This window comes from Pseudorasbora parva, chromosome 8 (assembly GCF_024679245.1).
Source record: "Pseudorasbora parva isolate DD20220531a chromosome 8, ASM2467924v1, whole genome shotgun sequence".
In the NCBI taxonomy this organism is placed as follows: Eukaryota; Metazoa; Chordata; class Actinopteri; order Cypriniformes; family Gobionidae; genus Pseudorasbora; species Pseudorasbora parva.
In genome coordinates, this window is record NC_090179.1 from 23,941,767 (window position 1) to 24,085,945 (window position 144,179).

Below are 144,179 nucleotides of genomic sequence, written 5' to 3' on the forward strand. Positions count from 1 at the left end.
GCAGAGTCTGACTCTTGTTGCTATGGCATATGATCGTTTAATTGCAATCTGTTTGCCATTGAGATATCATGTTTTTGTGAACAATACCAATATGTGTTTTCTTTTCACAGCAATTTTCTTATTTAATTCCTTTATTGTGGCTATGATGGTATCTTTGACCACCCAAATTTCATTTTGTAAAACCAATGTAATACAGAGTTATTTTTGTGATCATGGACCAATGTTTAGAATGGCATGTAATGACAATAACATTAATAAGATTATTGGGTTTCTCTACACAACTTTATACCTTATAGCACCATTACTCATTATAGTCCTGTCATATCTGGCCATTTTTTGTGTTTTAAGCAAAATTACAACTTGGGAAGGACGTTTAAAAGCACTGAAGACCTGTGTTTCACATCTGTTGTTAGTGGGAATATTTTACCTCCCAATATTCTTCACCTACCTTACTTCTTTATTGCTTTATAGCACTACAAATTCAAGAATCATCAGCACATCCCTGGCATATGCTGTTCCAGCAATGCTAAATCCCATCATTTATGTCTTAAACACAGCTGAAATCAGAGATGTAATTCGAAAAGTGCTTAAAAACAGATCTACACAAATTGAGAGTATTTCAAAATAAATAAAATGTCAATTCATTGATTGTTTTAACAGTTAGAAATTAAATTACCCATAGGTAGATTGCATACTAGTCATCACAGTGATCTGTATTAAAGTAAAAAAATATATATGTGAATGAACAATTTCATAATTATGTATGCAACTGTACAGTAGTGATATGCTAATTGTTCATCTGTCCTTAATTTATTAATCCTCATGATTTTAAATGTCTGTGTTATACTTCTTACAATCTTAGTTACTGATCCCAAGCTCAAACAAATAGTAAAGAAGTCTCTTCTGCTCACCAAGGCTGCATTTATGTTTTTAAAAATACAAAAGAAAAACCTGTAATATTGTGAAATATTATTAAAATGTAAAATAAATGTTTTCTATTTGAATATATCTTAAAATATAATTTATTCCTGTGATGCAAAGTGAATTTTGAGCGTCACTAACCCACTGTTCAGTGTCACATGATCCTTCAGAAAACATTCTAATATGCCAATCTGCTGCTCAAGAAACGTTTATTATTATTATTATTATTATTATTATTATTATTATTATTATTATTATTATTATTATTATTATCAATGTTGAAAACATTATTAATGTTGAAAAAAAAAATTTGGATTCTTTGATGAATTGCAAGTTCAAAATAACAGTATTTATCTGAAATAGAAAGCTTTTGTAACATTATATTACCGTTCAAAAGGTTAAGGTCAGTAAGAACTAGGTTGCATTAAATTGATCAAGTGACAGTATAGGTAGTTCTTTTAAATATTCTATTCATAATTTTTTTTTTTTTACACAACATTAACAACATTAAAAAACGTCTCAGGTTATGTACGTATCCATAGTTCCCTGAGAGGGAACGAGACGCTGCGTCGGAACACTGCGGGAATGCCTCTGCATGATTGCGTCATGAAGCACTCATGAAATCCGTCCAATAGTGTGACGATACGTCATCGGTGGGAGACGTCATCAACCAGGAAACTATAAAGCACCCCCGGACCAAACAGAGATGGTGCCCTCGAGCGTGCCCGCAGGCCTTAGTCTCAGTGTACCACGGAGGAAAGCGAGTTATCCATGGGTGTCTCCCCACCGATGCATTATCTAAAGGTATGTGGTAAGCAGATATTGCCACCTCATATACCTTCAAAGTGGAAGGAGATAACCCTGAAGGGAACTTTTCTTGCAGGAAATCTAATACTGAACCAACCGGGCAGTTAACTGGATTTAAAGAATGGCCTGTACACCAGGCGATGAAAACTTTCTATTTTACAGCCTCCTTATAGAAGGCACTCTGGAGTGCAACATGGTCTCTACTACCTCAGAGGTCAGGCCCACAGTTTCCACAGTTCCCTGCAAGGGTGTACAACTGGCCGGATGCGAGAGGGAATAATACAGGCGACAGTGCATTGTCTCTCGAGACGCAAACAGATCAAACTGAGCTCGCCCTAAGTGATCCCAGAGGAGCCCCACTACCTCAGGGTGGAGTCTCCATTCCCCCGGCACCATTCCCTGCCTTGACAGGGAGTCTACCGTCTTGTTCAGGTACCCTGGAATATATATTGTTCGAACTGATAACAATTTCCCTTGAGGTTCGCTTTCGGGGGCGAAGCGTACCAATATCGGGTTCTCCATTCGACTTAGCTCTTTCACCCCGCACCTTCGCGAAGTGCATGGATGCAGCTCTGGCTCTGTTTAGACTCCAGGGCATCATGTACTCAGTTATATCGACGACTGGCTCATTCTGGCCAGGTCGTACGATAGGGCGGTTCGGCATCGTGGTGTCGTTCTGGCCTATATGAGGTGCTTGGGGGTGGGGACTCAACACAGTGTTGACGCCCTCCCAAGGGACTACGTTCCTGGGAGTCGTATGAGACTTACAACGAGGCAGGCACTATGGTCCTTGCACGTATCGAGTCCATACTGGCGGAGGTCTCCGAGTAGAGCTAGGCCGCAGCCTCACTGTGAAGCAGTTCCAGAGACTGCTGGGTATCATGGCAGCAGCGTCCAGCGTGATTCCGCTCGGCCTGCTCCACATGAGACCCCTACAGTGGTGGCTGAAGACCAAGCCCTTCCGTAGCAGGGTAATGCACAGATGCGTTTGTTCGTTCCCTCGTCATATGGAAGAAACCTTGGTTTCTGTCCCTAGGGCTAGTGTTGGGAGCATCATGTTGCCGGAAACCGTTCAACAGATGCATCGTTACTGGCTGGGGCACGGTCATGGAAGGCCGCTTTGAGAGGTCCGTGGGGACCCGGCATTCATCCTGGCACATCTACTGCCTGGAAATGCTGGCGGTCTAGAAGGCTCTGAGGAGCTTTCTCCCGGAACTCCGCGGCCACCATGTCCTGATACGATCCGACAGCACTGCCGTGGTATCGTATCTAAATCGTTCAGGGGGGTCTGAGATCGCGCCCTCTGTACAGACTGGCGCATCAGGTCCTCCTGGGGTCCCAAGGGAAACTGTTGTCACTCAGAATCCCTGGGGACCAGTATCAGGGAGCAGACATCCTGTCGAGGCAGGGGCTGAGGCCCGGGGATTGGAGGCATCCGGCTCCATTGGGCCTGGATGCCATGTCACAGACGTGGCCGAGGCTGCGTCTGTACGCATTTCCCCGATCACTCTGCTCCCAGGAGTTCTCGAGCGGGTCCGCCGGGAAGGCATCCACCTGCTATTGTTAGCACCCCGGTGGCCGTCCAGAGTAGGGTTCTCCGACATCTTAGTTCTGCTAGACGACCTTCCAGGGCGGATTCCTTTGAGAAGGGATCTGCTGACTCAGGCAGGGGGCACGATACCACCCCCAGCCGGAGTTATGGAACCTATGGGTCTGGCCCCTGAGGGGGCACAGCTCATAGAGGATAGACTGTCAGCACGCGTCGTTGAGACCCTACTCAGATCTAGGGCTCCTTCCGACAGGAGGCTGTACAACCTGAAGTGGAAGGTGTTTCCACTTGGTGTAGGGACCGTGAGGTGAATCCAGTTAACTGCGCAGTGGCTTCAGTACTGGAGTTTCTCCAATATCGGGTCTCTGCCGGGCTTACCCCGTCCACAATTAAGGTGTATGTGGCAGCGATAGGGGCTTTCCACACACCGTTAGGTGAGGGACCTCTGGGGAGGCGCCATTGGTTGTACTACTCCTCCGAGGACGGAGGATGAGGCCTGTGACTCATTCCAGGATCCCATCTTGGGATCTGGCAGTAGTGCTTGAAGGGTTGGCTGAGGCCCCTTTCGAGCCACTGGAGCTGGCCGAGGCCAAGAACCTCACGCTTAAGGTTGCCTTTCTCCTTGCCATCACTTCTCTGAGGAGAGTAGGGGACCTCCAGGCATTGGCATTCACGCCAAATTGTTTGGAGTTTGCCCCGGGCGGAGTGAAGGCCATCTTGCGTCCGACCCCGGGTACGTACCTAAAATCTAACATGGTAGGGTCGGTGGTTCTCCAGGCATTCCATCCTCCGCCTCATGTGACGGCAGATGTGGGCAGGCTTCACCTCCTCTGCCCGCTTCGGGCATTGAAGATCTATCGGGAGAGGTCTGCCCAGTGGAGGAAGTCAGACCATTAGACTTTACAGTCTGCACCTCCCGGCGACGCCAGGCGCCAGGGTGCTCGCCTCCTGAGTATGCACTTCGGTCCATACAAAGGGGCTCAAGATAGGCGAGGACTAGTGGGTACTCGTTCCCCGATGTGTCATCTACGATGACGCAGTGCGAGTTCCCTCGATAAAGGGAACGTCTCGGGTTATGCATATAACCCATGTTCCCTGAGAGGGAACGAGACACTGCGTCTCGTAGCCCCGCCTATCGACAGAGCGTCCCGCTTCATCGCAGTATCTGTGTATGCTTGTGCCGGCGTCCCTTTATACCTCCGGGTATGCCGTCACTCGTTACGTCATGACACAACACCAATCAAGATTGGGCTTTTTCAAATGATTTCAGTAGCATCACGCCGAGGGCGTTCCCCAATGTGTCATCTACGATGACGCAGTGTCTCGTTCCCTCTCAGGGAACATGGGTTATATGCATAACCTGAGACGTTTTGTCCAGAACCTCCACACCTCGGTAAGCCCTGCTTTGGAGGTTGCGATCTTGACAGCAGGGAGCACTCATCTAATTTGCTTGCCTGAAGGGCTTCCTGTTTCTCAACTGGCCAGTCTAAGCCTCTTGAGTGTGTGTCAAAAAAAAAAAAAAAAAATGTATCAAAGAAAAAAATGCATTTCTTATAAACTCTCTTAATTTTGAGTTATTTTCCCCAGAATAAGACAATTACATTTGCTTGTCTAGTAAATACTTCTTGTTTTAAGAATGTTTAGATGTTTGGACTAGAAACAAGACCAAAATACTACGTAAGAAAAGCATTTTTTGGAGTGAACATTTTAGGGGTTCCAACTACGTAGCGCCGATATAACCTTTTCTTCTAAGAGTGTATGACGTATGGTCACACTATTGGACGGATTTCACGAGTGCTTCATGACGCAATCATGCAGAGGCATTCCCACAGCGTTCTGACGCAGTGCGAGTTCCCTCGATAAGGGAACTGTTTTCAACATTGATAATAATAATAAATGCTTCTTAAGCAGCTGAACGACATATTAGAATGATTTCTGAAGTATCATGGGACTCTGAGTAATGATGCTGAAAATGTAGCTTTGAATCATTGAAATAAATTGCATTTTAAAATATATTCAAATTGAAAAATTTTATTTTAAATTGGAATAATATTTCAAACTACTGTTTTTGCTGTGTGCTGTGGCTCATTTCATTATGTGTATCTAGTTTTTTTCCTGTTGTCCTCTTTGCTATACAGTACAAACATAACAATACAAATAATAAAAAATAAAACGAAGAAAGAAATGTTTTGTGATTTACAGGATAGGCTCAGACAATGTCAATAAGAGGTTGCCCTTTTAAAGGCTGATAAAAAAGGCTGGATGTTCAGTCACTGAGCTGTTTGTGTGACCTGATGTTTCACCTCAGATTTTAAGAGCCATGTTACATGGTGTCAAAAGTGTTACAACTACCTGCGAAGAAAGACAACAAATAAGTGAGTAAGAAAAGAGAGTGATGCTGCACATGGACTGTAAAAAAGAAAATAGAAACAGTGCACAACTGTGATTGAGAACTGGCCTGTGAAAAGAAAAGAAAAGCCACATCAGAGCTATGTATGTGGAATAAAGAGTGAGTAAACAGTAAAAAACAAAACACACACACACACACACACACACAATTGGAATCCTTAAATGGAAGATGAAGACCAGAACCCTTCCTAGAGCTGGTTGTCCAGTCAAACTGAGATATCAGAGAGAAGAGCCATGGTGAGAGATGTAAAGAAGAACCCAAAGATCACTGTGGCTGAGCTCCAGAGATGCAGTCCGGAGATGGGAGAAAGTTGTAGAAAGTCAACCATCACTGCAGCCCTCCACCAGTCAGGGCTTTATGGCAGAGTGGCTGACGGAAGTCTTTCCTCAGTTCAAGACACTCAAAAGCCCTCATGGAGTTTGCTAAAAAACATCTGAAGGACTCCAAGATGGTGAGAAATAAGATTCTCTGGTTTGATGAGACCAAGATATAACTTTTTGGCCTTAATTCTAAGCAGTGTGGAGAAAACCAGGCACTGCTCTTCACCTGTCCAATACAGTCCCAACAGTGATGACGCGTGGTAAAGCATGGTGGTGGCAGCATCATGCTGTGGGTGTGTATTTCAGCTGCAGGGACAGGACGACTGGTTGCAATCGAGGGAAAGATGAATGTGGCCAAGTACAAGGGTATCCTGGACAAAAACCTTCTCCAAATTGCTCAAGACCTCAGACTGGGCCAAAGGTTCACCTTCCAACAAAACAATGACCCTAAGCACACAACTAAAATAACAAAGGAGTGGCTCCACAACAACTCAGTAACTGTTCTTGAATGCCCAGCCAGAGCTCTGACTTAAACCCAATTGAGCATCTCTGGAGAGACCTGAAAATGGCTGAAAAAGACTCTGTATTAGATCAAAAGGGTGCTTCTACTAAAAACTGAGTAAAGGGTCTGAATACTTTAGTACGTGATATTTTAGTTATTCTTTTTAAATAAATCTGCAAAAATGTCAACAATGCTGTATTTTTCTATCAACATGGGGTGCTGTGTGTACATTAATGAGGAAAACACAAAAAAACTTAAATGATTTTAGGAAATGGCTGAGATAATACAGCATTATTTTATGGTACTGGCCATAGCCTCTGGTTACTGTTTCAGCTTTAAAGGGATAGTTCACCCTGAAATGAAATTAAAGCCAACCTTTACTCACCCTGCTGTTAAATCAATGCCCTTTGTACTTCTATCCCTTTCGGACCTCAAAAGCAGAAATGTAAAAAATAGTCCTGCACACGCTCCTTCCTATAATGGTAGTGGATGGCAACCAGGTTAAAACATTAAAAAAATATATACAAAAGTATGATGCAATGATACCGTGAGACCTGCACCAATATGGAAAATGTCCAGGAGGCATACTATAAGGTTTTGGGAGAAATAAACTATTATTCGGTCCAAACACTGAGCTCAGCCTTTACTCTGTGTGAGTTCCTGTAATGATTAGTACAAACCATGGTGCATAAATGTAGTAGACAAACGGCAATTGTAGTATTGTTTCCAGGCTATAAAATGTTTATTCAAACATGTAGTGTCCACACAGACACACACACAAAAAAAATCTAATTACAACATACAAGGATTACATCATTGTGTTCAAAGGAGCATCAAACCTCTTGAGATGAATCACCAAGAGGGAAAGGATAAACACTGGACTTATAGTTGTATATATATATATATAAAAGCAGAGCACATTTATTCAAAGTCACTGTCAAGGTTTGCTCTGACTGTAAAGCTTTATGCTCATTTATACAGGTCTGTGATTTTAGCAAATTTATATGCATGCATATTTCCAGTATTTTAAAATAGCTTTTAAATGTGTGAAATGACACCTTTGTAATTTCTTAAAAAAATGTCTTTTTTCTTGTGTTAATTTATTTTTTTAGCTTGTTAAAAACAACAAACATAAAGCTGCCATGAGTTCTGTAAATGCAAGTTATGCACATAATATTTCCATTGTTCATCCTCAATACTTTTTTATCATTGGACTTTCAGGTATACCGAATAGCAGTTATTTCTATATATTTTTATTTATGATATATTTTATTACTCTAATTGGGAACTCTGTAGTCCTTCTCATTATAGCTCTTGAGCGGAGCCTGCACAGTCCAAAGTACATTGGTGTGTTTAACTTGGCCTTGGCTGATATTGGTGAAACTAATGCACTGATTCCTAACATGATGAAGACTTTTCTGTTTGATTCACAGTACATCTCCTACAATGCTTGTTTGGCAAACATGTTTTTTGTGTTCTTCTTCAGTAGTTTGCAAAGTGTCAGTCTTGTTGTTTTGGCATATGATCGCTTCATTGCCATTTGCTTGCCATTAAGATATCATTCAATTGTGAACAATAACAGTATGGTTTTAGTTTTTCCAGTAATATGGGCATTTAATTCTTCTATGGTGGCCTTGATGGTGTCTTTGATCACCCGTCTTTCAGTTTGTGAATCCAATGTAATACAGAGTTATTTTTGTGATCATGGGCCAGTGTATAGGTTGGCATGTAATGACTACAACCTTAATAAGTCTGTGGGATTTGTCATCACAACGTTATACCTTATAGCACCACTGGTCATTATATTCTTGTCATACCTGGGCATTTTTCTAGCTTTAAGCAGAATTACAACTTGGGAAAGACGTTTAAAAGCACTGAAGACCTGTGTTTCTCACCTGTTGTTAGTTGGAATTTATTTCTTCCCCATATGCTTCACATACCTTGCACAACTCTTGGCTGCTCTCACTCCCAATGCCAGAGTCATCAGCACATCTCTGGCATATGTTGTTCCACCAATGCTAAATCCCATAATTTATGTTTTAAACACAGCTGAGATCAAAAACATATTTCGAAAAATGCTTACTAACAAATCTGCACCCATTAGAGCGAATATTTAAAAATGACTCTAATTATAGTATAGTATCATCAGCACTGGAACTGAATATATGCATTGCTGAATTGCAATAAAATGCTATTTGTTTATAATTTCAATTATGTGTATGTACTGCTTGTGGTATTACTGACCCCAAGACAAAACAAAAATATTTTATAATACAATTGGTGAACAATTAACAAAGTGTTAACTGTAATTTTTCAGCCACCAAAATGTTTTTATCTTACACTGTTATTAACTTTTACTGTTAGTTGGTAAATTCGAATAAATATGTTTTGTTATTGTGCTGTAAACTCATATGAAGAATGAAGAAAAAAATTGACAAAAAAAATTTGACAAAATAAAATTTCCTAGTTTCTTTCCAGTCGTTTGTTGTTATGGACACTCATTTAATCATCACAGCTGTTCGCCATATTGTCAACATTTTACTCCTTTTCATTCAGTTTGTGTTTGGTATTGTTTATGTATGTGAGCTACATGCTGTTGTGCTGCCTTTCTGCATTGGATTTACCAAATTTTGGAACCTTTTGTTTGTAGAAACCTTTTTGAAATGTTTTCTTCATCTGAATCCTACCATGACAATAACATTATTTATTTTCTTTTTTTTTTAATCAATATATTTATTATTTTCACATGAACAATTTACAGAATACATTCAGTATACAAGACAATCTTTTCTAACCACCCCTACCATCCCTGTCCCACCCCTCGGTAGACAGAACACTCAAATAGACATTGTTACAAGACTGATGTTTAAGAAAAAACAAACAAACAACCAAAGAAACAAACAAAAAAATGAATTATAATAAAATAAATAGAAAGTATAAGTATAAAAGTATAGGTTCAAGTAAAGAAGGGTTACTTTGTCACATCAGCATTTTCAACAGTAACATCCAAATTATTCATATATTCAATACATTTGCCCCAAATCTTTTCAAACCTCAATGTTTTTTTTCTCAGATTAAACATTATTTTTTCAACAGGAACATAGGACGAAAGTTCTCTAGGCCATACAACATGAGTGGGAGGTTCTTCTGATTTCCATTGTATACATTTATTTGCTGCTATCAGAGCCATCTTAACAAAACATAAATTCTTTCTTTGATAAAGTCGGAGGAACGATTTATCTCCCAATAACATACATTTTTGATCAAATGAAAGCTTAACATTAATAATCTTATCAATAGTTTGCATCATATTTTCCCAATAGGTTTCTAGTTTTGAGCAAGTCCAAAACTTGTGTAATAGTCTACCAACCTCTTGTACATCAAGGACAGCTGTCTGAATATGAATCACTAATCTTGTGTAATCTTTCAGGTGTATAATATACCCTATAATATTAAACTGTATGAGTCTGTGCCTACTGTTGTATGAAAATGTTTGAGTATTTTTACAATGTATTCCCAAGAATCTTGCTCAAAGGTACATTCCAGATCTTTTTCCTATTTAAGTCTTTCAATTTATGTCCATGCAGGTGGAAGTTTACTATTCATCTGCCAAAACCATATCGCTTTCATTTGTGCTGTCCAGAAATAACGCAACAAATCTGGGAGTTGTAATCCACCTTTTTTAAATGTAATATGTAATCTCTTAAATTGAACCCTCAGAGTCTTATTATTCCATATACATTTTCTAATTGCACTTTTAAGATTATTAAAAAACCGAGATTGGGAGAGTTTGAAATAATTATAGAAATTTAGGGAGCACATTTATTTTGATGCAATTTATCCTGCCAATTAGTGATAATGGTAGTAAGTTCCATCTGACCAGGTCCATCCTTACCTTTTTAAGTATTGGGGAGGCTTGAACTTTCATGTACATATCATGTAATTTCACAATGCCATCATCGTTGTTTCAAAGGACCATGTCACCAATTCAGTTGAAGGGCCACAAACATGATGAAGTGTTGAGAAGCTAATGCTTAGTTAATGATGACTACTGTATTATAATCTCAACAGAATTAATGTGCTATGTGCTGAGCCTGTGGCCAGTTTTGGGGTCTGAACATTTACCTGCAGGCTACTATGAATGAACATGCTAAACTCAGAGATCATGATTAATAAAAAAAACTTTAGTTAATCACATTCATTTATATACTGGTCTAGCCTATATAGATAATGTGGATTTTTCGATATTCCTTTAATAATTCACACTTACATTACCAGTGTTGGAGCTAGTTACTCAAAAAAGTTATATATTACATATTACATATTACTCTCAAAAATAGTAATGCATTACGTTACTTTATTGCTCCCTGGAGAAAGTAACTAGTTATATTACTAGTTACATTTTTTTCTTAATTACTCTATAATTGCCTGAGATGCATCAGATGGAGGGATAACATACAAAAGAGGAGTGTTCTTTAGGGTCTTTATTATGCCAACAACAGACTGGCACTAGCACTCAGACTCTATAGCACACATAACTACAAACAACTGTACTTGTGCAATCAAGTACAAACAAGTATTAACTTCCTCAATGTTTAACAAACACTGTCTGGTGCAAACAATCAATAAATTTGATTGTCAATTTATAACGACGTCGACGGTAGAAAGAAGTAACATTTCTACTACGAGGCAACAAGCTTATTTATCTCGGATTTTGATGTTGGTAGTACTTTATTGTCAAATGAAAGTTTTTGCTGCTTATGGGGCTGCTCGTTCATGTCACTCTGTCGCTTTGCAACGAGCTTGATGTGTCCGTGCTGTCGCTGCAGGTGCTTCTTCAAGTTGGAGGTAGAGTTACAAGCAGTGGAGAGCAGCTTTCTCCCCGGGCAGAGTGTGGACTCCACCGTCAAGTTATTTTCCTTCCCTTGAACATATCCAAAATAATTACTGAATCTCCACCCATTGAAACTAGCTTTCTGTTGCTGGGGACCTTCCTCTGAAAAAGAGCTTGCCATTGTTGACGCTTCCATCTTCCCCCATCTGTCTTTGAGAGTGCCGCTCTGCTGCTGGCTGCCGGGTGTCGACCAATCAGTGATGGTAATGGTCGATACCTCGTGCCAAACCCAGACCAATCACTGTTCCATACACGCCCTCCTCCCCTTCCCTTCTGTTCTCCGTGTTGTGTGCCTTGTGTGTGATGAAGGTGCTACTGGCAAATGTAACACAAGTAACAAGCTTGGAAAAACTGTAATAATATTACCATTTTCAGTCAAGTAATGCCTTACACTACCAGTTAATATTAAGTAATATTATTGCTTAGTAACGCGTTACACCTAACACTGTACATTACACAATTAGAGTAAAGCAAATTAATTAGGTTAATTGTCTGAATATGCTCCTCCTTGCCTATCGTACTAGGCAAAATATACACAAATACATGAATTACACAAATACAATTACATAAATGCATTCAAATATACATCAATTCTGGTTCTGAAAGTAGTCTTACATGCATGAATTAGACCAATTTTAAACATAGAAAACATCATGATCATGTGTAATAAACCATAATGTATGATGATTTACTCACCTTAGTTAATGTTTTAATTAAGGTGTTGTTCATCCATGAAGTCTTGAATGAAAGACTCTGAATTCCTGTTGGTTCCTGATGATTCATGAGATATTAATGCATCTAGTAATGCATAAGTTATGCATGAATTAATGCATGAATTCATGATAATTCATGTACCCTTACCGTAAAGCAGCGTTTCTCAAAGTGTGGGGCGCGCCCCACTGGTGGGGAATAGAGACATGACAAGTGGGGCGCGACAAACAGGAGGAAATGTGTTAATTTTTTGTGCCCATCTCTATTAACATTTTGAGCGGTCCCACATGGGATTTTTATGTCTATGCCCCTGAGAGTACGGACCCACATAAGGGATTTAGAATGTTCAATGACGTGACATCATTGCCAGAATTAAACGGTGGGACGCGCTTCGGCTGGCACTGAGCCAAATGCGGACGCGCTCAGCTCTTGACATACATCATGCAGTTTTCAACCACTTACTGTTTATTTTAGGTTTAATTTAATAGGTAACATTTAAATACACAAGTACAAGTAAAACAATACATTTAATGTTAGAGTTTGTAATACACACTAGTGGCTATGGAAGCAGCAATAACAATCCATTCAAATATAATTGGCTGACATGTTTTATTCATATCAGATACACATAGTGTAAGTAACTATAAAGTTTGCTCGATTCTTCTCCCAGTTCACCGGTCACTTATTTCAGGAGATGCTGATGAATATATGTGCTGTAAATCCAATTGACAGGACTCTGAACTGCAGTGCATTTGTTCAAACGGTTCAATAACGTAATAAAAGCGATACATCTGTCATACAGCGTTTTTTTGGTTGTGGTGAGTCACGTGATAAACATGACGCATTGCCATAGAAACATTAAGGTGAAACGTTCTAAAATAACGTTGCCTTAAAAGAAAACTCACACTCTAGTCAGCTGACACTTTTAGTCAGCTAAAATATTTTGACTGTACGCATGAAAGGTTTAAATGTGATGTTAATAAAATAAATGTTAACAGGCAAACTTAAAAGCCTAGATAATTACCATTTTGTTGGGGTGATTGGGGACAGGTGGGGCTCGGAGCCCTTCCCTACCTCCAAAGTGGGGAATGGCAGAAAAAGTTTGAGAAACACTGCCGTAAAGTGTTACCATTGTTTTTTACGAATTGCCTCCGTGTACATCGATAACATCTTATCTATTAGCTTTGGAAAAGTTTTATAATAATCCATCAAGAAACCATCCAGACCAGGTGTTGCTCCAGCCAATGCGGCATCGGCAGATTGAATCTCTTCTTTTGAGATTTCTTTCTCAAGTTCTTCTCAGTCATTATCATATAATGCTGGAATGTTCAATCTGCATTAAAAACTTTGGATTTCAGCTTCATCAACACCTTCAGACATATACAGCATTTTATAAAACTCTAAGAATTCTTGATTTATTAATTTTTGGTGATTAATAATGTTATTGTCTGATGAATATATTGTATTTATAGTTTTACTAATTTCGTCTTTTCTTATTTGCCACGCTAACACTTTTCCAATCTTATCCCCATGTTCTCTGTTAAGCACGTTTTCTGCTTCTTTGTATGTCAAAATATTGTATTCCAATTTTTTGGATTGTAATTTGTGAAGCAGCTGAGCGTCTTTAGTCTTAAAATGTTCCCTTTCGATTGTTAAAATTTCTTTTTCAAGTAATTGTATCTTTTTTATATATGTTGGTTTTTTTTTCTTATTTGAAGAATAATTGATGATTTGGCCCCATAAGAATGCTTTCATAGCCTCCCAAATTATAGGCTACCCGAAGAGGCCGACAAGATGTAAATTCTGACAGCGAGATTGATTTTCGAGTTCATCAATTTTGTCTTTCAACTGCTTTATTTAGCCGTCAACGGACAGCTTAACATCCGCGACATCCTTGTGAAGGACCATTATTGCTTCTTCCATCTCCATCTGTTTTGCTTCGGCCTCGGCCCCTCTCATATTTACAGATTGTAGTTCATTACTCAATTTCTCCAGTGATTCTGCGAATTTACTCAGGCGCCCGTTGATTAACTCTTCAATGGACTAGCTGCACGAGGTGACGTTTTTCTATTTCCGCTTTCTTGAGTGTACGCTTGAATGCTTCCGGTTCTGAGATATACGAGAGGGGAGATATGAATGATGGCGCTCTTTTACACAAGATATCTCCAAGACCTACCAAAGGTTACAATTAGTGATGTACACCGGCTAGTACAAGCGGCAAGCTAAGCTCCGGGGAGCAAAGGGAAAATTGGTTCAAAATGTATATATCTAGTTACATCGATAACTATTGAAGGTAAGTTATAAAACAATAGTGTGGCAAGGGAGGCGTGGTTCAGCGAGGTCTGCAGCGGGAGAGAGAGCCGCGGGACGAGCGGTAAGTGAGTGGGTTGGAAGCAGATTAATAACACCTGTCTCTCGTTCCAGTAATGAGCGCGGAGAGGGTATAAGACATCGGTGGAACCGGAGACCAGGGAGAGAGAGACTCGGACGGTTGATGCCAGAGACACTGACACGGAGAAACCGGAAGCCGGAAGTGCCGACCCGGAAGTGATTATTGTTGTTTTGAGTTTGGACGGAAAGCACACGCTGAGTGTGCAGTTGGTTATTAAGATACAAATAAAAGAGAAAGCATCAACCGTCCAGCCGACCCCCGTGTCCTCTTCCTTCCTCACACACACAAACTTTGTTACATTGGTGCCGCCGCCATGCAGACGCCCTCCGCCTCGCCGTTTGCGGACATTATCACCTCTCTCGCGGCCCTCCACCAGGAGCAACATCAGGCTATGCTGGACCTTCGGGCGGACCAAGAGCTCCGCTTTGCGGCCATCGTCCAAGGCCAGCAAGAGGGCCGCGAGAGGTTCCGGAGCTGGATAGACCGGGAGGTTCGTACCGAAGCCGCCGGGCTGACCAGCGCACCGGTCCACGTGCCCCTGCATAAGATGGGGCCACAGGATGACTCGGAGGCCTTCATCGACCTGTTCCAAAAAGCTGCGGAGGCCTGCGGGTGGCCCCGGGCACAGTGGCCGGTGCGCCTGATTCCACTGCTCACCGGGGAAGCCCAGGCGGCCGCCCAACAACTGCCGGTAGCGAACCTCCTGGACTACGAAGACCTCAAGCGGGCCATCATCCAGCGGGTCGGTCGGACCCCTGAACAGCATCGCCAGAGATTCCGCTCGCTGGAGTGGGGCGAGGCCGGCCGACCCTTCGCGATGGCCCAGCAGCTCCGGGACTCCTGCCGCAAATGGCTATTGGCCGGTGGAAGCGACGTGGACCACATCGTCGATCTGGTGGTACTGGAGCAATTCATCGCTCGGCTACCAAAGAAGACTGCCGAGTGGGTCCAGTGCCACCGGCCCACGTCGCTGACGACGGCCATCAATCTGGCAGAGGACAACCTGGTGGCGTGCCCGGGGGTCGGCGAGCCCCTATTAACCTCTCCCTCTCTCTCTCCCCCCTCTGTCTCTCCTTCTCGCCCTGTCCCTCTCCCTAGGTCCCGCCCTCTGGGGCCCCCTCGCATTCCCCCCAGAGGCCGGGGTGGAATGGGCCCAGGGCACTACGGGAGTTCGAGGGCCCCGCCCAGGGGGGCGGGGCTGCTGGGGTCGGGCGGGATAACGGATTCCCCCCCCCCCTCCGCGCTCATTTTCCAACCCACTCCCCGCCAGGGGCGGCGGGTAGGCCTGGGCTGGCCTGCTGGCGGTGCGGCGACCCGGATCATTTTGTGGACCGATGTCCGATGATGGACGTCGGGACAATGATCCGGGTCCCGGATTTCCAGCGGACCACCCCCGATCAAGCAGGAGAGTACCAAATTCCTGTGAGTATCAAGGGGGGTACATATCAGGCCTTGGTGGATTCAGGATGTAACCAAACCTCGATCCATCAAAGCCTGATGCAGCCTGGGGCATTGGATACTGGCTGCGTGGTTAAGGTGCGGTGTGTGCACGGGGATGTGGTGGAGTATCCGCTGGTCCCAGTCACGATACAGTTCAGGGGAGAAAAACATAGCATCGAGGTGGCGGTTAGTCCCCACCTCCGGCATCCGCTTATTCTGGGGACGAATTGGCCCGCCTTTGCGGCGTTATTGGGGTCGTTATGCGCGGATGCCGCTTGGGAGAACAAGGCTAGGAACGGGGCGGCGCGAGTGCAGGTTGGCGAGACTGATACGGGACCCTTGGGAACAGCTCCAGAGGAACCGAGCGGGGTCGAGAGACTGATTCTCTCGGACCGCGATGACTTCCCTCTGGAGCAGTCTCAAGATGAGACCCTAAAACATGCATTTCAGCAGGTCCGCGCTATCGACGGTCAGTCTCTCCAACCCGCATTGCCCGTCACGTATCCTTATTTTGCCATAATTAAGGATCGGTTGTATCGAGTGACCCAAGACACTCAGACAAAAGTGGATACAACCCAGTTATTGGTACCAAAGAGCCGCCGGGAAATGCTTTTCCAGGCGGCTCACTCGAATCCGATGGCGGGCCACCTGGGGCAGGCGGCCACACTGAATCGCTTAATGACCCGATTTTTTTGGCCAGGCATTCATGACAATGTGCGCAGGTGGTGCGCGTCTTGCCCTGAATGTCAGTTGGTGAATCCACTGGCCGCCCCAAAAGCGCCATTGCGCCCCCTTCCATTAATGCAGGTCCCCTTCGAGAGAATTGCGATGGACCTCATCGGGCCATTAGAGCGATCCGCACGCGGACATCGTTTTGCGTTAGTCATCGTGGACTACGCAACACGATATCCGGAGGCAGTGGCTCTCCGCAACATCTCCGCGAAGAGTGTTGCGGATGCACTGTTTCGTCTAATCTCCCGAGTGGGGATTCCGAAAGAAATCCTCACTGATCAAGGCACGGCGTTTATGTCACGCACGTTGAGCGAACTCTACGGTTTATTGGGCATTAAATCCATTTGAACAAGCGTCTATCACCCACAAACGGACGGCTTGGTCGAACGGTTTAATCGCACGCTTAAATCCATGATCCGTAAGTTCGTGCAGGAAGACGCCAAAAATTGGGATCGGTGGTTAGAACCCCTCTTATTTGCCTTGCGGGAGGTCCCACAAGCCTCCACGGGGTTTTCCCCCTTCGAGTTTCTCTACGGACGGCAGCCCTGGGGGGTGCTGGACGTCCTACGAGAAACTTGGGAGGAGGGACCTTCTTTGGCCAAAAACGAAATTCAATACGTGCTGGACTTGCGAACAAAACTCCACACCTTGGGGCGGCTATCTAGGGAGAATTTGTTGCAAGCCCAGGACCGCCAGAGCCGGTCATATAACAGGGGTACGAGACTACGCAAATTCACACCGGGAGAGAAAGTGCTCGTCTTACTCCCTACATCGAGCTCTAAATTAATGTCAAAGTGGCAGGGGCCGTTTGAGGTCGCACGACAGGTTGGAGACCTCGATTATGAAGTGATACGATCCGATAGGAACGGGGCACGTCAAATATACCACCTCAATCTCCTTAAGAAATGGAATGAGGTGGAATCAGTGTTGTTGGCGACGGTGATCGGGGGAGAGGATGATCTCGGGCCAGAGGCGAGCATCAAAGCGCAATCGGTCGCGCTGGCCCCTGGGGGAGATCACCTCTCACCGTCCCAACTCACTGATTTATCAAAGCTACAGGCGGAGTTCGCCGACGTGTTTTCGCCCCTACCGGGACGTACCAACTTAATTCAGCACCATATCGAGACCGAGCCGGGCGTGGTAGTTCGCAGCCGGCCGTATCGCTTGCCTGAACACAAGAAAAAAGTAGTTCAGGAAGAATTAGGGGCAATGCTCGATATGGGAGTAATAGAGGAGTCCAACAGTGACTGGGCGAGCCCGATCGTTTTGGTCCCTAAGACCGACGGCTCGGTCAGGTTCTGTGTGGACTACCGCAAGGTGAATGCAGTGTCGAAATTCGACGCGTATCCAATGCCGCGGGTTGACGAGTTGCTTGATCGGCTGGGCACGGCTCGATTTTATTCGACATTGGACTTAACGAAGGGCTATTGGCAGATCCCCTTGTCTCCATTGTCCAAAGAAAAGACAGCTTTCACCACGCCGTTTGGATTGCACCAATTCGTCACGCTTCCCTTCGGCTTGTTCGGGGCGCCCGCTACCTTTCAGCGCCTCATGGACAGGATTTTGCGTCCCCATGCCGCATATGCTGCTGCCTATCTGGATGATATCGTGATTTACAGTCACGATTGGCAGCGGCATATGCAGCATGTCAGGGCGGTCTTGAGGTCGCTGAGGGGAGCGGGGCTCACGGCCAACCCGAAGAAGTGTGCAATTGGGCGGGTGGAAGTAAGGTATCTGGGCTTCCACTTGGGTCATGGACAGGTGCGTCCCCAAATTGATAAGACCGCCGCAATTGCAACCTGTCCGAGACCCAAGACCAAAAAGGAGGTAAGGCAGTTCTTGGGGCTGGCGGGATATTATAGACGGTTTATACAAAATTATTCGGACCTCACCAGCCCTTTGACTGACCTTACTAGAAAGGGGCTACCAGATACGGTCCAATGGACGGAGCCGTGCCAGCAGGCCTTCACCCGAGTTAAGGCTGCTCTATGTGGCGGGCCGCTTTTACACTCCCCTGACTTTTCTCTCCCTTTTCTGTTGCAGACTGACGCGTCGGACAGGGGGCTGGGCGCAGTCCTGGCCCAGGAGGTGGAGGGGGGAGAGCGGCCGGTGCTGTACATTAGCCGCAAGCTCTCAAAGAGAGAGGCTAAGTACAGCACCATCGAAAAGGAGTGCCTTGCCATCAGGTGGGCCGTTCTCACCCTCCGCTACTACCTTCTGGGGCGGGAGTTCACCCTCTGTTCGGACCACGCTCCTCTCCAATGGCTCCACCGCATGAAGGATACCAACGCGCGGATCACCCGTTGGTATCTAGCTCTTCAGCCTTTTAAGTTCCAGGTGGTCCACAGGCCGGGTGCTCAGATGGCTGTGGCCGACTTCCTCTCCAGAAATGGGGGGGGGGGGGGGGGCTGCAGGCCGGACGGCTCCCCGGCCTGAGTCGGGCGGTGGGGGTATGTGGCAAGGGGGGCGTGGTTCAGCGAGGTCTGCAGCGGGAGAGAGAGCCGCGGGACGAGCGGTAAGTGAGTGGGTTGGAAGCAGATTAATAACACCTGTCTCTCGTTCCAGTAATGAGCGCGGAGAGGGTATAAGACATCGGTGGAACTGGAGACCAGGGAGAGAGAGACTCGGACGGTTGATGCCAGAGACACTTACACGGAGAAACCGGAAGCCGGAAGTGCCGACCCGGAAGTGATTATTGTTGTTTTGAGTTTGGACGGAAAGCACACGCTGAGTGTGCAGTTGGTTATTAAGATACAAATAAAAGAGAAAGCATCAACCGTCCAGCCGACCCCCGTGTCCTCTTCCTTCCTCACACACACGAACTTTGTTACAAATAGCTAACTGACTGGCAAGCTAGCTAGTGCTAGTTAACGTCACTGGTTAACTTAAACAACTTGACAGGCTATTTTATTCAGTGTGAAATGTTTTAATGATGTACTATTAAGTGTATGCATAACATGAATGATGCCCCACAGTTTCAAACAAAGATGCATCAGGAAGGATGAGCATCAGGCTGTCTGTTACAGGTCAATGAGAAAGAGTGAGAAACCTCACAATCTCAGAGTAGGGAGTAGAAATAAGAAGTGTTTATCAGTGCAAAGCCTCAATCAGGTTCATTTTCTGTGGTTTTGATGTAGCTAGGGGAGGTTACCTGGAATTTAATATTCAAATAAAGGTAGCTGACCTTAGTATTCAAATAAAGGTAGTTTTTGCAACAGGTTGGTCTGTAAAACTGTATCATGACAATTTTTGCCCTTAAATAAGCCACATACCCTCTATATAGATATTAGAGAACAATTTAACATATTGTTTCAAACACATTTAAGAAACGGGAAAGTAAAGTGATAAGTAGTGAAGTTACTTTTCAAATGTAGTAACTAGTAAAGTAATCTCATTACAATTTACAGAAGTAACTAGTAACTAATTACTTTTTTAGACTAACTACCCCAACACTAGATCAGAGTAACGTGCGGATGCCTTCGTTTTCTCAACATATGGAAGAATCCTTGGTTTCTGTCCCAGGGGCCAGTGCTCGGTGCATCATGTTGTTGGAAGTTTGTTTCAACAGATGCGTCCCTCATTGGTTGGGGCATGGTCATGGACTGCACTTTGTGTGAGTGGCTCTCGGACATTGTAGCACTGCTAGACAACCTCCCGTGGCAGGTCCCTCTGAGGAGGAATCTGCTGTCTCAGGCAGGTGGCAGGATATTCACCCTGGCCAGAGTTGTGGAACCTCTGAGCATGGCCCTTGAGGGGGCTCAGTAGGAGAGGGCCTGTCAGCAGGTGTTGTCGAGACACTACTCAGTGCTCCCTCTACGGGGAGACTCTACAGCCTGAAGTGGAATGTGTTCTCCAATTGGTGTAGAGAGCGTGAGGTGGGCCCAGTCAACTATACATAGGCTCAGTTTTGGAGTTTATCCAAGATAATTTCTTTGCCGGTTTTACCCCATCCACACTTAAAGGGTTAGTTCACCCAAAAGTGAAATTGATGTCAATTAATGACTCACCCTAATGTTGTTCCACACCCGTAAGTCCTCCATTCATCTTCAGAACACAGTTTAAGATATTTTATATTTAGTCCGAAAGCGGTTATGAATCAGCGGATTGATTCATGATGATTTGGATCGCATGCCAAACTGCTGAAATCACGTGATATTGGAAATCGAATCATTGATCAATTCACTGATTCATAACCATTTGAATCTTTATTTGAGGATTGAAAACAAACAAGGAAGAGAAGACAATGCTGAATAAAGTCGTAGTTTTTGTTATTTTTGGACCAAAATGTATTTTTGATGCTTCAAGAGATTCTAATTAACCAACTGATGTCACATATGGACTACTTTGATGATGTTTTTATTCCCTTTCTAGACATGGACAGTATAGTGTGCATACACTTTCATACACTCTCGGACTAAATAGAAAATATCTTAAACTGTGTTCTGAAGAAAAACAGAGGTCTTAGGGTGACAACATTAGGGTGAGTCATTAATGTCATCAATTTCATTTTTGGGTGAACTAACCCTTTAAGGTGTATATGGCTGCCATAGGGGCCTTCCGCTCGCCTTTAGGTAATGGGGGAAGCACCATATGGTTCCTCCATGGGGTTCGGAGGATGAGACCTGCGACTCTGTCCAGGGTACCCACATGGGATCTGGCAGTGGCGCCCAAAGGGCTGGCCAAGGCCCCCTTTGAACTGCTGGAGTCAGCTGAGGCTGAGAACCTGACCCTCAGGTGGCCATTCTGCTAGCATAACCTCTCTGAGGAGAGTGGGAGATCTCCAGGCTATGGCAGTCAAGGCCATTCTACGCCCTATACCGGGTTATGTGTCCAAGGTGCCATCTAACATGGCTAGGTCAGTGGTTCTGCAGACTTTTCATCCTTCTCCTCACATGACAGCGGAAGCGAGCAGGCTTCACCTGCTCTGTCCGGTAGGGCATTGAGCATTTATCTGGAGAAGTCTGCTCAGTGGAGAAAGTCAGGTGTGTCGCTTTCCTAATCAAGTCCAATCAGTATAATTAAACACAGCTGGACTCAAATGAAGGTGTAGAACCATCTCAAGCATGATTGGAAGAAATGGACAGCACCTGTTAAATATATGAGTGTCACAGCAAGGGGTCTGAATACTTAAGACCATGTGATCTATTTCGACCTCACTCAGACCGTCACCACGGTCTTACCTTGAATGACGCCATTCTTCCGCCTATCCTCGAGACCTAATAACAACAATGTCAGGTGACTGACCCTAGGGGTTGGCTATATAACATCCAGGTGAACCAACCACTTCCTCTTGCCTTTCTCGCCTCATCTGAGACCGAAGCGGTAGAGCGCGGTTTTTTGTGCTTCATTACAGGAGACATTCTATTCCAATCCGTCACATTCGTGCAGGTGCTTCAAGTCCCTGAGGATTGTAGGTTTCTCCACATTTGTGTATTTCGCTGTCGGAACGCACTTCGGTGATTTTTTTTCTTTAGTTTCATAAGTTTGTTACAGGTGTGGGTCAGCTGTTCGCAGCAGACAGTAGTTTTTTTCCATTTTTGCTGCGTGTTCGCACGTAGAGTAATGGATATATAATATGATTAGGAGTTCTGTGCGCAGACTTATTTATTCATTTATTTTGTTTAAAGATGATTATGAAGAGTGATTCGTCACAATCTATGGGTTAATTGTATTGTTGTGAATAATTATTTTCAAACTAATACTAAATAGTTTATTTTGAGGCATTTGCTTTTGTTAAAAAAAAAAAAAAATTATTAAATTTTTTCTGGGGATCTGTTCGCAGACTCGCTTCAGAGAATGATGACTAAATAGTGATTCCTCACTATTTATATGTTAATAACACTGTGATTTTTGTGGTAAAAACCTCGATAATCATTAAAAATATTGTGATTAGGTTAGGGTCAATCCTTTATTTTTCTCTTATCACAGACTGTTATATGAGTGACTTGGACTCTGACTTGTTGTCATGAATCAGTCAAATTGCCGGTTTTGTCAAACGGACATACATCCAAGGGATGGACACAGGGAATGCCCATCCTGTTTGGGTATGCAGCATTTATTAGACGATATCGAAAATCCCTGTGCAGCTGCAATAGGGCTTTCCTTGCAAGAAAGAGTGCAGAGAGCTAGGCATTCAGGTGGTTGTAACAAAGTTAATCCTAGTAATTCATTGGGGAATGAACAATCTCACAAACATAAGAGGCCTGATGAATGTACCAGATCCTCACGTTCTGAAGAGCCCAAGGACGATACACAGTCACAAATTTTGGCTGCATTACGTAGGTATACAACCATCTGCTCTGCCTGTGGCATCCTCACCTGGAGATGTGTTAACATCATTTCAGGAAAGGAGAGATGATTCTATGGATATTGTATCACTGCATGCAAATAATTCACTTTGTGATAGTGAGGGGAATGTTGAAGAAAATGAGGAAGATGAGTCCAGGTCTGAAGTTTCAGAAGGAGGGTTGCATTCTGATATTTTTTCGCGCATTTTAAGTGCGGCAAGAATCCTGGGCCTTGATACTCAGGAAGAAGCTACGGCTCCAGTTCCCACACAAGGTGTATGGACGAGCATTTCCCGTGTGCAGCCTCCTGCATCTATTCCAGTGGCTGAAGATTATTCTCAGATGTTGAAGAAAGCTTGGAATAACCCCAAAGCTACACCTCAGTTTAATGCAGGCTGTAGGAGGTTTGTAAAGTTAGACTACCCCCCTGAGAGTGGTATGGGGAACATGCCTTCAGTGGAGCGAGAGATTGCAAGCTTGACTACGTTGGGACCTGATAAGGTCACGGACAACCCTCGCTGTCCTGGTAAAGAGTGTCAGAAGACCGATCGACTAATGTGCCAAGCATATAATGCAGCCACTCGGGCAGCTCGAGGGGGAAATGCTTTGGCAATAGTTTTGGCTGCCTTAAGGAAGATTATCAATACAGAGGACCGTGATGCTATAAATCTGATTGATACAGCACTCATTACACACTCACAGCTTACCAGGGATATTGGAGCATCTATGTCTTCGGCTATGTTAGCCGGAAGACAGATATGGTTGGCTCAAACATCGTTGCCTGAGACTATTAGGAAGGAACTGACTAATATGCCAGTTGTTCCTGGCCGGGTATTCCATGCTGATTCCCAGTCTGTGCTGGATACTGCCAATCAGGCAAGACGCAGGAGAGAATCAGTTCAGCAAACATTTGGCGGACCTTCCAGATATGGCCATAGAGCTGCTCAATCCTTTCAGCCCTCACACTTTCCTCGTTCGGAACCTTGGGGGTATGACAGAGGACGGACTAGGGGATACCAATTCCGTGGTAGAGGTTCTAGACAAGCCCACCAAGCTCCCCAAACTGACCAGTCGCACACTCCAGTCAGGGGGGGATATTTTAGGGGGCGTACTTCCAGGGGTTTCAAATCCCGGGGAGGTAATGCATAGTGGTCTTGGAGTCGCCGAAGCATGCTCCCAACTATGCCTGGACAGTTGGGAGAAGGTAACATCAGATCCTTGGGTCCTAGGTACCATCAGGAAAGGGTACCAGATACAGTTTCGGCGACGCCCTCCTACTTTTTCAGGAGTTCAAAAGACCATAGTCAAAAACCCAGCCCAGGCACAAATTTTGGCCAAAGAGATCACTGTTTTATTACAGAAAAAAAAAACAATTGTACAGATAAAAACCAGCAAACAGCAAACTGGGTTTTATTCAAAGTATTTCCTAGTACCAAAAAAAGACGGTGGGCTTCGGCCCATTCTAGACTTAAGGCAACTGAACAAGTTTCTAAAAAAACTACATTTCAAAATGCTAACTACAGCTCAAATTCTGGAATCCATAGAGCCGGGGGAATGGTTCACTTCCATAGACTTGAAGGATGCATATTTCCACATACCGATATGCCAGGATCATCATCCATTTCTTCGCTTTGCCTTCCAAGACAGGGTTTATCAGTTCAGGGTCCTTCCATTTGGCCTGTCTCTGTCCCCAAGGGTCTTCACCAGGGTGGTTGCAGCAGCTCTTCGTCCCCTTCAGTGTGCAGGGTTGAACATTTTGTTATACCTGGACGACTGGCTAATTTGTGCTCCATCTCACAGCCAAGCAATAAGGGACACAGAAATAGTACTACGACATGTCCAGTCTTTAGGTCTCAAGGTGAACTGGGAAAAAAGCAATCTAAATCCCAGACAACACACCGTGTTTGTGGGAATTTTACTCAATTCCCAAGTGATGACTGCATCCCTATCACCCCAGAGGGTGGTACAGCTGATCAAAATAGTTCACTCATTCCGAGTGGACAAGAGAATGAAGCTGATCCAATTCCAGCAGTTGTTAGGTATGATTGCGGCAGCAGCAGCTGTGATCCCACGCGGCCTTCTCAGAGCCCGTCCTCTCTAACGCTGGCTGAACAGCTTCCAATTACACCCCAAATTACACAGACAAGTCACGATAAGGGTTAAACGAAGGTGTGTGCAAATGTTACACCCTTGGAACAACAAGACATTGCTATCACAAGGGGTTCCCTTGGGCAACATTCCAACAAGGCGTTCTGTGATAACTACGGATGCTTCTCTGACGGGGTGGGGAGCAGTCTGGGAAGGCAGGTCCATCAGGGGTCTCTGGGAATCTCCCTGGACCTTAGAACACATCAATGTGCTGGAACTCAGAGCAGTGTATCTTTCTCTGAAGGCATTTTTCCCATGGTTGCAAAACAAACATGTGCTGGTGAGGACGGACAACATGTCTGCAGTGTACCACATCAATCACCAAGGCGGCACCAAATCAATACGCTGTCTCCAGGTGACAAAAGAGTTACTGTTTTGGGCGTTTCAGAAACTCTCATCACTCAGAGCGGTATACATACCGGGGGTTGCGAACATAGCAGCAAACCTGCTATCTCGAACTGGACCTCTTACGGGGGAGTAGCGTCTCCATCCAGAAGTCGTGAGATTCATATGGGATCGGTTTGGTGTGGCGAAGATCGACCTGTTTGCGACCACAGAGACAACACATTGCAATCTATGGTATTCCCTGAACAATCAGGGAGGTCCCTTGGGGATAGATGCAATATCTCAAGAGTGGCCGGAAGAGTTGTTATACGCTTTTCCTCCCTTACCTCTGATTCCACTAGTGCTCAGCAGAGTAGCACAAGGCCGTCACAGAATGTTACTTGTGGCTCCAAAATGGCCAATGAAACCTTGGTTTCCGGCTCTTGTGCTTTGGTCCAGGGTCACCCTTTACCATTACCAAGGAGAGCCGATCTCCTCTCTCAAGCGGAGGGCCAAATCTGGCACCAGAGTCCAGAGAAGCTACAGCTTTGGGTATGGCCTCTACTCAGTCCCTCTCTAAAGACTTAGATGAAGCTGTATTGAGGACTTTACATAATTCTAAGGCACCCTCTACGTGGAGCAACTACTCTAGCAAGTGGAGAGTATTCTCAACATGGTGTCAAGACCAACGACTAGATCCGGCCAATTGTGACACAAGTCTGGTTCTCAAGTTTCTTCAGTCCTTGTTGGACTCTGAGAAATCTGTTAATACCATAAAAGTCTACATTGCGGCTATCTCCCACTTTCATGTCTTAGTAGACGGTGTAAGTGTTGGCAAACACCCTTTAGTGGTTCAATTCCTTAAGGGTGCACACCGTTTACACCCAAGACGAGTTATGAGGTCTCCTGCTTGGGACCTTTCTATTGTTCTACGATCACTGTCGGAAGTACCTTTTGAACCGTTGGAACAGGCAGATCTCAAATTCTTGACATGGAAGACAGCCTTTCTCCTGGCGATATGTTCGGCCAAGAGAGTTGGTGAATTGCACTCTTTATCAGTCAGTGAAGACTGCTTGAGATGGAAGGCAGAACAAACAGGGTTTTTTCTCTGGCCAAACCCGTCATTCCTGCCCAAGGTCCTTAGGCCTAGTACAATAAATCAGGTTATTGAGCTTGATGCTTTTCGTCCAGATCCCCTTTGTACAGGTGAAGGAATGGATAACTCTTATCTATGCCCGATTAGAGCATTACACACATACATTCGGACACGTTCATTGTGTCAGTCACACACGCAACTATTCATATGTTTTGACAAGAAGTGTGTAGGCAAACCTGTGTCTAAACAGCGATTGTCTCATTGGATAGTGGATACATTTTCACAGGCATATTCCAATCAAAATCTACCCATCCCTGGTGATCTTGTTGCTCATTCTACTAGGAGTATGGCTACTTCCTGGGCGGCACTTAAGGGGGTAGCACTTTCGGACATTTGTGCTGCAGCTTCTTGGAGTTCCCATGCACGTTTACTAGATTTTATAGGATTAATGTAACAAATCCGAATTCTTTTGGATCCACTGTTCTATCTGTGGTCAGGTGTACAGGAAAAGGGAAAGATGTTAGTCCCTCGTGACCCTGGTGGTATAAGTCATCTAAGGTAAGACCGTGGTGACGGTCTGAGTGAGGTCGAAATAGATCGTAAGTTATGTCCATAACTATCGATCTATGAGACCGAACAATGACCGTCACCATCCTCTGTCACTCGGGACGAGCTGGGCGTTCCAGGCAAGAGGAAGTGGTTGGTTCACCTGGACGTTATATAGCCAACCCCTAGGGTCAGTCACCTGACATTGTTGTTATTAGGTCTCGAGGATAGGCGGAAGAATGGCGTCATTCAAGGTAAGACCGCGGTGACGGTCATCGTTCGGTCTCATAGATCCATAGTTATGGACATAACTTACGATATATTTTAGTTTTTCTTTTTTAATACATCTGCAAAAATGTCAAAAATGCAGTTTTTCTGTCAATATGAGGTGTGTACATAAAAACAAAAACAAAAAAATATGCTTTTAGCAAATGGTTGCAATATAACAAAGTGTGAACAATTTAAGGGAGTCTAAATACTTTCCGTGCCTACTATACACCTAGGACGACATAAGGGTGAGGGCTAATTTTTATTTTTGGGTGAACTATCTCTTTAAGTATTACATCATGATCATTGTGTTGTCTAAAACTCTCAGGAGATGATTCAGAAGATATATTAAGATGGAGATTGCCAGTAATCTGTGCAGCATGAGAGAATAAGGACAAGAAATTTACAACAGGGTAATTTAATTTAAAGCATTTCACAAACATTCAGACAAGAAGTGTCATTGTTTTTTCTGTTTTTAAATCTTTATGTATTCAAGTCTGTGATTCAAATATTATGGAAAGTTACATTAAGGTATACTTTTAGAATTTAAAACTATATTTGTAGTTAAAATATCCTGTTACAGGTTTGAAATTTTGCTTATGTCTTTGTGGTAATTTCTATTTTCAGCTTGTGCATAACACCAAACTCAAAGCTGTCATGAGTTCTGTAAATGCAAGTTTTTCAAAAAACATCTCTATTGTTCATCCTCAATACTTTTTCATCATTGGACTTACAGGTATACCATATAGCAGTTATTACTATATATTCTTATTTATCACATATTTTATATCTGTAATTGGCAACTCTACAGTCCTCCTTATTTTAGCTCTTCATCAGAGCCTGCACAGTCCAAAGTACATTGGTGTGTTTAACTTGGCCTTGGCTGATATTGGTGAAACTAATGCACTGATTCCTAACATGATGAATACTTTTCTGTTCGACTCACAGTACATATCCTTCAATGCTTGTTTGGCCAACATGTTTTTTGTTCACTTCTTTAGTTGTATGCAGAGTCACACTCTTGTAGTTCTGGCATATGATCGTTTCATTGCTATTTGTTTGCCATTAAGATATCATGCAATTGTAACCAATGGCAGTATGGTTTTGGTTTTCTCAGCAATTTGGGCATTCAATTCTTCTGTGGTGGCCTTGATGGTGTCTTCGATCACCCGACTTTCTTTCTGTGACTCAAATGTGATTCAGAGTTACTTTTGTGATCATGGACCAATGTATAGGTTGGCATGTAATGAATATAGTATTAATAGGGTTATGGCATTTGCCATCACAGCTTTATACCTTGTAGTACCATTGATCATTATAGTTATTTCATATCTGGGTATCTTTCTTGCTTTAACCAAAATTACAACTTGGCAAGGACGTTTAAAAGCGCTGAAGACCTGTGTTTCGCACTTGTTGTTAGTAGGGATTTATTTCCTCCCCATATCCTGCTCATACATTGCTGCATGGTTGGTTTCTCTCACACCAAATGCAAGGATCATCAGTACATCTCTGGCATATGCTGTACCACCAATGTTAAATCCCATTATATATGTATTAAACACAGCTGAAATCAAAGACATAATCCGGAAAGTGGTTAAAAACAGATCTGCGCCAATTAGAGAGAACATTTCAAAATGATTAAAATGTCTGTTTATTTATTTAAAATATTTATATGTTTGTTTGTTTATTTGCTAGGTTTTTTTTTATTATTTAAAAAAAAATACGTATTTAAAATTAATTAAATTACCCATATGAAGACTGCATGCTCTGGCCCCACAGAGGTTAAAGATATCAGTGAACAATGTATTTTCAGAAACACACAATTTTAACATGTCTCTTTTGAAAGAGAAACCTAGTTAAATAATATTTTCTTTGTATTGCCTTACAATCTCAAATTATTTAAAAATTGTAAAAGAAATGTGTGTGTGTGTGCGTGCGTGCGTGTGTGTGTGTGTGTGTGTGTGTGTGTGTCCGGAGATTCTAAGGCAGTACAGGCAGTACAAAGAAAATATTATTTAGCTAGGTTTCTGTTTCAAAAGATACATGTTAAAATTGTGTGTTTCTGAAAAGACATTGTTTACTGATATGTTTGACCTCTGTGTGGAGCATGCAGTATATATACTTATTAATCCATCTGATTTTAAGTGTATGGCTTGTGTTACTGATCACAAGACAAAACAAAAGCATTGATTGATTGCTGTTGACATATTCATGTTACTGTAATTGCATAATTCACTAGTCATCAATGAATGTATTTTGATTTATTTTCTGCTAAATGAGACATGACTAAATAAAATAACACAATGTATTTCTATTTAAATTTGTAATACAGGTGTCCATTTTGACATAAGATTGTTGATTTGAGATCTGCTTATGAGGATTTTTTTCTCTGCATATTTTTTGTACAGGAATAAAAAAATGACATGAACCCAGATAGACACAAATACACGTGTATGTTTGTGATTATTGTCACCCTTTTTTAAAAAGTGATCAAAATGATATCAGTATTAATAATAATAATAATAATAATAATAATTATTATTATTATTATTATTATTATTATTATTATTATTATTATTATTATTAATTTTATTTTTTAGGCACCTTTCATGGCACTCAAGGACACCTTTCAGACACATAATAACTCTCGCTCCAAGACAGGTGCTGTCTGAGCTAAGCTCTGGAGGAGTAGAGTCCTCATTGGGATACATTTCTCTCAGCCCCGTGACTTGATGCTACTTAACCAGAGCTTTAAAGAGCAGAGGCTTCAGTATAGTGCTTTTGACTCTCTAAATGAGAGGAAGTCTAACAATGCTCAAAGGACAGCCTCAGGGGAGGCTTTCTGAGATAGCCTTCAACGTAGCTCAGTATATTGCTTTTTACTCTAGCAACAAGAGGAGTCCTAGCACAACCATATGTAGATTAATGCAACTTTGATTATTAGCCTAATGCCGAGTTCACACTGCCCCGATTTTAGCCCCAATTTTGACTCGCCGACAGGTTTGGTGAAAACACAGACAAATGCCTGAAATCATAGGCAAAACAGTGCTCGTTCACGTGAGTGACAATCACGCAGTGTGAATGATCAAAACGTGATCAAAGAGAAACACTGACAAGTCGCAGACGCATGTGAGATATTTGGCATGCTAAATATCTGGTCCTGTCAGCAATTCAAACATCTACTGTGTGAAATGTGTTCTGACTGAAAATTACACCGGCAATGACTGACAGCCAATGAGAGCGCAAGATACAGGGCCACAGGAGGTTCAGGGAGGAGTTATAGACCAGAATGTCAGTATTGTAACTTCTTACTTGTCAAAGATCGTATACTGCCCCGCGTTTGATATTGTTTACATTGAACGCTTGTTTACAATATAATTTTGTCAAGTAATAAGGTCAATCAGAGCATTGTTTGAAAGATACGATACTGCAGATTCATCTCTGTATAAGCGTTATACAATTGAGATAACTTTGCAACAGTTTTTTTGTCATTCTGTATAATGTAAACAATGTGATCCGAGAACAAGGGGGCGGGGGAGGTTTGGGGGGTCTCTTACCTTTTTCTGTGGAAATGTACATTGACTTTATTCCAATGGGAAGAGTCCAGTACACGATTTCCAGAGTAAATGTGTGTCCAAAAACAAGCAAACTGGTAACAAAAAAAAAAGCCATAGAACCAACGTTGTTTACATCCTGAAATCTGCTAATCACGAGGGGGGTTTCCTGTTTATTCGATGAACTATCCGCATCTAGCGCATTATTTAATGAAATGTGATGCATCAATGTATTTAGTAGAGTGTCTGGAATGGAATGAGAACAGCCCAGAAGATATCTGATGGAAACTAGCCACACAATTTTAGAAAAGATTGAATGATGGAGATGACAGGCTCTTCTGGTGATGCATGATTATCCAAAGGCAAATCTGTTTAAAAAAAAAAAAAACAGCAATGGGAAAGTCTCGTGTTGTCATCTAACAAGTAGCCTTTGCAATGACGAATCCGCCCATGTGTGGATTACCATAATCTCGTGTGCATTACATAGTATTTTTGTTTGTATAGCCATTTGATTCCTGGAAAATTGCGCACACGCCCCTCGTGATGTAAAGAGGTTTTCCTGCTACAGTGCTACACCTGCTCACTAGAACTCGCTCAGTAAACATTTGCCTGCAATGGATCCACGTCGAGGACAGAAGTTATTTTCTCCTACTGCTGCATTGGAAGAACTGCTGCGAAGCAGTGATGAAGAAAATGTGGAATATTCAGAAGAGAGTGCTGTATCCAGCGTTGACTCTGAAGTAGAGGATTTGTTTTTGGAAGGTCTCAACAACTGTCAGGACAAGCAAATTAAACTGAAAAGCCTGAACCACTCCCCCTCTGGTCACACTGGGCTGTCTGTGACAGCATTCCCTACAGTCATAGTCCAAGCTATAAGCCTCAAGAGAAACCTTAATGCATATGCATGAGGTCCTATCCAGACTGCTCAAAGGCCTGGAACCAACTACTTCAACAGAAGGGGTCCCTTTAAGGGAATGTGGCCAGGGGGCCCGAGGGCACCCCAGCCAGTCACTATTCGGGAAACCTTTCCCGCATACCAGGGAGGCCTAACCTGGTGTCACTTCTGCAGGACACTTCGGCCTGGCCAACCCTGTCTGTTTGAATCAAGACTGAGGGACTGCGAACTGGCAGTATACTCCTCAGACCGGATCTCAGAGACGGGTATCCTAGAGAGCAGAACTCAGTGTGACGCTTTCCTAACCCTTGCTAGCGAGGGGAGTTCACCTACCTGATCCTAGGATCTACCAAGCACTTATCTTACAGAAGTGCTCAGGAGGCCAGACAGGCCTATGGACTGATCTAACAGGGAGGCCTCACGAGGGGCCTACGACCGTCTGATCAAACTCAGGCGGCTGTTTGCTCATAGACGACCCTCAGAGAGGGGAGTACCTGAGCCTGCCTGGTGAGTAACCCCTAGCTGTAGGCCAACCAAAGGTTCTATTCTACAAAAAAATGGTAATAGAAGATCTAATCCTGGGAACTTCACCTTCAAGGAAGCCCAGAGAGGCCTACTACCTGATAGCAAGTTTCACGGTGGCCTACCACTCGATAACAATTATTGCTGACTGCCAGAGCATTCAGACACGCCTTTATGGAGGCCTAGTGAGGCCTACCACCTAAAAGCCAGCCCTCAGGGAGGCCTGTAAGGCCTACTACCTGCCAGCAATGTATGCTAACTTCCCAAGCAGCCCGAGTTTACCTTCCGGGAGGCCTGATGAGGCCTACCACCTAATAACCTGCCTCCAGGGAGACCTGACCTGGTGCCCTTTATCCTTGACAGCTCGGTTTGGCCAACCCTGTCTGTTTTTTCAGGAAAACAGAGTCACCCGGACACTGCCTCAGTGATGCATCCAGACTGAGGGACTGAAACCTGGCAGTCCTTCTCAGACCGAATCTCAGAGACGGGTATCCCAGAGAGCAATACTCAGTGTAGCGCTTTACAACCCTTGCTAGCGAGGTAAGTCTAACTGCTCAATCCAAGGATCTACAAAGCACTTATGTTTCAAAAGCACTAAGGAGGCTGAACAGGCCTACGGATTGATCTAACAGTGAGGCTTCATGAGAGGCCTGCAACCGTCTGATCAAACTCAGGCGGCTGAGTGCTTATAAAACGACCCTCAGTGAGGGGAGCACCTGAGCCTGCCTGGTGGGTGACCCCCAGCTGTAGGCTAAGCTACCAAAGGTTCTAATTCCATAAAGAACTGGTAAATAGAAATACCTAACTTCACCTTCAATGAGGCCCAGAGAGGGGCCAACAACCTGATAGCAATACAAGGCCTTCAGGGAGGCCCGGTGAGGCCTACTACCTGATAGCAAGCCTTCAGGGAGGCCTGGTGAGGCCTGCCAGCTGCCAGCAGTACATTACATAACTGTCTATAACTTTAGAACATGCAGACTCAAGCAGTCGCCCTCAGGGAGGCCTGATGAGGCCTATTACCTGACAACATCTGGCTACTTGACACACATGGACTGCACGCAGGGTGCTTCTCAAGGCCAACTGCCTGGTTGTGGCCGCTATGCATGTTCCCCAAGGTAGGGGACTCTCTTGCAAAGAGGCCTCTTGAGGCCTACTACCTGTCCTGGATTTGACTGCCCAGGCTTGTCTGCCACAACCAGCTCCATCCTAGGGCCAGTCCATCTTAAAGGTTCCTATTCCTTCTGAAGCCTGTCTAAGTGATGGCATAGTCTCACTGGCAGTGCCTACAGGCCTGGACCTAATCACATTGCCAATGGCAGTGTACAAAGCAACAAATGGCTTTCCTTGGAACCCTCTAAAGCGAGGGGAGTACAACTTATGCCACCTGTCTTATGAAAGCACCCTATTTTCTAGCGGCCTGATATAACGCAAGGGCGTCAGCCTTGGGGATGGTCTGACTTCAAGGGAGCGTCCTACCAAACCATAACAGCTTTAGCAAAGGTTAAGAAGTACTGCGCGACCCAAGCCATGAGAGGTGGCGGCAGAAGACACAGAACTAGGGAAATATTTGAACATAATCTCTACTGGCCTAATTATAGAAGTGGGCCAGGACCTGCCACAAGGTGGCAGCCATACACTAGTTCTGGGAGGTGGGGTTTAGAAAAACTAGTCTTATTTGTGCCAATGAATGACGGCCTAACCCTGCCTCGTGACCACTGGCTAAGTCGCACTCTGTTCTGCCTCAACACCCATCTACATTCCTAACATAACCCCAGAACGCAGAGAAAGGGGCAGGCCTTGGCCCGGATGACTCTAAATAGAGGAGGCTCACATTAGGGATGTGGAGCCATGCTTCACATAGTGAAGGGCCAGAGGCGAAACTTCATACCTAAAAAGCCTAGGCCAGCTATCAAGGTGGCCTTGGTCAGGGCCAGCCACAAGCATAGATCTAACCTGAGGCTCAAATCAGGGCTGATCCCACAAGTTACTATAGTTATAACTTTCTGACATAAGTGACAGTCTCTCCGACTAGAAATAAACTAATATCTTGAAGTAGATGTATTAACTCTAACCATTAGCCGTAGTGAGACATGTTTTGCTGTGAGAGCTCACAAGCAGCTGATACTGAGCATGCGCGTGTAACCGAACGTAGGGTTTCTCGGATCCTCGGATCAGCAGTACAGAATCGAAAAACAGTTCTTTCGGACACGTTCAATACTGAGAACCGATGAGCCGATGAGCTGCGCATGCGTGTTATTTGTTCAGATGAGTTTTAAGTGTATAAAACTAATCACGTTTGGAAACATCATAACAAACCTGTCTTATCACTGTATTATGTTAAAGTTTGGAAACAATGGATTGTAAAACAGTCAAATTAAACATTTGTTTGTTTTATCAATAATGCATGATATTTTCAAGAACAGCTTTTTTCTTCGATACACATTTTAAAATGTAATCAATACAGTAGGTTTGATATAGACTACATATTCAGCTTGCAGCAGTTTGCAGCTCAGCACCCTATGCTCAGCACACACACACTGATACAGCGGTTCTCGAGTCGGATCAACCGGGTTGCAACAGTTCTCGGATCACCAGTACAGAATCGAGAACCGTTTCTATCGGACACGTTCGATCTTTCGGACATGTTCGATTCTGAGAACCGGTGAGATACCGGAGATACTGAGCATGCGTGATAGAGTCGTAACCGAACTGTTTCTCTTGGACTGGGACAGCTGATGCTGATAATACATGAGCACGGGTGAACTGATGATTTGTGTAAGTATGTTATGTCAATGTAAATTGATTTAATCCGTATAAAACATCAGTGTTTGCACGAAAGTGGCTGTATTGAGTGCTGTTGCAAAACATAAATGAAAAAATGTATCCAAGATGATGCTGATATCAATAATAATTATTACAATGCTAAGTTTTGATTAGAAATACTTTATATGGATGTGTTTGAATGTATTTTCATCCACCGGGATGATAGAAATGGCGTCATTACGTAAAGACGTAAAAGAACCGGTTATCCTTTTTTTTAAACGGATCATTGAAACGAACTGTCCGAAAGAACCGGTTCGCGGAAAAGAACCAAACTTCCCATCACTAACCTGCGGCATGCAAATGATGGATAATTTTTCTTGCCTTGTTGACGAAAAAGATAGTTTCATGTTTGCAAGTTTGCCCATACTTCCTTGTCACACATTGATGACATCATAGGCTGTCGCCGGTCATCAGGATTGACATGATTCCATAGTAGTTCAGACCATAGACATAATATATGTAGACGCCTCATGACGCCTCATCACGCTGATCCAGCATTGCCGCCATATTGGTTGGGTCTCTCCACTCAACGCTAGCATTTAGAGTCAATCGGAGTCAACGGAGAGCCGTATTTTGTGCAATTATGCCGTATTTTGTGCAGTTTACGGCTGCAATAACGCAATATTGATAGCAGATCGCATGGGATTACATTTCACAAGTAAGATTGAACAATAATTTAGGTTATTTTACAATTTATACATAATTATAATTTCAAGCTTGTGTCATTTGTGGTGTCTGTATTTCACAAAGTAAGGCTGCACCACATCGCAAAATTAAGAGTGCAAGCATACGCCAGTCCCAGTTGCAAGCCTGACAGGGTAATGTAAGATGCTGGAATGACCTGGAATTATAACGTTTACTTTAGGCCTTTAAAAAAAAAAAATTCAGTATATATGGGAGCTTGTATGTATATGTGTTACAGAAGGTGAGTGAGTGAGTCTCTCTCTCTGTGTGTGTGTGTGTGTGTGTGTGTGTGTGTGTGTGTGTGTGTGTGTGCGTGTGCGTGCGTGTGTGTGTGTGTGTGTGTGCGCGCGAGTGAGTGTGTGAGTGAGTGAGTGAGTGAGTGAGAGAAATAAATTCAAGTGAAAAATCAAACTTGTTTCTTTATTAAAATATAAAATGCATAAATGTATACATTTATCAATATGCCTGTGTGAGTGTGTGAGATAAATAAATTCAAGTGAAAAATCAAACTTGTTTCTTTATTAAAATATAAAATTCATTCATGTATACATTTATCAATATGCCATTGTGTGTGTGTGCGTGCGTGCGTGCGTGCGTGCGTGCGTGCGTGCGTGCGTGCGTGCGTGCGTGCGTGCGTGTGTGTGTGTGTGTGTGTGTGTGTGAGCCTGTTTATGTGGTTTATGAGGACACAAATTTGTATAACTACATGGGTGTTACGTGCTTAATAGATGTAAACGGGATGATGACGCAACATTTATGCAAGATGTGACTGTGGAGGTGCAGACAGGAAAAACAACCATAAACAAGAATGTAGTGAAGCTTACATGATTTATTAAATCAAATGTAATATGTTCCAAAAGAACCAATAAACATTTAAACACAAATAATAAACAAGAGAATCGCCCAAATCAATAAAATAATCAAAACCAAACCCCCACTACTACTACCCCAAACCTCTAAACTAACTAACAAAGAAAAATGTAGAAACAAAACCGAGATCTTCAGCGTATACGACGCTTTAAATAAACTACGCTGAATATCAAAACAAAAGTACAATTGAGGGCGAATTCTCCCTTTAACTAACTAACACAAAAAAAACTACCTATCTAAATAAGACAACATTAATCCAAATTAATGACTAAAGACAATCGGAGACTTAAGACCTGGCTGAGTAAAGCCTAGTTCAGACTGCACGATTTTCAAACTCGTCGGGTCACTGCTCTATTCACACTGCATGACTATCTGGGGTATCATTCAGTCACTGCTGTGTTCACACTGCACGATGGTTTGACGACAGAGGAGTTCACACTGCATGACTGATCAAGAGGAAGAATCGCCGACAACTCTCTCGCTCTCCGGTGTGCAAACTACGTTTCCCAAACACACGTGCGATGTGACAAGTAAACAACGCGAGATCACACGTGCGTCAGACCGGAGTTCTCCCGCGAGACTTGGAATTGTTATTAAAAATGATAAACTGCACAAAGTTTGCTTCAAATTGTATGTGCGCTGATTTGTGGAGAAAAAGAAAAAAGATTATGGCGGAAGATATTGTTGGAGAGACAGAGGGAGCCAGGATTTTGTTCTGCAAAGACAGTTTGAGGTAAATAAATAATTATTTAATGTGCTGCTGCTATGGCTGGATGTGCAAATGTTTGGCCTTTGTTTCTGTTTGATAGAATTGTAAATATATCTATTAAAATACTGAAGTTCTGCTTTATAACTCCTCCCTGAACCTCCTGCTGCCCTGTATCTCACTCTCTCATTGGCTGTCGGTGTAATTTTCAGTCAGAACGCTGTTCACACAGCAGGAGTTTGAATCGCCGACAGGTCCAGATATTAAGCATGCCAAATATCTCACAGGCGTCGGCGACTCGTCGGCGATTCTCTCTGATCGCGTCTTTGATCATTCATACTGCGTGATTGTCACTCGCGTGCACGAGCACCGATTTGCCTGTGATCTCGGGCATTTGTCGGCGATTTCACAAAACCTGTCGGCGACTCAAAATCGGGGCAAAAATCGGGCAGTGTGAACTAGGCTTTATATACTGCGTTTGTCTCTCAACATCAGCGTGTAACACGTTGATCTCAGAACACCTGTACGCAATCAACTCTAGCGTATGCACATATTCGCTCGGGCAGGACTAGTATAAGAACAATTCTAGGAAAAGAAGTTAATGCAGAACCAAGTCAAGTGTCTAGTAAATAATATATTTCAGAAGACAACAGAAAGTGCGGAAAGGTGAGTGAGAGCTCGCGCTGATCAGCCCTCACTACTCATTCATGAAAACCGGGGCCTTTTAAGATGCCAGCACGTCAGCAGATTGGTCGAACGTCACTCATTGCGTCGAACGTCACTCATTGCGTCGAACGTGATGCAATACTGAACAGCCGAGTCTCCCGATGGTCCAAAGAATACTAATAACACAAAAGAGAAACAAACCAAAACAATACAAAACACATGGAATGTAACACTTCCCCCTAAAAGAAAAAAAAAACTATGCGAATAACCCATAAGCTATAGTTTTTTTTTTTCCTCTCTTTGTTTTCTTTTTTTTCTCTCACTCTTTACTCTTTGCAATCTCTAGATAAAGCATCCGCCATTATGTTCTCGGAACCCCTTTTATGTTTGATCACCAGATTGTAGCCTTGAACAATCAAAGACCAGCGCATCAATCGCTGATTCTGATTGTACATACGGGCCAGAAACACTAAAGGGTTATGATCTGTAAATACCAAGACAGGCAAACTACTGGAACTTACGTACACATCAAAAAACTGCAAAGCTAATAACAGGGCTAAAGTCTCCTTCTCAATAGTAGAGTAGTTCAACTGGTGTTTGTTGAACTTACGTGAAAAATAACATACAGGATGATCGATACCTTGTGCGTCTTCCTGAACAAGTACTGCACCGGCACCAACCGAACTTGCGTCGATTTCCAATTTGAAAGGTCTTTCAACATCAGGCGCTGTCAAAACAGGTGCATTACATAACAGAACTTTGACAGTTTCAAAAGCACTCTGACACTCATCATTCCAAAGAAAAGTACGTGAAGGGCTAAGAAGTGATGTCAACGGGTTGGCGACCGTAGAAAAATTCTTACAGAAACTCCGGTAATAACCGGCCATTCCCAAGAATCTACGAAGCGCTTTACGCGTGGTCGGAACTGGAAACTCTGTAATAGCAATCACTTTTGCCTCAATTGGTCTTACCTGCCCCTGACCCACTTCCCTGCCCAAATACGTTATTGTCGCTTGACCAAATTCGCACTTGGCTAGATTTAACATCAGTGAAGCTTTTTCAAGGCGTTCAAACACCTCTCTTAATGTAGAAACATGTGCAGTCCAATCAGTAGAATAAATTACAAGATCATCCAAATATGAATTACAGTTCCGGACACCAGCAAGAACGATGTTAATTAGCCTCTGGAACGTCGCTGGGGCGTTTCGCATTCCGAACGCCATCACGCAATACTGCATGAAATCATCCTGAGTCACAAAAGCAGAAATGTCAGACGCACGAGACTTTAAAGGCACTTGCCAGTAACCCTTAAGTAAATCTAATTTACTGACATACTTTGCAGACCCCAAGTTGTCCACGCAATCTTCCATACGAGGTAACGGAAAGCAATCAGGCACAGTTATGGCATTTAATTTACGATAATCCGTGCAGAATCTAGCAGACCCATCACTCTTGGTTACAATTAAGCACAGGGAACTCCACGGACTGAAGCTCTGTTTCGCTAGACCATTCTCCAGCAAATAGTCCACTTCCGCCTTCATCACTGACCGTTTGACAGCATTTACTCTATAAGCATATTGCTTAATCGGGGTGGCTTTACCCACATCGATGTCGTGTTGCAAAACTATAGTACACGAAGGAACGTCATGAAATAACGAAGGAAAATCGTCAATTAACTCTGCAACATCGCCTCTATGAGAATCCGGTAAGTGAGACAAATAAGAATGTAAATCAGCCATCGCCTCAGAATTCTTCAGCCTCGCACACTGCTGATACATATGTCGTACTAACACTCCATCTTCATCACTGTCGTGCATAGTGACATCCACCGCCTCGCACATAAGCGCCGTAGCAGGGGTAACAGACTCCTTCACCTCCGAAACATCATCTGACAGGGAATCTCTAATGTGGTATGCCTTCAGCATATTCACATGGCATACACGAGACTTCTTCCTGCGATCAGGAGTACGAATTAAATAATCTGTGTCTCTCAGTCGCTTAATCACTTCATATGGACCTGCGAAACATGCAGACAAAACAGACCCAACAACTGGTAAAAACACAAGCACCTGATCTCCTTCCTTAAAAACACGTTGAACCGTCTTACGATCAAACTGACTCTTCATAGCCGTCTGAGCACTCAGCAATGATTCCTTTGCCATTGAACAAGCCTTGTGGAGTCGCTCGCGAAATTTGCTTACATAATCTAGCACAGTAGTTTTATCACTGATCTCATGTGATAACAGATCCTCTTTAAGCATTTTTGAAGGTCCTCTTACCGTGTGTCCGAATACAAGGTCAGCAGGACTAAATCCTAAACTATCCCTAACAGCAAACAAGACTAATGGTGTCCCCTCGTCCCAGTCCTTACCCGTATCCATGCAGTACCGGCGCAACATAGATTTCAATGTCTGATGGAACCGCTCTAAGGCTCCTTGACTTTCCGGATGGTATGCACTCGAAGTCCGGTGGGAAATGTTCAAGGTCTTTAACACCTGCGTAAAAATCTTCGACAAAAAGTTAGTACCTTGATCCGATTGTACAACCTTAGGTAAACCAAACATTGAAAAGAATCTAATAAGTGCATTACTAATCACCGGCGCTGTAATTTTCCGAAGCGGTATCGCTTCGGGAAATCGCGTCGCTGCGCACATAACTGTCAACAAATACTGATTTTCCGCTTTCGGCTTTGGCAAAGGACCGACACAATCAATGATAACATGCTCGAAAGGTTCCCCCATCACTGGAATTGGAACAAGCGGTGCACGCGGAATCACTTGGTTAGGTTTACCCGAAAACTGACACATCTGACATGTCCTGCAGAACCTCACTATGTCAGATTTCATTCGGGGCCAAAAGAAATGTTTCAAAATTCGATGATACGTTTTCTTAATACCCAAATGCCCAGACAAATCATGATCATGAGCTAAAGAAAGTACAGTCTGTCTATAACATGCAGGAATAACAATTTGATTTACATGAGTCCATTCCAACTTGTTCGTGACATCCGTACACCACCACCGCATCAGCAAACCGTCCTCCAAATAATAAGCGGTTTTCCTTTCTCTAGCCTCATCAAAAGGAACAACAGAGGAAAAACAGTTACGCAAAGCAAAGTCTTCTTTTTGCGCTGCGATAACTTTTTCACGAGTCATCTTAAGTTCCACATCATCCGATTTTAAAACAATAGTCTGATCTGGCTTACCTTCAGTTGACAACGCGTCACTCACAAGAGTAGGTGCCATGAAAGTTGCAGACAAATCATCCGCATCAGCAAATTTACGAGCTTGCGCCCGCGTCACAGCACAGATAGGAAAAACCTCAGGAAACCTCTCTGACAGTTCATCAGAGTGATCAGACAAAACCGGTCTATCACAGACTTCTAACAGCGGCACGATTTTACCACCTGCTATATCATTACCAAGAATGAAGCTCACTCCTTGCACAGGTAGATTGTCGCGCACTCCCACCTTCACCAATCCGGTAAACAAATCAGATTTCAAATAAATCTGATGCAAAGGAACTTTCATAATGCTCATTTCAAATCCTCGGACTAATACATGACTACCGCAGAACGTTTGCTCAGAAAACGGAAATACATCAGCCACCATGAACGACTGCATCGCTCCTGTGTCACGCAACATGGTTACTTTTACCTGATCCAGAGACTGGTGATTTACAGATACCACCCCCTCCATCAGGAAAGGCTGATAGCTACTATCCAGCTTATCACTACACTCAGGTTCAGTAACATCAACAGTCTTCACGAAAGCGACACTTTTAGTACCAGCGTTTTGTTGCTTGCGTTTTAAAGCAAGACAATCTGCAATTATATGTCCCGGCTTGCGACAATAAAAATACTCTCGTGCTTCCTTCGATTTTCCAACTTTTTTTTTCAACTGCAACTGTTCTTTTGAAACAGCGGGCACGGACAAGCCTCTCTCAATACGAGCAGAAGAACTAAAAACAGTCTTGTGTGTCAACGCGAACTCATCGGCAAGAACAGATGCCTGAGACAATGAAGTCACCTTCTATTCATTTATGTATACACCTATACGATCAGGAATACAACTCTTAAATTCCTCTAACAAGATCATCTCACGTAACGCCTGAAAATCTGACACTTTATTCGATGTGCACCACCTGTCAAACAACATACCTTTTTCCCTCGCAAATTCAACAAACGTCTGACTTAAATTTTTCTTATGGTTTCGAAATCGCTGCCTGTAAGCTTCCGGTACAAGCTCATAAGCTCTCAAGATTGCCAATTTGACAATATCATAATTTAGACTCTCTTCTAAAGACAGTGCGGCACATACTTCTTGAGCGCGTCCCGTTAACTACATTGTAACAGCAAAGGCCACACATCCCTTGACCAGTTTGAAGCCGAAGCAATTCGTTCGAACACATTAAAATATGAATCCACTTCTGTCTCTCTAAACTGTGGAACAAGAGAAATGTGTTTACTCACATCAAACCTGTTGCTTGACGAACCCGCTCCTGTCGCAACAGCAGAGGGTAACAGAGGTTGAACAGGTGGCACAGGTGAAACCGGTGCGTCTCTGGCTGCCTTTAGCTCCAGCTCCCGCAATTTAAATTGCGTGTCCGCCTCTATTTCCATCCGACGGACTTGTAATTGTAAATCTAACTGAGCCTTACGTTCCGCTGCCTTCTCACGCGCCTCCATTTGAAATCTTGCCAAACACACTTTAAGATGCGAATCACTTCCAGACCCAGTCATGGTCGGAGAAAAAGGATCGAAGGGTGGCAAACCTGCTTTAGCTTCAGAGCCCTCCGCCTCAATATTGCTTACATCCTCCTCACCCGTCCAAGAAGGTCGAACATCAGAATCCAAAGGATCCTGCTCAAATCCGTCAGCCGGCTTCAACACACCCAGATCCCGCAACCCTCGCACTACAAGATCTTTAATTTCCCGCTTAAGCTGCTGTCTAGAAACTTTAATGTGAAAATGTTCAGCCACACTCACCAAATCATCTTTTCTACATTTATCTAGTTGTCCAACAGTTGGTACACTCACAAAACTACTCAAATCAAAGTCAGCCATACTAAGTACGCTACTACCAAAACTATCCTCACTACAATTCATCCACCAATTTTATGGTTGATCCGCCAACACCAACAACAGCACATCTCACAATATTCATCCCAAAAATAAGAAATGTTCCCAAAAAGGAACATCCCACCACTGCCACCACTAAATGTTACGTGCTTAATAGATGTAAACGGGATGATGACGCAACATTTATGCAAGATGTGACTGTGGAGGTGCAGACAGAAAAAACAACCATAAACAAGAATGTAGTGAAGCTTACATGATTTATTAAATCAAATGTAATATGTTCCAAAAGAACCAATAAACATTTAAACACAAATAATAAACAAGAGAATCGCCCAAATCAATAAAATAATCAAAACAAAACCCCCACTACTACTACCCCAAACCTCTAAACTAACTAACAAAGAAAAATGTAGAAACAAAACCGAGATCTTCAGCGTATACGACGCTTTAATATATTTCAGAAGACAACAGAAAGTGCGGAAAGGTGAGTGAGAGCTCGCGCTGATCAGCCCTCACTACTCATTCATGAAAACCGGGGCCTTTTAAGATGCCAGCACGTCAGCGGATTGGTCGAACGTCACTCATTGCGTCGAACGTCACTCATTGCGTCGAACGTGATGCAATACTGAACAGCCGAGTCTCCCGATGGTCCAAAGAATACTAATAACACAAAAGAGAAACAAACCAAAACAATACAAAACACATGGAATGTAACATGGCTATTACACTGATATTACACTATAAATGTGGTTTATGAGGACATATCAAATGTCCTCATAATTCAAATGGCCTTAAAAACATTCTAAATGATGATTTTTTGAGAAAGTAAAAATGCAGAATGTTTCCTGTGATGGGTAGGTTTAGGGGTACGGGCAGTGTAAGGGGATAGAAAATATGGTTTGTACAGTATAAAAACCATTGCGCCTATGGAGAGTCCCTGTAAACCACATAGACCAACATGTGTGTGTGTGTGTGTGTGTGTGTGTGTGTGTGTGAGAGAGAGAGAGAGAGAGAGAGAGAGAGAGAGAGAGAGAGAGAGAGAGAGAGAGAGAGAGAGAGAGAGAGAGAGAGAAATTCAAATGAACAATCAAACTTGTTTCTTTATTAAAATATAAAATTAATTAATTTATAGAGTCTGGGAATCAACGTCACTGCGTGTTGCATTCTGGGCAGTCGCCGCCATGTTTTAGGTCACGCTCAGGAGCGTACAATGATAACAAATACAAATCACAGAAAAAACGACTGTATTCAGGTTAATACTTTTTAAGAACTGCTTGCACTCACTTGGAATGAATGTACTAATATTTGAATCTCTTGCGTACATAAGCACTTAGTCGTAATGCCAGGACTTTGCACATATTCATCTCATTTCATACAATCAGAAATCATACGGTTGTCTATCGCACCACACACGGGACTACACATTGATTTCTCTTTCGCAGTTTTTTTTAATATAGCCTAATGAAAAAGTCTGTATCTGATATTTAAAATAATATTGCTTGATCTCAGACAGTGGGTCAATTGTTTAATGAACATATATCATATCGCAATTTCATAGCGTAACGTTAAATCATAAGGGAAAACATTTGAGAGTATGGCCCGTAATGCAGCTTTGAAATTATTTGAATTGTGAACAGAACTTTAGCCTACAGTACTAAACAGTTTTACTGGACTTAAAAGGTGCAAGTACAAGATTCCTTCTACTTCTACTATATATATATATATATATATATATACACTTTTATAATAAGAATATAACTATTATAATAAAATAATTTGTTTTGTTTTTTTAATTAAAACAAAACAAAACAAAACATGCAAACTAAGTTTATTTTAACTAGACAAAAGATTGGTTGTCATAAAATCGTTATTGGTGTCAGCCATAATTGAATGGATATTATTTTTGAATGGACATCTTTATTATGGATATCTATGGTTCAGACACCAGTCACGCTGGAGGTGTTCTCCATATCCATTCTTGACGCAGTGTCTAGTTCCCTTTCGAAAAGGAACCACAATTGTGAATGCTTTTGAAAACATTGATGAAGGTAAACGACGTCATCCACAGGATACTGTTATTTGAAGACACAAGCTCCAACTGCATACGAGTGTTAGACCTGGCGTCAGACGCTCCGCCACGTCTGACTGCAGAGGGTTGCGGAGGACTCGACAGGGTTCGCCATGCTGGGGTACTCGACTGGAGCAATAAGCGCACATATCCGTTCCAGAGGGAAGGGAGTGGCGCAGCAAGGCGACACTAGAACGGGCACTTCGGTGCTACCAACTCCGAGGAGTGAGTACACGGGAAGATACCGGTTCTACACGTAAGCTATAAAATCTAGCGAACGTGTTGGGTGACGCCCAGCCCAAAGCTCTACAAATATCTGTCAGCGAGGCGCCATGAGCCAGCGCCCAGGAAGAGGCTACACCCCTAGTGGAGTGGGCTCTAATCCCGAGCGGGCAGGGCACGTCTTGGGACTCATACGCCAAGACGATGGCATCCACTATCCAGTGGGCCATCCTCTGCTTGGAGACAGCCTTTCCCTTCTGCTGTCCTCCGTAACAGACGAAGAGCTGCTCTGAGGTCCTAAAGCTTTGCGTTCTGTCCACATACGTCCGAAGAGCTCGGACAGGACAGAGAAAAGCCAGGGCTGGGTCTGCCTCCTCCGAAGGCAGCGCTTGCAGGCTCACCACCTGGTCCCGGAAGGGAGTGGTGGGAACGTTGGGGACATATCCAGGCCGGGGTCTCAAGACAACGTGAGAGTAGTCCGGCCCAAATTCCAGGCACGATTCGTCGACCGAAAATGCCTGCAGGTCCCCTACCCTCTTGATAGAGGCCAATGCAGTCAGGAGAACTGTCTTCAGAGACAGGATTTTTAACTCCACTGACTGCAAAGGCTCAAAGGGAGGACTCTGAAGTGCCCTAAGCACCAGAGCAAGGTCCCAAGCGGGTATAGAGGGGGGGCGAGGCAGATTTAATCTCCTCGCGCCCCTCAGGAACCTGATTATCAGGTCGTGCTTCCCCAAAGACTTACCTTCTACCAGCTCATGATGGGCAGAAATAGCGGCCACATACACCCTGAAGGTGGAGGGAGACAGCCTTCTCTCCAACCCACTCTGTAGGAAGGAAAGCACGGCCCCAACCGAACATCTTCGGGGGTCTTCTCGACGAGAAAGCACCAGTCGACGAACAGGTTCCACTTCAACGCATAGAGGTGCCTCATAGAGGGAGCTCTAGCGGAAGTGATGGTGTCTACCATGTTGACCCGAAGTCCCAACTGGCTCGGGTGCCCGAGCACCATGTCCCTGTGCTCGCACAACTGCTCTCGCGACTGAGCTAGAATCAGCCAGTCGTCGAGGTAGTTGAGAATGCGAACACCATGCTCTCTCATGGAAGCTCTGCAATCTTCGTGAAGACACAGGGCCACAGGGAGAGCCCGAAGGGTAGGACCTTGTACTGATTTGCTCGTCCGTCGAACGCAAAGCGTAGAAACGGTCTGTGTCGAGGGAGAATCGAGACATGAAAGTACGCGTCCTTCAAGTCGATCACTGCAAACCAATCTTGGGGGCCGACACACCTGAGGATGCGTTTCTGCGTCAACATTCTGAACGGTAGCCTGTGAAGGGACCGGTTCAAGACACGCAGATCCAAGACCGGCCGTAACCCGCCGCTTTTCTTGGGTACAATGAAGTACGGGCTGTAAAAGCTGGTCTTCATATTGGCTGGAGGGACCGGCTCAATTGCGTCCTTCGTCAGTAGGACTGCGATCTCCGCCTGAAGTACCGGGGCGTCCTCCTTCAACACCGAGGTGAAGTGAATGCCCCTGAACTTGGGGGGACGCTGGGCGAATTGAATCGCATAGCCGAGTCTGATGGTGCGGATGAGCCAGCGGGACGGGCTGGGGAGCGCTAGCCAGGCCCGCAGCGACTGCACCAGCGGGACAATCGGCACCACAGACGTACCCGCAGCGGGGTCTGCGTGCGCGTGGCAACACCTACCTGCTTCCGCTGAGGGGCCGCGGAATAGTGCGGAGGCCGCGTGGCGATTGGAGAGGTGCCTGAGGGCGGCAAGGCATGGAAGCGTCGCGCACCACGCTCTCTTGACACCCAGAGATATTGGAAACTGCTCTTTTTTTGGGGGGGGGGGGTGGAGTGGTGCTGCTGCCACTTCCTGTCGAGCAGGATCCTCCATCTCTGGGTGGCCCGTCTCAGGGTCTCTTCCGACGACGCTTGCCACCTGGCTTGCCAGCGGCCTGAGCGGGCTGGACTTCCTTCCCTTTCCACGTCTACGCCCGGGTGGAGGCTGCTGCTGGGCGGCAGGAGCGGGGGCGGCGGCGGGTTGACGCCCTCGGCGACGAGCAGGCGGAGGTGCTGCCGCCGGCAGCGGGGTGGAGGCAGCAGCGGACCATCGGGGCAGGATGTGCCGGATGGCCTCTGTCTGCTTCTGGGCGGCCGAGAACTGCTGGGTAAAGCTCTCGACCGCGTCGCCGAACAACCCAGCCGACGAAATAGGGGAGTCCAGGAACCGGGACTTATCGGTCTCCCTCATGTCGGCCAGGTTGAGCCAGTGATGCCGCTCCTGGACCACCAAAGTGGACATCGCCTGGCCAATTGTACGGGTAACGGTTTTCGTCGCCCGTAGTGTGAGGTCCATCGCCGTCAGGAGCTCCCGGAGGAGCTCTGGGCCAGGACTACCCTCGTGCATGTCCAAGAGCGCCTGTGCTTGGTGCACCTGCAACAACGCCATGGCATGCAGGGCGGACGCGGCCTGGCCACAGGACCTATAGGCCTTTGCGGTCAAACCGGAAGAGAACCTACAGGCCCTGGACGGGAGCTTCAGGTCCCCGCGCCAGCTGGAGGCGGACATCGGACACAGTTGCATCGCGGCCGCCTGCTCCACCGGCGGAAGACCCTCATACCCCTGGCCTTTCCGCCGTCAAGGGTAGTGAGGGGGGAGGAGCCACTAGGTCGCCCACGGGTGCTATTCGGTGCTTTCCACGACCTAGTCAGCTCCTCATGCACCTCCGGGAAGAAAGGCACCGGGGCGGGGCGCTGAGAACCAGCGCGGCCAGCCCCGAGAAACCAATCGTCCAACCTAGAAGGTTCGGGACGTGGTGGAGGGTTCCACTCAAGCCCAAGCATAGCCATCAACTCCGGGTCCGACTCGGTCGTTGCCATTCTCCCAGAGGGAGGCAGTACGGCCGAATCTTCATCCCCTGAGGACTGAAACTCCCCCTCCGATGCAGCGATCGACATCTGCTCGTCCGCGGGTGCCCCAAAAGACACCGTCGGCCACTCATGTGGGGGGCCGACGGGGTCTCCCGGAAGCACCACCGGTTGCGGCACGCGTGAGGGATTAGGGTCCCTCGGAGGTTCACTCGACGGGTTTGTCCTAACCGTTATCCTCAGGTCACCCCGGCCATCCATCAAAGTAGACCTATTCTGCTGGGCAGGAATAGACCTAGATTGAGCTAAGGGTAGGTGGACTCCACCTTCCCGGAGGCAGGCGAGTCTCGTATTATGTAAGCCCAGACACGTGTTACAGCGCTTATGACCGTCAGCGGGCGACAGGGAACGACCGCATCCAGAAACGCATGGGTGTCACGGTTGGTAAATCCGCTGTCTCATTCTAGTCTTGTGTGTGTGTATGTGGTGCAGGTGTATGTTGTGTGGGTGTGTCTCGTTACGTTGTTTGTTCTGAGGGGCGTGGTCACTGGTTAGCCTGATCAGCGGCAGCTGTTCATGATCATCACAGCCTACTTAATGTCTTCTCTCCCTCTCCATGTTGTCAGATCGTTGTTTGAGTTCCCCGTGTCGCGTGCCTGTCCCATGTTCCTCGTGTTTCCTGTGCACCGGACTCTGGACTCTTCTATTGTCGATCTCACCAACTCACCACGGACTTATCCTCACTTGGCACACAGTCATCAGGATCCCATCTCAGTCCCTGCGTCACGATCTCCTGCTGTCTGTGTTCCCGCTCTACGGCTTCATCACAGAAGGATCTGTGCAACGATCTTCCATCACTTTACTGAGTATCTGTTCAATAAACATTGTCTTTTGCATTGCAATTGCTTCCGTCCTGTTTATCATTACAGAACGATCTGACCAATCATGGAAGCAGCAAGTGCATCTGCCTTGAAGGATTTCGTGGAGCATAGCATTGCCAGGATGGATCAGCAGCAGGAGAGCATTTCTTCCACCGGACGCGCTGTCCAAGCGCTCGTGACGCAGGTGTCCGGGCTCACCCAGCAGATCCAACGCCTGAGCGCTCCCACTGTGCCACCCACACCGGCCGTTTCCCCCGTCATACCAGAGAGGAGCCATCATCCTGAACCACGCCTACCCGTTCCTGAGAGTTACTCTGGTGAGCCTGAGTTTTGTAGAGCGTTTCTAACCAAATGTTCTATGAATTTTTCGCTACAGCCTATGACATTCGAGAGAGAGGAGTCTAAAGTGGCATTCGTCCTGACTTTACTTAAGGGTAAAGCGGCTCTGTGGGGAACGGCGGTGTGGGAGAATAAGGAACCATGCTGCGCCTCGTTCCATGCACTAGCCGCCGAAATGAAGAGAGTGTTCGACCGGAAGGTAGCGGGCAAAGAAGCGGCGAGAAGACTCGCCGACCTTAAACAGGGAAGCTCCTCAGTGGCCGACTACTCTATCGAGTTTCGCACTCTGGCGGCTGAGTGCAAATGGAACGAGGAGGCACAGTGGGATATGTTCCTGCATGGGCTGGCCGACCGTGTTCAACAAGAGATTTACATGCTGGATCTGCCTCCTCAACTCAACGACCTCATCGATCTGGCACTGCGGGTGGACGCTCGCATTAGCCGACTGGGCCGACACGTTCAATCGACCCACGACCACGGAGGCGCCAGAGGTCGCGGCAGCTTGGAGGAGAACACGGTCGGTCCCATCGATCACGAGCCCATGCAGGTAGGGAGAGCCCGGCTTTCCCGGGAGGAGAGAGAGAGGCGGCGGTCCCAAGGACTATGTTTGTACTGTGCAGGCCGGGGACATTTTCTACACTCATGCCCGGTAAAAGATCAAGCCCGGTAGTAAAGTTGAGGCTACTATCGGGTGGGATCTCCGCCGGGAAGACCTCACCATCCACTCTCCTTCCGGTAAGACTGAGATGGGGGAACAACAAGACTCACGACGCACGGGCACTGGTGGATTCCGGAGCTGAGGGCAACTTTTTGGACATTCGACTGGCGCACGAGTTACATCTTCCCATCTCATCTCTTCCTCACCAGATCTCGGTCAGTGCACTCAACGGACAACCACTTCCCAACATCTCCCTTTCCACTGGACCCATAACCCTCATCACCTCTGGCAACCATACTGAGACCATCTCCTTCCTCCTCATGCACTCACCCGTCGCACCCATTGTGTTAGGACACCCCTGGCTGGTTAAGCACAATCCCCGGGTGGACTGGGGCTCCGATTCTGTGTCCATGTGGAGCGAGTCCTGCCACGGCTCTTGTCTTGTCTCTGCTTGTTCTTCTGTTTCTGTTTCTGTGTTTCAGGAGAAGGCGACGGATTTGTCAAACGTGCCCGCGGAGTACCGGGACCTGAAGGAGGTGTTCAGTAAGTCTCGAGCTGCTTCTCTTCCTCCGCATCGTCCCTATGACTGTGCTATAGACTTAGTGCCAGGTAAATCTCCGCCTAAGGGCAAACTTTACTCTCTTTCTGTTCCTGAGAGGGAGGCCATGGAGAAATATATTTCTGATTCTCTAGCGGCCGGGTTCATCCAACCTTCCTCTTCTCCAGCGGGGGCGGGGTTCTTTTTTGTGGGTAAGAAGGATGGTTCTCTGCGACCTTGTATTGATTACCGAGAGCTGAACAACATCACGGTAAAGAATACATATCCTTTGCCGCTGATGTCTTCAGCTTTTGAGAGGTTACAGGGAGCATCCATATTCACAAAATTGGATTTACGCAATGCATATCATTTGGTTCGCATCAGGAAGGGGGATGAATGGAAGACCGCGTTTAACACCCCCAGGGGGCACTTTGAATACTTGGTCATGCCTTTCGGCCTTTCCAACTCCCCAGCGGTCTTCCAGGCACTCGTCAATGACGTGTTGAGAGACATGGTTGACCAGTTCATATATGTTTACCTGGATGACATATTGATTTTTTCTTCGTCTCTCCAGGAACATGTGCAACATGTCAGACAAGTGCTTCAGAGGCTGTTACAGAATGGGCTTTTTGTCAAGGCGGAGAAATGCGATTTTCATGCACAGTCTGTTTCCTTCCTAGGTTACATCGTCTCTTCCGAGGGAGTGCGCATGGACCCTGACAAAGTGAAGGCTGTGATAGATTGGCCAAGTCCAGATTCCCGTAAGGCCCTACAGCGGTTTCTGGGATTCGCCAACTTCTATCGGCGTTTCATTCGCAACTTCAGCCAACTAGCCGCACCTCTGACTGCCTTGACCTCCCCCAGAACGACGTTCAGGTGGTCGAATACAGCTGAGGCTGTATTCTCCAACCTCAAAGGCCGCTTCGTTTCGGCTCCCATCTTAGTCGCCCCTGATCCCACACGTCAGTTTGTGGTGGAGGTCGACGCGTCAGAGGTGGGGGTAGGTGCAGTTCTCTCCCAGCGCGCTTCCTCGGATGACAAGATGCACCCCTGCGCGTTTTTTTCCCATCGTTTATCACCCGCCGAACGTAACTATGACATTGGTAACAGAGAGTTGTTGGCCGTCAAATTAGCGTTGGAGGAGTGGCGTCATTGGTTAGAAGGGTCGGGGGTACCTTTTATCGTCTGGACCGATCATAAGAACCTTGAATATATTAGATCTGCCAAAAGACTCAACTCCAGGCAGGCTCGGTGGGCACTTTTTTTCGGACGTTTTGACTTTACTCTCTCGTACCGCCCGGGTTCCAAGAACATCAAACCCGATGCTTTATCTCATATTTTTGATCCATCCGAGCGCCCGGTTACTCCCGAGTGTATTTTACCGGAGAAAGTAGTTATCTCCACACTCGTATGGGAGGTCGAATCGAGGGTCAAGACTGCCCTAGAAGGGGTAACGCCCCTGCCCGGTTGCCCACCGAATCGTTTGTTTGTTCCGGAGGGGTTACGGTCCGACGTTATCCGATGGGGTCATTGCTCCAACGTGGCCTGTCATCCAGGGATAAGTCGCACTAAGCACTTAGTAAAGCAACGGTTTTGGTGGCCATTAATGGCTCGCGATGTCCATGATTTTGTTTTGGCTTGCTCTGTTTGCGCGGTTGGTAAGACGTCTAACCGACCTCCAGATGGGTTACTCCAACCGCTGTCAGTCCCTTCGAGACCCTGGTCCCACATTGCGCTAGATTTTGTCACCGCCCTCCCACCCTCTAAGGGTATGACGGTTGTTTTGACTGTTGTGGACCGATTCTCGAAGGCGGCTCATTTCATCCCCTTGCCCAAATTACCTTCAGCCAAGGAGACAGCGGTCACCGTCATTGATCACGTCTTTCGGTTACATGGCCTCCCGATGGACGTGGTTTCTGACAGAGGTCCCCAGTTTGTGTCCAAATTTTGGACTGAGTTTTGTAGATTATTAGGAGCTACAGTCAGTCTGTCTTCGGGTTACCATCCCCAGACCAACGGTCAGTCTGAGCGAGCCAACCAAGATCTTGAAAGGGTGTTGCGATGTTTGGTTTCCAAGAACCCTTCTTCCTGGAGTCAACAACTTTCTATGGTTGAGTACGCTCATAACTCGTTACCAGTGTCATCTACGGGCCTTTCCCCGTTTAAGTGTAGTTTAGGGTACCAACCACCAATTTTTCCTAGCCTGGAATCCGAGGTCGCGGTCTCCTCCGCTCACGCCTTCGTCCAGAGGTGTCGCCGCACATGGACTAGAGCCTGCGAGACTCTACTCCAAGTGGGGGCGCGCACCAAGGCTAAAGCCGACCGCCACCGGTCTAAGCCACCCGTATACGTCGTGGGTCAAAAAGTGTGGCTTTCTACCAAGAACATTCCACTCCGCTCCGTCTCTAATAAACTTGCTCCCAAATTTATTGGCCCATTCACTGTTACCAAGATCATTAGTCCGGTGACAGTCCGCCTCAACCTTCCTCCGGCGTACAGGAGAATTCATTCCGCCTTTCATGTTTCCAAGATCAAGCCCGTGTTTCATTCACATCTTAATCCGCCTGTCCCGGTTCCCCCACCGCCGCGACTCGTAGATGGGGAACCTACTTATTCGGTACATCGTATTCTGGACTCGAGACGGAGGGGACGCGGATTCCAGTATTTGGTGGATTGGGAGGGTTACGGTCCAGAGGAGAGGAGTTGGGTGCCTGCTCGAGACATACTGGATCACTCCCTTATCGATGATTACCGTCGGCAGGTAGGGTCGTCTGGGAACGCCAGGAGGCGTTCCTAGGGGAGAGGGTACTGTCACGGTTGGTAAATCCGCTGTCTCATTCTAGTCTTGTGTGTGTGTATGTGGTGCAGGTGTATGTTGTGTGGGTGTGTCTCGTTACGTTGTTTGTTCTGAGGGGCGTGGTCACTGGTTAGCCTGATCAGCGGCAGCTGTTCATGATCATCACAGCCTACTTAATGTCTTCTCTCCCTCTCCATGTTGTCAGATCGTTGTTTGAGTTCCCCGTGTCGCGTGCCTGTCCCATGTTCCTCGTGTTTCCTGTGCACCGGACTCTGGACTCTTCTATTGTCGATCTCACCAACTCACCACGGACTTATCCTCACTTGGCACACAGTCATCAGGATCCCATCTCAGTCCCTGCGTCACGATCTCCTGCTGTCTGTGTTCCCGCTCTACGGCTTCATCACAGAAGGATCTGTGCAACGATCTTCCATCACTTTACTGAGTATCTGTTCAATAAACATTGTCTTTTGCATTGCAATTGCTTCCGTCCTGTTTATCATTACAATGGGTAGAAAGACATCCTGAAAAGGACGGCACGTCACCCGTGTAGCTCTTTTTGTGAGGAAAATCTGCTCTTTTAGGTGTTGAAGCACCCAGGGATCAACCGCGGCGGAAACAACAGGGTTTGAGTGCAGCCTGTTTCCGTCTGGCCAACACAAGAACGATTTCCCCCGGCACATGCTTTCTCTCTCTCTTGTTGCTTAGATAGCAGGCAGTCAGATGCTTCATCAACGCCGTTCGGCTCCGAAGTGAATGACAATGATTCGTGGTGAGCGCCTCCGGTTTATACCCGCGCTGCGGGGCGGGGTGCGCTATGCAAAGCTATGCTCACGCTAATGTTCATTGGCCCGTTTTCTAAATCTCGAAGCTGATAGGGGCTCCCGAAGTGATCCCCATTCGTCAGTTTAGTTCTGACGTACGTCGAACGTGACCGACTGAAGGGGAACTGTATTTCCTCAACATTGCCCAGGCCCATGAGATCACTTTTAGTCGCCACTAAACTGATTTTGGATATTGTTAACAACAGACACAATATATAAATGATGAATTAACAAAAATCATTAAATGATTTCCATTGAATGAAAATACACAATCATGCTATCATTATAGTTATTAGTGGAACTGGAACATAATAGACCAAAATTCTAAAATCTAATCCTTGAGTAACTATGCACAAATTACTCACAATGGTGAATGCAGAAAAGTAAATAAAACATTGATCTAAACTATTGTAGCCGAAACATTTGCAATATTTAAGTATTACATCATGATCATTGTGTTGTCTAAAAGCTCTCAGGAGATGATTCAGAAGATATATAAAGATGGAGATTGCCAGGGATCTGTCCAGCATGAGAGAATAAGGACAATAAATTTAGTTCACAAACGTTCTGACAAGAACATTGTTTTTTTGGCTCTAAATCTTTATGTAATCAAGTCTGTGTTTCAAATATTATGTAAAGTTGCATTAAGGTATATGTTTAGAATTTAAAACTATATTTGTAGTTAAAATTTCCTGTTACTGGTTTGAAATTTTGTACATTCCCAAGATTTTGCTTATGTCTTTGTGGTCATTTCTATTTTCAGCTTGTGTATAACACCAAACTTAAAGCTGCCATGAGTTCTGTAAATGCAAGTTTTTCACCAAATATCTCCATTGTTCATCCTCAATACTTTTTCATCATTGGACTTACAGGTATACCATATAGCAGTTATTACTATATATTCTTATTTATCACATATTTTATAACTGTAATTGGCAACTCTACAGTCCTCCTGATTTTAGCTCTTCATCAGAGCCTGCACAGTTCAAAGTACATTGGTATGTTTAACTTGGCCTTGGTTGATATTGGTGAAACTAATGCACTGATTCCTAACATGATGAATACGTTTCTGTTCGACTCACAGTACATCTCCTACAATGCTTGTTTGGCCAACATGTTTTTTGTTCACTTCTTTAGTTGTATGCAGAGTCACACTCTTGTAGTTCTGGCATATGATCGTTTCATTGCTATTTGTTTGCCATTAAGATATAATGCAATTGTAACCAATGGCAGTATGGTTTTGATTTTCTCAGCAATTTGGGCATTCAATTCTTCTGTGGTGGCCTTGATGGTGTCTTTGATAACCCAAATTTCTTTCTGTGACTCTAATGTGATTCAGAGTTACTTTTGTGATCATGGACCAATGTATAGGTTGTCATGTAATGGCTATAGTATTAATAGGATTATGGGATTTGCCATCACAACTTTATACCTTTTAGTACCATTGATCATTATAGTTATTTCATATCTGGGCATCTTTCTTGCTTTAACCAAAATTACAACTTGGCAAGGACGTTTAAAAGCGCTGAAGACCTGTGTTTCACACTTGTTGTTAGTAGGGATTTATTTCCTCCCCATATCCTGCTCATACATTGCTGCATGGTTGGTTTCTCTCACACCAAATGCAAGGATCATCAGTACATCTCTGGCATATGCTATACCACCAATGTTAAATCCCATTATATATGTATTAAACACAGCTGAAATCAAAGACATAATCCGGAAAGTGGTTAAAAACAGATCTGAGCCAATTAGAGAGCATATTTCAAAATGATTAAAATGTCTGTTATATATATATATATATATATATATATATATATATATATATATATATATATATATATATATATATATATATATATATATATATATATATATATATATATATATATATATATATAACTGAATACTTTTTTGTTTGTTTTTTAAGAAGAATTTAAGTAACCTTATGAAGACTGCATTTTTTAATAATTTAAAATGTTACTTTTGAAAGCGTAACCTAGTAATAGTTAAGTAATATTTTATTTGTATTGCCTTGTAATGTCTCTTTTATTTTTTTATTTTTTATTTTTTTTTTTTACAGTAATGCTATACATATTAATGTAATTATTTATTATTCCAGTTTATTTTAAGTGTATGGCTTGTGTTACTGATCACAAGACAAAGCAAAAGCATTGATTGATTAGAATTTTTGTGAGCAATCGTTGCTTTGATATATTTATCTTACTGTAAATCCATAATTCATCTATGGATGTCTTTTTGATTGATTTTCTGTAAAATCAACTGATAAGACATGACTGAATAAAATGACATTTCACAATGTAGTTCTGATTGAATTTGTAATTCCGGTGTCCATGTTGTTGATCTGAGATCTGCCTATGAGGCTCTTTTTTATTTTCTCTGCATTTTCTTTTTCTGATGTTGTTTTGTTTGTTTGTTTTGTTTTTGTAAAGAATAAAAACATGAACCCATATAGACACAAATACATGTGTGCATTTTTTCAGATTATTGTCACCCTTTAAAAAAAAAAAAAATGTAACATAATAATTAAGCAGAGAAAAACATTTTCCAAATAACATTCCATGTAACATTTCATGAGACAATCAATGTCACATTTTTTGTAAAATCTCAGCCACATAAATGGTCTTTTACTGTCATCTAGTGGTAAATACAAAATGGTGTATGTTGTTTGATTCTGTATAAAATACTGAGATCAAAAGCTTGACAATTCAAATAATATAAATGGTTTCCTCTTTAAACTTTGAGTCCAGGTGTCCATTCTTACACAAAAAAAATTTGTGTAACTGTTCATTTAATATTTCTTATTTTGGCTTAAGATAAATAAAACTATTGACAAGGATGGCCTAATATTTAAGAACACTATATTTGCAATGTTTAACTGTCATTGATGCATAATACATTTATATAAAGCAAAGTAAATTATATATTTTTTAAATCATTATATCTGATTTAGTAAAAATGGACTCAATTTATATTAGGTGTAATATTGGGTGTATTTCAATGTAAATACTATGTACTAAAATTTAAATTAATCATTTGATTAATCATTTGAATGCACTTATTGTGTATACATGTTTTTACATTGTACTTACATTTAAAAACATACCTGCGTGTAATTACATATGTAATTAATTTCTGTAGTTATATTTATAATTACACTGTTGACCCTTCCCTTGCACCTAACCCTTCCCCCTTAAACTTACCCACACCACCATACCTGTGCCTAACTTTACCCTTATCCCACCTCAATTTCAGTAAAAGTGTTTTGCAATACAATATGAACACAACAAGTACATTGCACTCACATAGTAACTTAAAAAAATGCAGGCTAAAGCACTGATGTTTGAGAATTCATGATTGAACATTACATCCTCTATCCTGCATATGTCTGATTGGTGTCTCCTCTGAATTTGCCTCACCGGCACGCCATCCTCAATAAACCCGTCTCCAGCACAATAACTCTGATCTTTCAAGTATTCATAATCAACGCACCATCCTAAATAAACCTGTCACTTGCGTGATACCCAGAAATTTTGAATATTCCAATCTAATATGATTTCTGACCTGTAAGGTTGCCAGAATAATAATCATACACTGTTTGTTAATAGGCCAGAGGAGAACTGGCACCCTGACTGAGCCTGGTTTCTCCCAAAGTTTATTTTTCTCCATCTTGTCCTGATGGAGTTTTGCTTCATTGCCACTATCGTCTTTGGCTTGGCTTGGCTTGCTCAGACACTAAAATTATGATCCAACTTATATACAAATAAAACTAAAGTTATTATTCAACATTTAGTTATATAATAAAGTTTAGTTATTCAACTAAATATACAAATAAAATAAAATAATTACGCCTCATTTAATTCGATAAACTATAATACTGATCAGCCAACATTGTCGCTCTATGATAAATTAAAATAAGCTGATAGCACTGTTTTCTCCAGAACGACTGTACAGCCAAATCAAATTTTGTTGCAATATTGTCCTTTTTAACACTGTGAAGCTGCTTTGAAACAATCAGCATTGTAAAAGCGCTATATAAATAAAGTTGATTGATTGATTGATTGATTGATTGATTGATTGATTGATTGATTGATTGATTGATTGATTGATTGATTGATTGATTGATTGATTGATTGATTGATTGATTTGCTGCAAAAGACACAAACTGATCAAAATTAAAAGAAATTTCATTTTCCATACCATTATTTTATTTACCAAGTCATTAACCACATTGTGTGTGTGATTATAGGCTATAATTTAGATTGTACATCATACACATTTACATTCATTTGTATTATACCAGCTGCCATATCATCCTGTAGCCCAAGATGGGAGACCAACTGAGAAAACCAGGTAGCTGCTGGTAGAGGTGTTAGTGAGGCCAGCAGGGGGTGCTCTCCCTGTGGTCTGTGTGGGTCCTAACACCCCAGTATAGTGATGGGGACACAAATTTGCCCAATACTGTAACAAGCACCGTCTTTCGGATGAGATGTTAAACCGAGATCCTGACTCTCTGTGGTCCTTAAAAATCCCAGGATGTCTGGACATGAGGATGTCCAAGATGTTTCTCATAAAGAGTAGGGGTGTAACCCCGGCATCCTGGCCAAATTTGCCCATTGGCCCCTGTCCATCATGGCCTCCTAAATGATGAGCTGAGGACTGCAGGTGGAGAAAGTCTTCAGTCTTCCCTGAGCACTCGATATACGCAGAACTTCCACAATGATGGCACAATAAGAGAAAGAAATAACAGCAAGAGAACCCAGTAGTACTATCATAGCATGAATGAATGCTGGATAACTATATTCTTCTCTGTCTGTGAATGCCAATGTTGTGATGGCAATACGATCACAGTATAAGTGCACAATGGTGTTACTTGTACAATAATGGAGAGGGTAAGCTCAAATGACCATCATGAAAGGGCCCACCAAACCCAACATCCAAGAGCCCAGGACTAAAATGAATACATTTCTTTTTGTCATATGATATCGAATTGGGAAACAGATTGTCCACTAGTGTGGACGAGAACCTACAGGCTGTGGGTGCTTTGGGTCGCCACGCAGAGGAGCCCTGCAGACACAGTTGCATCGCAACAGAACGCTCCACGGGGGGAACCCCAGTGTACCCTTTAGCCACGCCCGCATCGAGCGCAGTGAAGGCGGAAGCAGCTGCCGAGTGGTCGCGAAAAGACATTGGAGACTTCCACGACTGCAACACCTCTTCATGCACCTTGGGAAAGAAAGCCACCGGAGGCTGGCGGGCACGCTCGGCGCAGGCTACCCCAGAAACCCATCATCAAGCCTTGAGCGCTCGGGACATGTTGGAGGGTTCCACTCAAGCCTGATGCTCTCAGCTACCTGAGCTAGCATGGCTGTCAGCTCTGGATCAAACTCTGGCAATGCTGGCACTCCCGAGGGAGGCAACACAGCCGAATCCTCATCTCCGGAGGAATCAAGCCCGCCTTGTGATGCGACGATCGACATGGCGTCATCCACCGGCGTGCAGAATGAGACATTGGGCCCATGACGGGAAACACCAGCGCCTTCATCCAGAAGCACCACAGGCAGTGTGACAGAGGGGGTTTGGCCCGAGGAACATTCATCGGGTTGCTCTACACCATCACCCTCAGATCACCCGGACCTCGTGGAGACAATAGATTGGGGTGTGGTATAGAGGACTCTCCTTCCTGCACAGAGTTCACTGAGTCTCCATCTTAACACTGCGATGGTCATGTTCCCGCAGTGAGAACATGACCCATCCATGAACGCCCGCTCAGCATGCACTAGGCCCAAGCATACCAAGCAGTGCTCATTCCCGTGAAGCAGACTAACCTGACAACCGCACCCAGGAACGGAGCACGGGCGAGACATCTTTAAAAAGATGTGCACGTGCAGCTCTTTTAGAGAGGAGTTTTGCTCAGGCAGAGTGCTGAGACGCCCAGGGTGAACACACACACTTGTACAGATCACTGCACAGATTGGATCGGAATGCAGAACTCGCTGGAATGCGACGTATCACCAATAATCTCGTCTTGAAGAGAGATAACGCTTAGGTAGGCAAGTTGAACTCGGCTCCGAAGCAGAAACATAAATTTGCATTATGTAAGGGTTAATAAAACACAATCTTGTAAGTAGCACGTTTATTTATTGTTATTTAATCGTGAGATTTTGCCTAACTTCTGACTGTTGCCACAAGTTGTATTTCTGTGGCAGAATTACAGCGCCACATACTGGTCTAGCATGTATACTACATCGTTTTGAGTCGGTTTTAGCGTTTTCGTGTGTACGCAGATATTTCTTGAGACAGGAAAAAAAAGATAGGATTATAAAGCTCTGGCTTTGTGTGGATGTGGCCTAATTAACAAACCAGCCTACACTCTAAACTCAAGTTGGGTTGAAAATGGACAAACCCAGAAATTGGGTTGTTTGAACCCAGTAAATGGACCCATTCAAACAACCCAATTTATGGGTTTGTCCATTTTCAACCCAACTTGGGTTGTTTTTAACCCAGCATTTTTTAAATTGTAGAAACACAGACATGAATGGAATGAAACAAACTCTAAACGTGAACAAACTAACTTAAAATGTGAAAATGTGAATACATAGTGTTTTTATGAAATTTGGGTGACATGTAAGGTTCCATTAGTTAAATACAAAGTTCTGTCATGAAACTCTGGATGGTGAATGCTAATAGGTCCTTTAACCTGCTTGTAATCACATTTTCATCTTTAGGACAACAATATCTCATTGGCTACTGATATATTACATTAGCAGTAGCCTTAGCTAACTGATTTGTTCCTGCTATATCAGTAGCCAATGAGATTGTGTTCTGAACCTTAGCCTTAGCATGGCTGTGTTCAGCACTGACAAAACGTTGCAAAAAAAATTTAAAAAAGAAACAGTGGTGCATTGAACATGCTGTTCTGAAGACAATAGAATTGGAACTATGGCAGCTGAGAAGGCCATTATTTGAGTTCTTTTTAAAGATATTTCGGAGCCTGATAAAATCCCATAAATATAAAAATATGCTCTGTTACAGTCACTCCCCCTGCCATCCAGAATAAAAGAGAACAACCCAAATGAGTTAAAGGATTTGTGGAAACTGTGGTTCCTATTTATTGTGATCCAACATTCGCCGAAACAAGCATTTTCTTACCTCCAAGATTGTCTTATTATTTTTATTGTGAATATTAGGTGTATCATTATTGTTGATCCCTGTTGAGCTATGATATTGCTTAAATTTATATACAAGTATTTTTATGGACACATAGATGCTGCTGCTTAATGGGCTGACATTTTTGACACACTCACCAGAGAAAACATATTAACCTGTTGACAGTCTAGACCAGGGGTCTTCAACTAAAATAGCTTGGGGTCCAGAAAAAAAACCTTCTCACCGGCCGAGGTCCGGACAGTTATATACCTAAAAACATGAATCGATGTCTTTTTGCCAGACTAAAGAAATTAGTGTAGATTCAAATGTATTTATTGAACAAAATATAATATGTTCTCATATAGATAAAGTATGTATTTTCATATTGTTAAAGCAAACATAGGTAATCCTTCACAAAATGTATTTCATTTTGAGGTTATTCTGTTTAAGTTGTGTTGGTACAAAATATCTAATTCAACCAGTAGCCATGTCTGACAAAAATATGATGAATGAAAAAATGCCTTCATCTCTAAATCTGCACTGAAAATACATTCATTTCAACATTACTAGCAACTAAAGTGCTTTTTCTGCTGAACTGAGATAAACAGTAACAATCAATGAACACAAACCCTCCTGGTTAAAAAAACAAAACAGAAATCTCATAACATAATTTTATGTTCATTCACATGTATAGCCTACATTTAGTTAGGTAAAGACTATCTTCAGCACTGCTCTCTCTGTGCTTCAAATTGCACTGGTAAAAAATCATTAGCAATATCATCCAGAAACACAAACAGGCAAAAATAAGGTGCCACCAGTGTTGGAAAAATTAAAAAGTGCACAAAATATTTTATCTCTTTATTTCAACTGTTCCTTTAAATCCAGAAAAACGGAAATAACCTCTCAAAAGGCTAAGCTGAGTTGAGCTTAAAGATGGAATGGAAGCATAAACATTCCTTGTTCCAAAAATAATAATAAAAATAATAAAAAAGTGAATATAGCAACATTGTCTGAACTTCAGTGCATGTGAGACATTGGCTCATTTATTTTCTGCGCCCTTACCTCAGACTGCTGAGGAAAAAGGGGTCTTTAAAATGTGTATGGCTGAATCAGAAATCGCCACTATACCCTAAATAGGGCATTATTTAAGGGGACAGCCATTTGTAGTGGAGTCCGAAACCACAGTGGACATGTTTGAGTGTACTCACATGTTGCACCACAATAACGGGTGTAGGCCTACAGCCGATGTACACACAACAGCTGTCTGACTTCACGCACTCGTTTTCATTCACTCCTTCAAGTGAACTGTAATAGTGGACAAACGTAGGGAATAGTGAATGAGGGTTAAGGGGCCAATTTCTGATTCAGCCTCTGTTTTGCGCGCCGTTTTCTTCAGTCTCTTCACTGCGCATCTAAACATGTAGTGAGCATAGTAACGTAGCCGCACACCGGACTGAAGCTCATGGGCGCGTCTCAGGATCTCACACCGGACGCTCACATACGCGCAAGCTCAGTTTTGAATCGACTTCTGACAGAAGAGCTGCACGATGTATTACATTTATATTATATCGTCCATGTACATACTGATTTCACCCTGTGCTACAAGAGATACACTCACCGTGCAGTTCTTCTGTCAGGAGTCGATTCAAAACTGAGCTTGTGCGTCCGGTGTGAGATCCTGAGACGCACCCATGAGCTTTAGTCCGGTGTGCGACCCCTTTAACTGTCAACGCAACTGTGGCAACATAGGAAAAACGGTTCTACTGAGCTGCCTGATATAAATGTGATTATTTATTTATTTTAAATCGCATTTGGCATTTAGTTATTTCAGTGTGTCAAAAGGCTTCGCGGTCCGGATGGATGCATCTCGCGGTCCGGATCCGGACCGGAGTCTGCCAGTTGGCGACCCCTGGTCTAGACCATATTAACATCAAACCTGTTGCATATTGTTTTCAGGAAACATGTCATTCAACCCAGAAACTGTATCAAAACATTGCGCACCGGTTTAAGCTTGAATGTGTCCCCATTACAGAGTGTTCAGAAACCCTCCACCTTTACCGTATCCACCTGTATAGAGCTGCTGTGATTAATTCAGCATGACTTGGCTACTTGCTCACAGCAGCGTGTCGTCTATGTATTGGCAGAACATTACTTCCAATACATGCATATGACCAAACGTATCAACATTGTCATATCCATTACCAAACATTTGCCAAACACTCAAAGTTTTCTTGACAGAAATTTTGTTAATGCATTAACTAACATTTACTAACATTGAGCAAAGTTTGTTACCATATTTACTAAACTTAATGTTAAAGGGGGGGGTGAAACACTCAGTTTCAGTCAGAGTCATGTCAATCTTGAGTACCTATAGAGTAGCATTGCATCCTGCATATCTCCGAAAAGTCTTTATTTCTTTTATAATTATATAAGAAAGATGCGCTGTTCCGAGTCTTTCCGAAAAAAGCAGAGCAGGTGGGGGCGTATCGTGTGAGCGGAGCTAAATAATGACGTGTGCGCGCCGCTGTTATTGTGTTGAGTGCGTCGTAAAGCTGTGTCATCTCTAACAGCGGGAAAAAACTTTATTCAAAATAAAAATATGGCTTTTAATCAGATACAGCCATACATCTATGATCCGGAATCAGACCCAGAGGCTGCAGTTGAACAGGAGCAGCAGCAAAAACGACTAGAGCAGGACGTCTCTATGTGGTACAAGTTATACACTAACTATATAATATGCTTAGCGACTTGTGTTATTTACATATTTATACTTGAATTATATCGTCGTATTTTTGTCTTTGAAGGTGTACATGTGGGAAGTGCAGTTGTGCACGTGTGTGTGTGTGTTTACGCGTGGTTTGTGTAGACAATTGTAACGTTAGTAAGCGGACTGGTTTTGCACGGCAGGCTAGTGTTTACAAAGACATGGAATAGTAGCGCATTTGAATGAAGAAGCGCGCTTATTTAGTTCAACATATTTCCCCACTCTTTGTGTATTGTTGTTTGGAGTGCTTTTACAATACACAAACATAAAGTTACACATATAGTGGCCAGCTAAACAAATGTACACGCACTACACATCGCATGCTCCATTGATCAATTAACTATACGTGATCATGTTTGGGCTACTTGATGGGCATAGGCAAAAACACAGACATTTGAAGCAGTCTTACTCATCGCCTGTGGTTCTAACGTTGGGACCTTTATCGTTGGGACTACTCCATCCTTCAGCATTAGGTGATCGGAAAATCCGGCGTCGAGCTGGGCCTTGTTTATGAAACAGTCGGCACCGAAATGCAGTGAACAGACATAAACCTTTGCGCAACTCAGTTGCTGATCCGGAAAAGCAAATTACATCCACTGTTGCCTTAACGCAGGTTTTTTTGGCAATCTTTACAGGACTGTCTTGGTCTGGCAACCAAAAACGCACTTTTTTGGTGACATTGTTAATTTCTTGAAGTCACATCACCTGTGCAGCGCAGCCTACGAGCCAGCGCTTTGATGGGCGTAGCCTGTTGCTTTCGCTCTCTCTCTCTCATGCTCTTCCGGTAGAATTGTCCGTACGGCCCATACAAGGAAATTCTGACCTTTTAACGTCAAGTGGACCCATGATCGAAAAAAACTTGCAGAAACTTATGACTAACCGGAAGTAGTATTTTTGACAAAGAAATACTCCCATCAAACATCCACCTTAACTTTTGAAACTTTGTCTATGTTTAGTATGGGATTCCAAGTCTTTAACAGTGTAAAAAGATCAGTATGCATGAAACAGCATTTCACCCCCCCCCCCCCCCCTTAATGTCAATTAATACAAATTCAACTGTTCCTTGTTGTTTTGTGTCAGCTCAGATCCATTTAAGGATCTGTATGTAAGAAATGTATTTCAATTAATCATAAAATGGCCCTGATAGACATTACGAAATTATGTTAATTTCAAATACTTATATCACTGACAACAGTAGGCCGTCCAGGATATTGTCCTTTAAAAGTTGTTGTTGCAGCCCTCAACTGATGTTGATGTTGACATGTTGTGTTTTGGAAGTACAAAGTCAGTAGTGTTTCGGCATCTGGGTTGCCAGATCTGCTCTAGTTACCACAGCTGAAGCTACAATTGTTCCTGCTGGATCCTGCAGACCTTGTGTCAGGGGGAGGGGGAGAGGGGATACAGTCATTTGAAAGGGATTGCAGTACCAGTTTTGGCCTAATCTTACATAATCTTGCATTCACATCCTTTAAATAATATTAACAGTATACTTTTATACTGTAAAATAAATAAAACCAACTTGAGATGGCATGCTTAATAGGTTTTAGTTTCATGCAAGGCAGAACAGAATACACATACTGAACCTCTCTGCTTCCACATGATATGAGAGTATGAGAATGCCATCAGATTACTACCACAGAATCGAAAGGGTGCTACCAACAATTGGCAGCAGTGCTGTCTCATTAAGTGGAATTAATTGGAGAAATTATAAATATGGTATATGAATATGCAGACAATGTATATTAGATTATTTGACTCCTCATTCTCATTTCTTTATCTACCATCCTGTCTCTTTTACATGATATGCTGTTTATCTTAAGAAATACAAACAGATACTGTATCATAAACATAATGATGTGGGCCATTTCCCCATAGTCTTCATTTGCGACTTGTTTTTCTCAATTCCCAGTGATCTTTGAGAATGTGCCATCGTTAGCAAACATACAGTACAGTTTCAAAAGTCTCTAAGGTGCCAAAGGTCATTAATAAAGCCTCTGGTGAAATACTGTCTGTATACAGAAATGGAATGATTTTACACAAAACAACAATAACTTCTGTTCTTACTGAAAATAGTTATCCTACATATAGACTATATTGCCAAATATAAGGATGCCCCTCCAAATCATTAAATTCAGGTGTTCCAATCACTTCCATGGCCATTGATGTATAAAATCAAGCACCATAGGCATGCAGATTGCTTCTACAAACATTTGTGAAAAAATTAGTTGCTCTCAGGAGCTCAGTCAATTCAAGTGTGGTACCGTGATAGGTTGCCACCTGTGCAATAAGTTCATTTGTGAAATTTCCTCACTATTAATTATTCCATGGTCAACTGTTAGCGGTATTATAACAAAGTTGAAGCAGTTGCGAACAACAACAACTCAGTCACAAAGTGGTAGGCCACGTAAAAAATAAAAAAACAGAGTGGGGTCAGTGCATGCTGAGGCGCAAAGTGCGCAAAAGTCCCCAACTTTCTGCAGATTTAATAGCTACAGACCTCCAAACTTTATGTGGCTTCAGATTAGCTCAAGAACAGTGGATAGAGAACTTCATGGAATGGGTGAGCAGCTGCATTCAAGCCTAACATCACCAAGTGAAAGCGTCAGATGCAGTGGTCCAAAGCCAAGGGGGTAATCTAGCACTCGGGAAGCGTTCCACCCATAGAAGCGGCCATTGCTAACTAAGCCATCACCTGCTGTTAGCATCCCATTGACTCCCATTCATTTTTGAGTCACTTTGACAGTGAATAACTTTACATCTGAGGCGTTTAAAGACTCCATTCGTCCATTGTTTATTTCTAAAGAAACACGACAATGCATAAAAGGCTCCATTACCTTGTATCTTACACTATCGCCCCGTAGAAGCTGTTTTTGTAAAACTAGGCTAACGATAGCGTCATAACCATTGCGACTCTGTCGCACAGTTGAGAAATGACCGTATAGACAGGAGGAGACGCTCGCAGGCAATCTTTTACTGTCTATGAGGCAGTCGGGGGGGGAAGTGGAGACATAAAGTCTGATAAAGTCAAGGTGGAAGAATGGGGAGAAGCCGATAGTGAGCCAACAGTAACGGGAGAAAATATTTAAACAACATGATTCAGATTTTACTTTCCACAACTACTAGAAGACCTACAACTGTCAGACAGGTTGCTTACGTCACATCTACGTCGTCGCGCTCAGTCTGAGCCTGCGCAGTTCGCTCAGCCATCAGGAAGTGAGTGCCTCTAAGTGACCTCATTTTCCGCCGTTAACGTCTATGGGATAGCTCAGCCATTTATTTTACTGTTTATGTGTAAAGCATGCCACCACTGGACTCTAGAGCAGTGGAGACGTGTTCTCTGGAGTGGTGAATCACACTTCTCTGTCTGGCAATCCAATGGATGAGTATGGGTTTGGGTCTGAGAATGGTACTTACTGCATTGTTCCAAGTATAAAGTTTAGTGGAGGGGTGATTATGGTGGGGGGGGGGTTGTTTTTCAGGGGTTGTGCTTGGCCCCTTAGTTGAAAGGATCTCTAAATTCTTCAGCATACCATAACATTTTGGACAATTTCATGCTCCCAACTTTGTGGGAACAGTTTGGGGATGGCCCCTTCCCATCATGCTTCTCTGTCTATTCTATAAGCTTTTCACTATTATTTTGCCTATTACCCAACTTATTTGGATTGTGTTGCAGCCATCAAAATCAAGACTGTTTTTATTTACAAAATACATTAAGTTTTTCAGTAAAAACATTGAAAATCTTTTTTCTTTGGTACAAAATAAAATCTATGTAATGTGTAAAGTGTTGTTTAAATTAAAACAAATTAATCATCAAGTAATTATTAAAAAATTAAATAAATAAGTATAATTTAAAGAATATGATATTCTCATATGATATGATTCTCAGCTAAGAAGGGTCATTGTGAAATTAATTTCTCATTATCTCATATAATATCTCAGGATATTTTGCACTCCAGGGAGATTATTATAATGTGCATTTGGGACCAATAGTTATAATAGCATTATCAAACAGACACATACTTCCAATACTTTATCCAACATTTTGAGGTTTTACTTTCATATGTTAGGAAACAAATCTTTTTAAAACATTTGCTTAAAAATAAATTAATACTTTTTCTGAAGAAGCAACGAATATAAATAAATGAATAATGCATTTGCTTGATTGTATCATTATTTATTTGTTTCATTATATTTTTATCATCTTTTTTCTTAATTTACCACAAACATATATTGCATCACTTTGCAGATTAAATGCTCTCATGAGATCTGTCAGCCGATATAAATTGGAATACAGTGTCATACTGAGTCAGTGACTTGGTAGCAATCGAACAGAAAAGTTCAGTAAGGACAAGCAGGATTCTTAGCGATTCAGGACATTTGTTCAGTAAGTTGAAATTCAAATAAATTCCCTTCGTTAAGTTAGCAACTGAAAGTTCACCTCAATATCATATAAACTGTAATTTTTTTATTTTTGTTTTTATTTCCCCCTCACTTGTGATGCTTAAGGTAAAGGCCACGCCCTCTTATCTGCGTCACCATCAGAAATTACGCCCTACGCTGTTCATTCAATAAGTCCGAGTGCACTGAAGAAGTGCGCTAGATGCCGCAGATATTATTTTTAGTAGCTGCACACTTGTAGGCCTACTTTGCGCACAGAGTACTGTATTTATGTCTATTTTCTCCGACATGTCATGTTGACAGGGTACATGATAAACGGAAAAACAGCATAGCCTACTTCAACACAACAACGCGGGCTCTCTAAACAACTGGAGCAGATAGCCTACATTTCGTGTGTACGGATAATGAACAACGGGATTGTTTTTGCTACTTCTGATTTGTTTTCATTGATTGAGGACAGTGACTGTACGTGATTTTGTTTGCGTGGAGTCCTATATATTTAAATCTCAGCATAATCATAATTCTACGTAGCCTAACAAGGGGCAATAAATAGCAGATCATAACAGTTTAAAGTCGCGCTTTAGTTTTAACTTTTCCTTTTACGAAAATTATTGCAACGGCAATCGATTTAATTTCCATTCAGATACGATAGGTAGATCTAAATAATCACTAGCAATAGACCTAACAAAGTATGTACACAACATTCAATAAGGAACTATAATTATATCAAAATAATTAGGGGCAAGAAATAGATAGGCTAGTAATTCAACACACTGGTAAGAAGTGTTATGTTGAAATTTATTTAAATTTATATTTAAAACAAGGCCTATAAGTGACATTAAATTGCACACACACACACAAAAAAAAAAACTGCGTATTTAACTAGTGCCCAAGCTACAATTAAGTTCAGGGCAAAAACTGCAGAATTTGTATAGGAACCTTCCATTATTATCCTTCATATTGTTCACACCCTGTCAGACTAAAATTGTTTAAATACTGTGATAAATGTAATTTTATTTTCAGCAGGACAAAATATCAGAAAAAAAGTTGCCATGGGTATCTTAAATGCTAGTTTTCTGCCAAATATCTCTGTTGTGCATCCTGAATACTTTTTAATCAGTGGACTTTCAGGAATGCCATACAGCAACTATTACTATGTGTTCCTGTTTTTCATTTATATTATTTCTGTAATTGGGAACTCTATTGTCCTTCTCATTATAGCTCTTGACAGGAGCCTGTACAGTCCAAAGTACATTTGTGTGTTTAACTTGGCCTTGGCTGATTTTGGTGAAACTAATGCACTGATTCCTAACATGATGAAGACTTTTCTGTTTGATTCACAGTACATCTCCTTCAATGCTTGTTTGGCCAACATGTTTTTTGTTTACTTCTTTAATTCAATACAATGTGTCAGCCTGGTTGTCTTGGCATTTGATCGCTTTATTGCTATTTGCTTGCCGCTAAGATATCACGCCATTGTAAATAATGCTGTCATTTGTTCAGTTTTCTCAGTATGCTGGATGCTTAGTACTTTTCTGGTGGCTTTTACAGTGTCTTTGATCACCCGACTTTCATTCTGCAAGTCCAATGAGATACAGAGTTATTTTTGTGATCATGGTCCAGTGTATAGAATGGCATGTAATGACAATAGCATCAGTTCGTTTATGGCAAAACTCAACACAGCTGTCTACTTTGCCGCTCCACTGATAATATTCCTGTCTTACCTGTGCATTTTTTTAGCTCTAAGTAAAGTTACAACTTGGGAGGGGCGTATTAAGGCCCTAAAGACCTGTGTTTCTCACCTGTTGTTAGTTGGAGTGTGTTTCCTTCCCATAATCTGCTCATACATTGCTGCAGTCATGCTTTCCCTGCCTCCCAATGTGAGAATCATCAATACGTCTCTGGCATATGCTGTTCCACCAATGCTAAATCCCATCATTTATGTTTTAAACACAGCTGAAGTTAAGAACTTTATGCAAACGGTAATTAAAAAGAGGTCTGCATTCATTGCCCAAAGTGTTTCAGATTGATTGCAAAATGTTTATTTGTGCATCTTCTCAAAGAAGTTGTGTATTTTGTTATTTTTTGTATTAATCTTGTTGTAAATAAGCTAAATAATAAAAATAAAATAAAATTGTCTGCAAGGGCCATGCCCTGTTATTGTCATGCTGATTTGTACTGCCATCACTACATGCTGGGTATGATTAAAATTAATTTTGCTGTGCGCTACTGTGCTGTATTTTTCTGTCAACACAGAAACCTACAAATGAATAACCTACTACTGTAAAATATACACTGTAAACAACTTTTTTATTTTGTCAAATCAACTCAGATAATTAATGTGGTTCAGATAACATAATATTTTGAGTTGATATTGATTAATTTATATCTTAATATGTCCAGTGTATCTCCATTGCAACCAAGGTAACTTACTTTTTTTTAAGTTAAACCAACAATAGTTTTCACAGTGTCATATGTGTGCTATATCATCAAGATGCTACTAGTTCTCCGGTTTTTCAAAACCTTTCGTTTTTTTTCTCTCTTGATGGATAAGTATCAATTATAGCATCCTGTTGAATTATTTGCAGAATATAACACCGATTTATTGAGTAAAATGGTAAATGGACTGCATTTATATAGTGCTTTTAACAGCCCCTATGTTAAAGCGCTTTACATTTTTTGCCTCACATTCACCCATTCATACACCGCCGGCGATGTCAGCCACCATCCAGCTTGTCGGGAGCAGCTGGGGTTAGGTGTCTTGCTCAAGGACACCTCGACACTTGGTCAGGTGGAACCGGGGATCGAAACCACCAACCTTTCGGTTTGTACACAATGTACATGAACCTCTGAGCCACTGCCACCCCAACTACTTGAGTACATCACTACTTTATGTTTGTTCCCTGGGATTAAACTTGCTTCTAATTTATAAATAGCTTTTGATCAAACATAATGAATAAACAATGGATTAAAGGTTTAAAAAATGTAATTTAAAATCAATTTAAAAAAAACATGTTTTTCACAGGCAAAATATATTCTGCAAAAATAACTTCTAACATTTAAACTTAGATTTAAAAGGTTTTTACAATAATGAGAAAAAAAATAATAATGCACAGAACCGTGTGCCCAATACTGATAGTGTAAAGGCTCTCTGTTACAATTGTCAGGTTTTTTTTGGGGGGGGGGGGGGGGGATAAATCACACAAAGATGTTTATCCATTCCATGATGAAATACTCCCATTGGGGAAAAAAAAGATAAAAATGGAAGTGGACCTGAGGTCTGGAGACTCTCTTAATAAATTCTCTATAGAGATTTTTTTGAATTCTCCAGATCAAATCCCTAAGCATTATTCAACTAATGATTTAATACAATTATGCACATTCCCCATGCTTGTTTGCAAGATTGCCTTTTTAAACTAAACAACAGTCCTACATTTTTGGACAGTATAAATGAAAATATAAACTATATAAAAAATGTGGAGAGTCTCTTCCTGAAATTTGAATGTGTTTATATGGAAAATAACGGAAAAAAAAGAGTCTTGAGTAAAAAATGCTTAATTTCATTCTCCCTCTTTATTCATTATAATAAACATCCCTGAATCGTTTTGCTGTAAGGCTTGAGTGAATGGCAGAAGCTGCCAATCAAACAGTTACTGTGGCACAATAACACACTAATGAATCTTGTATCCCCATAGTCTTAATTTACCTTTTTTCTCTCTCTCTCTTGATGAGCTGGGACCTTTTTATGGATGAAGCCATACAGAATCTCAAAGGATAGGGCACATCATTACAACATTGAACTTTGAACTTTTTGACAGTGTTCTCTCACAAACACATAATTCAATCAGTTGAATTTCTGTTAAAGGAAAAACATGTCAAACAACCATGAGTCCTGTTGCTATGGGGCCATGCAAACTATATACACATATATGCATATAAGAGAGGCATGTTTAAATATCACCCGGACGGATCAGACATTTGCTCACTGGAAGAATGACAGAATGTGCTTTTTTAAGCAACCCAAGTGACAAGCAGATCTGAAGAGAAACCTTACATCTTTTTGTGACTGAAGAGAAAAGAAAAGAAACAATGGTGGACATTTTTTATTAGATGCCAAATAATCAATTCAAGAGAATATGCCAGAGAATGAATGATTTTTGTTTAAAGGTTTTTGTGATTATTATTGTAGAGATTAATTTGTTACAAAGGACCATGTCCTTTCAAAATCTTTCAGCAAAAAACGTTTCTGAGTTTGTAATTTTGGGATTTGACACTGTAGAGCACAAATTGCCCATTGGAGTTGTTTTTCTGGTGGTTTATGTACTTGCAATGCTTGCTAACACTGCAAACATATGTTTTGTTGCCATGGACAAACGTTTGCACCAGCAACCCATGTACATTTTCCTTTGCAACTTGTCTTTAGCGGACATACTGTATTGCAGCAGTACCTGTCCAAGTATGATCTGCAACCTTATTGTTGGTTACAAAGTCATATCTTATATCCCTTGTGTTCTTCAGATGTGTGGTTTCCATTTAGGTGTGGTAATGGAGATGTTCGCCATCACAGTAATGGCAATGGATCGTTTGATTGCCATAAGCTATCCTTTACGTTACCACTCCATTTTAAACACCACACGTACTGTTGTGATTGGTGTGTTGCTGTGGATGGTGGCAAGTGCTATTTTATCTATCATCCCAGCAACAGTTCTTCCTCTTCCCTTCTGCTCTTCCACTATCCAGTATGTTTTTTGTGAGTACGCTTCTCTTGTAAGGGCCACCTGTGTGAATCCAAATCCTTATTTTAATATGATATCCACTCTGACTTTTGTGTTGTTGTTTGGGACGTTCTCATTCATCTGCCTGTCCTATATAAAAATAGTGATCACTGTTATGAGAATGACCTCAAAGGGCGACAAGAAGAAAATGTTTAATACCTGCTTTACGCACTTGATAGTAATAGTTTGTTTTTATGCTCCGATGTTCGTACGAATAGTCTTGACCCGGGTTGGTGTGGTTTTAACATTAGAGGAACGTAATGGACTATTGATAGGGTCCATCGTCTGCCCTTCTCTAATAAATCCTTTCATATACTGTTTCAGAACCAAAGAAATAAGAAAAAAAATATTTAAATTTGTGTCAAAAGTTGCACCTGAATAAAGATTTGATGAAGCACAATTTGTGATCAGTTGGTGATCTTTCATACTGAATTAATACTGAAAAAACACACTGAACAAACAATAAACTGTTTATATATGTTCGTATACCGTTTAAAACAGGGGTGTCCAAAGTCAGTCAAAGGAGTTTAACACATCTGCCAAACTATGCCTAGAGCACATACTGTCTTACTAAATCTTACTGACCCCAATATTCAAAGTATACACACTTGAATAAATCAAAGATCATGCATTAAAATATATATATATATATATATATATATATATATATATATATATATATATATATATATATATATATATATATATATATATATATATATATAATATAATATATTATTTTTTAAAAATCACAAACGTACCACACAAAACATTACCACATGAACATCAGTGACAACATAAAACAACAATGTGAATAAAGTCAGCAAAGAATCATACCACATCAATTATTCACACTAAAATACAAACTGGGAGCTTTGCAAACCCTTAACAATCAACAAACTTCTGTGGTACTCTTTGATGCTAGTCAACATTTGGTCAAATATTGTTAGTATGACAATGATTTTTTTTCTATTGTACTTGTAAAGTAATCCAAGTAATAAAAGTAATTTAGCCTTTATAAGAAACGTCCTATCTTAATTCTTAATTTAGGAACATTCTGTGTGAAACCATTGAGTTTTATGAGTTAGAATGTTTGCTATATCTTTTATTGTTTAGTGCACATTGTTGTCTGTTGATTGGGGGAAGCAAAGCAAAACTAAACAAATAATATAGCGTTTTAATTAAAATATTGGTTCCACTTTACATGGCCTTAACTACTATGTATTTACATTAACAAAACAAAAAAGTACTTATTGTGTTCATATTGTATTATAAAACACTTTCCCTGACATTGAGGTGACTCGTGTATAGTTAAGGACAGCTGTGGTGGTGTGGGTAAGTTTAATGGTAGGGTTAGGTTTAAGAGAAATGTCAACAGTGTAATTATAAATATAACTACAGAAATTAATTACAGATGTAATTGCATAGAGGTATGATTTTGTACACAATAAGTGCATTGTATCAAATTATTATTTTAATTTTAAAAAATTTTTGGAGTTAAGGCCACCTAATATAAAGTTATAAAACACTTAGTCATCAGATTATTTACTAAGGTACTTGATTATTACACAGAGAGATGTTTTATTCATAATGCACATACTCCTTTCATAATCTGCTAGTCTTCACTAGCCATCTAACACTGTAGTGTAGTGTTTCTTGTCGTTTTCTGCCATCTTGTGGGAAAATGAGAGAATGTGTCTTCATGATTCCATCAAATGAGTTGCAACATTTGCTTTGTGTTTTACATTAGCTTATGTTTATATTAATTATTTCAACCACTAGTGTAGAAAGCTCCAAAGATTCACTTGATTCCCCTAAATGCATAAAATAGCATTCTGAAAAAATAAGAAACTGGCTAGAGCACACTATTTTCCTATTTTTATATATAGAATATTATAAGAATATATATACACACATATATATATATATATATATATATATATATATATATATATATATATATATATATATATATATATATATATATATATATATATATGAAACAGAAATTATTATTATTTGATTCCCTTTAATTATTTGTGAATGGGACCCACTTTATATTAGGTGGCCTTAGCTACTATGTACTAACAATGTAATTAAACATTTGATACACTGGACTTAATGTGCACATACATGTTTTTACATTGTACTTACATTTTCAAAATTTTCAAAATTAATTTCTGTAGTTACATTTGTAATTACACTGTTGACACTTCCCATACAACAAACTCTACCCTTAAACTTACCTATACCACCACACCTGTGCCTAACTTTACCTGTATCCCACCTCAATATCAGCAAAAGTGTTTGGTAATATAATCTGAACATTGTACATTGTACTTACTTTTTGATGTAAGTACATAGTAGTTAAGGCCACCTAATATAAAGTGGGACCCAATTCGGACCAAAAAGGCAGCATGTTAATTATGTGTAACACAGTGGTAAATAAAACTGAATCAACCAACTAGTTCAATCATTTATTTTATTTTTGCACTGAGAGACAAGATAATTTGTCCTGGATACACTGCAATAATAATACACAATGCACTGGGTGAAAATATTGTTGTTTAAACAAATTCAGAATATTTGAAACATAATTTACAAAGTAAGCACATTCTTCTGTAGAAGGAATAAAAAAATTTGGTTAATTTGTAATGATCTGCTGTGCCACTTTTGATTTTCCCAGAAACTTGACTATCTTGTCTCGTAATTCATCAGTCTTTAAGCTGTAGATGATTGGGTTCAGCATTGGGGGGAGGGTAACAGAAACAGTCAGAACTGCTGTGAAAATATCCACATTCTGAATTAAACGCAGGTTCCCAAGTATGTATGCCAACATGACTGGCATGTAATAGAGCAGGACCAGCAGCAGGTGAGTAAAACAAGTGTGAAAGGCCTTCCAGCGTTGTGTTGTAGATGCAATCCGCATCACAGCAACCACTACAATCACATAGGTGAAAATTATAAAAATCAAGGGGCCTAGCAAAACAGTCAGTGTCTTAGCTGTACTCAATTGACGGTTGTAAGAGATGTCTGCACAAGCCAAATTGTAGACTGGGCCATGTTCACAACAGCAGCTTTTTACCTCTCTGGAGGCACAGTAAGGGAGCCTGGCAGCGAGGCTGACTGGGAAAATCTCCAGCAGAATAACTAGAGACCAAATAACTGCTATCATAAGCAGCATCCTCAGGTTAGTGTTTATGGTAGAGTAACGCAGGGGCCAGCAGATTGCAATCAGCCGGTCATATGCCAAAAGAGCAAGAGAGAAAGATTCCATGTCACCAAAAAAATGCATGAAGAACATTTGGGAGAAACATGCTCCATATGAAACATGATTCTGATTGAACACAAAAACAGGCACCATTTGAGGAATTATAACACTATTCATTGAAATGTCAACAACAGCTAGATTACACACAGCAAAATACTTGGGATTCTGTAAACTGGAGTTCATTAGGACGACAATCAGAAGAACGAGATTACCCAGCAAGGTGATGATGTAGATTACAGACAAGGCCAAAATTAGATAGTTTTTGTTTGGCCAAGTGCGGAAAGCAGTTAGATAAAATCCCTGATTGAATGCATTAGTTCCATTGCTGGAAGCAACTGAAAAATTCATTTGAACTCTGGCAAATCTGAAAGAAATATACAATTAGCACATTTTCAGCTTTAAAAAAATTGAGTTTAATATAGGAAATTATAGGAAAATCCATAAAACATTTCTTTAATTGAACCATTTGATTTTATTTATTTTTTAACTCACATTAACAAAAACAGTAGCGGAAATGATAATTATATTTTTTTTAATTCAATGGATAGGTCACCCAAAAATAAAAATTCTGTCATGATTTACTCACCGTTCAGTTGCTTCCAAACGTGTATGAATTCCTTTCTTCTGATGAACAAAAAAGATGTTGAATTATATGGTATCCAAACAGTTGCTGGGCCCCATAGTATTTTGGGGTAAACTATCTCTTTCAGCTTTATAAAAACCTCATACTGACATCACATATTTTATAAAACCAATATAACCACTTAACAGTGACAAATAGTGTTACAATACAACTAGTGTTAATTTACAACTGGAAATTAAACAAACAAATTCAGATAATACTCACCAACTCTGTATATCTTGCTTGAAATCCTGCTGTGTTACAGGAAAAGAGATTTATAAAGGGCTGTTCAACTAATGGTCTAATGGGTGTAATTATCCACTGTGTACAAACAAAGAAATAATTACCTTGACTAAGGTCTTAACAAAACAAGAAAACACACATATCTCATGAGTATTTAATTACTGGTATAATTATGTCCATTATGTCCTCTTTTGGCCCACAGAGGCAAAACAAATCAAAGCAAATTAAGGTCAAAACAGATATTTTGCTCTCTGTAACAAAGGCAGGATGTCATCATATTCCAATTAAATTTTCATTTATCTAAAAATCAAATTATATACACATCATATTTTTAAACATAAAATAATTCATAGTTTATGATGGATTTACATTTTTTTTTTAAAGACTTAAATATTGGTTCTGGTCTAGGAAAAAAGTAAAACAATAAAATATATAAATAGGCATCTTTTTAAATTATAAGGGAATGTATAACAAGTTTAATGTGATTTGTTTCTCGTTTGTTGCCATGATTTCTGATTGAGTTACACACCTTTTTTTACACACATTTTTTGTACTGTTTATTATCATTTAGACATTTAAGATACAAACTTAAAGGGTTAGTTCACCCAAAAATGAAATGTATGTCATTAATGACTCACGCTAATGTCGTTCCACACCCGTAAGACCTCCGTTCATCATCGGAACACTGTTTAAGATATTTTATATTTAGTCCGAGAGCATATGCAGTCTATGTGTCGGAGTGACCTTGTAAGGGCGGAACTAAAAGAGACTGAGATTGGTTCTGCCCGGACCATAATTCGCAAACACCGGTCGCTCAGGGGAGGAAAAATAAGGGTTTCATTGATCACAGGTGCATAGATGAGTGGAGCGATCGCGGATTGGGCAGTGTGAAGTGAAGGAGGAGTATAAAGAGGGCCTCAGAAACTGAAGAAGGGAGTTGTCTTTTTTGAGCCGATGCGGCGAGCAAATTGGAGTATTTGGGTGAGGGCAGCGGAAAGAAGGCGGGGGATATTGTTGGCGGGGCAAAGACGGAGACAAGGGGTTGGCAGAAACAGAAACCAGGCTGAGTATAATGGGATGTATACCTAACTGTGAAATGCTCTATGGACATGCGTAACAAACTCTGAGTGATTGAAAACAGGGAGATTCACCAGAAGTATCACCAAAGGAGGCCCTTTCGACAGGTCACGGGTAGCAGGAGAAGTATCCAGGAGCTGGAAAGAGGAGGGAAAAGAGACCTCGTGTTAGTAACGGTGTGAGTACCCCAAAACCATTGTACAGTAGCATAATCATCTCAAGTGAACTATCTGTGAGCCTTTTTGGTGAGTTTGTGGCATTGTATGTGAGCGGCCCCACCGTGGAGGAGGATTGTGGGTGAGCCGGGACCAGTGAGCGAGAGAAGACGTTGGGGTGTCGTGGCGGCGACGTTTAAACTTGAATATTTGTTGCATCAGTGTCTCTATGATTTCCAGGACGAGTCGTTGATCAGACGGGGTTTTGACCCTAAATTCACCAAGAGTGTGTGGAGTACAGTGGGTGAGTCCTTGTCCTTTGCTGTGAGTGTATACACTTGAAAATTGCAGTGTGGTGCTGTGTTTGTGTTGTCAACAACCACCTTTCAGGCCTGACGAAATCCTACGAAGGAAGTAAAAATCATCTCCAATTATATGCCGTCGATGACATCCTGATCCTTCCGTCCCCATGTGATGGGCTTGGGAAACAATTTCAAGTAAGAACAGTGTGGATATAGTGGGAAGCACTAACAGTGAGGAGTTGGCTGCTGTAGGAGGAGATCAGCTGTGCGTGTATTATTACCTGTTGTGGAGTTCTTCGAAGGTTCGCCCCTGTCTGTATCTCTCGCCCTGTCGTCTGGAGCAAAGAGGAGGGAAGCGTTCAACCCACCCAGTGTAGCACATCCCGGGTGAAACAGCTTATCTGTGTGTGACATCAGCGGAGGCCGTGTTTGGCCCAACGCAGCAGCAGCTTTCGATCCGTATCTTTATCAGCAGTTGGTTGAAGCCTCAGAAAAGGAACGTCTGACGTCTATTTCCTCAAAGGTCTGTGAGTTCCATCATTTCCTGTTTCCCTGTACTCCCCAAAGCTAAAAGCCAGCATATTGTGTTGTACACCCGCCTGTATGCCCAAGTGAAGCCCCAGTTACCCTTGATGTACTTACCTTATGCTCAAAGCTAAAAGCCAGCATATTGTGTTGTACACCCGCCTGTATGCCCAAATGAAGCCCCAGTTACCCTTGATGTACTTACCTTATGCCCAAAGCTAAAAGCCAGCATATTGTGTTGTACACCCGCCTGTATGCCCAAGTGAAGTTCCAGTTACCTTTGATGTACTTACCTTATGCCCAAAGCCAAAGGCCAGCATATTGTGTTGTACACTCGCCTGTATGTCCAAGTGAAGCCCCAGTTACCTTTGATGTACTTACCTTATGTCCAAAGCTAAAGCCAGCATATTGTGTTGCACACCCACCTGTATTCCCAAGTGAAGCTCCAGTTACTTTTGATGTACTTACCCAATGCTCAAAGCTAAAGCTAGCATATTGTGTTGTACACCCGCCTGTATGCCCAAGTGAAGCCCAGACTTACCTGTGCCCCGAGTGAAGAGCCAGTGGCCCCTCTGTCCACCGTCCTTGTCCAGTCCTGTTATACTTACCTGTTATATTCTTGTGCAGTTCCATCGGCATCTGGACGATCGGGAGTTCAACCCACTGGGCCGTTTTGGAGTCCGCCACGAGTAGCAGCAGGTATTCATCATGCATTCAAATTTTCAATACTCACCACTTGTATCTGTTACATCCAAGAAAGGAGAGGGCCCTGGACAGTTGTTCACTTCCAGAGGAGTGAAGGACTTACCTGAGATCCCCCGCGACAGAGTCTAAGGGACTCGAGACTGTTACTCCCTAAGTGGAGAGTTGGATTTTAGCCTCCCTTAGCTACCCCCCCCCCCTTTCCATATCCCCTTTTTAGCAATTTAATAAAGTCAGTTTTTAATATTTACTTACCCTTTTCATGTGTCTGGTCATTGGGGTGTTCTTGGGACCTCGGGGTGGAAACTAGGAAGGGGCGTGACCTCTAGAAGGCTGCGCCTGAGAGCGCCGCCCACCACCCCAGCCTTTCTGCGCGGGTGTGCGGGTGGCGACGCTCTGTTTTTGCTGCGCTCGATGGGAGGAGCTAGCACTCGGCATCTGCTGCTCTCTCACAGCAGGAGATGAGCCCTGGGGTTTGCGGGGAAGGAACTGCTTCAGTGGCGCATCAAGCAGAAATGTTTTGTCCTTCTCCTTGATCTCTGTGAGATTTAACCAAAGATGCCTCTCCGTGGCCACCAGGGCTGCCATAGAACGGCCAATACATCTGGCCGTCTCCTTAGTGGCACGGAGGGCTAAATACCCACTAAAGCAGATGTTGATTTTAATGGCTTAGTGGGCAAAGCAGGAGCTTTAATGGCTGATGCCAAATCGGGAGAGAGATGGCTCACGAGCGTCTCTTCCACCCTCGGCATCGAGCCATAACCATGTCTTTCAACCCCGAGATATTACTATATACTGTGGGGGCTGAAAACATGAGATGACATGGGCCGCTTCCACGATCTCGACACCTCGGTGTGGAGATCTGCGAAAAACGGCAAGCTCCGCCATGGAGGCTGAGCAGAACGGGCTGGCAGAAAGCGCTCTTCAAGCCTGCTTTTTACTGAGGCACGCTCCTGCTGTTCATTTGGCCATTCAATACTTAATCTAGCCACAGCCCTGCTCAGAACCTCCACTAGCTCCTCACTCGCGGGGGTTTGAAGTGGCGAATCTACCGTGCAACACTTCTGTTGCGTCGCGCTCCACTTTATTCCTATGGGTGACATCAAACAACTTTAATGCGCCCGCATAGCAGTCCGGGAAGGCAGCGCTGCATTTGAACCGATTTGAAAGCAGAAATGACTAGAAGCGTAACAACATCACGTTCAGTCGCGTCGCAATAGTGGATCTCCACGGTCACTGCTGTCAGGGCTTTACGAAATCAACAAGAAGTGTGTTTTTGACGGAGCGGTCCCAGCGATTAAGGTTAACGGTCGTGCTTTCGAAGTAGGCGGTAAGTAAACATCAGTAAACAACACAATCGTGTAACATTAATTTATCAATGGAGCATGCGATGTATGGTGTGTGTTTAAATACATTTGTTTAGCTGACTAATATGTCAGTTTGTTTATTGTAAAATCACCCAAACATAAACCTAGGCTAGGGGACGTTCTCACAAAGCGTGCTTCTTCATTCAAATGCGCTAACGTTACACCATTGATTTTTTATACACTATCTGACGTGCAAAACCGTTTTGATTGCTACTGCAAAGGTTTAGTCGCATACAATAGTCCATAAACCAAATCATGTCCTCATATACCACGAGTAAACAAACGCAAATGTTGACAGGCTACTACAGTACATACCACAGAGACTGACGTCCTGCTGCTGCTGTTTCTTCTGTTCAATTTATTTCATCCTCCGGATCTAATTCTGGATCATATCTGTATTAGTTGAATCTGATTGATAGCCATGGTTTATTAGAGTAACGTTTTCTTTTCCACACATGACGATGTCAGCTTTCAGAAGCTCTCGTGCTAAAGCTGCGCGCTCATCATTCTTTAGCTCTGCCCACTCGATACGCCTCCAGCCGCTTGTTTTTTTTCCATAAAGACTCGGTACAGCCTATCTTTCTTTTATAAATATATTAAAACGAAAGACTTTTCGGAGATATAAAGGATACAATACTACTCTATAGGTACTCAAGATTGACATGAGATTGACTGAAACTGAGTGTTTTTACCCCCCCCCCCCCCCCCCTAATTGTTTGAGTAGATATAAAGAAGTAAAGTGAAAAGCTCAAAGGTATGTTTGAACAAAAAGAGGGGAAAAAAAGGTAAATGTGAAATGTGCATTGTTTTAACATAGGGAAAAATAATGACAGTTTTACATTAAGGGGGAAAAAGAAATATTTTATTGATAAAGCTTTATTGGTTTACAATGTTAAAAAAACATTGAATAAACAATTGCTGGGGATTATGTGCGACACACATGCATTCGCTCCTGTCTCCTATTTTTCTTCCTGTTTTCACAGGAGTTTTCTAAACTGCAAACACGGCCCTCTGCACGGGGCCTGCAACAGATGCGCTGGTTATGTCTGTGCGTAGCTCCACCATTTGATCTGGATACGGCCCGTATATGGCTGACTGCACTGCAGCAAACCTTGGGATAAACGGAGAGACAAACATTAGTGTAGGGCATCTTCATATAATGTAACATGTACGTCAGCTGTTATGGGAAGTGTTCCCGGTTCCAGCTGGCCTAGTTAATGCAGCCTAACAATCAGTCAATTGATTTGAATAATATAAGTTAAAATGTTTTATGTGAATGCCATAGTTAAGAGATGCATTTTTAGATTCAAACTGACAGATTGTGTCTGCTTCCTGAACAATGCTAGGAAGACTGTTCCAGACTTTAGGTGCTAAATAGGGAAAGGATTGACCGTCTGTAGTTGATTATGATATTCTAGGTATTATCAACTGGCCAGAGTATTGAGACTGCAATAGACGTGATGGAATATAATGTGTTAAGAGATCACTCAAGTACTGGGGAGCTAAACCATTAGTGCTTAGTAAGTAATAAGCAAGATTTTAAAATGTATGCAATGTTTAATCGGGAGCTAGTGCAGTGTTGACAGAACTGGCCTAATATGATCATACTTTCTAGCCTGGTTAAAACAAAACCATTCTCAGTAGTAACTGAGTTATGGTCTGGCAAAGCATAGACAAATCATTTCCAAAGGGGCGCGTCACCAACAGACGATGACATATGCAGAGCGACGGAGAAACATCTGAGACAAAAATTCTCAGTTTGAGATTTTAAGGATGTTGCAATGGCTTCTGATGACTTTTGCCATTGTTGTAAAAGAAATATGATAATAGCTGGTATCCACCACCAATTTGGACAACAATTTGGAAAACCTAATAGCATCGCAATTACCCCCGTTGTAAGGCAATTGTACTGGAATTAGAACGCGATTTGCAATATTTTGAAAATGAAATAATATTGATAATAATATTAAATTTGTGTCTTTGAAAAATGTTCTCACAAACTTTATTCAAATGCAGTCATTTCAGATATGTTAGAACATTTTCAGACTTGAGCATAGACGCTAGTTATTTATTTAAAATTATTTACAATTTTTACATGACTACCAGATCTAGTGAGAGGAAATAATCACAGAAAGGCCAGATTTAGAGCTGCTGTGTGGTGTTAGCACATGATCACACTCCCCATCCTCCTCATCAAAGTATCCGGTGTAATCCACATCTGCTAGCCGTATTTTGTTATTTGCTCGGGTTTAACGAAAAGGAAAAATTAAATCGCTTAAAACAGACATGATAGCTGATGTTCCATGGTGGTATCCATCTTTCTGATGTACAAAATCTGCTTCACCGTCGCTGCGCTGTCGTCATTGTGTAAAGCGGGCGCCCCAACGTTTCTGATTGGTCCCGCAATTTTGACGGATTTGAAATGGGCTCTTTGCCAGACTACTTGCAGAGCAAATCTAAATTTGCCAGAACTACATACTTCCTGGTTCTAGTAAGAACTCGAGCTACTGCATTTTGAATCAGCTGCAGTTTATTCATTAATCCTACGTACTTCCGCTCAATTTTCATTTTCCTTCAGTACTACGTCTGGGACTGCTGTGTAGTCTTAGGTTTTCTCCGAACAAATTTTTACCTGTCCAATCAGCGAACAGAGGGAGTGGCTGAGAACGATGACGTTGATGTCGAGCGCTAGTTTGAGATGTAGTTCAGTAATGGTGGCCGAAAATGTGAAAACTAAACCATTCATTGCATTGTGGCACCACTGCCGAATTTCCAGAAGTTAAATCTGGAGGAATAACAGTCTTTGCTGGGGTTTGTTGGTAGCCCTCCAACAGGGTAAACTCGGGAAAAGTTTGATTTTCCAGATCGCTTCGTTAATGATGAAGGAGTTGGCTGAAGCTATTCAGACGGTAACAGTTTCTCGTGGGGTCGGAAGGTATTGACATCATTTAAGTTACAGGGACTGGTCAGTTATTTTATTGCCGTCCGTCTCTCGCCGCCCGCGGAAAAATCCCCGGCCGAGTTACCTACTGCTTTTGACAAACGCAAGGTCGTGTTGATGTAACAGCTGTCCGAATCCACATCAACAATATTTTCAACAGTTTTCAACAATATATCACTTCAAAATTCACTGTTTGTAATCATTTTTGACCACTGCAGAACACCATACGTTTGCTTTGCTGTTATTAGGATGCATTTATAGACTTGTATTTCCTTAAAATGCTGGCAAGTATTTAAAAGAGCAATATATTTCATCACCACTCAAACTAATTAAAATAAAAGCACTTAAACATTTGAATCGGTCCATTATTTATAGCAGCATTTATTATCATACCAAGCATATGACATTTTATTTACAGCATACAATGATGTGACGGACCACGTGAGCGCCGCGTTCCCGAACATAAAACTCTCCTCTCCACTGTGGCCGTGTGGCGTGAATAAATCACAATCCGAATGCGCAAGTTTTAGGTTTTATCCTATAGTTTTATCACTGAGGTGGCATGCACATGTGCACTTTTATTTTGTCGGATTTCCATGAGTGAAACAGGCGAAGGGCGCATGACATACGTCACGACCAAACATTAGCGATTGGTTATGGCAGATCCAGAGTGGCTCAGGGCAGATCCAATAGTTTTAAACCTCAACAGGGTGCCCGCCTTCGCGGAAATAAACCCTTGTCAATGGAGAGTGGCCAGACTCTATGTACAAATGAAATGTACGAGAGTCTGGTAAAACCAGGCTACATTTAATCCATGTGACAGTATTAGGTTTAGAGTATGATTATGATGATGAGTGGGTCCTGATATGTCTAACTTCAATTGAGTTTAGAATGTCTCTAAATACCAATCCAAATGCATCTTTTTCATTGTCTACATGGATATTAAAATCACAAACAATTAGTATTTTATCTGCAACCAGTACTAACTCTGATAGAAAATCAAATGTCAAATGGGATTTATCAATTTCACTACATAATGCTACATAAAGCACCAAGACTTTAAAGGAATTAAATTTAAAACTAGACTTCTGAACAATGCTGAAGATATTATTATTATTAATTACAGCAACACCTCCCCCATTACCTTTCAGGCGTGGCTCGTGTTTATGGCAATAATTTTGGGAGGTAGACTCGTCAGATTGTAGCCAGGTTTCTGTCAAACACAGCACATCTAGACTATTGTCTGTAATCATATCATTAACAATAAGCTTTAGGAGAAAGAGATTGAATATTCAGCAACCCGAGCTTTATCATTTGTTAATACTATATCTGTTGTTTATTTTTTGGACATCAATTTATTACTGTTGAATGGTTTTGGTGGGGGGTTTTTCTAATAACAAATTCGGGGAAAAGACACTGTCTCTATGTGATAATATCTAGGTGAAAGAGTCTCTATGTGTTGAAATTTATCTGATTCTGGTGATGTGAGACAGCTAGCAGACAGTCAGTTTAGCTGGTGTAACGTCAGCCCCCCCCCCGGCGCCGCCACTGGCTGTATCAGGGTATATATTTATGTTTAACATGAAGTATAGGCCTTCCCTGTACGTCACCTAGCAGCAGCAACGCCATGTCAGAAACATTTCTGTAGTACAAAGACATAAAAAAACGGCACTCAGCAGACATGTAACAGAAACGCATATGCACGCGCACATTTATTTGGTTTGGCTAACTGAACATAGTTTAACTGTCTGCCAAAAGTTTTTCTTGTAATAAAGATATCATCGATGAAAAACACACTGTATTTTTATATTCGTTGCATATAAAAGTTCAATAATTAATTTTATTATAAAAATATTAAGGATTAATTGATAGTCGATTGTTAATTTTCCTGACGATCGACTAAGAAAATTTTATCTAATGCCCATCCCTACTGTTAATTATCTCATCACTCTTTCTAACAGGGAGGAGACCAGAGCAAAAAACTGCATGTGACATCGTACTTGCGAGTTCACACAGCTCTTTAATGTTAATTTTGGTAATCTCCAACTGGCGAAGTCAAACATCATTAGTGCTGATGTGAATAATAATCTTAGAGAATTTAAATATTAGCTTTAGCCAGCACTTTTAAATTTGCTTTAATGTCAGGTGCTCTGGCTCCCGGTGAACATGTGACTATGCTGGCTGGTGTCTCTATCTTAATCTTAATGATATATTATATTATTATCCATACTAATCACCAAATTACACTAGATGAATGCAGAATCATTCTTGCATTTTGGGGATTCACTAGTCATTTTTTGTTATTGAAGTTCTAATCAGAATTCTTGTCTAGTCGGGCAAGTAAAATTATCTTTCACTTGCCACTTCAAAAAAATCCACTTGTACCAGACAAGCGGGTCAAGCCCTCTTTAAATATATTGTTTTTGCTCCATTCTTTACATGGATAGACAACTAATAGATCCTGCACACTGTGCGATTTTTCAAAATCCTTTGCGAATGTCCCTTGTCAGACTGTACGAACATGATCCCTGATGTAAGCCATGTCACACTGTAAGATCTCAGTTGGCATTAATGTCAGACTGCACGATAGTGATGGCGCGCTAAAAACAGACGCGCACAAGAAAACTCGTCCGGAGTTTTATATCATCAATGAAAGACGTGTTTGGTGACAGTGAGCTGCATTACATGTGGGACTGAAATGCTGGCTGCAAAGAAATCTCTAGCACTCGTTTTGGTCATAGTTTGTCTTGAAAAACTGAGATATTTGACTGTCATCGTAGGAGAAGTCGCACTGCAGGATTGTGTGCCAAATCTTCTGACACTGCCAGAATTTCGTCTTAGGTAAAATTTGATTGCAGCGCTCATTAATCGGCTGCCGGTGAACATGTCAAACTAACGACCAAAGACGTCAGATTTTAACCTAGATAAAAGGAATCTTTTAGGATTTGCTAAATTTGTCTCAGACGGCCAAATCGTTGCCAAAATCGCACAGTGTGCACCCGGCTTAAGATGTTTTAGTGTGACTCTTATTCAATAGCCACTCCAAAAAGTCCTAAATGCACAGACAATAACCATAAATAAATGTTACCTCTTTAAAGAGATTATGAAACACTAATTATTTAGATTAATCTTCTGTAAATTACTGAATTAAAAATGTAGATATGTGATAATTACAAATGCCAATGAGCTTGAATCAAGCTAATATGAAAAGATCCTTTATGCTTAATAGGAAAAACTGCCATCCTTATCTGTTGAACATCATATTAATTATGTGTAACATAGGTCTGATTAAAACTGAATCAATCAAAGCAAACTAAACATTTAATTTATTGTCTTTTTTGCAAGGACAAGTAACATACCATGAAGCAATACAAAATGAAATACACAATCCAAACACTGTATTTTACACCAATCCTAAGGTTTAACATCATTTTGTAATAAATATAGCTTATAAGTGCAATCTGTTCACCTAATTTGCATCTAATTTGATATATAAAAATTATATTTTCTACTATATGAGAAATAAAACTCTTGTTATTCATAGTCCTTGTGAATTAATTTATTTAATGTGATTTTATTGATTAAGTGATTTTTGATTGATTTAATGATCTGTTGTGCCACTTTTGACTTTCCCAGAAGCTTGACTATCTTATCTCGTAGTTCATTAGTCTTTAAGCTGTAGATGATTGGGTTCAGTATTGTGGGGAAGGTAACAGAAACAGTCAGAACTGCTGTGAAAAAATATCTGCATTTGGAATTCCGCAGGTTCCCAAGTATGTATGCCAGCATGACTGGCATGTAATAGAGCAGGACCAGCAGCAGGTGAGTAAAACAAGTGTGAAAGGCCTTCCAGCGCTGTGTTGTAGATGTAATCCGCATCACAGCAAGCACTACAATCACATAGGTGAAAATGATTTTTAAAAAATCAAGGAGCCTAGCAAAACAGTCAGTGTCTTAGCTGTACCCAGTTGACGGATGTAAGAGATGTCTGCACAAGCCAAATTGTAGACTGGGCCATGTTCACAACAGCAGCTTTTTACCTCTCTGGAGGCACAGTAAGGGAGCCTGGCAGCGAGGCTGACTGGGAAAATCTCCAGCAGAATAACTAGAGACCAAATAACTGCTATCATAAGCAGCATCCTCAGGTTAGTGTTTATGGTAGAGTAACGCAGGGGCCAGCAGATCGCAATCAGCCGGTCATATGCCAAAAGAGCAAGAGAGAGAGATTCCATGTCAACATGATTCTGATTGAACTCAAAAACAGGCACCATTTGAGGAATTATAACACTATTCATTGAAATGTCAACAAAAGCTAGATTACACAAAGCAAAATACTTGGGATTCTGTATACTGGAGTTCATTAGGACGACAATCAGAAGAACGAGATTACCCAGCAAGGTGATGATGTAGATTACAGACAAGGCTGTAATATATATATATCACAAAGTATATAATGGGAGTGATTATTATAATTTTTTTTATTTAAATTATATAAAATCGTGATTTATATATATATATATATATATATATATATATATATATATATATATATATATATATATATATATATATATATATATATGTATGAATTATGTAAAATTTCACATTGATTCCTCATATTCATAAAAAGTGTAATATTTTACAGTTACAGAAAAAAACAGAGACAAAATTATTAGAATTGTTAATACCAAAATGGAAGTTAAAAGAACAAACAAATATAATGCCTACCAATCTCTCTTGAAATCTTGCTTTGATTAAAAAACAGGCTGTGTCAAAGGAAAATAGATTTTTAAATTAGTTGGGTCTAATTAACCACTGTTTTTAATTTATCCACTGTTTTAACACTAATTTAATTAGTGTAATTATGCCCAAATAGCTTTTTCAGGTTTTTGACCCATAAGGCAAACAGCAATGTCTTTACAAACTCTCTTTTGTGCAGAACTACTTCTTTCCGGCCACAGATTCAAATCTCAAGTTGAGAATTTAAATGTTGTGACCACCTACCTAAACATATTTTAGGTAGTGAATCAGACAACAGCTATTTCAGAAATTGAGTAACAAATCAAACAATTCAGAAAAAACATACTACGAAACAATATAAATAAAATAGAATGCACAACTGTGGCAAACTCATTTTACATTATTGCACATGTACCTTTCAATGAGTTCTAATGTGGCACTGTGTTGGGGATTGGTAGCCTGACAAGCCAGACCCACAGCAAGATGTTTGGTCTGGAAACTCACCATTATAGGATAGCGATAGGATAGCGCGACCACCAACCACAGCAACGAAGGTGAAGCGGAGCTCGTTGATAGATTAAACATTCTAAACATTCAAACAACAAAACTCCGAATGACTTCAGTGCCGTTCTTTGTTCTTTTCTCGAAGAAAAGCTTAACTCCAAGTCTTCCCGAGTCGCGGCCAAAGCTGATTTAAAAGTTTCTGTGTTTACTAGAAGCACGCAAACGCAACTCGGCCGTCATCATAATGGCCCCACCCACCGACTCTATACACGATGTGATTGGCCCGGCAAGAGTTAGGCGATTACAGCTCAGAAGGATATTGAGAGTTGCTAGACGACACTCGCGGGCAGATTAGATTTGCTGCCGCTAGGGTGCATCTAGATTTCTAGGCTAGGGGATTGCCCCACTGAATGCCAGTTCTTTAATGGTGTTTACCACTTCAGTACTCTGATCAGAGAGGAGGAGTCATCAGATTTCGTTTCCACCTTTTATTAGTGCAAGTTTCAACCTTGTACACATGGCAGTATACAACAGTTTCTGTAACAAACAAATTAAACAGAAATAAATAACTGAATGTCAAACTTAAACGTCCACTTACTGTTGTGATAAAACAGCAAACTTCAAACTAAACAATATTAACAGCTCTCTCATAATCTGTTTAGCAGAATAAGAACAAGGAAATAAACTCCATATAAAGAGAGCATATAATCAACTTAATATAGGCTACATTACACCATCCTCATTATGGTATTAAAGTATAACAGATATAGAATATCTGATGATCATTCTCATAGCTAAACGGGTTATAACCAATATTAGTAGGTTAAGCCGCGATGCAGCTTCACTTTCATGTGCGTTTCACGTGGCGAACTAATAATCATAAAGATCGTGAAACACCCGCAAATAAGAGGCTTAATACTAGAGACACAGTCTCAGCAGTATAAACATCTAGTATTACAAATAATACATTCAGGAAATGAACTTCTTTGCAAATTGCAAAGTTTGCATCTGTGCATTGTGGCAAATCCTGACTAACTTAGAAAAACAAAAGCAATGATAAAACAAGTTGTTTATCAGCAAGAGTTCAATTGATGATAAATGACGTTACTCCAGGATGTTACTCTTATTTTTAGTGCAGCAAAACCTCACCTCATATTACAGTAAAATACCTTCCCAAAATGTTGAAGCTAAATACTGGCAATTTTACAGTTATTTACCCAGAAATCTACAGCAAGGTTTAACAGTGCAGGGAATACCATTTCCATGAAAGGGTGTACATGGTCTGCAGATATGTTTAGGTAGGTGGTCAAAGTAAGAATAGGTTTCCCAGCAGAATATTTTCCAAACCTTCTTCCCATGGTGCATTCTGGTGCCATGTGTTCCCCAGGTAACACACCCAGCCATCTAGGTGATGTAAAAGAAAAAGTGACTCTTCATGAGAGCAGACCACCTTCTTCCATTGCAATGCGGTTAAGTTCTGATGCTCACATGCTCACTGCTGGTGCTTTCGGCAGTGGACAGGGGTCATTATGACCCTGTGTACGGCTATGCAACCCCATATCCAAAAAAACGGTGATGCATTGTGTATTCTGCCACCTTTCTATCAGAGCCAGCATTAAATTCTTTACAGTAGTTTACTTGTTTGATCGAATCACATGGGCCAGCCTTCCCTCTCCATTAAGCCTTGGCCACCCATGACCCTGTCGCCAGTTCACCACTGTTCTTTCCTTGGACCACTTTTGATAGACACTGACCTCTGCAGACCGGGAACACCCCACAAGAGTTTGGGAGATGCTCTGACCCAGTCGTCTAGCAATAATTTGGCCCTAGTCAAATTCGCTCAAATCCTTATGCTTACCCATTTTTCCTGCTTCTAAAACATCAACTATGAGGACAAAATGTTCACTTGCTACCTAATATATCCCACCCACTAACAGGTGTCGTGGTTATTCTGTGACAAAAGATGAAGGCCCAAAGATAAAGAAACATAGGATTATTTTTTCCATTTTGTATGAATGCTTTAAAAAATACAACATACTGATGCCTTCAAATAATAAAAGGTAAAAGGATGTAAAAAGGAGATTTCTGCATATTATATCTGCATGAGTATATTGCAGATAATCTGGTGTTTTAAGTTTTACAAAATGCTATATGTAATCAAAAATATTAAAATAAAATTAAAATATCAAAAATGCCACAGTTATGCTTATGAGGCCTTATGTCACACAAACACCAGAAAAACATCAACAAAAGCAGTTTTATTCATCTAAACTTAAGCCCTGAGCCTATTAAGGCCTATGAATCGTAACTGTTTATATAAAGATAATAGTTAAAATAGTCATTTGCATAGCCATTACAGATATATATTACAGATTTAACATCTAGGCCTTATAATAATTGATATCCTCTTGGTGTGACTTAGTTATGACAATTTTGATTTACCATGCATGTCTCTAAGAAACTCATTATATTGTTTTGACAAACCTACAGTGATTCCCTATAGAGACCCTCAGAAACAAACATGAACAATATAAAGACAGCACATTCATTAAACTAATGACTAATTTCAGTTGCTACAGTATACAAAAGGTTGACATGCAAGACTAACATCTAACAAGTCTCCAGGTAATAAGAAGATCTCCTGATGACACAGTATTTTGAGATACAATAAGAACGGAGTCTGCAGTGACACAACACTGTTTTTACCGAAAGATTTTGTTTTGATACAACATTTTTGGACATGTTTCAGAAACTCACACTAACCTTGAAACACTGCATGCAATGACTGTTTTACATCTGCTGACCTAATAAAATAAAACCATTGCTAAAGCTTCACTAAATGATATTCATAGGCCTGTCTAGAATCACACAGGCAGTTCACCGTACCAATTTCTTCAAGTTATATGTTAACTCTGAGCCTCTTTATATTGTATACTTTAACCCGCAATTCTTCTTATGGTAAAACACATGATCTGAAACTCAGATTCAATATAAGACTCAGATTTCATATATAGGCCTTTTGCTTTTTTCACTTAAAATTGTAATCATTCTTAAGATCAGAGAGCAAAACAAAAGATAAAACAAAACAAAACAAATATTTTCTTTTGAAATGGTCAAAGTACAATAAAAAAAAACATTAAAGTGTATAAAAATATTATTTCAGTTGTTTGTGAAGATCCCTCAAACACACAGGATCACTATATTCCTCAAGAGCTCTATCCTGTCTGACAACATAACTGATCAAAGTGTGAATTTGCCTTGATAATTACATATATATTTCACATATTGAATAAGAATCTACTCTAGAAATTAAATTTATCATTTTTTATGGTCTGTGTTGCACAATCCAGCTTCCTTTTTGCATTGTTGCATCGCAGCATGAATGTCCCTATGGTTTGCAGAATAGATGAATAAAATAAAAAAGTATAAATCATTATTATAAAATTGTTGGATCTTAAAAAATAATAATATTTAAATAGATATTGATATTATTCTTGCAGTTCTATGCGTATATAAATGGGTTAGACTAATTTTTTTTCTAACAATATAATGTTTTGGGTAGTTAGGAAACAAATGGTTTCAGTGATAATATTTTCTTTCTTTCTTTCTTTCTTTCTTTCTTTCTTTCTTTCTTTCTTTCTTTCTTTCTTTCCTTCTTTCTTTCTTTCTTTCTTTCTTTCTTTCTTTCTTTCTTTCTTTCTTTCTTTCTTTCTTTATTTGACTTTTGGCAGCCAGTCTTGTATTGTATTCTAAGACTACAAGACTGGCTGTCAAATCTCTATATATCAAATATCTATACATACATCTATACATACTAGACTTCTTGTCTGTTCTTGTTCATGGAATAATTAATAGTATTTGAAATGTAGTGGGGAACTTTATCACATACATGTAATGAAAATGAAAACCCATAGACTATTTATATATATATATATATATATATATATATATATATATATATATATATATATATATATATATATATATATATATATATATATATATATATATATATATATATATATATATATGAGAGAGGTATTTATCAACTCGTTATAGTTAAGAGAATAACAACAGTTTAATATGAAGAAGCGGTGAAGTATCCCTTTAAGTTAATGCAAATGGCCCCCCTGATGACACCAGCAGTGTTTTGGTCACTGATGATCCAAAAGTAAGTTGACTATATGTTAATAAACAGCTGAACATTAACAAATAAAATATACATGAAAACTGATATTGTTTCAGAGTTCTTAAAGTGATATTTTTGTTTTGGGGGAGGGGGTGTAAACATGTTTAAAACATTAAATCAACTTTATTAGATTAATAGGCATGGCTTTAATAAACAAGAACATTTGTCACATTCATGTAAAAATACAAAATTGGATTGTTTTAATTTTGTATAGTATTGAACATAAAATGAGAAAAAATATATTTGCCAACTTTGTATATATATATATATATATATATATATATATATACACTGTAAAAAGTAATTCAGGGTGTTGTCTGTAGGAATTTATTTTAAAAAGTATATTTATTCCAATAAATTGATTTTCTTTTATTTTTGAATTAATTTAAGTTTTACATAAGTAAAAAGTGTGAATGTTTTTGCAACTTATTATTACCTATCAAAAAAATGATTTCCCTGACCTTCACAATAAATTGTTTCTACAAAACTCTATTTAAGCGTTTATATCTAAAGTAAAACGTCGTGACACGCCCACATGCTTCAGCAGAACAACGAACGAGATCGTTGCGCGTTGTCACCTGGCTGTACCGGACCAGTTTCGGGTTTCTGTAGAGTTTTTGAGGATCTTACAACGTGCAACCGATGTAAGTATAGCTATTTACATTGCAAGTTAGGTTTTAGCCGAATGAGCACGCATTTTTTAACTAAAATGTAAAAGCGTCGCCTGTTTCAGACAGCATTAAGTTTGTCAGTTTTGCTGGCGCCGCATGAGGCCTACCGAAGGTCGTGAAATTAACAATAAAAGTTACGTTAACTGTTAGGTTTGTAGTTACTGTTATCCCCGCATGGCTGAAAAATATGAGGACATGACATAATATATTCCTGGTGTCTCTCTGCAACGTGGTATCATGAAAATTCGTAAATGTGTTGTTGTGTTGCAAAGCAGCTGTTTATGGACCTAGTCCGCTTCAACATTGTTTAATCAGTTTTTAAATGCTTTAACTTAATCTGTTGATATATTTGTCTGAAATATTTTGAAACCATTTGTAAAATCTAGTAAAAAGATTATATATTTATTTTGCGTTGCATTAACATCAATGATCCTGATATTTTCCTAAATAAACTTTTGTTTCATCTGTGTTGCTTCTTTAGAAGACCATCAAATCTACTGGGAGGAAAAGTTCATGGAGTAGGTAAGCTTTTTAGTAGGTTGAATTGAGATAAATGTTTCAGAGGTTTGTTGTTATCTGTCATTTAAAGGAGTTAAGGTAACCAAAAGTCAGTTATTAAATGTCAGGAAAAAAGGAACGGAAAAAAAAAAAGTATCATCCCTTTCTGATTTTTGGATTGCATTAAAATGAAAGGTTGTCAATTCTTGTGTTCCAAATAACAGTTAAACAATTGATGTATTACAGGTAAATGAAGAATTCCGAAGGTGTGCTGCAGTTCCACTAGAATCAGTGTTTATGTCCCAGCTGGACAAGTACTCTCCAAAACTTCTCGACCTGTTTAGTGCGAAGGGTGGAGCGGTTGGTCAACGCATCAATAACTTGTTAATGGAACTGATACAGGTGAGGCAAAAGTGGTAACAATGTTGCAGGGGCATATTCATACAATAAGTACTTTATTCTCTTGTCTTGCCTATAGATGAATATTGCAAAAAACATTTTTGTTTACAGCTGCTAATTAATTTTAAATATAAAAGAAAGAAATATGCCGGTAAGCTCTGTTAAATAGGTAGTACAGACCCACACTGATAATTGCATTGTAGTTATTTTGCCTGCAAGATTCAGTTTTTCATTATTCATTTGCCAACTATAGGATCCAAGTACCTCTGTGGTGAAGGAGAGACTCTGAGATGCGAAAACATGGGAGAGAGTGGGCAAGAGCTCATCTCTGACTACTATGTAAGTATTGTTTAAAAAGCAGTTTTAACTTTTTTTTTGGGGGGGAAGCATTTATTCCTCAGATATCAATCTTATGTCTGTCTGAGTTTAATACAGAGCTGGAGTTGAGGATTGGTTAGCTTGTCTAAGAACAAATACTATAATTGGGTGGAAATGGCTTGTCTGATGGCTCAGTCAAAAGTTCAAAAACACACCTACAAACAACCAAATGTCTGCACAGGAACCAGTTATCAAAATTAATCTTTTGGTCTTCCAGTGGCTAGTAAACTTGATTTAAAATATACTGTCATATTTTTCAACTGCAGCTTCACAGAAGTAAAATCCTTGTTTACATGAATGCAGGAGTCATTAATTATCTGCTGATATAACTGTAAGAGTGGCATTTTCAGATACTTTTACTTAACCACACCTATGTGTTACCAGCTGAACCCCTCTCCCCTTTAAGGATTTAGGCCTTGGAGGTGACTTGTGTATGTGATTTAGTCTCGCAGGTTTGTTGTGTCAAGTGAGACTGTACTGAAAGTTGTACTATGAAGCCAGTTCAACAGGCCAGGCTTACTGTGCAGGAGCTGGCTCGACCAAACTTAAAACCTTTTGTGAACTTTTAATGTGTGATTTTATTGAAGGCTTTTGAAGATTGTTCTCTGTTGCCATTTATTATTCTGTTTATGTCTCATACAGGGAAAAACAGAGAGCAGTGTGCACAAGGACTTGCGCAATATGCAGATATATGTCTGTCGTGAACCAGATGCAGTGGGCATCATCGTTGAGGGAATCCTAGGGCATGTTGCCTGCTTCTGGGTATGACATATGCTCTGAACCTGCAGTATCCACCACAACTCTGCAAAACATCTGAGATGTTCCAAAGACTTTTTGTGGGACTTGACACACTGCGCCCAAAACCTTCCTCTTGATTCATAACATTAAAAAACAAACTTCTGATTTAGTTGGTCAAATGCCAGCCTCACACTCATAAATGGCAATCTTGTGTTTTTCAGAAGATTGTTCTGAATGTTTAATTGTTAATTGGCTAGTAGAATATGGCACAGATTGTACTTAAAATGTGTTCTTGTATTAATTTATTATGGTTTAATAAATATGAAAAGGTAATGTACTGTACATTTTATGTATCGCTCAGGTGAAGAGTCACTGTATTTTAATGTCAGTGTTAAGAGTACACAGATTGAACTTTGAAGGTGTTTAATGCTGCACTTAAAGATGAGGTCAGAAGTTTCTGTAATTTTTTATGTTACAAATGTTTACATTACCATTATTGTTACATTAAAACTGATTACATAAAATGTACCCAATTGTTTATGACAGCTGTTATAGAGCAATAAACGTTGGAAACGAATACATCGCTTTCCTTATTTATTAAAGTTATGGCAATGGTAACTAATTATTTAAAGTGGATTAAGAAATAATTTGTCTAAATTAATGAGTAAATTAATTAATTAAAATAAAAACAATTTTTATTTTAAATTTTACTTATTTTAACTAAGTATGATTTGATCGATATGCTGCTCATTAACACAATGGTTAAACTCAAATGTTTTACTTTATCTTGTAGACTCTACTTAATTTTTTAGCATACAGTAAAATAGATAATACTGATTTTTACCAACTCAAAAAACCAAGAAGTTCACTAAACTTACAAAAAGTAGTTGGAAAATGTTGCCTTAATTTTTTTGAGTTTTATTTAAGTAACAGTTTTTACAGTGTATATATATATATATATATATATATATATATATATATATATATATATATATATTGGTTTTACAGCACTCTGATTTTGTTAAGGTTATATAAAATCAACAAACTGCTGCTACTGCTGAAATGGCAAAGCAAGTGTATGTGGCTCATGTTAAATTCTAAGTTGTTATATTAAAAAAAAAAAAAAAAATTAAAAGATCCACAATACACATATTCTTTTTATAATCATGATCTGATTACATTTTCAGCATTATAAAAATATGTCCAGAAAGTAACATTTTTGATGTTTATATGAAATTGAAACGGAAACAGAAAGTGAGAGAATTTTTGTATATGAAAATTTTATTGCATTAATTTCTGCAAAACAAAAGGCTGATTTGATAGGAAGGCTGATGTTGGCCGTCTGTTCAAAGTTGCCTGTGCAAATAGGTTGGACTATGTGCCAATATGTAGTTCATGCAGTGATATTTGTGTATATTTTACATGATAGACCTATAGGTTTGGATGCTTTGTTAATGGCAGTTATTCCTGCAAAATAAAAGCCTGATAACTTGCACTTTGTGATTGAGTGAATGTAGGTAATAGTTCTGGTGGGTGAAGAGCTCCTCAAGTGGTAAAGCCCTAGAAACTCTAACAGTCTTAATGCAATGCTGAAAGTCCCCATTAAACATGAAAACACAACATGTGTGTGTGAGAGAGAGAGAGAGAGAGAGAGAGAGAGAGAGAGAGAGAGAGAGAGAGAGAGAGAAAGTTTGGCAGAAAGACTTATATGAAGATTAATATGTCACATTAATGCAACTTACAAGTTTTATACCAACAATATATAGTATGACACCTTTCTAAAATGTTTAATTCCAATATTTTATCCATTGTTATTTGTTCACGATGCAAACACTTTTTGCTTGAAAAATGTGATACCTTTGACCCTGATTTCTTTAGTTCTCAGTCCATATATAACAGGATTCACTGTTGGTGGCAATATCATGGCAGCAACTGCAATGAATTTTCTTAAGTGAGGAGAAATATCTTTTATCCTGTAAGAGATGATGGTGAAAAGACCCAAACACTCAAACAGGATAAAGACAACTAGATGTGTACCACACGTCTGCAGAGATTTACTCCTTGTGTCAGAGCTTTTGTTGCGGAAACAGGCTATGAGGATCTGTAGGTATGTGTACAAAATCAGCCCCACTGTTAAAACCTGACAGACAGCTGTCAAGACTAGTCCATAAATGTTATTAATGGTTGTGTCTGCACAGACCAGCTGAAGCAAGGAGGGATTGTCACAGTATGGATGGGTAAGGTAAGACCTACAGCGAGGCAAACGTAGGAGGAGAATGAAAAGCACGGCGATCAGTGTCAAATTAGAGAGCCAAACCAATGAGATGATCTTCATGAGGTGAACATTGGTCATTATGGTAGTGTATCTCATTGGCTGGCAGATAGCAACATATCTGTCATATGCCATGGCAGTCAAGATGAAGACCGCAGATACGGCATATACATGTATAAAGAAAGCCTGAGTAATACAAATGGAGAATGACATGGTCCTGCTGTCAAACAGGAGCTCCTGCATGATGTGAGGGAACAGGCATGTGGAGCCTATGAGGTCATTAATAGGCAAATTTAACAGGAGAATGTGCATCGGTTCATGAAGACACTTATTGTTTATGATGGTGAACAGGAGGAAAGAGTTGCAGAACAATATTATTATATAATTTAGAGTGGCAAGGACAAATGCAACAGTGGCCTTCTCAGGAGACAGATCAAAGCCCTGAAGAAACAGATCAGATGACACATTGTAGACATTGCTAGCTGAAGACATGATATCATCCTAAACAAAGCAGAAAAGAGCAAATATAGCAAATGTATTTCAGCTCAAGCAAATATACTATGGGTATATGTGTAATATTTAAAATACTTACAACAGATTCTATACATTTAGAAATCCTTTGCCCTTCTACATAACATACAGTGAGCTGTCAATAACATGACAGTTACTTACTGTCTGATTGATTGACAAGGCAGTCATGCAGCAACCTGACCTGTCCTAACTAGTGTTTGCGCATTCATCTTGGGCCTTTTATACTGTCTTTAAGTTATCCACCTGTGTAGATTATAAACCCCATGAGGGGAAACCCCCACTATGACGATGTCATTATTAACAAACCCTTTTTTTGCGATGCAAGGCGATGAAAGAGCAGCTGTAGAGTAATCATGGTATGCTGAAAGGTGTAATATCCATTTCTAAGATAGCACAAATAGGTGGATACCTTTTATGTTGCTTTTAAAGGTGCATTCTGTAGTTTGGTGATAATAACTGAAAAAAAGGTTTTCACGTTAAGAAACAAATTGTGCTTTTGTGAAATGTAATCTAAATGGTGTACACTGTCATGAGATGAAGAGTAATAGTTTAACTTTTACAGTAATACTTCTAATTTATTGGTTACAATTTATTTTAAGGTGGCATGATTACATTGTACTTAAAGTTGTACTGAGTAATATTACTTAGCCACTTGTACTTACAATAGGATTAGGGTTGGGATTAGAGTTTGGTTTAGGTTTAGTTACTCATAATTATTCCCAATTTACTGTTATATTACTACAGTAAATACAGTGGGGCAAAAAAGTATTTTCAGCAACCAATTGTGCAAGTTCTCCCATTCTCCTACAGAGAGGCCTGTCATTTACATTATAGGTACACTTCAACTATGAGAGCCAGAATGAGAAAAGAAATCCAGAAAATCACATTTTCTTGTTTTTAAAGAATTTATTTGCAAATTGTGATGAAAAATAAGTTTTTGGTCAATAACAAAAGTTAATCTCAATACTTTGCTATATATTCTTTGTTGGCAATGACAGAGGACAAGCGTGTTCTGTAAATCACCACAAGGATTTTACACACTGTTGCTGGTAGTTTGGCCCATTCCTCCATGCAGATCACCTCTAGAGCAGTGATGTTTTGGGGCAACACAGATTTTCAACTCCCTCCAAAGATTTTCTTTTTTTGCCCGGGCGGTGTGTTTGGGATCATTTTCATTCTGAAAAACCCAGCCACGTTTCATCTTCAATCCCCTTTGCTAACGGAAGGAGATTTTTACTCAAAGTCTCACAATACAAGGCCTCATTCATTCTGTCCTTTACATGGATCAGTCGTCCTGGTACCTTTGCAGAAAAATAACCCTAAAGCATGATGTTTCCACCCCCATGCTTCACAGTAGATATGGTGCTGCTCAGCATTCTTTATCCACCAAACACGACAAGTTGAGTTTTTACCAAAAAGTTCTATTTTGGTTTCATCTGACCATATGAAATTTTCACACTCCTATTCTGGATCATCCAAATGCTCTCTAGAAAACTTCAGACGGGGGGACACATCTGACACTGCTGAATTTGAGTCCCTGTTGGCACAGTGTGTTATTGATGGTGGCCTTTCTTACTTTGGTCCCAGCAGGTCTCTGCAGGTCATTCACTAGATCCCTCAATGGGGTCACAACGTTCTTGTGATCAATTTGACCCCACAGGGTGAGATCTTAAGTGGAGTTCCAGATGGAGGAAAATTATCAGTGGTCTTGTGTGTCTTCCATTTTTTAATAATTACTCCTACAGTTGATTTCTTCACACCAAGATGCTTACCTATTGCAGATTCAGTCTTCCCAGCCTGGTCTTACTAAGGTCTACAATTTTGTTTCTGGTGTCCTTGGTCTTGTGACAAGTGATTTTCTGGATTTATTTTCTCATTCTGTCTCTCATTATTGAAGTGTACCTATTACAAGTACACTTAAGGACAATTAAGGACAATTAACCATCTCTCAGAAAAGTCTCTCTCATCTTTTTAAGTGGGAGAACTTGCACAATTGGTGGCTGACCAAATACTTTTTTGCCCACTGTACATGTAGTAATGTGTAACTACGTCAGTATATAACAAAAAAATATTGTGTTATGAATGCGAATCCATAGAGAGATTCAACAATTCTCATTTGAATGTGTAAATCCTTAGTCGGGGACACCCCTACTAGAAACAGTGAATTATTTCACAAAGAATTTGGTTGAGTTGATTCAAATAGGGGATGGGGGGTTGAGGAAAAGAAGAAAGGAGCCGGATATTATTTGGCCTCTGCATCCCGAGAACACTGCAAACACTGTGAATGCATATTGTCGGCAGTGTGGTTCTGTTCTGGGCCAACTGGGCAAAACATGGCGCCCATCAATGCAGCCATGCTTGGTCAGGGCAGAGAGAGCAAGAAATCAAAACCCCCTTTGGGGTACAGAACAGAACAGATCCATACATAATTAGAATCACAACCTACATGAGTTGTTATAAGCAAGCTAAAATAAATGAGGAGGGATGGTACAATGAAATTACTGTTTGCTTAAGACAGTTAGAAATAGTGAACAGAAATCAGATTAGATTACAGATTCCAGCTAGGTGGAGTTGGGGATGGAGGGGGGAGTTGGATGCAGTGAACAGCTAAGCAATAGAGAGAGGCTAAATTAATGGGGATTTAAATAAACCGCTGTGACACAAGTGTCACAACTGGATTGGTACACGTCAGAAAACACTGACTGTCAGCTGATGCAAGTTTGACTGAGGTGGCCTGCCTGAACTAACGTGATGCTTCATTTATTGTACTTCATATTTCACATTGCACATAATTTACCTGTGGTTACAATTAATTCTGGATATTTATAAACTAAATTTCAGAAAGTACATTAATAAACTGTTAGCATTATCTTTCTTTATTGAATATTTGCAGTATCAGTGTCTTTAATTGGATGGAACTGTTTAAAAGCTCTGGCATCATGCATCCTCACATTATATATTGTCACCGACTGAACGCTCAAGTTTTTCCATAAAGAGGTATTTCAGCGCTGGGAAGATGAATCTGTATTTAAACTGGGTCATCAATGTAGCAGAAATGTGAAATTATTTTTGAATTTGGTGCCTTCTAGACTGAGAAAAGACAGAAAGTGTATTTTTGTCTCATGGGGATGAAAGACTACAATTCCCAGAATGCTTCACTGCCCTGTGAGGCCATTCCCAAAGCCACCTACTGGATTACTGTGACAGAGTTGGAGAAGACACTACAATTAAAAACTGAACGTGTCTGTTCAATATAATGAGTGAGTCATCGCGCGAGTATCACAGCACTGAGAACTAACTGCAGGAGTCAGATAAATGAGCTGATGAGCTCTTGTGATGAGAGCTGAGGTAATCGCGACTACACTCGCGGCATACATTCACAACGCGAGTTCAGTCTGGCGCGTTTCAGTTCATGCCTTTCCAAGCTTAACTTTCATAGAAATTAATTTGAGACTTACATTGCTCAACATAGCTCAGTTTAAATGTGTGCCTGCAGTTGCCAGCTGAGCTCTGAGTGTGTGATCTCCCATCCCCCATGCGCGGGTTAAAAACATTATTGTCAATTTCCATCATAGGAGAAATTTTTCCAGAAATAAAATGCAATAATCTCTTGTCTTAGGGGGATATGAGGGGGAAAGCACAATCATTTGAATATACTCCAGGGTTTCCAAAGCCACATGCTAATCGCTGAAGTAACCCTTTAATGGACTTTCTTCAGTAGCTGGCAAGGGCAAGCTGCTTGATCAGGATTTATTGCTCACATCCTCTGATCTGGCAGCGAGGCAAAAAGGCCACTCTCTTGCAGAGTTTAGCTCCAAACCTGAAAAAAACACTCACCTGCCTGTAACTTTAGTAATCCTGAAGATCTTGAATAGCGACAGTTATGTTTGATTAGGGTTGGAGCTCCACCAATGGCGTAGAGCATAGTTAGGTTTCATCTTACTATAGAGGGTCATTATGCTGAAGCTTTCGCTCTGAGAGATCCATGGAGGTAGCGGATTGGTTTTGGAGCCTCTCTTTTGGAGCCTCCCTGGTTAACTGTTTTCAAGATCGTGTTTCTTTGCTTCCTTAGAAAGTTATCCTGCTGAGGCCTCTGACCCCAGAGCTCCACCTGGATAGTTTTGAGTGTTAGACTCCTTTTGAGCCTCCTTTGTAAGCATTACTCAGCACAGAATGTAGCTAGGCCTCCTCTTGAGTCTTCTTGCTGAGGCCTCCACTCTTACGCTACGTTCACACCAAACTCAGATTGAGCGTCATAATCGCGTCTACCACGTCTAGTTTGACGCGTGAACATTTTGAATCCATTCGCGCATCCACAGCTAATTGGACGCGCGTAGAAATCGAGCATTTGAAGCGAAATAGACGCACATTAAAGGCACTCCAGGTGAAATATATTAAGCATTAACAGCCACACATGTGGTTCAGCTAACGCACTACTTGGATTATCTTCACTGCATGTATATTTAAATAAAATATAAAGTTATGAAACTTCACTTTGCCCTCAGTCAAAATGATTTGGTAGCAACAACAGATTAATTGGGCCAAAGATCGCCCATTAGATGTACACAAGACGAAGTATATGTCATGTTTACCCTCTACATAGACATCCGAGCCAGCGGCAAACGCCAGACTGACTGGCCGAGGAAAGGCTGCTCTCGCTGGGGTTAACGAGCGCTGAGCGGAGATCGCCTGGATCTCATAACTCCAAAAACGCAAGAGTGTTCTTTTTAAATAGGCTCTGTCTATGAGTAAAACATCCTAGGTAAACCAAATATTTTAGCTTTAAACAACTACATTATCAACTGAAAAGCATTAAAACTACATTTAGTGACAAAATATCGTCACGTGGCAGCAGCAAGCAGGCTCCTCATTGGTTAACGCGGTGCGAATTGACGCCAAAGTTCAAATTATTCAACTCGGGTGTAGACGCGAATTCGCTTCAAACGCGTGAATGCGCAAAAAGTACCACTCGCGCAAGACGCTCAATTCGCTTCAATGAGAGATATTCGCGCAAACTGGATGCACGAATGAGGCGGAATCGCATCCATCACGCCGCAAGAAACGAGTCTATCGCGCCGCAGGACCTCCAGACGCGCGTCAACACGCCTTTCCAATGACTTAACATGGAAATCATTCGCTCCAGACGCTCTATTTGCGTTTGGTGTGAACGTACCTTTAAAGCTTCCCTGAGTGTTGCTAGGTCTCCCCTCGTGAGACCTTCATTCATCATGGGTGTGGCTCCTATGGCAACTGCCAGCATATATTTATATCTTTGGCCATATTCCATTAAAGGTATTCTTTGAAGAACAGGCCCTTATCTAAACTGCACTATTTAGCCAGGGTTTCTGGCCTAGGGAATACAGTCATGACAACCGCTGGTGTGTAGTCCGGATCAATTCCAATGAAGTCATTAAATTATGTCAGCTCTACATCACTCATTTCTTCAGAATGGCAGTCACAGACACACCAGGCTCCCACGTCACCGATTCACAGCGCATGCTCTCACCTGAATATTAATCACGCACACCTCCAGCCCATCATCAACCCAATCACCAGCAGCACAAAGACACACACACGCATTCAGTCACTGTCCGGTCTCGTTTGTGAAAGGTACTTACTCTTCTGCTTACTTCAACTACTCCCTCGATGATACTTTCCTGTCTCCAGAGAAAGCTTCCTAGTCTTCAACGCCTTCCTGTGTCCAGCGTATGTGTGTTCCGTGTCTCCACCACCACCAGCCAGTGCAGTGCTCTACGATCGTCACCTGCAAGTACACACAGTGTCAACCTAAAAAAAAAAATCTCAACGGCAAACCCGCACTTCGACCAAGTCACTCACCTGCATTTCAGTTCTCCGCTGGTTCTCACAAATAAAACCTGTTTTCACTAACCTCCTGTCTCCATAGCTTCTGTACTGTAACAGGCGGAGTGTGCATTTGTTCCTCATTAGCATCCTAGGACACACTGCGAGTTCCCATTCTAAAGGGAATGTTGCAGGTTACAAATGTAACAATGGTTCCCTGAAAATGGGAGCGAGACACTCCTTTAGACTAGAAGTGGATGACGTGTACTAAAGGCACCCTATTTATACTCGCACCAGTAGAGACATCATAGGCTATTACCACCTATTGTTATTGTCGTGTTTTGACACATGCTTCAGACACCGGTCATGTCAGAGGCATTCCCCATTACAGTCCTAGGACACATTTGCACTTCTTAGAAAACCATGGTTACATTCGTACATGGTGCGACGGTTTGGGGTTTCAGCATTCGTGCCGGAGCACGCTTACGTCATTATGGTGCGACCGTTTTGGGATAAACAGGAAGAGCGGCGCTCTCTGAACACAATGGAGTTATTCGCTCTGTTTTCTTTGTGGATATTTTGTGTAGTTAGGTCTACGGTGGTCCACAGCTCTCTCACAGCCTGTTGTTAAACAGATGTGTCACCTTAGTGGCGTGAAAATTTTCACGTAATCGTGCTGCTCGTATGAGGAGGTTTGCAAGGTACCAGCTGAAGTGCAGCAAGGACTTTGCAGCTTAGATTACGGACTCCAGCACGGTTAGTGCTCACACTGCATGCGAGCCGTGCCGGCAGGGGCGTAGCACCAAATTTTGGGCCCTGGGTACAAACCATCTTGCTGGGCCCCCGTACCATGTATGTGTATGTATAGAAAATGGACTTCCCTGCCTTGGGCCCTGGTTACTCAGTACCCTTTATCCCCCCAGTCCCACGCCCCTGCGTGCCGGGCACGGTTCGGAGCACTCACACTAGTCAAACGAACCACGCTTTGGTGGTCAAACGCACTCGGGCACGGTTCAAACTGGCTAGTGTGAGTACACCCTAAGCCGAGTTGATATATACCTCTCTCATCTCAGTGCGTGCACTTAATCGCTCTGACGTGCGGTGACATTCTGATAGCATTTAGCTTAGCCCACTAAGCCCAGTTCATTCACTATGGTACCAAACAGAGATCAAGTTAGAAGTGACAAAACACCTACACGTTTTCCCTATTTAAATACAGTTACACGAAAATTTGAACGATCAAGTATGGTGACAAAATAAAACGTGGTGCTTTTCTAAAAAGATTAAAAAAGGAGAACTATAATATATGGCGGAATAGCACTTTTAAGAGTACTTCGACTACCCTCACATCTCCCCCTCCCTCTATTGACAGAAATGAGAAGAGGGAGAGGGAGAGGGAGTGAGTGGACTTTTTACTGCGCCGAGTCGAAGTACTCTCAGAAGTGCTATTCTGTCATACATTATAGTTCTCCTTTTTAATCCGCTAAGAAAACTATTATAAAACAACTATTAGTGTAACTGTATTTAAATAGGGAAAACGTGGAGGTGTTTGGTCGCCTACAAATTGATCTCTGTTTGGTACCATAGTGAACGAACTGGGCTTAGTGGGCTAAGCTAAAGGCTATCAGATCGTCACCGCGGGTCAGAACAATTAATTTGCACGCACTGAGATGAGAGAGGTATTTATCAACTTGTTTTAGTTAAGAGAATAACATAGTTTAATATGAAGAAGCGGTGAAGTATCCCTTTAAGTTAATGCAAATGGCCCCCCTGATGACACCAGCAGTGTTTTGGTCACTGATGATCCAAAAGTAAGTTGACTATATGTTAATAAACAGCTGAACATTAATAAATAAAATATACATGAAAACTGATATTGTTACAGAGTTCTTATAGTGATATTTTGTTTTGGGGGGAGGGGGTGTAAACATGTTTAAAACATTAAATCAACTTTATTAGATTTATAGGCATAGCTTTAATAAACTAGAACGTTTATCACATTCATGTAAAAATACAAAATTGGATTGTTTTAATTTTGTATAGTATTGAACATAAAATTAGAAAAATATATATTTGCCAACTTTGCCTCCTCATTTATTGTTAACTACTGTAAAATATGTTTTAAAACAATAAAAAATAATGTACCTATCAGTATATATATATAAATAGTATATATAATATAAAGTATATATTTCTAAACAATGCAAATATCAGATATTTTAAAAGGATGCATTTGATGTATAATAAATATTTAATACATTATTTGAATGCATACAGTGAGCTTTCTGCACTGTATCTTAATGGGCAGCAGAGGGCACTATGCTCAAAGTGATTCAGGACAAACTGCAACTTAGATCACTATGTAATGACTAATTGAATGATAGCAATCTGTAGTGCATACTATGTCACTTAGTTAGACTGTAGAGTGTGCATGTTAAATAACATCACCCATACCAATAGTAAACCTATATAGTGAACAGAGCGCAAGTATAAACAGATGACTTCAGTTGACAGCAACAAAGAGCTTTTCAACAGCACTGAAGCATTCTAAGATGCCCGGTTTAATTTTAACACATTTTTTATTTTATTTTTATTTATTTATTGTGCTATATTATGAAGTTCTAATAATTTGACTTTATGTTAACACTTAACATTTTACAAGAAGTAATGATTGTGATTTTACTATTCTACAATAATATGCTTCATTAGACTTCTGATGTGAATGTTTTGAGCAAAGTCAGCTTTACATATTCTGTTATACAGTCAATTAGCTGTATTAAATATCCTTCGGTGTGATTTAATGTGCTGTTTTTAGAAGTGTACTGCTGCATCCAGGCTATATAAGATATACAACAAGGCAAAATGAAAAAGATTTTTTCAAGTTCAGACAACAACATAGCTTCAAATGTGTAGTGAGATTAGAATTAAATCTATGATTAAAATTATTGTTTATTATTATTATTATTATTATTATTATTATTATTATTATTAAATGCATACTAACTTTCATTGAAACTTTTTAACACTGGTTTATGTTTTTTAACGGGGTGTCAATAGGCAACATTCACTATGTATCTAAATGGATCTATGTTTCAACTTATCTTGACTTTGCACTCTTTGGAACTCCCTCAGACAAGCATTTATCCTGTTCTTATGCTTGGAATAACAACATACTTTATTATCTTATTCTGCAATCTAACTATTGTTGTCACAATCTGCTTGAACAGGAATCTTCATAAACCAATGTACATACTGCTGCTTAACCTGCCTCTCAATGACGCAATGGGTGCCACAAGCCTTTTTCCTCAGCTGCTGTATAGTATATGGTCACAGGACAGATCAATATCCTACTCTGCATGTTTGCTTCAAGGCTTTTTTGTGCACCTGAATAGTAGTGCATCCTATCTTATTCTTACTGCTATGGCCTACGACAGGTATATAGCTATTTGCTTCCCATTGAGATATGGAGCCATTTTGACAACCAATAATTTGGTTAAAATCATAACTAGTATGTGGGTTTTTCAGTTTACTGTCATAATTGTACTTTTCTCTCTACTTCTGCCTCATCAGGTTTGCCAGACATACATGGCAGATCTTGTCTGCTATAATCCATCTATAATGAAACTCATGTGTGAAGATACAAGAGTGAACAATATCTATGGATTGTTTACTATAGTTTTTTACCACGGCCTTTCACTTTCTGTTGTGGCATTTACATATATTCATATATTAATCACTTGTGTTACTAATAAGCAGTCTGATGCAAAGATTAAGGCCCTTCAGACGTGTGGTACTCATTTGGTTGTGTTTCTTTTTTTAGAGTTTAACACTCTTTTTCCTCTTCTTGCACATCGATCTGAGAGTGTTCCAGCTCACTTACGCAGGGTGTTTTCTATATCAGTTTTAGTGTTTCCACCCATTGTGAATCCACTCATTTATGGTTTTAAAACTAAAGAGATCAGACAGAAAATGCTCACCTTTTTCAAAAACAAAATAAGCAGTGTCTGAATTATTATTATTTTACCATCTTCCCTTTTCAATTATCTGTATTTTTATATATATATATATATATATATATATATATATATATATTATGTTTATGTTTCATCTGCTGTATAGTCTTCAATTAATCATTAATCTGCTGCCATGCTACAATGTCTGTCTTATATATTATGCAATGCCATGTATTTTTTTAATATGAAGAATATAAATTATTCTTAAAATCATACATCTAAAAATGATTAGGGTTATTTTCCAGGTTGAATGATTGTGCTGTATATGTTAGAATAAAAGGGTGGCATATGTTCGTTTTAGAAAGAAACAGAACTTCAAAGCTGTAATAAGATAAATTATTTATGAAATAATTTATCTTAAATTAAAAATGTCTTTTTATAATAATGTAAACATTTGCGCTTGTTTATACTGTGTTTTATGTTTATGAAATAAACAGCAGAGGTGTGTGTAAAAATTACATAAAAGTTTCATATTATTATTATTATTATTATTATTATTATTATTATTATTATTATTATTATTATTATTAGATTTTAGTTTTTTTTCCCTTTTCACAGATATGACAACAAAATTAGTCATCAAGTCCTTTCTCTATAGTGACTTGAATTTACTAGAGTATATCTGGGCCTTTATTTTCCATCTATAAAACTTCTCCTAGGCCATTGGTCCTTCCTTCAGCCAAGTTTGCACACAACAGCCAGGGATGATGGTTGCAAAAAGTTATCAAATGTAGTATCAAAGTTAACTGTATCTTGTCATTCCTTTTTTATGAATTGTCCTGTATCTCCTAAAAGCAATGTCTACATTTACAATGTACTAAATGTACTATCAATGTACTAAAAACTGAAAAGGTGTTTTTTTTATTTTTACAATTGACAACAGTTATGCATGTATTATGAATGCCAGGCCTGAAGTTGGCGGAGGTGGGTAGTAACGAATTACATTTACTTCGTTACATTTACTTGAGTACATTTTTTGGGTAACTTGTACTTTTAGAGTATATATTTAAAAATGGGTAGGCTACTTTTACTTTTACTCAAGTACATTTCTTGTGAAAAAACGTTTACTTCGTTACATTTGGTGGCGTTCCTCCGCTACTGTCAATGGTGATAATTAATTATATATTTTAAAATAAGTTATGACTTGTTCGCAAGTCTCGCGAAACGTTGGAGAGGCTGCTTCGCGAGAGGTGGATACGCATCACCCGCATAAAATTAGCGCCCGTTTAGTCAGAAGATGATGGCCGAAGCAGAGGGAGATGTGTGTAAGCTATGGCAGATCACCCATAGCTACGTGGCCTCAAGTTCAGCCTGTTTTCAGTCCAAGATGTTAAAAAGAACAGTTTCATAATTTAATGCATGCTGTGTGCACCAAAATGAACTGACATCTCAGCATACAATAATTCTAGCTCCAACCTGGGAAAGCAGCGGTAAGTGTAACAATGATGCCTATATTTGAACACTAATGGTAATTTGGTAACTATGGGCACTTTTCCTTTATTGTAATACTATTTCACACACTGTCCGAGTGTTTTCCTCATATGCGCTCATGTGTAAGAATTTACAAATCCTTTGAATCCTCCGAACACACGTCCAAAAACAAACGTTCACATCTGCACATTTACATATCTTTTTTTCTCATAAAACGAGCAACCTCATTGGCAAAATGTACCTGTGACAATGCTTTTGCAAACCACAAAATACGTGCCAATACACACTGCAGGAATTCCAACAGAAATGAACACTATAGGCAGAAAAACGTCTCAGGTTACGTATGTAACCCTAGTTCCCTGAGGGAACGAGACGCTGCGTCGAAACGCTGTGAGAACGCCTCTGCGTTAATGCGTCGTGAAGCGCCTGTAGAACCATTCCATCGGAAAAAAGATCGATCGTCGGCGTGATGACGTCATCGACCGGAAGCTATAAAGCGTCCGTGAAAACAAACAGGAACTAACTTCTGATAAAGCCTGAAGTAAGTGATCACGGACACGCCGGGAGTATGGCAAAGCGACGCAGCGTCTCGTTCCCTCAGGGAACTAGGGTTACATACGTAACCTGAGACGTTCCCTTTCGGGGAACTCGAGCTGCGTCGAAACGCTGTGAGAACGCTTATACCCACATCGCCATAGGACCAAGTGTCTCGTATGTGTGAAGCCGAAGCGCACACGGTTACGAGAGTACCTGTGCCCCAACAGTAGATGCCAGGTCTAGTTCGTAGTACCTGACGAAAGTTAATGGAGACGACCAACCGGCCGCGTTACAGATGTCATGGAGGGAAGCCCCCGACAACAGTGCTTTAGAAGCAGCCATACCCCTGGTAGAATGCGCCCGGACAGCCAGTGGAGACGGCTGCCCGGCCGCCTCATAAGCAAGTGAGATGGCCTCGACCACCCACTTGCTCATTCTCTGCTTAGATACTGGGGCCCCTTTCTTAGGGGGCCCGAAACAGACAAACAGCTGATCAGTTTTCCTCCACAGGGCAGCTCTGTGGACATAAGTATCTAGCGCCCTAACAGGGCACAGCAGATTCAATCTTTCCTGGTCTGACGTCGTGAAAGGAGGAGGACAGAACGCCTGAAGAGTGATGGGGCCCCGTGGGCTCGTAGGAACCTTGGGGACATAACCCGGCCTGGGATGCAGAAATGCTTTCACCATCCCAGGCGCAAACTCTAAACATGAGGGCCCTACAGACAGGGACTGAATATCTCCTATTCTTTTGAGAGATGAAATAGCCAAAAGGAATACCGTCTTGAGGGTTAGGAACTTATCCGAAACCTCCTCCAAGGGTTCGAATGGAGGCTCGGACAAGCCCTGTAAAACAATGGCTAAGTCCCATGCTGGGACCCTCGAGTGCATCACAGGCCTCAACCTTAAAGTGCCACGGAGGAAACGTGTAATCAGAGGGTGTCTTCCCAAAGACACTCCACCCAAAGGGACGTGGAAGGCACCCAAGGCCGCCACGTACACCTTTATTGTGGAGGGGGTCAACCCTGCCGAGAACCTTGCCTGCAGAAACTCCAGCACTGTACCAACCGGGCAGTTAACTGGGTCCCACTGGCGTTCTCTGCACCATGATGAGAAAAGTTTCCATTTCAGAGCGTACAGTTTCCTCGTGGACGGAGCTCTGGAGTGAAGGATGGTCTCTACGACCTCGGCCGAGAGACCTTCCTCTATGAGCCTAGCCCCCTTAGAGGCCAGGCCCACAGTTTCCACATCTCCGGGCGTGGGTGCAGGAATCTCCCGCCCGCCTGAGAGAGTAGATCCCTCCTGGTCGGAATCTCCATCGGAGAGCCTTCCAGGAGAGATATCAGGTCCGAAAACCATACTCGGGTCGGCCAGTACGGAGCCACTAGAAGTATCTGGGCCCGTCCCGGCGTACCCTCTCCAGAACTCCTGGAAGCAAGACAATCGGGGGGAAGGCATACAGAGGCAGCCTCGGCCACTCCTGTACCATGGCATCCAGCCCCAGCGGGGCCGGATGGGTCAGAGAAAACCACTGCGGGCAGTGGGAGTTCTCCGCCGAAGCAAATAGGTCTATTTCCGCTTTCCCATAAACCTTCCATAGGAGCTCCACCACCTCTGGGTGGAGTCTCCATTCCCCGGGCCTCGGCCCCTGCCTCGACAGGCTGTCTGCTTCCTAATTCAGGACCCCGGGGATATATACTGCCCTGATTGACAGCAATTTCCCCTGGGCCCACAGGAGGATCCGATGTGCCAATTTGTCCAACGGACGGGACCTCAGACCCCCCCTGGTGATTTATGTAGGCGACCACCGATGTGTTGTCTGACCTGACTAACACATGGTGGCCCCTGAGGTCGGGCAGGAACTGTTTCAATGCAAGAAACACTGCGAGCATCTCTAGCCGATTTATGTGCCAGTGCCGCTGATGTTCCTGCCATAGACCCTGGGACGAGCGACCACTCATGGTCGCCCCCCAGCCCGTGAGAGAGGCGTCTGTCGTTAGCGTTACGCGACGAACATGAGCCCCCAACACGGGACCCTGAGATAAAAACCCCAGGTTTTTCCACATGACCAGAGCACGTAGGCATCGCCGCGTGACTTTGATCGTGCGGAGCGGATTTCCCCTCGGGGAGAACCCTTTTGTTTTGAGCCACCACTGCAGTGGCCTCATGTACAGTAGGCCAAAAGGTATCACGTTGGACGCTGCTGCCATGAGACCTAACAGTTTCTGGAACTGTTTCACAGTGACGGCCCGGCCTAGCTTCTGTTCTTTGACTGCTGCCAGGATCGATGTTATGCGTGTTGGCGATAATTGCGCCCGCATAATTACCGAATCCCAGTTCACACCTAGAAAAGTGGTTCTCTGAGCCGGAGAAAGCACACTCTTCTTGGCGTTCAGCCTCAACCCCAGCTTCGACATATGGGCGAGAACAGCATCTCGATGCTGAACCGCCATCTGCTCTGTATTCGCTAGAATCAGCCAGTCGTCGATATAGTTCAGTATGTGGATGCCCTGCAGACGCAACGGCGCCAGAGCTGCATCCACACACTTGGTGAACGTGCGGGGTGACAGTGCTAGACCGAAGGGAAGTACTCGATATTGGTAGGCCTCTCCCCCGAAGGCAAACCTCAGGAACTTCCTGTGATGTGGAAGGATGGAGACATGAAAATACGCATCTTTGAGGTCTATGGTGACAAACCAATCCTCCGACTTGATCTGCGCTACAATCTGTCTGAGTGTAAGCATCTTGAATTTGAGCTTGGCCACCGAGCGATTTAATAGTCGCAGATCTAATATCGGGCGTAAGCCCCCATCCTTCTTCGGCACGATGAAGTAACGGCTGTAAAAGCCAGACTCCCTGCTGGGAGGGGGAACCCTCTCTATAGCCCCTTTTTGCAGGAGTGTCTCTACTTCCTGTGCCATTACCAGAGCCTGCTCCGGGCCCACCTCTGTAGGTAGGACACCGCTGAAAGGAGGTGGCCGACTTCTGAATTGAATGGCGTACCCCTTCTCTATTATCTGCAGGACCCAATGAGATATATTTAATAGACGTTTCCACTCGTCTAGAAAATCTACTAAGGGAACCAGCCTCTCGAGGCTGGCCTCTGGTGTACTTTGAGCAACAAGCACAGTGCCCTGAAGCGGCGGACCGGCAGGGAACGACTGACTTGACTGCTCGGGGGCCCCCCGAAGGGGGCGCGGACCACCCTCGGGTGGCCCGCGGAGACCGACTGCGCCCCGGCATTGCGGCGGGGTTGGCAGCGCGGCCCCCAGAGGGTGCCGCAGGGAAACGGGTACCGTAGGCAGGGGTAAGCACCGTTTCCCTACGGGGGGAACCACCCTCAGCGTCCTGACGCTTCTGGCGTCAGGAACGCTTCGACGAGGCCTTCTTGGCGATCAGGACTGTCCTCAGATCAGTCCTGTCCCTCGAAGACCTCGCCTGAGAGCGCCGCCCCTCGTCCCCACGCTGAGGGGGAGTTCGGGTGGCGACACTCTGTTTCTGCTGCGCCCTGTGAGCGGAGCTCATACTCGGCTTGGGCTGCCTGGTATCGGCGGCAGCCCCAGGGACCTGGACCCGGAGAGGGAGAAACTGCTTTAGCGCCGCAGCTTGTTTCTTTGACTCCTGGAACCTCTCGGTGACAGTGTGTACTGCGTCACCGAAGAGGCCGCCAGGAGACAGCGGCGCATCAAGCAGAAAGCTTTTCTCCCTCTCCTTGATTTCAGTGGGGTTGAGCCACAAATGCCTCTCCGTAGCCACCAAGGCTGCCATAGAGCGGCCAACACATCTGGCCGTCTCCTTGGTGGCCCGGAGAGCAAGATCAGCTGATGTACGTAGCTCATTGATCACATCACCCCCCACTTCATCACGTCCATCTAGGTCGCTAGCCAGGTCAGCCTGATAAGCCTGCATTATAGCCATTGTATGCAGGCATGCAGCAGCCTGACCTGCCGCCGAGTACGCTTTGCCCACCAGTGCCGACGTTGTTTTTAATGGTCTGGTGGGCAAAGTCAGGGCCTTCAGGGACGATGCCGAGGAAGGCGAGAGATGGCTCGCAAGCGTCTCTTCTACCTTTGGCATCGCCCCATAACCGTAGTGCTTCAGCCCCAAGATGTTGCTGTAGACCGAAGTCTGAGGGCTGAACACACGATATGACGCCGGTCTCTTCCATGACTTTGCCACCTCGGTGTGCAAATCATGGAAGAACGGCAGGCCCCGTCGCTGAGGTTCTGAAGCGCGAGCGGGCAGGAATCTCTCATCTAATTTACTAGACCTCTTTCTTCCTGCCTCTGATCTCTCAATGGGCCAGTCAATATTTAATCTGGCCACAGCTCGCGTCAAAACCTCAACGAGCTCCTCACTCGCAGGGGACTGAAGTGGCGAATCTTCAGTTGCGATGCTCTCAACGTCCACCTCCTCGGAGCTGGATAGTTGGAGCACCGGCGACTCTCTCGGGGGGGAAGAAACCGCAATGCGTGCTTCCAAGCCCCGAGAAGAGCCGCTGGATGGAGCAGGTGAGGGCAGAGATAAGGCAGCGCCCGTCTCAAACCCCTCTGCAACATCCAATTGTGAACCCCACGACTGCAGTCTCTGCTCTGCCTCGGCAGAAGCGGGACCAGAGCCGCGGGGAACACGAGCCGAGGCACCCTCCTCGAAGAGTGCCCGGCGGGAGCGCAGCGTTCTCAGTGGTAGCTTCTCACAGTGCTCGCAAGCAGCCCCCTCGAGGGCTGCCTGGGCATGCTGCGCTCCCAAGCAGGCAACGCACAGAGAGTGTGTATCCCCACCCGTGATGTAGCGAGGGCAGGGATGAACACACCTCTTAAACTGACTGCTTTCACTCGCCATAATTCTATCTATTTTATTTTCTCTTTTTTTGTAAATAGGAATATTTAACAAAAGGGTGGAAAATCTCTTTCAATAGACAGACAAAAACACCAAATAGACAGACAAGTTCACACAGATCGCTTGCTGAAGGCTCAGAAGCTAGTTCCTGTTTGTTTTCACGGACGCTTTATAGCTTCCGGTCGATGACGTCATCACGCCGACGATCGATCTTTTTTCCGATGGAATGGTTCTACAGGCGCTTCACGACGCATTAACGCAGAGGCGTTCTCACAGCGTTTCAACGCAGCTCGAGTTCCCCGAAAGGGAACTGCATTTTTTTTAGTCTATGGTTTGTAAACTAAAACATTTTGAATTTTGTGTCACAGCTCCATGTTCTGCTTTTCTGATTCACCTTGTCTGATTCATCTTGTACGTCTGCTTTTCTGATTCACCAGGTTTGCTGGATAGCTCAGCTGATACAGATTTGTATTTGCAATGCGAAAAGCTTGAGAACGAACCCCATGAAGAACGAGTCATGATAAGAGCTCAAAGACGAGTTCTAAACACAAGCTAAAAATAAATGGACACAATTTAATTTTTGTCACATTTGCTTTTGTTAACACTTTCGGGTAGGTTTAGTGTGGGTGTACGTTAAAAACACAACGTAACAAAACATGTCAGATTCACGCAAATCTGTTCTGGAAAAAAATAAGCTTTTAGCGCCACCCAGTGGACATTTCACTTTGAAACTGTTGAAATATGTACGTTTTGGTACATATTTTGTGGTTTGCAAAAACGTTGCCATAGGTACTGATGAGCTCAGGCTAAAAACGAAACAAATTGAATAGCTAATGTGACATCTTGCATTTATACACATATCCGGACAGACAACAGTCTGCAGTGTATACATACATTTAAAAATGGGACTGTATTTTTAAGAATGCATATACTTGAACAACGTATGTTTTAAAAAGAGCTGTGGTTAGCCCAGCACACTATTAATTTACACTGTTTAACCATTGCACACACACACACACACACACACACACACACACTATATATATATATATATATATATATATATATATATATATATATATATATATATATATATATATATATATATATATATATATATATATATATATATATATATATATATATATATATGGAGGTGTGTGAAAGCTCTCTAAGTAGTCTGAAATTCAGGGTTTTTTGGATCTTATCAATCAGATCGAAAGTAACTAGTAACTAAGTACTTTAGTAGTTTTTTCATCTAATACTTTTTTACTCTTACTCAAGTAACTATTACAATTGTTACTTTTACTTTTACTTGAGTAAATATTTCCGTAAGTACTTGTACTTTTACTTGAGTAAAGATTTTGGCTACTCTACCCACCTCTAGTTGGTGGGGTCACTTATATATAGAAGAACTAAGTGCCTCCTGAACATGGGAATAATGTCACCATTTACACAAATTTGTGTTTTCATAGTTTACACAGGGATTATAAAAAAACTCAATAACTCGAAATTAGAAAAAAGTTTTTAAAAGTTTGCACTAAAAACTTTTTATGGGTTTGGTCCTTCATTTACACAACAATGGAGTTTCGGAGGCACTGTTGTCATGTAACCTAAACGTACCCTTGAAGGGAGAGAAGAGAAGACTGATGCTGAATAAAGTCGTAGTTTTTGTTATTTTTGGACCAAAATGTATTTTCGATGCTGCAAGAGATTCTAATTCACCAACTGATATAACAAATGGATTACTTTGAGGATGTTTGTATTAGCTTTCTGGACATGGACAGTACAGTGTGCAAAGACTGCATATGCTCTGGGACTAAAATAATCTTAAACTACATAAAATATCTTAAACTGTGTTCCGAAGATAAACGGAGGTCTTATAGGTGAGGAACGACATTTGGGTGAGTCACGAATTACATAAATTTCATTTTTGGGTGAACTAACCCTTTAATTACTTTCTTAATGATTTAAAGGAACACGGCAACTTTTTGGGACTTTAGTTGTCATCTACGCTTTGTTGTAGGAGTTCCCATGCTCTTTTTTTTCTTTTTTTTCTTTTCTTTTTTTTTGCAGTATTTTTTGCTGCCATCAGCCTCCTTTAAAACAAATGTTTTCGTTGTGCAGTGAAAAACATCCACATGCCGAGAATCAAAAACACCTTTCCTTCGATAGGCTCCATTGCTCCTGTTTCGTGGGTTTGTTTTTTTGTTGTGTTTACGACGATGTCACAGCAGTAGAGGCAGTGCAACTATAACGTAATCCCACCAACTTGAACTGGTACTACTGCAGTGGAAAAAGCAAAGCGAGCTGAGCTGTACCACACAGTGGAAAAGCAAATCGTGCCATGTCGAAGCTGTACCACACAGTGGAAAAGCGTCATTAGTTCCAGTGAAAGAAACTCTTAATTCTTTAATAGACCAAGACAATTTGGACGATTTCATGCTCTGAACTTTGCGGGAACAGTTTGGGGATGGCACCTTCCTGTTACAACATGATGTTCACCATAGCACAAAGCAAGGTCCATAAAGACATGGACAAGCAAGTTTGGTGTGGAGAAATTTGACTGGCCTGCACAGAGTCCTGACCTCAACCCGACTGAACACCTTTGGGATGAATTAGAGCAGAGACTATGAGCCAGGCCTTCTTGTCCAACATCTGTGCCTGATCTCACAAATGTGTTTCTAGAAAAATGGTAAAAAATTCCCATAAACACACTCCTAAACCTTCTGGAAAGCTAAAGAGATAAAGCTGTTATACCTGCAAAGGGTGGGCCAACTCCATATTAAACCCTACAGATTAAGAATGGGACATCAAGATGCCAGATTAGTTTATATTAATGTTGTCCGATTTTAAATGAAGAGGCAATTTTATTTGTCATTTTCAAGATAATACATATTATAAATGTATATAAAGACACTATTATTTTTGGGGCACGAATAAAAAACAAACACGTGTGGTAAACTGCACATGGTATTTTCAGCAGGGATTGTGGTAACAAAGAGCCTTTACACTAAAGGCAAAGAAGCTCAAAAGTGTAATTTCCCATGTGAAATGCTGTCTTGAACAGTATGTCATTAGTTTTGTTTTTGTTTTTCTGTTTTTTTAGTGTGTACATGCCATGATGACACCCATTCCCATGGCTTAACAAATGTAAACAAAGAAGTATCTGCCCAGCATGGTCCATGTGTATAAATCAGATTACAGATGACACCAACAAAGTACTTTTCAGTTGCAATAAAGGATGATCACTTAAGGTGGCGAAATATTACATATTCAGCTCTTGTTATGTTAGACATATAGCTATGCAATTCATGTGAACAAAGTACATTCATGAGACATTAAAAACGGATAGAAATTGGAATAAGTTTAAGAACATTTTTAAGAGCATTAACCATTAAAATGTAACCACCTTAAAGTAATATGCATAATTAATCTGCTTACATATCTGCCTTCAGTGTTCTTTTATGAGTTTTTTCCCCTTGTGTCATGAAGGATTTCACCTGCTGTTGAAAATGATGGCTTCTTTTTTCCAGGCTGCAAGAATGATGATGCTAGATACGTAAGAATAGGATGGATGACGTTGGTCCATTTCGGTGAAAGAAAGAAAAAATCCTTACAAATGAATTCATCCGAAATTAAAAAGGGCCTGTTTAGGATCATGTAAATATGCATTATTGTACACTAGTTTTTATGTTTCATCAGTATAGTGGCCATGTATCCGAATGGATCTGTCCTTTCAATGGTCTTGACTTTGCACTCTTTGGAACTCCCTCAGACGGGTATTTATCCTGCACTCATATTTGGAACAGTAGCATATTTGATAATCTTACTCTGCAATTTAACTATTGTTGTCACCATTTGCATGAACAGGAATCTTCATAAACCAATGTACATACTGCTGCTTAACCTGCCTCTCAATGACGCAATGGGTGCCACAAGCCTTTTTCCTCAGCTGCTGTATAGTATATGGTCACAGGACAGATAAATATCCTACTCTGCATGTTTGCTTCAAGGCTTTTTTGTGCACTTGTATGGTGGCGCATCTCACGTAATTCTTACTGCTATGGCCTACGACAGGTATATCGCTATCTGCTTCCCATTGAGATATGGAGCCATTATGACTACCAATAGCCTAGTGAGAATCATAACTGTGATGTGGCTCCTTCATTTTATTATTATATTTGTACTTTTCTGTCTTCTAATGCCTTACAAGATTTGCCAGACATACATGGCAGATCTTATCTGCTATAACCCATCTTTAATGAAAATCATGTGTGAGGACACAACTGTGAACAATATCTATGGATTGTTTATTTTATCTTTATACCACTGCATTTCACTTTCTGTTGTGGCATTTACATATATTCATATATTAATCACTTGTGTTACTAATAAGCAGTCTGATGCCAAGATAAAGGCTCTTCAGACATGTGGTACTCATTTAGTGGTTTTCCTGTTCTTGGAGTTCAACACTTTTTTTCCTCTTATCGCACATCGGTCTGAAAATGTTCCAGCTCACTTACGCAGGGTGTTTTCTATATCTATTCTTGTGTTTCCTCCCATTGTGAATCCTCTTATTTATGGGTTTAAAACTAAGGAGATTAGACAGAAAATTCTCACCTGTTTAAAGAGAAAGAGAAACAGTGTGCGATAAAATATTATGTTATATTAAATTATTTGCTATGTTGTTAGATAGATAGATAGATAGATAGATAGATAGATAGATAGATAGATAGATAGATAGATAGATAGATAGATAGATAGATAGATAGATAGATAGATAGATAGATAGATAGATAGATAGATAGATAGATAGATAGATAGATAGATAGATAAAATATACATTATATATTGTATTTGACATTTTTCATGTTGTTGTTGACAATTTCCATATATTATATTCAGTTTATTTATCTCTAACTGGAGAAAGAAATATATTTTCTTTTACAAGGAAGAAAAATGCTTTTTAATCTTTGAAATGTATACAGTTCAGTTCACATTTATTTTCATAGCGCTTTTACAATACAATATCATTTTAAATCAGCTTTACAGAAAATGTGAATAAAATGTGAATAAAAACAGAATGCAATGATGTGGAAGTTTCAAATTTCAATATTTTATTCAGAATACAACATTGATGACAACTTATCCTTTTAAGGGAAAAAATAAGTTGATTTTAAATTTCATGGCATCAACACATCTCAAAAAAGTTGGGACAGGGCCATGTTTACCACTGTGTGGCATTACCTCTTTTGTATAACAGTCTGCAAACGTCTGGGGACTGAGGAGACAAGTTGCTCAACTGTAGGAATAGGAATGTTGTCCCATTCTTGTCTAATACAGGCTTCTAGTTGCACAACTGTCTTAGGTCTTCTTCATCGCATCTTTCACTATATGATGCAGCAAATGTTTTCTTTGGGTGAAAGATCTTTCAGCATTGATCGTGCCTTTCCAGATGTGTAAGCTGCCCTTGCCACACACACTCATGCAACCCTGTACCATCAGAGATGCAGGCGTCTGAACTGAGCGCTGATAACAACTTGGGTTGTCCTTGTCTTCTTTAGTCTGGGTGACATGGCATCCCAATTTTCCAAAAAGAACAAAAAGAACACCTGTGCTTCTGGATCATGTTTAGATATGGCTTTTTTTTCACCTATAGAGTTTTAGCCAGCAAATGGCACAATGGGTTGTGTTCACCGACACTGTTTTCTGTTAAGTATTCCTTAGCCCATGTTGTGATTTCCATTACAGTAGCATTCCTGTATGTTTTGCAATGCCATGTAAGGGCCCGAAGATCACGGGCATCCAGTATGGTTTTCCAGCCTTGACCCTTACGCACAGAGATTGTTCCAGATTCTCTGAATCTTTGGATGATATTATGCACTGTAGATGATGATAACTTCAAACTCTCTGCAATTTTTTCTCTGAGAAACTGCTTTCTGATATTGGTCCACTATTTTTCACCGCTTCATTGGAGGAATTAATGATCCATGCCCATCTTGAATTCTGAGAGACACTGCCACTCTGAGAGGCACTTTTTATACCCAATTATTTTGCCAATTGACCTAATACGTTGCAAATTTGTTTCCCAGCTGTTCCTTAAGTACATTTATCTTTTCTGGCCTCTTATTGCTACTTTTTTTGGAATCAGGTTTGTACATATACAAATTAGCTAACATAGTATTAATTTAGGCAGAAACAAAAATTTAACTACAGCAATTATTACAACTAGTGATCATAATGATTCAAATATATAGTATAGAAAATTTGGCAATGGTGCATGTTGATTCATATTTGGCAAAGTCCTCACAGGAGTGTCATCTCTTCACTGATGTTGAGTCACTGAAATCTTCGTAAAAGGCTGGAGTTATGAGCATTCCGATGGACATCCTGAGGTAGAAACAAAAAAGCAAATGGAAAATAATTTCATTAACATTTCAAGCAAAATATAATAATAGGCATTTCATCTAATAAATCAGGAGACAAGGTTATGAGATGCATTATGTGCTAAATAGATGTGTCTGAGCCCCAAACATTATCAGGAAGACTAGTGAGTTAAGCAGCCAAATGAAAATGCATTTTGGACTAACTTCAGCTTGTCTATTGAAGATACAGGACAAGCACCCTGCATTACAGTAATTCGACATCAAGATTGGTTAAGGGTGATAGACCTGAAGAATGCATACTGTCATGTCTTTTTCTTTCTTCTATGGTTTGCCTTTGAAGGACAGGCTAACCAGTAGAAGGTCCTCCCTTTCGGGATGTCATTGTCTCCTCACATCTTTACAGTCATAGAGGCTGCCTATGCTAGAAGAATGTTTCATTGGCCTTTTCTGAATACATCAAAGAAGTTTGGGGCTCCCCTAGTGTCAGTCTAAACACAAAGTCTTGCTCCCTCCATCAGGGAACTGAGGTTACAAAGGTAAATGATACCATTTTCAGTTATATTATTCATACGTTTATTTATATTGACCTGCATAATTTTGTTCTGTAAACAGTGCTATGTATTTGAATGGATCTGTCTTCTCACAGGTCCAGATTTTGCACACTTCGGAGCTTAGATGAAAATTTATCCTGCATTCATGTTTGGAATAGTGGCATGCTTGTTAATCTTACTCAGCAATCTAACAATTCTTGTCCCCTTTTTTCAACAGGAATCAATACTGTATACTGTTGCTTAACCTTGCCAATCAATACACTGTAAAAAGTAATTGTTGGTATATTGTCCATTACCATCGTTGGTATATTGTCCATTACCATTGTTGGTATTGCTTATTCCGATTACATTGTTAGTATAAACTGTTGTTATAAAAGTTACTTGTTACTTGTGGTAACACCACCATGATATAACATTTGTAAGTAATCTGTGAGAAATATAACAATGAAGATTAATTATTAATCACTAAATGTGTAACTGGTGTGGGATTAAATAAGTAGTTTTTTCCCACTCCCTTTCAGGCAGAATTCGATCGTCACATTTGAATACTTTATATTCTGTTTTTGTTTTGTTTTTTGTTTTCCTTGCACTATATGACTTAAATTATAATTTGTCTACCTTGTACTTTTTGTGCCATTGCCTGGAATAAATGAATAAATAAAAATAAATATAAATAAATAATTGTGATCGGAATGCACCATAGTCACTTAATTTTAAGTTTGAGGCACAAGAATGACCCTATACCGACTAAGCTACTAAAATAGATGCTTCCAGAGGTCATAGATCATCTCCTTGATATCATTAATTCATCCTTGTCATTAGGATATATACCGAAAACCAGTGGTGGAATGTAACGAAGTACAAATACTTCGTTACTTTACTTAAGTACATTTTTCACGTATCTGTACTTTCTTCAGGCCTCGAGATTAAGGCTTGCCCGGATAATAATATATAATGTACATTATAGGCTAATGAATTGACGGCTCGCGCAGCCTCTCGAGGAGAAATGGAAACAAATCAGCCCCGCTCACACAAAGAAACTCAGTAACATACTGCATTAAAAATTCAAAATGTTTAGTTTTTATATTTTATAACAGTTAAAAAAACATCACATGACACGACCAACGAGTGTAGTTTTCCTGAATACCATCACGACAGAAAATGTGACACTGATTTCATTTGACAGTTCCATAAACAATTAATTAAGTCACTTACATTTTGTTGATTGCTTTATTGCTTTTGTTCTATTTCAGCAGCGAAAATATTTCCAAGATCAGATTTCCATATCCGAACCATAACGTATTGCACAGCAATAGTGAGTTACTGAATCAAAGATTCAATGCCCTATTCATAAACGACTGCCTCATTTATGAACGAATCAGCCGTTTGAGCGAATCAACTCAATCACTCTCTCATAAGGATTCACCTGCTGCCATCTACTGGTGGTTTAGTTAACTTTTTTTAGTTAAAGGGGGGGTGAAATGCTGTTTCATGCATACTGAGCTTTTTACACTGTTAAAGACTTGGATTCCCATCCTAAACATAGACAAAGTTTCAAAAACTAATGTTGGACGTTTGATGGAGTATTTCTGTGTTAAAAATACTCCTTCCGGTTTCTCACAAGTTTCGGAGAGTGTTTTTCGAGTATAGGTCGACTTGACGTTAATAGACCGGAAGGTCCTTGTACGGGCCGTACGGGCTCTTCTCCCGGTAGGGTGCACGCGCGCGTGACTAGAGCGACAGAGGAAATGCACGGCCGTAAACACTGCTCTCAGGTGCAGATCCAGCCGTCCGTGAACACTAATGTCGGTTATAGTCCGCGCCGCGCTCCACATCATTTCTCCACTTTGACATTAAGCGACTTCAATTCTTCAGCACAGCATTCCGCGAAGGCAGCGCTGCATTTGAACCGATTTGAACGCAGAAATGCTTTAGTCGCATCGCAAAGTGGATCTCCACACTCCAAGACGTGTGTTTTTGACGGAGCGGTCCCAGCGATAAAGGTTCGGTCCTGCTTTGGAAGCAGCCGGTGGAGTAAAACTGCTTCAAATGTCTATGCTGTTGCTTATCGTCACGTATGTAAACATCAGTAAACGACACGATCGTGTGCTTCGTCATTCAAATGCGTTAACGGACTTCATTGTTGTTCTCTGTATAACGTTACATTAGTCTGACGTGCAAAACCGTTTTGCTTGCTACTAAGGTTTGGTCGCATACAATAGTCCATAAACCGAATCATGTCCTCATAAACTGAGAGTATTGAAAGGTCACTAAATACAGTACATACCACAGAGACGGACGTCCTGCTGTTGCAGTTTCTATTTCAGCCTCCGAATTAGATTCATGGGTTTCTCCACGCTTGAGGACGTCACCGCTTTGTTCGCGATCGTCATTCTTTAGCTCCACCCACACTATACGCCTCCAGGCGCTCGTTTTTTTCCGGAAAGACTCGGTACAGCCCATATTTCTTTTACAAATATAATAAAACTAAAGACTTTTTGGCGATATGAAGGATGCAATACTACTCTATAGGTACTCAAGATTGACATGAGATTGACTGAAACTGAGTGCCCCCCCCCCCTTAAAACAATCTCATAGCATTATTTAGTGCAGTTGTAATTTTTCAGTGTTAATTATTTATTTTGATTGGTAACAACCCTATTGTATCTTATTCTAATTTAATTTATTAATCAAATTTAAGAATATAAAGGGAAAGCTGAAGCAAAGCCTATATTTAATAAGATTAGGGAAAAAATGTCCTTTATAAAAGGTAAAAATATAATAAATATGAAGATTTAAATACATCAAAGCTGATGAGAATGTTGCTTCAGAAAAATGACATTTAACTTTGCAGATAACCAGAATTGTAAGTCAGAATGTAAACTAGGTAACAGATGTTAATAGTGTTGTCATACCAAAATTATGACTTCGATACGATACCAGACTAAAATATCGATATATCGATACTAAATTAATACCACAGTAAAAAAAAAAAAAAAAAAAAGATAAGATGAGATGCTTAATATGACGACAGAACTTATGATTCATTGTTATTTTTTACTAAAAATTCATGTGGCCAGCATGTTCCTTAGGGTTGGGCATCGTTTTGATTTGAACAATTATTGATCAATTGATCAATTACTATTAAAATTATCTCACAAATTTTTGCTATCTCAATGTATTTTTTACAATGGTGTAAATGTGTTGCAATAGCTTACACACAGCACAAGGAAGCTTGATTTCGAATGGTAAATTGAATTTAAAAAGACGAGTAAACAATCCTGGACCTCGCCTGTAGACCCGTTCGCAATTTGGTGTTGGGGGAATTTCTCATTTGAATTAAGTTAGTGGGTCCCTAGACATGAAAAATCACAGAGGTGCTCGTCCGCCATAGTGCCACGAATGACGTAGTGGTCAAATCAAATATGGCCGCCATCGGATGATGATGAAAATCCAACATATTTGTTTCTGAATGTTTATACACATGTAATACCTCTATTTTGACTAATTATGGTATGTGGAATTCATTTCTGCTATTGATATGACCATATTGGGTGATTTTGACCTTAAAGGGGGGGTGAAACATTCAGTTTCAGTCAATCTCATGTCAGTCTTGAGTACCTATAGAGTAGTATTGCATTGTTCATATCTCCGAAAAGTCTTTAGTTTTATTATATTTATAAAAGAAATATGGGCTGTACCGAGTCTTTCTGGAAAAAAACGAGCGCCTGGAGGCGTATCGTGTGGGCCGGGCTTAAGAATGACGAGTGCGGACAAAGCGGTGACGTCCTCAATCGTTGAGAAACCCATGGCTATCAATCTCAGCTAATAGATATGATCCAGAATCAGATTCGGAGGCTGAAATAAATTGAACAGGAGAAACATTAACAGCAGGATATGTGTGTGTTTCCTCGCAGTTTGATTCGGTTTATGGACTATTGTAAGGGGCTAAACCTTAGCAGTAGCAAGCAAAACGGTTTTGCACGTCATACTAGTGTAACGTTATACAGAGAACAACAATGAAGTCCATTAGCACATTTGAATGATCGACACGTGATCGTGTCGTTTACTGATGTTTACTCACGTGACGATAGCCAATAGCACAGACATTTGAAGCTGTTTTACTCACCGGCTGCTTCCAAAGCAGGACCGAACCTTTATCGCTGGGACCGCTCCGTCAAAAACACACTTCTTTGGTATGATTTGGTGAAGTCCTGTGACAGCAGTGACTGTAGAGATCCAGTTTGCGACGAAGTGTTTGGAGTGTTTATGGGCGTGCATTTCCTCTCCCGCTCTAGTCACGCGCTTGCGCACCCTACCGGGAGAAGAGCCCGTACGGCCCATACAAGGACCTTCCGGTCTATTAACGTCAAGCCGACCCATACTCGAAAAAAACTCACCGAAACTTGTGAGAAACCGGAAGGAGTATTTTTGACACAGAAATACTCCATCAAACGTCCAACATTAGTTTTTGAAACTTTGTCTATGTTTAGGATGGGAATCCAAGTCTTTAACAGTGTAAAAAGCTCAGTATGCATGAAACAGCATTTCACCCCCCCCCCCCCCCCCCTTAAAATGGCATGGTCATAGTCATTTTCCTATTCTGAAGAATCTCAAAAGACATGTACATGCGAACTAACTAAATTTATAGTCTGCCCTTATACTGTGTATTGTGTATACAATACTAGACAGAGTTCACAAAAAATAAGACGACAAGATTTAACTTTTCTTGTATTTTACCAGGAGTATCAAAAGATACTTCTCACTTCATCTCACTATTGAGCATCACACCAATTGATCAACAGTGAGCATGCTATCATCTTGATGCGTCACCGTCAAAGACAGTGGTCTTTGGACATATTCTGACTGGAGATGACTGTATGAGCAACGTGGGGACTAAACATGCTGCTATGGCTTCTGACCCAGTGCAATACTTAGCCAACTTTGAAGAGGCAGACACCTTGACAGAGCAAGATGCAGCTAAGACATTTGATGATTTCAGGATAGAAATCTACACCAGTGGAAGTACTGGAATTGATGCTCTCCCTTCCACAAGTAGTGGGATCAGAGGCCACATCCAACAAGGGGCTTTTCTGGTTCATACGACATGCCACTTGCTTGCAACTTTGGCACACCCCTGCCATCAAAATGTCTGAAGCCCATACCACCAAGTCTGCTCACATTGTAAGTGTGCAGGCAAGTGTGACAATCGCCGATGTGGCTGTTGTGTTGCTGAAGTTTCATGCACCATATTCTGCCATGGAAAAATCATCCTGTAAAAACCCATCCCACTAACATGCATGAACACATACAGTACACTTTGAGAGAAATCAGACTATATGGTGCACTTTTAGTTAATTTGATATGATGTCATTTGTATCAGTTTTATTGCTTCTTTAGCTTAGAAATCTAGACACACCCTAGTGGCAGCAAAGCTAATTTGCAGCCAGGGTAGTCTAGCAACTCTTCGTTGAATTGTGAGCTGTAAAAAACAAACTGGTCAGGCCAATCACATTGTGTAAAGAGTCGGTGGGCGGGCTTAATATAATGACAGCAGAGTTGCGGAGGTTCCGCGTGCTACTTGTAAACAAAGAAGCTGTCAAACAGCGGTCTTTCAAATTGGCTTTGGCCGCAACTCTGGAAGACTTAGAGTTAAGCTTCTCTTTGAGAAAAGAACGGTACTGAAATCATTCTTAAGAAAGGAAGATGTGTTCGGAGTTTTGCCGACCGGATACAGCGAAAGTTTAATCTATCAACTAGTTCCACTTCACCTTCTTCGTTGCTCTGGTTGGTTGTAGCTCTATCCTATTGCGTGCAGAGGGAGTTTGAAAGACAACCGTTTATCCGCCCCTCAGATTGAGCACTGCCAATGGGAAGTTCCCAGGCCCAACATCTTGTCAGGCTATTGCTACATAGTTTTATTTGCACCCAATTGTTTTATTTTATATCATTGTACTAACACCCAATTAAACTAAAACTTCAAAGGGGATGTTTATAATTGTTACATTTCGTCTCTTCATGTCTTGTTATAATTAAAACAAATCATTGAGGGAAACAATAATAAGTGACTATAAAGAAAAAATATTTTTTTATAAAAAAAATATGTTGACCTTGATATTTCAATTACAAGATGATCCTTAATGTTAAAAAAATATTAGCAATGAATGTTAAATGTCAGATTTAGTAGAATTAAACTTATTGCATCTTGCTTTTATTCCTAATAATGGCCAAGTTATGGCCAAAGTCTTCTGAATAGGACAATTACCTTGACCATGCCTGATAAAGGTCAAAATTCACCCATTATGGTCATAACAATATCAGAAATTAATTCCACATACAATAGTAAGTCTAAATGGAGGTATTACAACTGTATAAACATTCAGAAACATAGAAGTTGGATTTTCATCATCATCCGATGGCGGCCATATTTGATTTGACCACTACGTCATTCGTGGCACTATGGCGGACGAGCACCTCTGTGATTTTTCATGTCTATGGACCCACTAACTCAGTTCAAGTGAGAAATTCCCCCAACATCAAATTGCGAACGGGTCTACAGGACAGGTACTGGATTAGTAATGAAATAAGAACAAATAAACAGATTACAAACAATAGCATAAATAAATACAATAGAATAGAAGATACAAATTAAATAGACTGCTTTATTTTTTCAGGTAGGTCTAACATTCAGATAAGAAAGTGAATAAAAAAATGCATAGTAACTACATTTAAAACAACATTGGATAATGTTCTTTGTAAAAAATCAATAATGTACAGATGAAACTATTAAAGTTACACAAGTGTATCAGTCAAGAGCAGTGTGATCGTTTGTCTTTTTGTAGTTTGAATAACAAATGACTGCGGTCCCTTTAAGACTAACGGACGCGTGGATCCTAAACACTGCTCCTGTTACTCATTCTTCCTGAACTGTTTGCGACTGTGTTTACATTAATACTCTTCCAGATGTGCACTGATAATTTTTTTGAGTGTATTTGACCAATAATAAGCTGGAAAAAGAAGCAAATGTTTGCACTTGTATCATGTGAGAGAAGGCTTTATTACGGTAGGCTATGTGTGCGCGCTTCAGATGTGAGCACGAAATCTGCGGGGATTAGTAGAATTAATTTATGTGCAATCCCGCACGAAATTCAAACCGATCACACACTAACACTAACACACTGTCATGAGGAAAAAGTCCAGCAGAACGCGCGTTCACCGTGCTCAGAGGTTAACCGGGCTGAGTGAGTATATGCCGGTGTGTGTCAACTCACTGACGGTCAGAGAAGGAGAGCGCAGCTGGTATCGATACTGTAAAAACTGAGAATCGTATCGTTTCAGATATTCCAGTATCGATAAATATCGAAATATCGATATTTTTGACAACACTAGATGTTAAGAACAATTACATTAACCCAAAACTAACTAAATTAAAATGCCAACGCTCATACTGTTTTCTTCTTTTTAATTATTAGAATTAGACATTAAGAGAATACATTTTTATGCAAGTACTTTTACTTTTATTACTTAAAGTACATTTAAAATCAGGTACTTTTTACTTAAGTGGGGTTGTCGTTGTAGGCTAGTAGGCCTACTTCTACTTTTGTAACACGGGGATCCACTGGAGGCAAGGTTGATGAACCCAAGTGCAGTTTATTTAACAAAATTCCAAACATAAACAAAAGACTTGGCAAACAAAATAAAACTTTACTTGACTGAGACTTGACTGAGACTTGACTGAGACTTGACTGAGACTTGACTGAGACTTGACTGAGACTTGACTGAGACTTGACTGAGACTTGACTGAGACTTGACTGAGACTTGACTGAGACTTGACTGAGACTTGACTGAGACTTGACTGAGACTTGACTTTACGAAACACTCACCAACAGTGGGTTACAACATCAATAACTGACAAAGACTATGGCAAACATGAGGGCTTAAATACACAAGGGCTAGTGACAAAATGAGGGACACATGTGAACAATGATTAACCAATAAACCAATGAAAACAAGACACAGGAACACGAGGCAGGAACACATGAGGGCATGGAATCACATGACAAAAGATCACATGACAAGACCAGGAAGTGCATGACAAAACATGACAGTAATAATAATAATAATAATAGATTTTATTTATAAACGCTTATTTTATTTATAAACTTTATAAATATTTTCATTCCGAAGAATCTCAAAGTGCAACGGGGGGGGGGGGGGTATACAAAATAACAAATACAAAACAATGAATAACAAGTAAAAATGCAAATGGAAACAGAGCTGATGGTGAACAGAAAACAGCTGATGGTTGAAGTCTCTGTTAGCTCTGTTACCGCAGCACACTGTGGTCCACTCCATGTTTTAAATTTCTCCCAGCGGCTGTGTCCTGATGACATCGTCGAGGCATGACAGCTGAAGACCAGATGATGGGTCTTCATGATGGGGATCGCCGCAGCACCATGCAGGAGGCAGAACATTTTTCCGGGCACTTCTGTGGACACACCGGGGTCGGCGCAGAAGTCCAAGCCGCTCCACGGCCGCAATGCAGGACGGAACAGCGGTGCAGCCGAGAAGCGGAACATCGCAACATCATGCTGGACGCCGATGACGCTGGCCCGAATGACGCTAGCCCGGTGCAAACTTCAGCCACCATGCAGCTCAAGCCTGAGGGAGACCACCAGTAAGCAGCCGCGGTGAGAAACATCAAATGTCCTTCAAACCAGAACCAACCGCAGCAATTCAAACATAAACATCAGAGAAGCGGTGGAAAACGGCGAAGAGACGAACAACGTCCTCTCAGTGGCTGCCAGCAATCAGCAACAATCCCAATTGTAGCTCTGACTGTTAGACTAGTCACAAACATAAGAAAATTAAATAAAATCTAAATCTAATAGTACAGTAACATGATTTGTGGATGGAGAAGCGGCGAACAGACAACGCCAGCATTCTCTCCCCCACGTTGCCTAGCAACATCCAAACATTTGAACAGTGACAGTGAACATGAAGCCTTAAAACATGAAACATGAACCTACACCCAAACCCCTTGTGACAACTTTTACTAAAGTAAATATATTTCTGGTTACTTGTACTTTTACTTACTGAGATTCAGTACTTCCTCCACCACTGCCGAAAACATTTAAGTTGGCTATTAGTAAACAGCTTATTAAAAAACACAACTTGATCCTACAGAATTAGTCAATTACATGTCAATCTCAAATCTTCCCTTTCTGTCAAAAATACTAGAAACAGCAGTGTCCTCACAACTATGCTCCTTTTTAGGTTTCCAATCAGGATTTATACCTTTTCATAGTATTGGGCTCCCTCAGAGGCCACACTCACAGGTTCCATATTTCTGGACAGGGGTGAAAGATAGAAGATGGAGAAAGATAGCCTGAAGTGTTGGATATCAGATGTTAATATCCAAATTTCATGGTGAACAGGATGGATAGGATGAACAGGATGTTCTTTAGTCACAACAAACCATACAAAACAATAACCAGACTCCATGCAAACCATACAGATAATTCATGAATAAACATTAACAATAGATTTTCAATCCAAGTAATTATTAAACCCAATTCATAGAAACAAATTTAAACCATACAATTGTCAAACAAACTTACTTAACGCATCCTAAGAAAAGGACTCAAAGGACATGGTTGTGTGTCCAGACAAAGGACAACAATGCTTTTTGAACCAGATGGTGTAGTAATGACATCAACCAGCAGGGCTGTGCACATGCTATATAACAACAGTTCCCATGACTAATCCAACGTAAACGTGAGTTTACAGATCCAACTCTGTGAGTATAAAATTAGTCTATGGGTGAATTCGGCACTGCTGAAAGATGATCACTTAAAGTGACTATATACTACACGCTCTGCTTTAGAGGCATGAAGGGGCAGTTTGTCTGAGCAACTGTGAATTTTATCTCAATAATTTTATGAGATTATGCAAGACAGTTGCAAAAAGGCGACATAATTACAAATTTCAACAACTTGTTTTAAGCAAGTGAGGACAAAGAATTATAATTGAATACAGTGATGTACCTTATTTTTCCTAATATGCTGATTGATATTCTTTATTGATGGTAGTTTATTAAATATGTTGTGGCAATTTAACCTATACAGTTTTTTAACATGTACTGCTTTTTTTAGGTTGTAGCCCATGTAAAATTATCCTGAATATGGCAAGATGAAGGGATGAAACAGATAAATGTTGGACACTAACTTCCCATAAGTTCTCACAAGATTTTTACTACTGTTACAGCTATTCACAATTAACAGCTTGTTTGTATAGATCGTAAATAGTAAGAACTTTCACCATGTATCCAAATGGATCTGTTTTCTCACTGGTCTTGACTTTGCACTCACTGGAACTGCCTGAGGCGAATATTTACCCTGCATTGATATTTGCAGCAGCAACATACTTGTTTATCTTGTTTATCAATCTAACAATTATTATTACAATATGCTTGAACAGGAATCTTCATAAACCAATGTACATACTGCTGCTTAACCTGCCTATCAGTGATGCAATGGGTGCCACAAGCCTTTTTCCTCAGCTGCTGTATAGTATATGGTCACAGGACAGATCAATATCCTACTCTGCATGTTTGCTTCAAGGCTTTTTTGTGCACCTGAATGGTGGAGCATCTTATCTTATTCTTACTGCTATGGCCTACGACAGGTATATAGCTATCTGCTACCCATTGAGATATGGAGCCATTATGACATCCAATAACTTGGTGAAAATGATAACTGCTATGTGGATTTTTAATTTTGCTGCTATTATTGTAGTTTTTTCTCTTCTATTACCCTACAGGATTTGCCAGACACACATGACCGATCTTATTTGCTATAAAGCAGCGTTAATGAAACTCTTATGTAATGGCACAGAGGTGAACAATATCTATGGATTGTTTACTATAGTTTTTTACCACGGCCTTTCACTTTCTGTTGTGGCATTTACATATATTCATATATTAATCACTTGTGTTACTAATAAGCAGTCTGATGCAAAGATTAAGGCCCTTCAGACATGTGGTACTCATTTGGTTGTCTTTCTTTTTTTAGAGTTTAACACTCTTTTTTCTCTTCTTGCACATCGATATGAGAGTGTTCCAGCTCACTTACGCAGGGTGTTTTCTATATCAGTTTTAGTGTTTCCACCCATTGTGAATCCACTCATTTATGGTTTTAAAACTAAAGAGATCAGACATAAAATTGTTACCTATTTCAAAAACAAAATAAGCAGTGTCTGATGTAAACAGCTCCTTGTTTCACAAATGTGTAACTTTTTCTGTTACACAAGCTGACAGCTGACAGCTTAATCTGTTTATCATGTTGTTACCTATAAGCAATCCGTTTTTACAGGGATATTTGCCCCGGAAATAGGATACAGTGAATTGTATTATTCAGCTGGTCATGTGATACCATAAGGAGATGACTTGCCTAATGTAAGACAAAGGCCTTTTATAGATAAATGTACATTTTATTTTATGTAGCTTTTTAAGTAATGCTATGTTTTTTACTTTTGGAGTCACTAACAGCAACTTTTAAACCTTCATTGCCACAGAAAACTACCATAAGTTCACACACTACACAAAGAAAATATAAGATCACCAAAACCTCAAATGTTTCAGAGTTCAAACTATATATGTTTTGATAATTTAAAAACCCATTTTACAATGAGAAATGTCTTGATTCATGCTCTCTGCTTATCATTGTCTGTCTGTCACTGGTCTTTTCAGTTTAGAGGACACAGAATCAGACAACAACATCTGTAGCCTTTAGAGAAATAATCTTTCTGTTCATAGTTATAATTAGAGTTGTAATTATCTTTATTCTTCCCATGAAAATATCCAAATGATGTGTCATTAGTAACCCATTGAAATATTATTTGAATTTATTTATTTATTAATTAATAATTTTTTTGTATTTAATAATTTAATCAATTAAAATATATTTTTTATGGAAAAGTCTCTAAAATTGTGTTTTATGGTAATGTGTATACTGAATTAACATATTTCTGCAGTCATCAAAATTCATATACACTCACCTAAATGATTATTAGGAACACCTGTTCAATTTCTCATTAATACAATTATCTAATCAACCAATCACATGGCAGTTGCTTCAATGCCTTTAGGGGTGTGGTCCTGGTCAAGATAATCTCCTGAACTCCAAACTGAATGTCAGAATGGGAAAGAAAGGTGATTTAAGCAATTTTGAGCATGGCATGGTTGTTGGTGCCAGATGGGTTCATCTGAATATTTCACAATCTGCTCAGTTACTGGGATTTTCACACACAACCATTTCTAGGTTTTGCAAAGAATGGTGTAAAAAGTGAAAAACATCCAGTATGCGGCAGTCCTGTGGGCGAAAATGCCTTGTTGATGCTAGAGGTCAGAGGAGAATGGGCCGACTGATTTAAGCTGAGAGCAACTTTGACTGAAATAACCACTCGTTACAACCGAGGTATGACACAAAGCATTTGTGAAGCCACAACCTGCACAACCTTGAGGCGGAGGAGCTACAGCAGCAGAAGACCCTACCGGGTACCACTGATCTCCACTACAAATAGGAAAAAGAGGCTACAATTTCCACAAGCTCACCAAAATTGGACAGTTGAAGACTAGAAAAATGTTGCCTGATCTGATGAGTCTCGATTTCTGTTGAGACATTCAGATGATCAAATGACAACAGGTAAATATTCGCCTTATGGCAAATCTCATAAACTTATATTTTATTCACAATAGAATATAGATAGCATATCAAATGTTGAAAGTGATACATTTTCAAATATCATGCCAAATATTGGCTTTTTTTGGATTTCATGAGAGTTACACATTCCAAAAAAGTTGGGACAGGTAGCAATAAGAGGCCTGAAAATACAGTTTCAGTGGAAATTACGTCAACACATTGGGGCGCATTTGAAGGCACTTCAGTGGGCTTTTAAGCATTAAATAATATTATACACAAATGTATAACTATATACATATCGTCTCAGGTTACGTATGTAACCATGGTTCCCTGAGAGGGAACGAGACGCTGCGTCGATATGCCATACTCCCGGCATGCCTGTGATCGATTTGTTTGGCTTTTCCAGAAGCTAATGACTGTTTGGTCCGGGTGTGCTTTATAGCTTCCTGGTCGATGACGTCACCCGCCTATGACATATCTTCCCGCTATTGGACTGATTTCACGAGTACTTCATGACGCATCGCGCAGAGGCGTTCCCCTAGCGTTTCCACGCAGCTCGAAGTTCCCTCGAGATAGGGAAACATGAAACACTATAAAGGCACAGAATAAATAAAATACACACAATGTTAATAGCCATATTACTGTTAAACAATATTTTAGTGTCGTCACACTACTATTAAGAGAGAACTGATGATGATAATGAGCACAGAGATATATGCTGAGCATGCGTGCAGCGGAGGGAGCGACATTGTTCTGTTTAGTAATCGTAGGTTTTTGCTGTCAATGCAGTTGATTTAGGAGGTTTTTTGGGGGTTTTTTTGGAAAGCTTCCAATCCAAATTGTCTGCACATAGATTTAAAGCAAAAAGGAAGAGAAAAAAAAGACTACGGAGGAATAAATGGTTGGGGAGACGAATGAAGCAAGGATTGTGGTGGTAAATAAATAATTTTGCAATGTACTCCAATTAAGGAATGTCTGTGCTTTGCTTCTCTTTGATATAATTGTAAATATACTTATTAAAATACTGATATTCTGATCTATAACCCCTCCCCAACCCTCCCACTGCCCTATATCTTGCTCTCTCATAGGCTGTAGTTCATTGCCAACGTTATTTTCAGTCAGAACACATTTCACACAGCAGGATTTTGAATCACTGTCAGGTCCAGATTTTTAGCATGCCAAAAACATCACAGGCGACGGCGACACGCCTGTGATTCTCTTGATTTGGTATTTCATAATTTACACTGCATGATTGTCACTCACGAGAACGAGCACCGATTTGCCTATGATTTTGGGCATTTATCTTCAATTTCGCAAAACCTGTCAGCATATCAAATACTAAGTTCACAATGCCCAATTGATGGTCCCAAACCTGAGACAGAATGGACTTCAATGTCAGCATTTTTGATTTGCTCACTCTGAGCTTAAGATTTCAGTGACGTAAGTCCAAAACCATATGAAATCCACCATCCTTTTTGGCCACAACAAATTAACGGCTGTAGAAGTATGTCTCTGCCTGAGTGGGGGTATCTCTTCTATAGCAAGAGATACCTTAATTGTGAGACCTCGGGCAGGCGTTGTCATGCGGCTAGGGACGTTAACCACTCTGTTTCGGCACCTGCTGTACTGTGGGCACCAATACATTTCCTAACTGCCTCTGACGTGACGTGAGCTAATGAGCTTTCTGTCATACCTATATTGAGCCTGGACGCACAAGAGGAAGACCTCTAATACAGAGGACTATCCAATTGCCTGATCGGGCTTGCCCCCCATGCCAGCATTGGGGGCTTTGAACACCATCATAAACAGGCCATGTGCGCATGACCCTAGGGCTTTCTCTTGAACTCCGAAGGCTAGGACACGCAGAGTATCAGAGACTGTGCTCTTTGATGGGGCACTTAGTGGGGGAAAAGTTAAGGCTGGAGTCAGGAGGCGCCACAGTGAATACGCTTGCTTGGTTTGTCCAAACTCTCCATTGGAGGGCCTGGCTAAGGTCAATCTGTCTGCGTTCTGCATGGGCAAACTAGTGGGCAAGTCGTAGGACCCCAGTTTCTGCAAGGGGGTTCGATAGGCGATGGTTAAGGAACTGGGGGCTCTGAAGAGAGGACGAGCGCGAATGAGCTGGAGCTGGTTGCTGTTCGACCTCCCTGGACCTCCGTGGCAGACTGCTTTTTTGCTGCTCAATATTGTTCGACCACAATAGTCACAGACTCTCCAAATTGGCCATCATTAGAAATGGGGGTGTCTAACAAGAAAGATTTGTCTTTCTTTTTTTTTATGTCAGTGTGAGTAAGCCAAAGGTGGTGTTCTGCTAACACCATGCCTGCCATGGACCTGCCTGCATGGGGAGTATGTTTGGTAGCTCTCAGCGCCACGTTAGCCTCCCTGAGCTCCTTAACAGCCTCAGGAGTCATGCCTTCTCCATCGTCTAGCTCTTTCAATATATCAGCTTGATAAACCTATAGTACAGAAACAGAATGAAGGGTAGCTGCTACTTGCCCAGCTGCCATGTAGGATTTACCAAACAAAGAAGAAGTAACGGTTTGGAAAGCAAAGCAGGTGGCGTGACTTCCACGATGGATCCAAAGTCAGTGTGAGATCGCGGTTTTATAACATGAGGACAAGACCGGGGGAGGGGGGCGTTATAATCCGTCTGCTCACTCTCCATGTCTTTTTTTCCATGGCCTTTTATAAAGGTGGCGAGTCTCAAACACAATACTTTCAGATGCAGCCCTAAACATAGCACGCACCTGGCGTGATGACATTAGTAGTGACCTCTGGACCAAAGTCTGCACAGTAGAGAACAACTCTCGCAGATGCAGAAAAAAAAGCTAACAATTAAAGCTAAATCTTCAATCACCTCCCGACAATCCTGAAAAAAAGTCTGTTGCTGCCTCAGTGACAACTTCACTCAGAGAAGTTTTCAATCTCAGCTGCCAATCATGACGTCCCACCCTCCATTTTTATAGCATCATATAACTAACTAAAACCAAATGTATTTAAAAACTAAGACTTAAAATGAAATCAGCATGATAAAAACTGCCTAAAATGACAGAAACCAACTTTGGGACATATTATATGAAGTGTAATTTGATTGTTTAGTTTGTCTTGCTTCCATTAGAATACATGGAGGGATGGGGTTATGACCTATACTTGGACCAACCACCTGGGGGGCGATCAAGACATTTCGGCTTCAGTTTTTAACACGAGTGCGGCAGGCTTGGATGGGACAGAGTTGTCGGCTGTTCTTCCTCTTAACAGTCATGCAGTGTGAAAACAGCAACAGCTGAATGTTAGCCCAGATAGTCATGCAGTGTAAAAAGAGCAGTGATCTGACAAGTTTTAAAATTGTGCAGTGTGAACTCAGCATTAGAGTGTGTTGCAGTTATCTATCTATCTGCCTGCCTGATTGGATGTACTAATAAACTTTGTTGTATGAACTTTGAATCTTCTGCCTTCACCTGTTTTCCTGTAACAACAGTCACTATTGTGTTAAATGGGTTCTATATGAGGCAATAGAATCAAAAGCACTTTATTCAAGTTAATCATATACAAATCCTTAAATCCAATTTTCCACATTGATTGATTTCATTTTATTTTTTGCTAATTTATACTCCCAGAGGTATAACAAGTATATAACAAGTATGCACAGATAGCAATTATTCAGATATGTGTTTTAATGCCTTCACAACAATTGCAAATTATTTACACCAAAAGATGATCATAAAAAATCATATTATTATGCAAATTAGGCAAATGAACTATTTTAATTCATGACCCAATAACCTGTTAGAAATATATTATTTTGAAGCAGTGTTTGACATGATTAGTCTCGATATAACGGGAATGAGTTAGACCTGTGCACATTTACATCCAGAATACCACATCAAGAAATTGTTTTATTATTATTATTTCATTATGATTTTCAGTTTTTAAAAACAGATGCATTCTTACCTTGTCCAACTTTGTTCCTTTTTAAAACCAAAAAGAAAGCTATTCTAATATCTTTAGTTTTCATTCCATATATGACTGGATTTAAAACTGGAAGGACTGTGTAAATCATCAAACCACAAATCCTCTGTGCACTGGAAGATAAATTGGGGATCCGATATGACAATATAGCAATGGTTGTCACTATTTCAAAGAGAAAAAATGTAGTAATCTGGGCCATGCATGTATTTACAGCCTTTAATTTTGAATCTGCGTGTGTTTGTTTTATACACGTGAGGAGAATGTGCGTATAAGAGAAAAGCTGGATAGAGACACTGATAATCTGCATAAATCCTGTCATTGATAAACCATATATGTTGTTCACAGTAAAATCCCCTCCACATGAAAGCAAAAGCAAAGATGGGTTGTCACAGTACACGTTAGAAATGAAAGACTTACATTTCTCTATTCTAGATTGAAGGGAAAATAACACAAGTATTAAGACAAAGTCAGTGCTCCATGCCAGAGCTATGAGTCCACATATTCTGCCAGGAGTCATAATAGAATTGTATCTGAGTGGGTAGCATATTGCTATGTACCGGTCTATTGACATAGCTGCCAGTAGAAAAAGTATTGCACCTCCATACATATGTACCAAAAAAGCCTGAAGAACACATGTAGGGTAATACACATCATTGGTTTCTGTTATAATGTCCACAAGCACCCTGGGCAAAGCGGAAGTGATTCCAATTAAATCGGTTAGAGGGAGGCTGAACATGATGTAGAACATCGGCTTGTGAAGGTTTCTTTGGGTGATTATCAGTCCAAGAATTATTCCATTACAGAGCACAGAGAACACATAGATCAGAGCCCCAACAAAGAACACAGGATATATTGCTTTGGGGTGGACATCAAATTTTGCAATTTTAAGGTTGAATGTGAAAGTAGAATATGAAAGATTTCCAGCCATTAAAAACCTTAATGGGGAGGAAATGATGTACATTTTAACCATAAGAATTTTGCAAGATAAGGTAATGTAAAAATAAAAGATTTGATCTATATACTTACCTTTTCAATTCACGTTACAATAATTATTACTTTAGTTGTATGACTTGAATACATCTGCTAGATGCATAATGTAAGGTATGGATATACAGCGTTGCCTTTTATGTATGCTCAGAAAAAAAAACGTCAGACAGTCATAGTTCTGCTGATGGTCTTTCAAAAAGCAAGATGATGCAATGTCTGTCTCTAAAATAGAAATTAGATGTGCACTGCATTTCAACTCTGTTTCAGCTGGATCTGCCATTTTAGAGTAGTGAAAAAGCTTGTCTAAAAATGCACATTTTCAAATTCTTTCAATGGTCAATAAACCCTAAAAGACCGTTTTTAGAATGTTAACAGATAAGTGTCACATACTGAAAAACTATATACCACACATATTATTTTGACAACTAAAGGCTGTAATACGCTATAGATCTTTTGCCCAGATTTGTGGTCAACACTAGTTGCCGAAAGTCAGAGCAAGTCAGATACTTTTTAGTTTCAGAGCAGACTATGACAGTCAGATGATGTCAAACATGTCTGATATTTTTTTAATGCTTTTGTTTGTCATGTAACTCTTAGCAATGAGGCACATGTTTCTACTTTCTACTTTTTAGTTTTTGTTAGGAATGACTTAATAGTATCTAGTGAATAATTGGATTATAATGATTATGATTCCCATTTTTTCTATAAAATTGTTTACAAAATCGTCAAGTGAATGATGCCCAGTCTTTTAATATCTTTTCAGATTTTAAAAGTCATGTAGCATTTTTCAGACTTAAGGGGAAAGTGTTTTGCTGTTGTTGTCGTTGTTAGATATTTCTTTCTTCTGGTTAAAATCAAAAAGAAGCAATGTCTTAGAGTGTAACACTAATGAAAAGGGAATCTGGAAAAGGAAAAATCAGTGAAGACTATGTATGGTATTATTACATATATCTCCACATTATTCATGATAAGTAATCCAATACTGCGCTGACTGACAAAATCGCAACACCATGGAGTAATAAAAAATATTATACATGTGGAGGCTGGGGTGTGTATGTATGGAAGCCCATTTATGCCACAAAAATTATTCTTTGGTAAATCATAATTATGACAAAAAAAACTAAAATTATGACATTTTGTATACATTTCATATATATTTCGTAAAAAATTATGACATACTAAGTCATGATTTTTACATTTTGTGTCATTCTATTTTTTATATTTAAAAATATTTGTGTGCTGCTACCCTGTGTGTGGAATTAGCAGAGTGTATGCATGTTGTGCACCCACCTATAGGCACACATTACTAAAGTGACCTTAAATAACACAAGAAATACTGCACTATATTGACATTACACCAGGTTTCTGTTGGTCAATGGCGCAGTTCAATTGCTTCAAAATTGCAACGTGCAAACAATGTGCCTGAACACTCCTCGTTTTCAGACCAGCACACCCATAGGCGCACAAATGAGTGCAAATTTCCACTGGAAAAGAATGTTGTGGAAGCCACATCCTATCAGAAGGTTTTGTGTGGAATTTTACATATGGACTAACCCCATAGGGGCGAACTACATATAGAATGTCTCGGGGGTGACTCTAACCTCATCACGGGGGGCTAACCCAAGGGAAAGACACAGGCTTTAATTTGAAAAAGATGCAGGGTCAAACCGTGTTGCTCTTTTAGAAGGAAACTGATTTTTTAGAAGTGCTGAAGCACTCAGGAGATAGCAGTACTGCAATCCTGTAGTGCAAGTCTGCGTGTAAGCACTCAATAAATGGAAACATCCAGTCAACCAACAGTGTAACTGAAGTGCATCTACACTACACTATATATATATATATATATATATATATATATATATATATATATATATATATATATATATATATATATATATATATATATATATATATATATATATATATATATATACTGGGTTAAATCCATTTTTTTCCACTGTGGGGGAATGTACTATTTTCCCCCACGCTGACTCCACCCCTAAGCCACTCCCACAAATATGACACGATGCCAACCAAGTCAATTATACGAAAGAATCCAATATAGAGTGGCACAAAGTGCATATGTACATCCCATGTGCAGGATTATGTGTTTGAAGCAACATGGACTCAGACATTCAGTAGAAAGTAACACGATTTATAGCAATAAACTCTAGCCAGTCATTTTATGCTAAACCATAGACCGATATCTTCAGATCAAGCCTAATAACAGGAAAATTAAATCAATTTGGAGAGTTTCATCATGTTGACTGCTGTAACCCAATGCAATACGCAGTTTGAAAGCTGAATGGAGAATGACTGACAGAAGCATCGGAGGGAATTCGGGTAGAAATCTAATGGCGCAAGTTGACAAAATATAATGAATTAACCACTTTAATGTGTAATTTCAACATATATGTTTTTTAGTTTGACATGAAAGTGCATATGTTATGGCAGCAAACTGGCCCAAAATCTTACATTTGACCACTGCATGAAAAAAACTTACAGTGTCTCGCCTTAAACACTCCTAGACAAAGCAGGAACAATCAAACCACTCGGCTCTGAAGCGAAAAGCTAAAGATGCGTTGCAATTGCTGCTCATTATGTGAGGCAGAGCAGCTTATGCAGTTATTATATGCCAATGTGAAACGGCTCGTTTTAGTTCCACTGAAAGTAGACTGGCCTCTCTAACGAGATTCCTATTTGTCGGTCTTTGACATGTTGTCAAAGTGACTGACTGACAGGGAACAGTGTCAGCATTTTACATTTTTATGGACATATTTCCTCTACTTTAATGCTTAAAACATGAACCAGGAGCCTTCTGTTTAGACCTAGGCCCTATATTATGCAAATAATTACAGCCATATAGTGGAATACAAAAGTGATAACACAATGGATTATTTAGATAAGCTTTAGATAATAATGAAAACCCAAATTTAAAGATGAATAGACCAAAAAAACTGATTCTCTTTTATTTAGAGGAGGGTTATGTCTGTGTAGGTTTTACATTTCATTATCATGTAGAAAACAACATGCTTTTTTCTTACAAAAAAGAAAACTCAATATCCAAAGCACTGTAGCATTATACATATTAAATAAAATATATTTATGAATGTGCCTAGAAAATGAGTGTTACAAATTGCAATCACATCAACAATTATACATACAGTATATGGAGATTATATATTTTAAAAAATTGAGAATATATTTACAGTACATTTAGGTCAAAACATAAAACAGCACCCTTTCTTCCCATAGTCAAGTTATGAGTATCTACTGAAAGGACTTTTACATTTTTATGGACTGAGATGGACTGTTTTTATGTCTGGGGTCCCAGGGACACCAATATGTACATATTTATTACAACACAAATTTTCTAAAT

General features: G+C 41.0%; 11 protein-coding genes, 1 long non-coding RNA gene and 2 pseudogenes across 12 annotated transcripts in view; 10 read left to right on the forward strand and 4 right to left on the reverse strand.

Annotated features, from left to right (window-relative positions):
- LOC137085132 (olfactory receptor 52E8-like) overlaps positions 1 to 628 on the forward strand; it is a 984-nt gene extending 356 nt beyond the window's left edge. The window contains exon 1 of the mRNA XM_067451691.1: positions 1 to 628. This exon is cut by the window's left edge and continues 356 nt beyond it. Within this exon, the coding sequence (XP_067307792.1) occupies positions 1 to 628 (628 nt within the window).
- Positions 629 to 7,633: 7,005 nt separating this feature from the next.
- On the forward strand, positions 7,634 to 8,626 carry LOC137085133 (olfactory receptor 52E8-like). The gene has a single exon (XM_067451692.1). It carries the CDS (start codon positions 7,652 to 7,654, stop codon positions 8,624 to 8,626), a length of 975 nt encoding a protein of 324 aa, XP_067307793.1. The 5' UTR covers positions 7,634 to 7,651.
- Positions 8,627 to 27,991: 19,365 nt separating this feature from the next.
- LOC137085134 (olfactory receptor 52E4-like) lies at positions 27,992 to 28,984 on the forward strand. The gene has a single exon (XM_067451693.1). It carries the CDS (start codon positions 28,004 to 28,006, stop codon positions 28,982 to 28,984), a length of 981 nt encoding a protein of 326 aa, XP_067307794.1. The 5' UTR covers positions 27,992 to 28,003.
- A 26,146-nt stretch (positions 28,985 to 55,130) lies between these two features.
- On the forward strand, positions 55,131 to 56,123 carry LOC137085135 (olfactory receptor 52E4-like). Its single transcript, XM_067451694.1, has one exon. The coding sequence runs from the start codon at positions 55,143 to 55,145 to the stop codon at positions 56,121 to 56,123; it is 981 nt and encodes a 326-aa protein (XP_067307795.1). The 5' UTR covers positions 55,131 to 55,142.
- Positions 56,124 to 69,733: 13,610 nt separating this feature from the next.
- On the forward strand, positions 69,734 to 70,711 carry LOC137084520 (olfactory receptor 52E8-like). Its single transcript, XM_067450797.1, has one exon. The coding sequence runs from the start codon at positions 69,734 to 69,736 to the stop codon at positions 70,709 to 70,711; it is 978 nt and encodes a 325-aa protein (XP_067306898.1).
- Positions 70,712 to 72,893: 2,182 nt separating this feature from the next.
- LOC137085136 (olfactory receptor 10G4-like) lies at positions 72,894 to 73,838 on the forward strand. The gene has a single exon (XM_067451695.1). The coding sequence runs from the start codon at positions 72,894 to 72,896 to the stop codon at positions 73,836 to 73,838; it is 945 nt and encodes a 314-aa protein (XP_067307796.1).
- Positions 73,839 to 76,100: 2,262 nt separating this feature from the next.
- LOC137084521 (olfactory receptor 1N2-like) lies at positions 76,101 to 76,733 on the reverse strand (annotated as a pseudogene).
- An 11,462-nt stretch (positions 76,734 to 88,195) lies between these two features.
- LOC137084522 (olfactory receptor 52E8-like) lies at positions 88,196 to 91,767 on the reverse strand (annotated as a pseudogene).
- Positions 91,768 to 95,151: 3,384 nt separating this feature from the next.
- On the forward strand, positions 95,152 to 97,094 carry LOC137085138 (uncharacterized). The gene is made up of 4 exons (XR_010906914.1): positions 95,152 to 95,287; positions 95,510 to 95,665; positions 95,916 to 96,001; positions 96,683 to 97,094. It is a non-coding gene; the product is annotated as an uncharacterized lncRNA (long non-coding RNA).
- Positions 97,095 to 98,597: 1,503 nt separating this feature from the next.
- LOC137085139 (olfactory receptor 52B4-like) lies at positions 98,598 to 99,542 on the reverse strand. The gene has a single exon (XM_067451696.1). It carries the CDS (start codon positions 99,540 to 99,542, stop codon positions 98,598 to 98,600), a length of 945 nt encoding a protein of 314 aa, XP_067307797.1.
- An 8,910-nt stretch (positions 99,543 to 108,452) lies between these two features.
- LOC137085140 (olfactory receptor 52J3-like) lies at positions 108,453 to 109,391 on the forward strand. The gene has a single exon (XM_067451697.1). It carries the CDS (start codon positions 108,453 to 108,455, stop codon positions 109,389 to 109,391), a length of 939 nt encoding a protein of 312 aa, XP_067307798.1.
- Positions 109,392 to 119,915: 10,524 nt separating this feature from the next.
- On the forward strand, positions 119,916 to 120,857 carry or71ar1 (odorant receptor, family 71, subfamily AR, member 1). The gene is given in 1 exon segment (XM_067450799.1): positions 119,916 to 120,857. A coding segment is annotated over 1 exon segment (942 nt).
- Positions 120,858 to 133,461: 12,604 nt separating this feature from the next.
- On the forward strand, positions 133,462 to 134,400 carry or71as2 (odorant receptor, family 71, subfamily AS, member 2). The gene has a single exon (XM_067451698.1). It carries the CDS (start codon positions 133,462 to 133,464, stop codon positions 134,398 to 134,400), a length of 939 nt encoding a protein of 312 aa, XP_067307799.1.
- Positions 134,401 to 137,581: 3,181 nt separating this feature from the next.
- On the reverse strand, positions 137,582 to 140,741 carry or71at1 (odorant receptor, family 71, subfamily AT, member 1). The gene is made up of 4 exons (XM_067450800.1): positions 139,796 to 140,741; positions 139,303 to 139,310; positions 138,176 to 138,300; positions 137,582 to 138,017 (listed from the first exon to the last, which is right to left on the reverse strand). Exons 1-4 carry the CDS (start codon positions 140,739 to 140,741, stop codon positions 137,582 to 137,584), a joined length of 1,515 nt encoding a protein of 504 aa, XP_067306901.1.
- Positions 140,742 to 144,179: the final 3,438 nt, after the last annotated feature.

Coding starts and splice junctions, on each gene's coding strand:
- LOC137085140 (XM_067451697.1), top strand. CDS start 108,453: ATGTATCTAAATGGATCTATGTTTCAACTTATCTTGACTTTGCACTCT.
- LOC137085134 (XM_067451693.1), top strand. CDS start 28,004: ATGAGTTCTGTAAATGCAAGTTTTTCAAAAAACATCTCTATTGTTCAT.
- or71at1 (XM_067450800.1), bottom strand. CDS start 140,741: ATGGCTGGAAATCTTTCATATTCTACTTTCACATTCAACCTTAAAATT. Junction 138,018..138,175: donor CATACTCCCCATGCAGGCAG/GTCCATGGCAGG, acceptor AATATTGAGCAG/CAAAAAAGCAGTCTGCCACG.
- LOC137085139 (XM_067451696.1), bottom strand. CDS start 99,542: ATGTCTTCAGCTAGCAATGTCTACAATGTGTCATCTGATCTGTTTCTT.
- LOC137085135 (XM_067451694.1), top strand. CDS start 55,143: ATGAGTTCTGTAAATGCAAGTTTTTCACCAAATATCTCCATTGTTCAT.
- LOC137085136 (XM_067451695.1), top strand. CDS start 72,894: ATGTCCTTTCAAAATCTTTCAGCAAAAAACGTTTCTGAGTTTGTAATT.
- or71as2 (XM_067451698.1), top strand. CDS start 133,462: ATGTATCCAAATGGATCTGTTTTCTCACTGGTCTTGACTTTGCACTCA.
- LOC137085133 (XM_067451692.1), top strand. CDS start 7,652: ATGAGTTCTGTAAATGCAAGTTATGCACATAATATTTCCATTGTTCAT.
- LOC137084520 (XM_067450797.1), top strand. CDS start 69,734: ATGGGTATCTTAAATGCTAGTTTTCTGCCAAATATCTCTGTTGTGCAT.